We start from the raw sequence: 143264 nt of genomic DNA on the forward strand, positions 1-143264 counted from the left end.
AGGGACTGACCCCGTGAAGAGCGACATTGGCCTTGGCCACCAGCTCCAGTGATCAGACAGGCTGCTGCTGTCAGCAGAGACCTTAGAATGTCTCCTCATGAAGCCATAAGGCTGTGAGGTGCTGGTACTGGGCTGGTCTGCCCACTTTTGTCCCAGCCTGAGAAACAGGCTAGGACATCACTGCAGCCCAGCTCTAGGCTCTGAGGGGCAGTGGGAGCCACGGGGCCATGGAAACAACTTGCTCATGCTGTGCACAACAGTGGTTAATAAATATCTGCCAAGCAGAAATGATATTTGATGTCATTTGTCCCATTCCAGAAGTGTCTGCTTTATTTTATTTTAATTTTTAGGCTGGGGAGACAACATCATGGTTCTGCAAAAGACTTTCATGTCTAAGGCTCTGACGTCCCAAGTTCAATTCCTAGCACTACCATAGACCAGAGCTGAGCTTAATGGAAACAAACCCACTAAAAACCAAAAACCTCTTTGTGTCTGCAGAGGTGGTTTGATGGGGGAGCACAGGATTTGCACATATCATATGAGGTCCCAAGTTTGGCCTCCACTACCACATATGCCAGAGTGGCTTTCTGGTCTTTCTCTGCCACAAATGACTATAACTTAAAAGAACATTTATAAGTATAAAATACAAACAGAAATAAAGTTTAAAGAGACATGGTGGACGGGGAATAATGTCTGCAACATGTTTAATAGCAAAAAAAAAACAAACAAAAAACTTAGCCATAGTTTCAGTAACCTTTTCAAGTTGAACAAGTCTCATACGTCATAGTTAAAGACTGAAAAGACATTCCCCAAGAGTGGGAACTAGACAAGGATACCCTACTTCTACTAAACATTTTATACTATAAACCCAGGTTCCAGCCCACCTATATGTAGTCATTTACTTTAGGCTCCTAATTTAAACTGCCTTTACATAAAACTGAGTTTTATGCATGATGTCATAATCAAATCCACTGTTTAGCAGTTTTCTTTCTCAAGATACAATATTCAGGCACTGACTACTTCAGAAATAGTTTTTGAAAACTGTTCTCTACAGAAAAGAAGATAACATAGTAACATTCTTGTATACATGGCAAATGACCAGAATCCTGAGAGGAAAAATTCTACCATACAATTTTTTAGACAATATGTGTTATTCATTATAGATATAATGATTTGGGCTGTCACACAATAGTTCATCTGATGAACACAGTGTTCTGTGATTTTTTTTTTTTTTGTTCCCGCCAGGGTTATAACTGAGGCTTGGTATCTGCATGGTGAATCCACTGCTCCTAGTGGCCATTTTTCCTTCCTTTTTTCCTTCTTGATAAGAGAGAGAGAAATTGAAAGGGGCGGGTGGAGGTGGAGTGAGGGAAAGAGACATCTGCAAGCATGCTTTGTCATGTGTGAAACTTTATCTCTGCAAGTGGGGACCAGGGGCTTGAATTCAGGTCCTTGCTCTACTGGGGTTCCATCGTCCAGCCCCAAACACAGTGCCTTATTTATTCCCCTGCTGCTGGGCACTTCGGTGATTCCCAATTTTTCTTTTAGTGGTCCACAATGACCTATTTGCAATTTAAAAATCCCCAGAGCTCTGAAAACCCACCCTGTGTGTCTTTTTTCCTTTGTAAATCTGGGACAAACTTGGTGGCAAAGTTGACTAGACGGGCTGTATCTATTTATATTCTTTTAAATAGGCTATTAACAACCACTTGGGGTGAACTGCTATATATCCCAGTGCACTGAGTGTGATCACAGGATTCTGCCCCCAGGCTCCATCAAATGGAATGAAAGAGTCGAATTTCCTTTCTAGGGTTGGGCAGTGATGCATCATGTAGAGAGCACGTTGCCATTCTTAAGGGACTGGATTCAAGTCCCTGCTCTCCACATGTAGGAGAAGCTTTACTAGTAGTGAAGCAGTGCTGCTAGTCTCTCTCTCTCTCTCACTCTCAAAATTTTCTTTATATATATGTATTATTGGATAGAGAAAGAGAAATTGAGAGGGGGAAGAGGTAGAGAGGGAAAGAGACAGAGACCGCCTGCAGCCCTGCTTCACCACTTGTGAAGATGTCCCCTTGCAGGTGGGAACCAGGGGCTCTGCACACTGTAATGTGTGTGCTTAACCAGGTGCTCCACTGCCTAGCCCCACTTTCTCTCTATCACCAAAATCTCTTTAAATTTCTCTCTATTTCTAGGAAAAAAAGACCACCAGGAATGGTGGATTCATCCTACAGGTACTGCGCTTCAGCAATAACCTTGATGATAAAAGTAAATAAATAAAAATGTTCTTTCTAAAAATGCTCTTAACTGTGAAATGTATTTCATTTATGGGATTTCTTCTCTCTTTCTTTTATATGATAGGACAGAGAGAAATTTTAAGTGATGGGGGAAGTAGAGAGGGAGAAACACCTGCAGCACTTCTTCACCATTTGTGAAGCTTCTCCCTGCAGGTGGGGACCAAAAACTTGAACTCCAGTACTTGTGTATGGTAATGTGTGTGCTCAATAGTGAGTGTCACCACTCATTCCCCACCTCTAGAATTTCATGCAGGGAAATATGGATCTTAGTAAGGAATATGATTTCCACATTTTGTGTAGGAGAATTGCCTGGTGGTAGCATCACTTTCCTAGTGCAGAGAAATGTCTATCCAAAGGGGGAATGCTTTTTTTTTTTTTTGTCTCCAGGGTTATCACTGGGGCTTGATGCCTGCACCACGAATCCACTGTTCCTGGAGGCTATTTTTTTCCTTTTTTTGCCCTTGTTGTTTATCATTGTTGTTGCTATTATTGTTGTTGTTGTTGCCATCATTGTTGTTGGACAGGACAGAGAGAAATTGAGAGAGGAGGGGAAGACAGAGGGGGGAGAGACCTGCTTTACCACCTGTGAAGTGACCCCCCTGCAGGTGGGGAGCCGGGGGCTCAAACCCAGATTCTTTTTTTAAAATTTTATTTATTCCCTTTTGTTGCCCTTGTTTTATTGTTGTAGTTGTTGTTGGATAAAACCCAGATTCTTAATTCAGTCCTTGCACTTTGTGCCATGTGTGCTTAACCTGCTGGGCTACCTACCGCCTGCCCCTGGAAATGTTCTTTAAGTTGTATATGGAAGCAGAAAGGCATACAGAGAACAAAAGAATGAGAGAGCGAGAGAGTGAGAGTGAGAGAGAGAGTGCAAGAGAGTGAGAGAGAGTGAGAGCAAGAGTGAAAGACACCACAACACTGAAGACTTCTTCAGCTTTGGGGCCAAGCTTGAATCTGAGTGGAACACATGGCAAAGCAGTACACTATCCAAGTGAGCTCTTTTGCTGACACATTCCTCCCCCATCAGTAAATAAGTGTGCGTCTATCAGTTTTTAGGAAGACAGAATTACAGATGATTATCATTTTACAAAACACATTTTATTTTATTTTATTTGCCTCCAGGGTTATTGCTGGGGCTCGGTGCCTGCATCGCGAATCCATTGCTCCTGGAGGCCATTTTTTCCTTTTGTTGCCCTCGTTGTTGTGGTTATTATTATTGTTGTTATTGATATCATTATTGTTGGATAGGACAGAGAGAAATCAAGAGAGAAGAGGAAGACAGAGATGGAGAGAGAAAGATAGACACCTGTAGACCTGCTTCACCGCTCGTGAAGCCACCCCCCTGCAGGTGGGGAGCTGAGGGCTCAAACTGGCATCCTTGCGCCGGTCCTTGTGCTTCATGCCGCTTTGCGCCATGCGCGCTTAATCCATGGCGCTACCGCCCGACCGCTTCCAAACACATTTTAAAAGAAACGTTTTTTTAAAAAATATATTAATTTATTATTTACTCCCTTTCGTTGCCCTTGTTTTATTGTTGTAGTTATGATTGGTGTCGTTGTTGTTGGATAGGACAGAAATGGAGAGAGGAGGGGAAGATAGAGAGGGGGAGAGAAAGATAGACACCTGCAGACCTGCTTCACCACCTGTGAAGTGACTCCCCTACAGGCGGGGAACCCGGGCTCGAACCCGGATCCTTATGCTGATCCTTGCGCTTTGCGCCACGTGCGCTTAACCCACTGCACTACCACCCAACTCCCAAAAGAAACGTTTTAATTAAAGCAATTTAGATTTACTAAAAATTGCAATGCCAATCTCCAAATGTACCCTACCCAGTTTATGCTTTCTCTTCTCTCCTTTTCTTTTCGTCCTACTGCCACCAAAGTTATTTATTACTGGGGTTTGGTGCCGGCACAACGACTCAACCGTTCCTGGTGGCCATTTTTCCTTTTTCTTTTTATTAGATGGACACATCTGTGACATAGATGTGTATATGCTCTGCAGACACCTATTTACCACGCAGGTGTATTTCACAATGACAGGACAACCAACACTGGGCATTGAGCTTTTTCCATGAAACATGCGAGCATGTTTTTTTAAAACAGATATTAATAGTTTATTTTCTTTCATATATATATATAAATTTGTCAATGCACTCACTGCTCAGGTCTGGCTTACAGTGGTACTGAGGATTGAACCTAAGACTTTGGAGATTCAGGCATGATAGTCTACACAACTACTAAGCTCTCTTCTCGTCCTCCTCCCACCTTTTATTTACCAATGTCACCACTTGAACGTACCCTGTGACCACGGGCAGAGAGCCCTGGTTAAAAGCCCAGAGAGAAAACTACCCAGCGGGCTCCTACAGGTCTGCGACAGTACTGCTGGGGGTGGGTCACGTGACGTCACCGGCCTGCGTTATTCCTTCCGGCTCTAACTTGGCCCACTCCCTCCAGCCCAGGCTCACTGCCCCTGGGAGCCACTTTGGTGGCCTCGCTGGCTGTTGAGTGAATGATCTCGGGGAAACCCGGGAGCGAGGTGGGGATGCCCGGGAACAGACCGCCTCAGGCACCGCGAAGCGCGGAACGAAAGTCTCAGGGGGCGCGTCAGTCGGCCGAGCAGTTAGAACAGCGCGCCGGAAGTGTTCTTGGCCAGCTCCGCCCGCGGTAAGCGAGCTGCCCAGTGGCCAGCGACGCCATGGAGCCTGGAGCGGCTGAGCTCTACGACCAGGCCCTGCTGGGCATCCTGCAGCATGTGGGCAACGTCCAGGACTTCTTGCGCGTGCTCTTCGGCTTCCTCTACCGCAAGACCGACTTCTATCGCCTGCTGCGCCATCCGTCCGACCGTATGGGCTTCCCGCAGGGGGCCGCGCAGGCCCTAGTGCTGCAGGTGAGGCCGGGCGCTCTCTCCTCCCGGCCGCCCCGCCCGCCCGCTCCGGGGATCCCCCTCGGGCTCCGGTGTCGCCGGGAACCCGCCTCCCGCCGCGGGGCTGGCGGTCAAGTTGCTAGCGGGTGGCCCGGGATGGTGTCTGCTGCTTCTGTCCGGGGAGCGACAGCCGATCAGGCCCGGGGGCGGGGGGCGACATCCCGGGTCCCAGACATCGTCAGACATCAGAGGGCTCCACGGAGCGAGTTGAGATGGCTGTGTGTTGAAGGTGCCGGGAGCAGCCTCGGCGGGGGTGGGTGGTTACCTTGGAGTGTGACGAGTACTGTTGACCGAATGAGGACGGGACGTGCGGGACAATGGTCTCTCTTCTCGCAAAGGGTAAAAGGTAACAGAAAGCAATGGCTACCACGCAAATTCAAGTACGGGACAAAGACCATGGGAAGGAAAAGAATAGAGACAGTGGTGTTAAGAAATTAAGATACGTATTTACATTTACTTATTTATTTTCAAATTACCATGTTTACTTAAGACTATTTATTTATTAATGAGAAAGATAGGCGAGAGACAAAGAACCAGTCATCACTCTGGCACATGTGCTTCCAGGGATTGAACTCGGGACCTCATGCTTGAAAGTCCAATGTTTTACCCACTGAGCTACCGCCACCACTATTTATTTATTCTTATATTATTTATTTATTTTTGGATATAGAGAGAAATTGAGAGTAGAGAGGAAAAGAGACTGAGAGACACCAGCCCTGCTTCAACACTCAGGAAGCTTCTCCCTGCATGTGGAGACCAGGGGCTTGAATCTTGGTCCTTGCATACTGTAATGTGTGCGCTTAACCAGGCGCACCACTGCCTGCCCCCCTTATTTATTTATTTATTTTTAAAGCCAGAGTATCGCTCAATTCTGGCTTCCCACTGGTAGCGGGGATAGAAACTGGGACCTCTTGCATGTGAGTCCTGTGGTCTGCCGCTGTGGATCCGCCCCCCCCCACACACAGGTTTTGTAACCAAGGTAGAACTTTAATGGGATGGAAAGGACTTTCTTAGTCAAGCTTTGAGCCTGTTTGTTAGAATGTGAGAAGAGAGAGATGCTGCTGCTAGCACCCACAGTTCTTCCACTGCTTTCCAGCTGACAGAGTGCTTTCAGCTTTTGTGTGCTCAAGTCCAGCTGAAACCTGCAGGTTGGTTAGACAATGTATTTTGCAGTGTCTCTTTGCCTCCCCCTACCCCAGCCAACCTCTGGTCTTTTTGCTACTTGGATAGTTCTTTCTTTTTCAATGTGCCTTACCACTGGAATCAGACAATGTATAGTCTGTTGCTTTTTCAGATTCATTTCATTCACTCAGTAATGCACATTGATGTTTTCCCCATTTGTTTGCCTGACTCAACAGCTCATTTCTTTCTGGCACTGAATCATATACACCACTGTGTGACAAACCACGCTGGTGGCTCCCATGTTTTGGCAGCTCGGAATAAAGCTACTGTAAATATCGGTGCACAGGTTCTTTTGTGTGGACACAAGTTTTCAACTCCTTTGGGTAAATAGCAGGCGAGTGTGATTGCTGGAATGGATGTAAGAGTGTTCTCCCACCCACTTTCACGGGTGAGCCTCCAAGCCTTCCTGCTTTTGCAGGAGCTGTTCCTTTTTCCCCTTAATTGCCACCAGGGTTATTGTTCAGGCTTAGTGCTGACACTATGAATCCACTGCTCCTAGCGGCCATTCCCCCCCCCCCACTTTTTTTCTTCTCCTTTCTGTTATACTTGATAGGACAGAAATCGAGAGGGGAGGGGGAGATAGGGAATGAGGAAGAGAGATACCTGCAGGCCTGCTTCACTGCTTGTGAAGCACCCCCCTGCCTGTGGGGTGCAGGGGCTAAAACCCTGGTCCTTGTGCACAGTAATGTGGGATTAACACTCAGGCCCCTGCAGTAGCTATTTCTTGATGTTGTCACTCGGAGCTGTGCTGTTTCCTCCCATAGTTGGCTGTAGGTATGTATCTTTTACTTGGGGGCTCCTTCAGAGTCCCTTCCTCCTAAGAGACCTTTGAATTCCTTTCACCGGGATGCTCATCTGTTTCCCTGTGCTGACAGTGCTGCAGCTACAGCCGTAGATGTCCAGCCATGCCTTTCCTGTCAGTTGTCTCCTGGGGCCTATCCTGACTGCATGGAGCCGTGTGTGCTCGTGAGTGGGGCCTCTTTCTTGTGTACTTTTGGGTAGAGGACCCCAGCACTTTATGGGTCTGCTTGTGTTCCAGAAGAAACTAAGGGGTGATCCACACACCAAAATTTGAATTGCTAGAGGGTAGGAGTTGTTGTTTTGACATTTTGGTCCTTTGGAGGACCAGGCTTCCTGAAACCCACCTCCCCTCAGCCTGAACATTGGGGAAGACTGTGGCAGTCTTAAGCTTGTTTGTGTTACGTTGGTTGGACTTTTATTTTCATTTTTCTGCTGTCTCTCTCTTTTTAATATTGGAGAGAGAGTTAAAGCATCACTCTAGCCCATGCAATGACTGGGATTGAACTCAGGACTGAGCTCATGATTGAGTGTTCAACTCTTTACCCACTGGATTATCTCCGAGCCGTACTTTTTTTCTAATGTGATGCTGGGGAAATGAATACAGGACCTTACTTACATACAGTACCATTGCTGAGTCACTTCCCTGGCCCAATTAAAAAAAAAACTTTTTTGCTACTTCTTTGAGAGAAGGAGAAGAGATATAGACACAAAGAGAGGTGAGATACCACACCATCTCTCTACCATCCATGGAACTCTGGTACTGTCTGTAGTGCTCCCTTGTCTTGATGGGGCTTAAACTCTGGGCCCCGTGCTCAGCAAGGTATGTACTCTACTGGGCTAGCTATCTCCTGACTCTTCCTCTTTCTTCTTGAGTCTGAATTGGTACCTTTATAACTCTTAGTACCAGAGCAGAATTCTTTGTGTTGTGAATAAGACAGTGCAGTGACCAAAATGACAGGTGGCATTACTTAGTTCCACATCCTATAGGCTCTAGAGTTGGACTCAAGTATGTAAATATTGTGAGTTTTCAAACAAGGTTTCACTTGTACTGATTTTGGAATTCTCACTTAAAAAAATGTATAATATATATACACAGTAACAATAGGCAGAGAGAGTGAAAGTGACCACAGCACCAAAACTTCCTTCAGTATAGTGGGTTTTGGACTTGAACCTCAACTATGAACATGGCAAAGCAGTACCGAGGTGAATTACTTTGACCAATCTTTTAAAGGTTATTTTTATTTTATTTTATTTATTTATTTTTACCAGAGTACTGCTCAGCTCTGGCTTATGTTGGTTCAGAGGATTGAACTCAGGACTTTGGAGTTCTAGGCATGATAGTTTCTTTGCATAACCATTATGCAATCTCCCCCACCCTATCATATATATATATATATACTTTTTTTTTTTTTAGTAAAGTTGAATGCATTTCTCCTTTGCCAAAAGGAACAACAGTCTCCTTTGATACATTTCTTTCTTTTTTAAAAATATTTTTTTATTTATAAAATGGAAATATTGACAAGACCATAGGATAACAGGGGTACAATTCCACACAATTCCTACCACCAGAACTCCATATCCAATCCCCTCCCTTGATAGCTTCCCTATTCTTTTTTTAATATTTATTTATTTATTTCCTTTTGTTGCCCTTGTTGTTTTATTGTTGTAGTTATTATTGTTATTGATGTCATTGTTGGATAGGACAGAGAAATGGAGAGAGGAGGGGAAGACAGAGAGGGAGAGAAAGATAGACACCTGCAGACCTGCTTCACCGCCTGTGAAGCGACTCCCCTGCAGGTGGGGGAGCCAAGGGCTCGAACTGAACTGGGACCCTTATGAGGATCCTTGCGCCAAGTGCACTTAACCTGCTGCACTACTGCCGGACTCCTCAGCTTCCCTATTCTTTATCCCTCTGGGTGTATGGACCCAGGGACATTATGGGGTGCAGAAGATGGAAGGTCTGGCTTCGATAATTGCTTCTCTGCTGAACATGGGTATTGACAGGATGATCCATAACTCCCAGCCTGTCTTTCTCTTTCCCTAGTGGGGCAAGGCTCTGGACAGGCGGGGCTCCAGGACACATTGGTGGGGTCATCTGCCCAGGGAAGTCAGGTTGGCATCATGGTAGCATCTGGAACCTGGTGGCTGAAAAAGAGTTAAGATATAAGGCAGGACAAATTGTTGACTAATCATGAACCTAAAGATAAGAATATTGCAGATGAAGATTTGAGGCCTTTGTTTTGGAAAAAGTTAGTTTCTAAGGAATCACGGGACAGTGAACTTATTCCTGAATTGGTGTTTGATTTTTAGGTATTCAAAAGCTTTGACCACATGGCCCGTCAAGATGATGAAAAGAGGAGAAAGGAGCTAGAGGAGAAAATCAGGAGAAAGGAAGAAGAGGAGACAGCTACAGCAATGGCTGCTGTGGAGCGAGACCTGGTCCCAGTCCCGGTTCAGGAGGTCGAGATTGACTCCACCACAGACCCCGGTGGACCTCAGGAACCTCCTGGCCCAGCAGCTACCCGGTCCGAGGCAGCCCCCTGCTTGCGAGAGCCAGAGCCATCCGGAGCAGAGGCTGGTGTTACCAAAGTCCCAATTGAACCCTCAGCTCTTCCCAAGTAAGAATTTATACTTGGCAGCTTTCTTTTTTCTCTTGCTGACATCTGGTGGTTGGGTTCACCCATATGGGTTTCTCTTTTTGTAACACACACAGTCGTTTGGTTATGTTGCATGAGAGACTGGTTTACTGGTTTTCTTCTCTTTTCTCCCTTACAAGGTAAGGTGATAGGACCTGTGCATGATGGCAAATAGTACAGTTCACTAAGATCTAGAGCCAGAAGCAGAGTATCTGACTCACTGAGTTACACTTTTTCCCTATATTGTGTAGGGATTGTTTCGGAGTCTTTACTGGAGTGTTCCTTCTCTGCAGGAGCACTGCTAATTTGAGCTCCATGGCTCTCCACATCTAATCACATCTCTTAAGGCAGTCTGTTAGAAGGAAGGAACTGTTGGCCCAGGGATTCTAGAGCCTTTGACTTAATACTAAGTGCATTCTTTTGGGCAAGCAGTGTCACTTTTCTTTGTCTTTTTTTTTTTTTCCTGTTGCAAGATGGATATAATGAGAGCACCTTCATGTATTTGCAGTGGACATTGAAAGGTAGCCAGAGGTCATGAGGCTGATGAGTGGCAGGGATTGACTTGAGCTCACATTTCTCCTCAGTCTTTAGGAGTTAGCTGTCCTGGTACTGCAGGCTACTTCTCTGCACACATTTGCCTGAAAGAACTACTCCCTCAGTGTGTGTGTGAGCTGTGCTAGTGTCTGTAAGACAGCTGTAATGCATCTGGCCAGTTGTGTGTGTAGGAAAATCTGCTCCCTCTTGTTTGTTTCTCTACTTAGCTTGCTCTTTTTGTCCCCTTTCCCTGTCCCTCTCTTTCTGGGGAAATGTTTAAATGTTTCTGGTTAACGAAGTGAATTGAACAGCTTGGAGTGACGTAAAGTATGGGAAAATAGGTTTTGTGGTGCTAGGATGGGGTAAGACTTCGAAGACTTCGAAGTCTTCAGGATTATGTTGGATTGCTTAGTCAGAGAACGTTGGGTGCTTGGCCCCAGTCAGTAGAGATAGGGAGTGAGGTGTGAATGTGGCTCTCTGGTTGAGGAGGGATGAAATCTAGTTTGGTGTCCAGAAGTGGGAGCAGCCCAAGGTTGAGGGACCTAGTATTTCACTTTACCCTGGTATCTTTGAATTCAGAAATCTAAATTCTTCTAGTCTCTCTAAATTGTAGTGTGGGTTTGTTGCTGATGAATTCATACAGCTTTTGTTTATCTAAAAACATCTCTATTTAGTTCTCATTTCTAAAAATATTTTTGCTGTCTATAGAAATCCAAATTGACAATTTTTGTCTTCAACATTTTAAAGAATGTCAGTGCATTATCTTTTGGCTTACCTGTGTTTTAGGAAATATATATATATAATTTTTATGAGAGAAAGAGAATGAGAGTGGAACAGAGTATATGGTTGTGCTAGGGATTGAACCTGAGCTCTTATCTTCTCAGCTTTCACATAATTTTTTATGAGAAGTGGGTTAGTGAGCTTTGTTCTCCTATATGTGCTTATGTGATTTCTTTCCTACACGCCACTTTTTTTTTCTTTCTTTCTTTTTTTTTTTTTGTCTCCACGGTTATTGCTAGGTCTCGGTGCCTGCACTAGGAGTTCACTGCTCCTGGAGGCTATTTTTTCCTTTTGTTGCCCTTGCTGTTTGTCATTGTTGTTGTTATTGCTGTCATTGTTATTGGATAGGACAGAGAGAATTTGAGAGAGGATGGAAGACAGAGGGAGAGGGGAAGACAGAAGGGGAGAGTAAGACACCTGCAGACCTGCTCCACCGCTCATGAATCAACCCCCCCCCCCGCAGGTGGGGAGCTAGGGGTTTGAATGTGGATCCTTATGCATGTCCTTGTGCTTTGCACCGTGTGTGCTTCACCCAATGTGCTACCATCTGGCCCCCTACACTCTATTCTTTTAAGGTTATTTGTATCCTTTCTTCCTTCTTTCCTTCCTTCATTTCTTTCTCTTTTCTTTCTTTCTTTCTCTCTCTTTCTTTCTTTCTTTTTTACACTGCTCAGCTCTGACTTACGGTGGTGTAGGGACTGAACCTGTGATCTTAGAGCCTTAGGCTTGGGAGTCTTTTTGCATAACTATTATGCTATGTCTCCTGTTCCCTTTTTATTTTATTTATTTTATTATTTTTAAAAATTTCTTTATTGGGGAATTAATGTTTTATATTCGACAGTAAATACAATAGTTTGTACATGCATAACATTTCTCAGTTTTCCATATAACAATACAACCCCCACTAGGTCCTCTGTCATCCTTTTTGGACCTGTATTCTCCTTACCCACCCACCCCAGAGTCTTTTACTTTGGTGCAACATGCCAATTCCAGTTCAGGTTCTACTTGTGTTTTCTCTTCTGATCTTGTTTTTCAACTTCTGCCTGAGAGTAAGATCATTCCATATTCATCCTTCTGTTTCTGACGTATTTCACTTAACATGAATTTTTCAAGGTCCATCCAAGATCGGCTTCTGTTCCCATTTTATATGTTTGATTATTATTTGTTCTGGTTTTCTTTACATTTATGCTACTTGGGACTTTTTGACCTTCCTTTAGGCTATTTGTTGTTGTTATTATTATTATTGGGAAGACCTCCTTTAAGTCTTTTGTGTGTTTCATTTGGAATGCATTCTCTCTCACTAGCTTCATGTTTGATCTCCTTTTTTAATATTTATTTATTTTTATGGCATTGGGACTTCACAGATATGTAATTCTGTTGCTCCTGGACCAACTTTTCATTCTTTTTATTTCAGAGAGAGAGAGGAAGAGGGAGAGATACCATAGTACCCTTTCACCACCCATAGAGCTTATCCTGGTGCTGTGGTGCTCACATCTAGTGCTGGAGCTTGAACCTGAGGCCTTGTCCATGGTAAGAAGTGTGCTCTACTTGGTGAGCTGTCTCCTGGTCCCCGGTAGTTCTGATTTCTACTCTCATTGTTTTCCTTTATTGTTTTAGTATATTTGTGGTAGCTGTTTAAGGTCATCATCTGCTGGGACTGGGAGATGGCTCAGTGAGTAGCACACACACCTTACTATGAATATGGTACCACATAGGCAGACCATGGACAGCACCAGAGGGGTCTTACTGATGGGCAGAGTGGCACTTTGGTGTCTCTCATCTCTTCTCTAAGTCTATAGAATGATGAGACTGGGTTGTGGCACACTTGGTTGAGCACACACATTATAGTGTGCAGGGACCTGGGTTCAAGTCCTTGGTTCCCCACCTTCAGGGGGCAAGTGGTGAGGCAGTGCTGCATGTGTCTCTTTTTTTTCCCTCTCTATCATACCCCTTCCTTCTCAATTTCCCTGTTCTATCAAATATAAGAAAGATAAAGCATTAAAAATATTTTTTAAAAATTATAGAATAATTATAATTCTATAATAATTATAGAATAAACCAGGCGGTGGTGCACCTGGTTGAGTGTATGTTACAGTGTGCAAGGACCCAGGTTCTAGCCCCTGGTCCCCACCTGCTGGGGGAAAGCTTTGCAAATGATGAAGCAGGGCTGCAGGTGTCTCTCTGTCTCTCTCCCTCTCTATCACCCCTGTCTCAATTTCTGGCTGTCTCTATCCAATAAATAAATAAATAAAGATAATTTAGAAATATATTAAAAATTATAGAGTAAAACAATTGGGTGGGCCTAGGTGGTGGCGTACCTGGTTATGTACACACATTACAGTGTGTAAGGATCTGGGTTCAAGCCCCTGGCTCCCACCTGCAAGAGGAAAGCTTCATGAGTGGTGAAGTAGAGGTGCAGGTATCTCTGTCTATTTCCATCTTTATATTCCCCCATCCCTCTCAATTTCTCTTTGACCCTATCCAATAATAAATAAGTAATTAAAAAAAAGATTTAAAAAAAATTGGGCTGGGGAGACTTTTTGGTGATATCAATAAGCACATAAAAGGCCCTCAGCTTATTTCTTGGCGCCTGCATAAGAATTAAGTTTTCATCTGCTAATTCCATCTGAGTCTTCTCCCGATTTTGGGTCACATTTTTCTGCTTTACATGTCTGGTGACTTATATTGAATACTAGCTGTCACAAGTACTACACATTCAACATATCTCTTGACTGTTGCTTTCCTTTAAAGAGTGTTGATTTTTGTTCTTGCAGGCATTTAACCTATTTACATGCCACTCTGTTCCTTTAGAAGCTTGTCTTTAAGTTTTATTTGGTGTCTTTCCAGAGCCCCTATATCTAGATTAGTTCCACTTCTGGAGCTCTTTGTGAGCTCTAGAAATCGTCAGGTTAGTTACACAGGAGTCTCTGCTTCCCTCACGCAGTCATTACTGTGTGCTTATGTGTCGTATTCTGCCCCAAGCCCAAAGTGACCTTGTGCAGGTTTCCGAAACACTTTCTGCGCATTGCTCTCCTTTTTGGTAATCTTTCTGTAGGATAATTGATGTGAGAATGTGAACTGAATACTCAAAGGTATCCACTCTTTATTCCAACTTTATTTACATGGGCATCATTCTAGAGGAATATTACATTTTTGTTAGGGAGTGACTGCATACATTTATAAACTCTTTTAGAAGATGCTGGCTGGTATCAGGATGGGCAGCTCTGAGCATCAACCTGTTTGAGCTGTGTCCTAGTGATAGTCACAGGCTGCTCCGGGTGCTGCTGTGAGGTGCTTTGTAAATGGGATTGAAGTCCAGGTAGTTTAAAGTGTAGGAGATTATCCTAGGTAATCTGAGTGGAGCCGCTTTCCAAGCAGAGCTGAGACTTGTCTGAGGTAAAAGAAGCTGAATCCCTGGACAGCAGGTGTGCCATTTCCAGAGGGTTCCATAGAGCTGGTGGAGCCAGCGATGCCCCATCAGCTTGACCGCTGCTTGCTTAGTTTCTTTTGCTGATCACTTGCACAGATAATTCTCATAATAAGCTGGTAAGTGAGAAAAAAAAGGTTTTAAACTAATAGCAGGTTTGAAGAACATTTAAAATTACATGTGGAACAAACATCTAGGAGGATGATCGCAAGGTGATGGAATTGTGAGTGTTTTCAGTTTTCACCTTGGTACCTTACTTTGTTTCCAGACTTTTCCACAATAGGAGACATGTATGCTTTACTGATTTTTCAGTTGTTTCTAAACTGTTTAAAAGAGGGGACTTATTTTTGATTTCCGAGTGTAATAACCCTCACTTAAGATCATCAGTAGGCTCTTAGAAACAGACTGCAATTGTAGTGGAATTGCCTGTGGTGAAGCAGGCCCTGAATGTTTGGGTCTCCACTGCTGAGACTCTTTCAGTCTCACTAGTGGCTATTCATAGCTTAGAATAGCTGGCTTGTCATCACAGGCTTTTATTTTATTTTATTTTATTTTATTTTATTTTATTTTTTAGTAGACACGCCTTTTATTGATTTATTATTGATTATAGGCTTACAGTCCTATGGAACTCTAGGAGTAAAGCTTAACACACTCCCTGCCAAAGTTGTAGTGTCATTTCACAATCCAAAAAAGATTCACCCCCAACCTCCACCTCCTTTTATTTTTCTGGTCTTGAACCAATGTTTTATGTTCTGAGATAGAATTCTAGTCAGTTTTGCAAGTTCTGTCCCAGGAAATGTAGACTGAATATACTTGCATGGTTTGGGAAGCCTTAGACTGATGCGAGACCACCACTTCTGAAGACTAGAATGTTCTCAGCCTTTAGCTACTTAAAGGTTTTCCAGCAACAGAATAGAAAGTTGTAGTCCAAATCTCTGAAATGCCATGTTTGACAGATCTGAAAACAAACATTTGAAAACTATTCTTACCTCTGCTTTACCTTTTTTGTACCCCATTAAAAATGCTGCCTAGAGCCTGCTTCTAGTGTACTTGAGCTAGTAATGAGTGCTTAAAGGACTTTTGGGGGTAGTAGGTCACTTTTCGAAATGCCAGTAGTTATCACTAGCGCTGTGTAAGGAGAGAGGGGCACCAAACCAATAGTATCTTAGATTCTAGCCTCCAACCCTTCTATGCTTCTCCGCGGGCTCCATCTCTGGAATCTGGTCCAAGATGGGACTTGCAGTTGCATATATTGACAGGCAGGTGTCGCTGTAGAAAACACAGTGATGCTATTGCTGGGAGGGCCATGGAAAGCTCCAGAAGGCTGTGCTACGTCTCGCTTCTGTCATTTCAAATTACAAACAGAATTCTGTAGAAGAGAAAACTGTGACAGTGCTGAAAAGAAATTAATTGCCTGGATACAATGTGTCTGACCATGGTGCCGTCTTGTCCCTTGGATGGAGGACAGGATGCTCTAATGCTGTTGCTGTTGAAGGCCTGGACTGAGGTCCATCCAGGCTGTCCTCTGCTCTGCAGAGAGCACTGTCATGTGAGGAGAGGTGTCACTGAGTGGTTGTCACATTAGCTTGTCAGGTGGCCTGTCAGGGAAGCTGCTCAGTGCTCTGTTCTGTGGCCTTTGTGTGTTTGGCTCATAGAAGGATCTAGATGTGGCAGTCAGGCGGTAGCTCAGCAGGTTAAGCGCATGTGGCGTGAAGGGCAAGGACCGGCACAAGGATCCCGGTTCGAGCCCCTGGCTCCCCACCTGTAGAGGAGTTGCTTCACAGGCAATGAAGCAAGTCTGCAGGTATCTATCTTTCTCTCCCCACTCTGTCTTCCTCTCCTTTCTCCACTTCTCTCTGTCCTATCCAACAATGACATCAATAGCAATAACAATAATAACTACAACAATAAAACAACAAGGGCAACAAAAGGGAATAAACAAATATTAAAAAAAAAAAAGGAAAAAAAAAGGATCTAGATGCTTCTTGGGAATGAGTGGCATAGTTTGAAAGAAAAATTTCTAGTTTCCTAATAGTATCCTCTGCAGTTGCTTCTCCCTCCTGATTTGGCTACCCTGGGCATGGGCATCATTCATCCAGTGCCCAGCACTTCCACCCCTCTGCTATCCCCTAGCAGGTGATGTGCCTCTGCATGTGGCTGTATTTCATGCTGGGGCCTGAAAGTCCCAGCCTGTTTTGCTTCCTGACCCTGGAAGGTGAGCAGTACGTGTTCTACGATCAACCCTTAGTGACTCAAGGTTGGTTTGGCTGCCCTGATCATGGTGACAGTTGTGATGGTGCTCAGGTGGGTAGCCAGGCCTTGCCCTGAGCTGAGACAGCTCTTCCTGGGCCCACATACTGCCAGCAGGGGCGGGTGCCTGGGCCTGCCTGGTTCTGTCTCTAAACAGGTCCTTCCTTAGTTGGCCCAGGCTTTTTCAGGTACCTTTTGCAGGTGTCCCCTGAAGGCCATGGCCATAACCAGACTGTACTCACAAGTACTCACCTGTGGGCTCGGGGAGGAGTGGCCAAACCTAAGGCCCTACGTGTAGTAAGTGCTGTGTGAATTATTAATACTGCTTCTCTTGAAGAAAAAAGCCTTTGGTTTTTCATATAGTTAGGCTCAAGATAGATTATTTGGAATATAAAAAATAGCATATAAAAAGTATCTCCCCACCATTTTCTGTTGATTTTGGGAGATACTTTCTGCATTTTAATCCCTGCCTGTAAAGGTTTGTGGAGAAGAGTATACGTGCATGTGTGTTTTGACACATATACAGGTAGTCCTCACATAGTGACTGGGTTATGCTCCTCAAACCAGGTTGATAAACAAATCTGCCACTAAACTAAGTGCTGCCCCTTCCCAGTATTTCAGGCATGATGTCCTGACCTGGGAGTGGGTCTGTTAACCATCTTTAAGTAGTTTAATGCCACCTTTCCATCACTGACAATACTGTAATTGGATTTTAAGTGTTCATTTAGCCCTGTACCTCATACTGTTCTGTAATAAAGATAGAGGAAATAAATATACTATGAGATGCACAATAAATACAAACGTTAGACAAAAAACTACACCAACTAGCCGGTCAGGACTCTTTGTTTGTGACAGACCTCGAGGTCTCTCAGTGAGGACCAGCTGTGTGTGCTCACACATCACAGTGTTTATAAAATGGTACCACACTGCTCTCTTTTTCCTGATTATTGTATCCTAAGCATTAAAAAAAAAAAAAAAAGAAAAAAGTGATTAGAGAGAGCCAGAGCATCCTTCTGGCACACTAGGTGCTGGGATTGAACTCCAAACCTCATGTTCGCAGGTCAGGTCCTGTGCCACCTCCCGGCCCTTTATTTTCTGCTTCCCTTTTGCTGATCTTTTACTTCCTGCCCCCACTGTTTTTAATGCAGTGCTGGGGAGCAAACTCAGCGTGTGTGCGCGTGTGCTGGCTTGCCAAGCAGCTTCTATGACCCTGTTTCCCTTTCTTTCTCTCTCTCCCTCTTTCTTTCAAATATGAGAGAGGAGAGAAGAGAGAGGGAGGGAGGAAGGAGAGGCAGCACAGCACAGCTCTCCCACCCATGGAGCCCCTTCCCTGCTGTCCATGGTGTGTCTCTGGTCCTGGGGCTCAGACCTAGCACTATTGTGCCCAGTAGGACACATGCTCGACTGGGTTGGTTAGGTTCAGTGATCTCTTGGTTTCTTGTACATTTTCGTTTTTGAGTGCTGTATGTCTGAGGAAGTTTTTTTTTTTTTTCCTTGGATTAAGGGCATATGTTGTATTCATTGCCTTGGGAGAAAAGAGTGGGCAGAAAGCCAGGGTTCAGAGGTTGGTCCCTGCTTCCCTCTTAGGCCTGGGGGTTGTGGCAGGGCATGTGTGCTTTCAGTCTCTTCTGGAATGACAGCTACTATTACCCTTCCCAGTGAGTTATCCAGAGCCCCCTGCTCCTTTTCTAAGGAGCTGCTGGTGTGTCAAGAGGCCTGCAAAGGATCCGATTGAAGTCATATATCAGAGAAGCCTGATTTAGATTGTTCTTTAGAATTTCTTTTTCTTTTTCTCCCTGCATTGGAAACACTGTTTTTGTTTTCATTTTGCAGATCATTTATAGCTTATAGACCTCATCTTAAAGAGAGACTGGCATGCTTACCTTCCAGCAGCCATTTTTGTTGAATTTTGTTGGTTACTGGAGCTGTGTGAGAATAGTGGCTTGGCGTTCCAGCTTGTTGGAATGGGAGGGGGCCGGGAGCATGTGTGAGGGGGAGGAAGAGGCGGGTGAGAATCTCCTGCCGAGCTTCTCCCCCTGAAAATGTGTATTTCAAGATGTTGAGAACTGCTAATCTGCTGCTTTTTTAAAAGCCTTGCTTAAAATCATACAATTAGAAGGAAGGACCAGAATTATTGGAAATTGAAGCAGTCATCAATGGGCTCAGAGGGCTTGTGTGGTTATATTTACTTCCCTGCATTGAGGGAAAACGCAGCTATTATCAGAGCTCTATGATAGATCCCTTTTTAAAACATAAAAACAACCAGCTTCTGTTTGAATCTTTTCTCTGTGAAATTAAGGAAGTATACCTTTTTATACTAGCTTAGTTTTTTTCTTTTTTTTTCATTGAAGAATAATTTGCACACCTTGCAGAAAGGTATTAGGGAAATGTGAATGCAATTCCGAGTTGACTGAGACATAGTGAGCCTCCAGGTCCTCATTGCCAACCCAGCAGCTGCCTGGCACCTCCGCTCCTGTGCGGCTTTCAAACAGGTTCTGCCTCGTATCATTCCACCTGTTTGTATTCTCGGTGTTGAAGCTTCTAGTCTTTTCATAATGTCTTCTTTTGGGGCCCCCTGCATGTGCAGTGTCATTGTCCCTGGACCAGCATTTTCATTTGGTGAGTGAGTGAGAGTGTCATTGTCCCTGGACCAGCATTTTCATTTGGTGAGTGAGTGAGAGAGAGAGAGAGAGAGGGAGAGAGAGAGATAATAGCACTGGAACTTCCTCCCAGCGATGTGGCACTCCCTTGTGAGGCCAAGGCTTGAACCTGGGCTGGGTACACCCTTCTCAGCAAGCTTTCTTGTCAGACCACAGTCTGTAATGAGTACTGGTAAAGATTTGTTTAAGTGTAAAAGAAGACTCTAGCCACACAGAGTTGACCCTGTTTCTCTCTTCTGTTTTCTTAATTTGTTTAAAGAGAGTAAATTTAACTTGTATGTTTAGTGTCCCATCATCTGGATTTTGCTATAATGTGCTGTAGTAGATTGGCTCTTGGGTTTATGGTAAACATTTCTGCAAGGTGACTGTATAATGGAAGTGAATCCTTCCCCAAACCAAGCATTCATTGTTGGGTGTTTCATTTTTTTAATCTTCTTTTTTCCTTCCTTCCCCCCTCCCTCCCTCCTTCTCTCCCTCCTTCCTCCCTTCCTTCCTCTCTTTCTCTCTCCCCCCCTTTCTTTGGGCTTATTCATTTGTCTTATCAGTGAAACACCCACCCACCCGTATTACTTCTGTGCTACAGCGTGTACAGTACTTGAACTCAAGGCCTCATACATGTAATTCCTGTGCTGTACCTTTCGAACCTCCTCCCCATCCACATCATTAGTCTCCCTCTTTTAAATATATATATTTTAAATTTAAATTTATTTTTATTATTTACCCTTTTGTTGCCCTTGTTGTTTTATTGTTGTTGATGATGTCGTCGTTGTTGGATAGGGCAGAGAGAAATAGAGAGAGGAAGAGGGGAAGATAGAGAGAGGGGGAGAAAGAGAAACACCTGCAGACTTGCTTCACCGCTTGTGAAGCGACTCCCCTGCAGGTGGGGAGTCAGGGCTTGAAGATTGGTCCTTGCGCTTCGTGTGCCACGTGCACTTAACCTACTGCCAGACTGCCCAACCCCCTCTTTTAAATATTTTTATTTATTTAGAATAGAGAGAGAAATTGAGAGGGACGGGAGAGATAGACACTTGCAGTACTATTTCACTACTTGTGAAGTTTCCCACCCTTTTATGTTAAGAGGAAAGAAGGCCTTTTATTAAAAAATTATTTAGTGTCACTGAGGCTTTATGCATGCACAATTCGCTCTCGCCCCCTTTTAAAAAGATTCATTTAACATAAGAGGGGGAAAATTTTCACAAGCAGTGAAAAGAGAGGGAAAGAAAGAGAAGCAGAGCATCACTGGGGATTTGAACCATGACCCTTGAGCATGGTAATGCATGCGTTTAGCCAGGTGCACCACCGCCTGGCCCTCACATCATTGTCTTAAACTCTGCTCACCTGTGAGCCTTTCTTCTTGTGTCCTGGCACTGTGCTGTGTGCTGGGACAGGCTGGCAGGGCCTGAGTTTCTGTTGCCAGGTTCACTTGTATAGTTAGTTTGTTAATGTTGATACAAAGTTGTGAGGTAGGCTGGGACCCCCTTTCCCAGTGAAGGAACCACCCCTGACTGGTATTGGAGATGAGCTGAGGAGCCTGGTTTCCCTAAGGCTTGTTCCCACCCCCAGGGTGTCTCATGCTCCCGCCCCCTTTGGTTCTCCTTGCTATAACTTGGTCTTCATGCTCATTCCTGGGCCCCATCAGAGAGCTGGCTTAAAGGGCTCAGGTGCTATGCTCGTGTGTTTTTCGGAGGCTTCCAGCTGGCTGTGACTGTGGCCAAGATCTCTCTTGACCACTGCAGCACAGTCTTCTCCCCTGTGGAGGTGGCATTGTGATTCAGTGAGTCCCTGGGGGCGTGAGGAGCTTGTTTTCCCTCTGTGGTTATTACCGGTGATGTGGCAGTGAACGTGCTGTCCATGCTTCTTGGAACGTTTATGAGTGTCTGCTGGACGAGTTCCCGGAACAGAGATGACTGGTCGAAGGATCTGGCGTGTGTAATTTTCATGGTGAACTGGCCCCCAGGGATGATACAAGGGGTGTCACTGTCATTGGCTGAGGGCACTCGGCCACTGGGGTGTCAGTAGCTCCACACGCTGTTGGCTTCTGGGAACACTTGAGGGGGGATGCTGACAGGTCATCTCCCCTTGAAGGTTAATTCTTCCATGTGAAAATTCAGTTGAAAGTTCCATTGGGAATAATTGAATTTATGCGTTTCAAATGAATGAATTGACACCTTTGCACCCCCCCCCACCAGAACAGGGAATGTATTATTTATTCATATTTTGTGTGCTTTTCTGTAGGTTTGTAGGTTGTTTTTCTGTTACCATGTGCATCTTGGCATTTGTCCTCCATGCTTGATTGCTGGCCCCATGAAGCAGGCACGCTTCCTATTTTCCACCTGTGTCCCGGGACTGTGCCTGGGTGGCGCTGGCACTCAGTAACATAACCAGCTGCATGAGTGAGTGATTCAAGTTAAAAATCATGCTTACAGGATAGGATAAGGGAGACAGCATAATGGTTATGCAAACAGACTCTCAAGCCTGAGTCTCCCAGGTCCCAGGTTCAGTTCCCTGCACCAGCATAAGCAGTGCTCTGGGGAAACATAAAATAAACAGCAGCAACAAAATAGAAACAAATCATGCTCACAAATGATCACTCTTTGAATTTAACATTGTCTTGTAATAGTCACTCTTCTCACAAGTGTAGAAAGGTCTTTCCCTTTTGCATAGGATCTGCACTTCTGTCTTCTAGGCAACAGTCCAGCATTCTCCTAATGGATTGCAGGGATCACCAGGCTCCCCCCTTCAGTGTTCCCAGAGGTCGGGCATGCAGCTGGCCCGAAGCCCTGGGGCCCAGAACCTGGGTCTGTAAGGAGTCGTGGCCTGCATAGGCCTTGAGCTCTGTGATTCAAGGGAGCTGGGGTCTCTCCAAGTTTCCTATCTCTGCAATAAGCCGAGGCATGTACTGTTGAAGTGTGGAGGAGCCCACAGCATAGGACAGGGGTTGAGCTTTGAGCAGAGCCTGATTCCCTTTCCAGGATGCTTTGAGAATTCCTGGAAAAGGTCTCGACTTGGCTGTGATTCTGGTGCATCTGTCTTTTGGGATGTGCACTGGTGAATCAGATGTGGAAGCTTAGTTTCTTCTGAACATCTTAGAATCTGGCCTAGGGCTTCCATGCTGTGATGGGATGGAGCCTGTCCTGTACTAGCTGAGCAGGGACCAACACCCGTCCTTCCATAAACATGAGACAGCTTGTATCTAATGTTGAGAAATGTCTGTTTAATTTGTGATCTTTGGAAAAAAGACCTTCCATTAAAAATTTATTTACTGTCACTGAGGCCTTGTGCACAATTTCATTCTTGCACCCTTTAAAAAAATTTTTTATTTATAAAATGGAAACACCAACAAGACCATAGGATAAGAGGGGTACAATTCCCATCACCAGAACTCCGTATCCCATCCCCTCCCCTGATAGCTTTCCTATTCTTTAGCCCTCTGGGAGCATGGACCCAGGGTCATTATGGGGTGCAGAAGGTGGATGGTCCAGCTTCTGTAATTACTTCCCTGCTGAACATGGGCATTGGCAGGTCGATCCATACTCCCAGCCTGTCTCTCTCTTTCCCTACTAGGGCAGGGATCTGGGGAAGTGGGGCTTTAGGATACAATGATGGTGTCATCTGCCCAGGGAAGTCAGGTTGGTATCATGGTAGCATCTGGAACCTGGTGGCTGAAAAAAGAGTTAACATAAAGCCAAACAAATTGTTGACTAGTCATGGAACCTAAAGGCTGAAATATTGCAGATGAAGATCTGGAGTCTCTGTTTTGTAGATAGTTAGTAGTCTTATTTTAGTTATATTCCAGAGTGCCTGTGACTATACTAGGTTGGTGTTTTTTTCTTCCCTGAGCCTGACATCTGATATGCTGGTGGATCCAAGTTATTATCTGGGGAGATGATGTCATGGCTGGAAAAGGAACAGAAAGCTGGATCAGGGAAGAGAGTAGCTCCCAAATATGGGAAAGGTGTATAAATATTGTTGACTGTAGACCCCATCAATTTGATCTGGGGCCCATATTCAGCATAGGAGCGTATGTGACCTCTGCATCCCTATAGATCTGAGCTCACATTCTGTGGTCATGAGTAGGAACGTTCCAAGCTGCCCCAATTTCAGGACCCATCTTCCTCAGGTGGTAAGTAGAGTATGTTATCCAGCCTCCCTTCAGAGGATGGAACATTCCCTACCATTGTTGATCCACATTGACAGCAGGGTCCTATGGGGGGCCCACAAAGGGGTCTATTTTGTTGTTTCTGATGGAGAAGACCAGTGACAGTCTCACCCCCTTTTAAAAAAGATTGATTTAACATAAGAGAGAGGGAGAGAAAGAAAAGCAGAGTATCACTCAGGCACATGTGCTGCTGGGTGCTGGGGATCGAACATGAGACCTTCTGCTTTAAAGTCCAGTGCTCTAACCACCATGTCACCTGGACCACCTCAGTGAACATTTTTTACCCCTTTCACTTCAGATAGAGTCACAGAGATGCAGAGGGAGAGATGCCATAGCTCCAGAGCTATCCTGGTGTCCTGGCAGTCCTACATGTTGCCAGGATTTGAACCCTGTTTATCCACTTGGCAAGGTACACCCTGAGATGAGACTGCTCCCCCTCCCTTCCCCTCCTCTTCCCCTCCCCCTCCCCGTCCACTCCCCTCCCTGTCCACTCCCCTTCCCTCCCCCTCCCCTCCCCTCCCCTTCCCTCTCCTCTCCTCTCTTCTCCTTCTTCCTCTTCTCCTTTTCTTCTCTCTCTTTCTTTCTATACTTCAAATTTGTAAAAGCAAACCACATGGGGCAGGGTGGTGGCACACCTGGTGGAGCACATGTATTACAATGTGTAAGGAACCGGGCACAGGGCCCAGAACCACAGGGAGAGGGAATGAGGGAGGAAGGGAGGGAGAGAGAGAGAGAGGCAGAGAGAGACAGAGAGACAGAGGGAACAGAGAGAACAGATCTTTAAAATAAAAAAATTAACCCATAAGGGGCCAGGTGGTGGTGCACATAGTTGAGTGCACATGTTATAATGCACAAGGATCAGGATTCAAGCCCCTGGTCCCCACCTGCAGGGGGAAAGCTTTACGAATGGTGAAGCAAGGCTGCAGGTGTCTCTCTGCCTCTCTCCCTCTCTATCACCCACCTCCCTCTTGATTTCTGGATGTCTGTATCCAATAAATAAAGATAATAATAAATTTTAAAAAACTTAAAAAAAAAGCAAACCACTTTGCAAATCATGTGAAGAATTCTCGCATGTTCTCCCAGATTGCTCGCATGAAGCCCTCGTTCCAGTTTTACATATTGTCCCAGTAAACTCTTTTCTCCTGTTGCGGATGTGGCACCGTCATCACTGCATCGAGCATGTCGCAGGCTCTTCTATCTGGGACACTTCCTTGGTCTTTGTCCCTTACAACCTTGACACTTACAAAAAGTACTGCCTTTTCCTTTTCCTTCTTGGGAGGACATCCCTCCGTTGGTTTTGTCTGATGTTTCCTTGCGAGCAGCTGGGGGGAAGGGGAGCCGTAGCTTCTCTGCTGAGGAGGCACTGCTTTCTGTTTGTCGTTGGTAAGGTACCGTGTGGGGAGATGCTGTGAGGCCTGCTCATCTCTTGTTTTTCTAAATGTTGATTATTCTTGCTGGAAACAATGACTGCTGTGGTGGTTTTGGGTTTCCATTCCTTTTTTCTGCACTTATTTACTGGATTATGCCATAAGGGAGAGATTTCTTTTTAAAGAAAAAAAATATTTTTATTGTCTTAATTATTTTAAACATTTTTTATAATCATTATTTATTGGATAGATATAGCCAGAAATCAAGAGGGTAGGGGAGATAGAAAGAGAGACACCTGCAGCACTGCTTCGCCACTTGCAAAACTTTCCCCCGTAGGTGGTGATCAGGGCCTTGAATCCAAGTCCTTGAGCACTGTAACATGTGCTCAACCAAGTGCGCCACAACTCAGCCCCTATTTGCTATTTTTTATTTTTTACCAGGGCACTGCTCAGCTCTGATTTATGGTGGTGTGGGGGATTGAACCTGGGACTTTGAAGCCTCAGGCATGAGAGTATTTTTGCATAATTATTATGCTATCTACCACCCCCTGTGTTTTTATTTATTGGATAGAGACAGCTAGAAATCAAGAGGTAAGGGTGGCTTAGAGAGGAGGTAGAGAGAAACACTGCAGCCCTGCTTCTTCACTTGTGAAGCTTTCCCCCTGCACATGAGGACCGGGGACTTGAACCTGGGTCCTTGTACATTGTAATATATGCTCAACCAGGTGCACTATCACCAGGCTCCAGGAAGAGATTTCTTTCTTTCTCCTTCATTCACGTGACTAGGTATGTGTGGATGTGTTTGTATTTGCACCTATGCCAGTTCTGATTCTGTTCTTTTTTAAATTAATGTTTTATTTATAGAGGAGAGAAAGAAAATCAGAGCATAATTCTGGTACATGTGCTGCTGGGGATTGAACTTAGGTCCTCATGCTTATAAGTCCAATGCTTTACCCATTTCACCACCTCCTGGACCACCTGATTCTGTACTTATTTTATCTCAGGAGGATGTCTGCAAGGGAACTAGTCCTTTCTCAAGCTCCTAGCTCCTTCCCTGTGCCCCAAGCAGTAGTCTGCTCTCCACACAGCCTTGATTTCTGGCCTGAGGGGATGGCCTTAGGACCCAGGGTCTGGTATCTAAGCAGTGTGTGCTTGCAGGCTGTGGTGTGTCAGCTTCTAAGCATGCTTTATGCCCACTTTGTGGGTTAAAAATAAAAAATACACATATTATTTATTTATTTTTAATGACAAAGAGATATAGATAGATATACACAGAGTTACCAGAGTACTGTTTAACTCTGGCCTCTAGTGGTGCTGGGTGTTGAACTTGGAGCTTCAGGCATGAAAGTCTTTTGCAGAACCATTATGCTATCTTCCCAGCCTTGTGTGTTAAATAAAAAAATATATACTTCATTTATTTATTGGACAGAGAGAAATCAAGAGGGAAGGCAGGGGAGGGAGGGGGGAGGGGACTGATACTGAGACAGAGACATGTAGCACTGCTTCACTACTGTGAAGCTTTTCCCCTGCAGGTGAGGACCAGGGGCTTGAATCCTGATCCTTGTGCATTATAACATGTGCACTCAACTGTGTGCGCCACCACCTGGCCGCTTATGGGTTAATTTTTTTATTTTAAAGATCTGTTCTCTCTGTTCTCTCTGTCTCTCTGTCTCTCTCTGCCTCTCTCTCTCTCTCTCCCTCCCTTCCTCCCTCATTCCCTCTCCCTGTGGTTCTGGGCCCTGTGCATGGGAGTCTATACTTTACAGCTGAACCACCTCCCCAGCTGCTGTGGTTTGTTTCTCTACCTGCACACAGCCATCTCCTTGTCTTCCCCACTTCCAATTCCATCCTTTTTCCCTCTTAAATGTGTGCTGTGGGTGAAGAGCGTGAGGCTTGGAGTCAGATGTCTTGCACCTAGACCCCCGCCTGGCATGGCTGCTCTACGGATAAGGAAGATAAAGAGAATGCTCAGTGCAGGCTAAGTGCAGGCTTGCGCCTTGCATTCACCAGCCATGGTGGCTGGCCTTTGCCTGGAGCCAAAGGGGTTCTGAGTTCAAGCAGGTCTACTAGGACAGTGCTGCTGCCTCCCCATCCCCATCCCCATCCCCATCCCCATCCCCATCCCCATCCCCATCCCCATCCCCATCCCCATCCCCATCCCCATCCCCATCCCCATCCCCAATCCCTGACTTCCCCCCCCCCCCCCCCCCCCCCCGGGGCCGTGCAGCTCATGGCACTTGGGGAAAGGCAGCCACTCTCTGCAGGGGGATCTTTGTCCCCATGGTAAATGAGCAGCTCCAGTTCTGAGCAGGCCCCACAGCTGGTCTGTGGGTGGCATTACCGTGTTGTGGGGCTGCAAGGAACTTCTTCCTGTCTCCTGGCACCACCTTTCTGCCTTTATTGATAGTGGGTGCTGGCTCAGCAGGTACAGCATGGGTGGCAGCCTGGCCACTGTCCCTCAGCCCCAGTGGTGGCCCTCAGAATTCCCTCTAGAGCAGTGGGCACAGTCTTTCCAGGACCTGGGGAGGGGCAGGAAATGAGTGCCGACTCCCCCACGAGGCCTGGGAAGTCCATCTGCCCCCCTCTTCCCCCCATGTCTCCATGCGGGTGGGCAGACTCCCGGGAGCTTCTGTTCCGTTGCCACCAGAGTTGTGCAGAGAATAGGCAGGCGGTTTTCTGCCACTGGTAGGCACTCGAGCTCCCTGAGCTCCCTGGGCAGCCAGAGATGCCAGCACAGGTACCTGTGTGCTCGGGAACAGACTTCCAGAGCTTTTGGTTTCTTTCTCTCATTTTCCTGAGATCTTTATTGTCAGATATTCAGTGGTTGGGTTAGTGTCTCTAGATTTCCAAGACTACCCCTTATAAAATGTGAATATAGCATGCAGGAGGTGACACATTGAATACATGTGCCTCTTGAACTGTGTTTGCCATTAAGTTTTAGAAGTTCTATGATTTTCTCTTTGTCCTGGAAAATAACATTTTGTTTCCCTCAAACTTTAAACATTCATATTAAACTACTAGACTTTTAAAAATATTTGTTCATGTTTTTCATTTGAGGACACTTTATTGGGGGAGGGGATAGTAATTTCCAAGACAGTTGCTGTCACATGAGTACAGCTCCCCGTGAGGGTTGTCTGCACACTATTCTCAGTGACAGCTGATGCCACCTTCCACCACGTGCCCTGGGTGCCCAGTGCCCTCTCAGCCCCTGTCTTTCTTCCCCTTTAGAGTTGTTCTCTCAGGTACAATAGGCCACCCTGTATTTCCCCTTTTTTTCTTTCATTTAAAGAAAATTTTTTATTATCTTTATTTATTGGCTAGAGACAGCCAGAAATTGAGAGGAGGAGGGAGAGAGACAGAGAGAGACACCTGCAGACCTGCTTCACCACTTGCAAAGCTTTCCCCCTGCAGGTGGGGACCAGGGGCTCCAACACGGGTCCTTGTGCACTAGCATGTGTGCTCAACCAGGTGTGCCACCACCCGGCCCCGCCCTTTTTTATTTATTCCTCAGTTAATCTCTGCATTGAAAGGCATGCTGCTCACCCTGCTGCTTGTGGGCTGACTGATTCCAGGGCTGTTGTTAAATTTTTCGAAAGGCTCTTGCCAGGCGGGTCAAGCTTCACGGGCGGGTAACAGAGACGCCGAGACAACGGCTGGGCAGGGCAGCTGTAATTCTTTATTCACGAACAACGATTCATAAACTAAACCAAACTAATCACCAAACAGAACTCTGCTGTCTCTTTTCGGCGGCGCAACCACTCTTTCTTACTCTGGAACTCTGCAACTCTTCAACTGTCGAACTCTCTCTTACTCTGTCACTCTCAAACTCTGAAACTCTGGCGGGTTTCCTTCGGGGCAGGGCCAAGCAGGCGAAACTTAACTGGACTGATCTAATTCTCTTGGTGGGGGAGGGCTAGAACAAACCAATGTAAAGCATACGACAAGGGCCTTGGTGTCCACATGCCAGGCAGGATGGGCACCGCTCAGAGAGGAGGCAGTGATGACTGTCTTCCTGACTTGCTGGGTCCTGAATAAAAGTAGCAGAAATCTGTTGCTGCCTCAAAGCAAATAAACTCCAACCCCCCCCGCCCCCCCCCCCCCACACACACTAGAACCTCTCAGAGAAATGAAACCTCCCAGAGCTCAGAGCAGGAAGGAAGGTGATAAATCACCCATATGTGAGAGTCTACCAGTGTGGGGCAAGCCCCTCTGCCAGAAGATTGAAAGTGCCTTTTCAGACGAATGATACTGTTAGAAGAGCCCTGCTAAGGGTGAACCTGGGAACGGCTTCTGTGTTGGTTGTGGACTTTCTGGCACAGGACTGACGGGTAGGGTCTTGTGGTCTGCTAACACCGGGTCTGGGGAGTTTCTTCTCAAGTGCTACCACCCAGGGTGGAGTCCCTTCTGCCTTTGTCCCTGTGCTGAGCGCCCTCGCCTGTGCTTCTCCTGCCTGGACACACCGTCTCTTTCCTTGGAAAAATATATTTGTGGGGGCGGAGATAGATAGTGTTAATGGTTATGCAAACAGATTCTCATGCCTGAGACGACGTAGTCCCAGGTTCAGCCCCCCGTATTACCATAAGCCAGAGCTGAACAGTGCTGGTTAAAAATAATAATGATATTTTTTTGGGGTACCAGGTGGTAGCACAGAGGGTTGAGCACACATGGTGCAAAGCGCAAGGACCGGCTTAAGGATCCTGGTTCAAGCCCCTGGCTCCCCACCTGCAGGGGGGTCGTTTCACAGGTGGTGAAGCAGGTCTGCAGGTATCTGTCTTTCTCTTCCCGTCTCTGTCTTCCCCTCCTCTCTCAATTTCTCTCTGTCCTATCCAACAACAATGACAGCAATAACAACAACAGTGATAAACTACAAGGGCAACAAAAGGGAAAAAATAGCCTCTAGGAGCAGTGGGTTCGTAGTGCAGGTACCAAGCCCCAGTGATAACCCTGGAGGCAAAAATACTAATACTAATAATTTTTTTTAATGCAGCAAGCATCCGTTTCAAGTGCTATGGTTAGTAAGAAGGATTGTGGGGGTACTTGGATTGCGCTGTCCCCGCAGAGAGGTAGGCACTCCCCCACATTCAGGACAGGTTGTGCAGATCGAGGATGCTTGCTTGTGCCTCAATCCTCCTCCTTTTACCTTTTTTTAAAAAGTAGACTTTACACAGGAGAGCAGCCTCAGACTCACAGCAAGAACAAGTGCATCACTGAGCCCTATGCGCCTCCATGTCCCCCGCCCCCCACCTCTGCTCCAGGGTTGTGATGGGGTGACACCCTGGGGTGGGCCCTGTGCTGGCTGGCGGGCCTTACTTCTGTTCTACCAGTTTCGCTTCTCAGGGAATCACTGAATGGTGACCACGCAGGAGGCTAGGAGAGTCTTAAGTCCTAAACCTTTCTCCAAAAGTAACTTGTACTAATTGAGAAAACTAGAAAGCACAGGTTACAAACAGATGAGGGGAATTGAAAGTGTGCCCTGCTGATGTTAATGGGCAGCCATGTCCTGCTGTCCTCATGAGATGGCAGTGAGGGGTGGCTTTCCTGGCCACCCTGGTGCATCTCCAGTCTATCCCTCATGAGTTCTATCTGGCTGGTAGTAGGGCTGCCAGCTAGGGTGCACAGCTGTGGGCCACTGGGCCCAGAGGAGCTGGGCAGGTAGTTGGGCAGAAAGATTGTCCACTGAGTACTGCTGGGGGCTAAGCAATTGAGAAACCAAGGGATAGGATGCCCTTCTTCCAGAGGCTGCCAGTGTACAGAATAAGGCATGGGAGTATCCGGATAATGCTCTGGCCTTTCCATGACCACTCATGACTTCACTCATGACTCAGGTTCAAGTCTTTCTCCTATGGCATTGGAGGGAACTTTGGTGCTGTGGTGTTTTTCTCTTTAGACTCTTTCTATACATTCTAGAGTGGTGAAGCCCCAGCAGTGATCAAACAGAAAGGAGTGAGAACTGGCCTTGAGACTTGGGGTCTTCTGGTCAAGAAGCTCGTTCCTGGGACTGTTCTCTGAAACCTTGCAGGCCACTGCTCTGTACTGTGCTGCTTCCTTAGTGGGTCTTGAGCAGAGGAACTGAGGCCAAATTGGTGTCCTTCACACAGTGTCCCATGACTCCTTTTCCTTTCTACATGGTTTACTGACATATTGAAGGACTTTCCTGAGGGATCTTGAAAGACTATTAAAATGACCTCTTTTTTCATCTAAAAGATGTTTTTCTTTGAAAATTTTTTATTTATGTTTATATCCACAAGCCATAAAAGAGAAGGTCCCTTTTTTAACCCTAGATAAAAGCCAAGATCCTTTTGACCAACTCCACTTGGCAGTGAATCCTCAGAGGTAAGTTCTTTTTTGAGACAGAGAGGCAAAGGGGAAAGGAGAGACCCCACGAGCCTGGAGCTGCCCAGATGCTGCCATGGTGTTCAGCCCACCTGGGGAGCTCTCTCTTCTGACCTGAGGTTTGCTTTTTAATATTTTAGCAATTATAAAAAAGAAGAACAAATCACCACCAGGGCTTTTGCTGGAGCTTTGCACCTATGTGATTTCCCTCTCTCAGCAGCAGGTGTTCACACGCCACAGTGTCTAAAGATGTTGACAGCAGTGCTTCCCCCTCTGTAGAAGGCAGTAACTATATCTTTGGTGTAGGCTGGCACCCCTCTGGCCCCAGCCTCGCCTTTGAGGAGGCTGGCTCTTCTTAGGTGCTCCCTGTGCTCGGTCCCCGAAGCCTGGCTGTGAATGCTCTCTCTCCTCTCTCGGCGCTGCTCACTCTTCAGAGCCAGTCAGGCGTGTATGTGTGTGTGTTGGGGGTGGGTTTGTGGGGGTTGTGCTTTTTGCTGTCCTGCTAGCGTGGAGCCCCCACCTCCCTGACTCACCAGCTGTGCCCCCAGACTCAGCGCCTGTTCCCTTGGCTGCTCTCTGGGCTCAGTGCCACTGGGTTTGGATAAATGGGATCACTCCTATTGGGAAGGGGTTCAGAGCCAGTCTAGCCCTCTGTATTCACAAGGAGACCAGAGCTGAGACCCTCTGGTTTTGTGGTCTTTCAGCTCAGACCTGGGCCAGATGCAGCCTTCCTCCCCACCATTGTGCGTGTACTTCCTCTTTCTCTCTCCCCCCCTCCCTGGGAAAAGATGATGAAGATGATGTTTTTCCGAGGAGGATCATAAGAACCTACTCAACAGGATGGAGTTATTTGGATGGAAGGAGCACTGAGTCTGGATTTAGCAAAGGAGGAAGAAAAGGAGCTGTGACCAGAAAACCTGCCATTCCCCTAAACCTCTCACAGCCCTGCAGTCGGATGCAGCAGAAGCAGCAGCCAGCCCAGGGCCAGGTTGTCTCTCAGGCAAAGTATTTGTGATACAATCCAGGAGTCACATAGTACACTGCTCAGGATGGGCTGTAGAGATCTCTGCCCCAGCCTTGTGCCTCTCCTTTTCCCTTTAATTTATAAATAGGTCAAACAAACTCATACTCACCTGCTCTCTGTGTTACTGGATGCCATTGTACCAGCCCTCCAGGGCGCTAGAGGGGTGAGAGCAGTTTGTAACTTATGCAGCCACCACAGCAGCCAGACCACGCTGGTAGAGGACTCCCGCATCTCTGGGCCTTCCTCTCACTCAGTCCTCCCTCCCAGACGAGTTTTTGCGCCTCCACACTGCTTTCTCCCCATCTGGCTCCTCTACTGTGCCCATGAGCCCTGGCCCAACCCCATCAGCTGTCCTGGGCTCCTCCCCCATTCAAGAAGTACAGACTCAATCATGTACTTAAGTACAGCTTAGGCGTGAGGCTTGTGGCTTGCGGCTGATTGTTGAGAAACACTATTCTTTACCTCTCAAAACCTAGATTAGGGGCCAGAAAGTGTCCTGCCCACCTGTGCTGTTGGGTGGCAGTCCTGCCTGTTCCCAGGTTCTTGGAGGAGAGCTCCCTCAGACACAAGCCACTCACCTCCGCTATCTGCTTACTGCCCCCTTTCCAAAGCGAATGCTCCTGTGGGCACGGGTTGCCCTCCAAGGAAGCTGGTGTGTCTGCTGAGGGCATGTGGCTCCACCTACATGTTGTAGGTCTCTTGGCTCTGCCATCTTCACACATGCCCCTTGTCACCAGCTCAGCTGGGCTAGTCCTGGAGGCACCCTGCAGAATGTCATAATTTGAGCCTCAGCGGGGTTCCTGCATGCTTGTCAGTGGTCCCTGTCAGGGAGCTGCCTAGCTGTAAGTAGTGGCCTTGCACTGGAGCCCATTGCACTCCCGCTGCCTGATTGATGGTCGTGCAGCTGGTAGTTGAGGCTGGTGTCTCCCTTGAAGCTGTCTACATCTGGTCAGTGTGGCTTCCTGCTGACTCTTGCAAAACTGCCCAGGACTGGGCTTTGGTTGGTAGGAGGCCCTGGCTTAGCCAGGTTGACATAACCACACATACCTGCTAGTATAGTCTGATTTTATTATTATTATTGTTTTTTTAAACTCAACACTGTCATGCATCACCATCCAGAGCAGCACATCTCAAACAGAGAATGACAAGAAGTGCCTCAGGACCTCACTGCCACCTGTGCATTGGCTGCATTGGGTGTGTTGTTTAGATGAGACAGGGGCCAGGCGGGGGCATACCTGGTAGAGCACTCATGTTATCCTGTGTTCAGGTCTCTGTTCCCCACCTCTGGGGGGAAAAAGCTTTATGAGTACTGAGGCATTGCTGCAGGTGTCTCCCCTTCTCTCTGCCTCTTATTCTCTCTTCTATCATCTCTGCCTCTCACCCTCTATCAAAAAAGAAAGGTTAACAGAAACAGTGATGTGATGTGGGCACCAAGCCCTAGAGTGATAGCCCTGGCTATAGAAAGAGAAAGTCAGCCACCTTCCTGCTGCATTCTGGCCACCATGAGCACTTCTGTAATAGTGAGGCCATGAGAGTGGAGGCTAAGCTTAGCTTTTGACTTTTTTTTTTTTCTTCCCTCATTTGAGCTGACATTTTGTTTTTAAATTTCATGTTAAGTCTTGATAGTTTCATGCATTTAAGAGTGTACTGTACATCAGTCTTCTGAGAGTACTCTATATCTTTTGGTTGCTTTTCTGCTGCAATCTTTTTCCCCCCAAATAATTTTACGGGGGGGGGGTAGTGGTTTTTACAGTATAGTTCTTGACACATGGATACAATCTCTCATCTCCTGTGATAGGCATCTGCAGAACACTCACCCCCAACTTAGAACCTTTCCCACCATCCTGCACCAGAACCCCAGTGCCCTAACCACCCCCTTCCTTGCTCTGCTTTCCACAGTCCTTTGCTTTGGTGCAATAGTTTTTAGTCTCATATTGGTTTATATTTAGCTTTATAACATTTTATATTAGGGGGATTGGGCCTTCACTTGTAATATATTTTAAATATTTCTTCCCCGTCTTGTCTTTTGACTTTGTAGTTTTTCCCTCCAAGCATAAGAGTATTTTTTAACATGTAAGATCTCTTATATTATAAAATATATCATCATTCTTAGCTTCTGGATTTTGACTTTGAAAGAGTTCCCTCTGCTGACATAATAAAGATTTCCATATAGGACTTGTGTGTTTTCCCCAGTTCTGAGAACATGACTTGTGGTGTCAGTTTTTATATCATTGTCTGTGATCTATTTGCTTGTCCATATGTGTGAGGCATGGATCTCATGTTAACATTTCTGAAATGGCTATTTTGTTGTCCTAACAGCATATATTAAAAAGCACAGAGACTGTGGGTTTGTGACAAAGAGAGGACGGAGGCCACATAGACAGACCACCTGGAATGTATTCTCATTTGGATAAGTGATGCACCTCTCTCCACCAGGCTACATGGAAGCTTGCATGCTGGGCAGTGCACCTTTTCAATTTCTGCTTCAGCAGGAGACTGCTGGCAGTAGGGAGTCACACTCCCAATGAAGTTCTAAGCAGATTGTCAGGTGAGCCTGTGTTAGGGGTAAGGCAGGACCCTGGTGTGAGTGAGTCCCTGGACACAATGCTCAGATCTCATGTCTGATTCCTTTCCTAGATAAAGAGTGACACTTATGCCTGCAGGTCTCTGAGGTCTTTCAGCCGTTCATTTCCATAGAGCTGTGGAAATGGTATTTGCACAGACTGCTTGTCCCATCTTCCAGTTGCAGCCTCCTCAGGGCCACGTGTCCTCATGTTCTTGGAGCTTTGCCCATACCCTGTAGATGGCTATCCTCTTTGATAGAGGCTGTCAGGTGACTTTGGGGAGAGCTACATTGTTTGGCTGCCATGCCGTTTATTAAGATATGAAAACTCTTGAACTTCCTCTTGAACTTCCAAATGGATTCCCAGAGCCAGTTCCGATATGAGTGTATGAAGGAGACTTCACACAACAGCAGGCAATTCTTGATCGAACACCAGCAGCTTATCCCAGAAGTTGATGTAGTTCTGACACTGCCTGCTTAGAGAAAGCACCAGCCCCCCGGGGTAGCTGCTCAGTCTCCAGAGTAGCCTCTATCTCAGACATCTATCATGCTGCTCCAAGGCCCAGGGACAGGCTGTACAAATTGCAGGGCCCCCCAACCCTATCTCAGACTCCATCAATCTGCAAGGCTCACAAAACCTGTCTTCTTGCTAGGTCATCAATTATAAGAAATATGATTCAACAACTAAATAGATCATAGAGCGAGGCCCCACATGAAGGAGCTGTTCTGGGGAGTTTGCCACTGGACACAGTGATAACCTCAAGCTCCCCAACCCTTTCTTTTAATAATTCATTGTTTTGGGGACAGAAAGTTTCTGCTTTTAGTCACATGGTTTGCTCTCATGGCAGCCAGCTTCCATCCACTTCACTAACATGACAGATTCCACTCTTAGGGCTGGGGAGATAGCCTGTTTGAGCACAATCACTTTCATACCTGAGGCCCAAAGGTCACAGGTTCAACCCCTATAAGCAGTGCTTTGGTCTCTTATCCTATCTCTCTCAACATACAAATCTTATTTAAAAAGAAAAGAACACCCACCTTATCACTCTCTGTACTTGGGAATCCTAAGATTTTTGGAAACTGGACCAGGAAATGTAGATAAAGACTAAATATAAGAAATATATTTTGATCATATGAAAGCACATACACGTTTCTTATAAACCACAGTTATCACGACTACCTTCTCAACCCTTTGAGATTAGCATGCTCATACCATGAGGAATAATTTGTGACAGTGCCTTTTTCCTACCTTGAATTAAAAGAACCCCCTTCTTTATCTCTGTCTCCCCTTTCAATGTCCTCTCTGTTCTATCAAATAAAATAGAAGGAAGACAGAGAGAGAAGGAAAAAGAGAAAGAAAGAAAGGAAGAGAAAAAGGGGAAAATAGAAGGGAGAAGAGAAAGAAAGAAAGAGAGAAAGAAAGGAAGGAAGGAAGAGAAAAGGGGAAAATGGCAACTCTGGGAGCAGTGGATTTGGAATGCCAACACCAAGCCCCAGTGATAACCCTGGTGGCAATAAAAATGGCTCAAGGATATCAAGGGGGCATGCATTTCTCTCTTTTCCTCTCCCTATGTATCCCTGATGGTTTCTGTCTCAGAGTGGTAGCAGACCTCTGGATAATTTCCCGTGTGTTCTGTTTTCATAGCGAAAAAACCAAAAAACCACCTCAGGAGAACACAGTTGAGGGTGTGACATGAGCACTGCCTGCTCTGGGCTCTTAGGCTGCTTGCGTCTGTCATCACCTACTCATTGCAGGTGTTTATAGTTTCCTCTTGGACCAAGGTTTGGGCCAGCTGTACACTTTCCAGTGCTGGGCTCTGGGTTTCCCCTTCCTCAGTCTCATCCCTCTTGACCTTAGGCTGGTAAAGGTAAGATTTCCCCTTGTTACTTCATCTATGTGCTTCCACAACTCAGGCTGTGAGGTCTGAGACCTTGGGCAGGAGATAGAGTTGCTCAGTTACACAGGGGCGAGCTCTAGGCTATTAGGAGTGGCTCACTGGTGTCAGGGAAGATTACTCTTCACACAGGCTTGCTCTTTCACCCTCCTGTCCCCACATGTGCTGAGTCCTTCCTGTGATCTCCCACCCTGCTTTGAAAAGTTCATGGTGCAGGGATGTGGACAGACAACTGAAGCTTGCCCTGTTGAGTGCAGAGAGAAGAGGTTGGACTAGCCTGGAAATCTGAAATGCTTCCTGGAGAAGGTGTGCAGGGCTGGGAGCAAGGAAAGAGGGCAGGCAGAAGAGGCTGGAGATAGTGGTAGAGGGAGCTTAGGACCGTTCCTTGGTGGACTGGAGTCTTGAAGGGAAGGAGAGAGGGAATTGAGACAGGTTGGGCCTGACTTGCTCTTGAATCTGCTGTATAGGGCCATCTGGAATGGGTGGTAGTGGAATGAAATTATGGTGCAATTTAGATCACTTTAACAAAAAATGAGGGGCTATTACAACAGAGGAAAACTAAAATGCTCAACAAATCTTACTGCAAACTTTGTACTAAGTAGCCATGGATCGAGTATTGCAGTTACTTTACGTAGGTTGTTTTGTAGTGTTTGTTGGTCAATTCAGGGTAAAAAAGGAGTTTCCCTTTTTGAAAAAAAATTTTTTTATTAACTATTTATTTATTTATTTATTTATGTTTATTTCCTTTTTGTTACCCTTTTTAAAAAATTGTTGTTGTAGTTATTATTGTTGTTGATGTCGTCGTTGTTGGATAGGACAGAGAGAAATGGAGAGAGGAGGGGAAGACAGAGAGGGGGAGAGAAAGATAGACACCTGCAGACCTGCTTCACTGCCTGTGAAGCGACTCCCCTGCAGGTGGGGAGCCGGGGGCTCGAACCGGGATCCTCATGCCGGTCCTTGCGCTTTGAGCCACGTGCGCTTAATCCAGTGCGCTACCGCTCGACTCCCTTATTCATTTATTTTTACCACACACACCCCAAAACAGTGATCCACCATTTGTGTCTCTAGAGTTTGAACCCAGACAACACATGCACTGAATATGTTCTGCTCACTGAGCCACCTTCTAGGCTAAAGAGAAAGTGCGAATATTTTCCTGTGTATAGAAAGAACTTCAGCTTTTGGGTTCTCTCACCCCAAGTTAAGGCATCAGGTCCTTTTCACTTTTCATCCTTTGCCTCTTTTTCTTCAGCATAGCTGGTTCTTTAAGGTTCTTTGTGAAGAGGGTCCCTAGTGGTGATAAAAATATCTTTTTCCCAGTTGTAGCTTTTTTCTTGGCTACTCTAGGCGTGGCAGTAGCATTTTTTAATACTAGTGGTCTTTTAAAGAGGGCTCATGGCAGTTTCTGGAGTACTATTTGCAGGTAGCCTTTTGGTTACCGCCTGCTTCCTATGAATGGGATGGGATTGAGCTTGTTTATAATTAATGTCTATACCTCTGTTCTCCTGGGACTGGCCCACATTTTTCAGATAGTGAGTGAAAGGCAGACAGGGGGAGAGAGAAAGGAGAAACATTACAGTCTTTGTTCACTGTTTAAGAAGCTTCCCCTTTGTGTAGTGGCTTGGAACTTGAACCTAGGTCTTTACATACAGTAAAGTGTGTGCTTTATCAGAAAGTCATCTGCCAGGCCCCTCCCATTACAGTGTTATAGTTACAGTACTGGGATGGGAAGAAAGAAACAATAGACTGTAATCTAGGTAGAGGTCAGTCAAGATGTCACCCTGACATCCTCAGTAACTTTGCTGAGAGCAGTGCTGGTAGATGCCATGTTGGCATCCAGTCTCCATGGTAACAGAACTTGGGGGCAAATTCCTGGAGGAGAGCTCCACTCATCCCTAGCAAGTAGTTCAGTTGGCTGGGGACTGAGACACATTTATGAATGTTCACTCCTGACAGGCAAATAGACCCAGCCCACATCCGAGTGGTAGCAAATAAACCAGTTATTCCCTGTAGCCAGTAAGTACGCTTTGGGCCCCTTAATATATAGCAAACTAGCAAGGTGATCCCATTACCTGCCATACTCTTTTGCCAGCCCATTGCTTGCCAGAATGGTCCCTGCTAGTTCTAGAGTATGTCATTTAAAAAAAAATCTCCTTACATAACTGAATCTGTACCCATGGCTGCTTAGTAGCTGCTGGGCATTCAGAACCTTGAACCCTTGGCCACTGCCCAAGCCTGCTCAAGCATGAACCTCTGGCCCAGGCCTTCACAGAACACCACATATACTGAGAAGACAGTGGAAGGTGGGGAGATAACATAATAGTTGTACAAAAAGACTTTCATGCCTGGGGCTCCAAGGTTCCAGGTATCCTTAGAACCACTGTAAGCCAGAGTTGAATAGTGCGTGGTCAACAAACAAACACAGAGGAAATCACTGACGGGTCAAAGTTAAAATCCTGGGAAAACCCTAAAATACAGCCGAGCTCTATACATGTCCTAAAGAAGACTCCAAAGTGGTCATGTTGATGATGTTTACTGAAATGAAATCAATGAAAGAAAACTTCAGTCAAGTCAGAGAAAGTATGAGAAAAGTCCTGGTAAGTCATAGAACTAAGGAACACAGTAACTGGTTAAAATATAGTAGTTACAAAAGTTGCCATGAAGAATTATATGTTCTGTCCTGAATTCAGTTAGTATTCAGCTATTTACAGTCTGGAAAGTGGCACCATTGCCTGGAGGGTTGAACTTAAAAGCATGAGTTTCTGAGTTCAATCCCTGGCATCACATGTGACAGAATGGTGCATTGATTCCCCCCTCCCCCCATCACCACTCTTGTGTTAGTAAGAAGATAAATCCTTAAAAAAAACAACTATTGGGAGTCGGGCTGTAGCGCAGCGGGTTAAGCGCAGGTGGCGCAAAGCTCAAGGACCGGCATAAGGATCCCGGTTTGAACCCCGGCTCCCCACCTGCAGGGGAGTTGCTTCACAGGCGGTGAAGCAGGTCTGCAGGTGTCTTTCTCTCCCCCTCTCTGTCTTTCCCTCCTCTCTCCGTTTCTCTCTGTCCTATCCAACAACGACGACATCAACAACAACAATAACTACAACAATAAAACAATAAGGGCAACAAAAGGGAATAAATAAATAAAATAAAATATTTTTAAAAAAACCCAACTATTTATGATTTTAGGAATGTCACTCTCTCCCAGCTCTGAGTTACAGATAGAGACAATGAAGAAAGTGGTTAATTACAAAATAATAGCAGGTTTTAATTTTTTTTTAGAAAATAGGGAAACTTTTTCAAGTTTTATAACTATTGTATCTTGTTGGATTTCCTTCCAGTCACAGAACCACATTTGCTGTTTCTTTACTAGATTGTCTTAACACTGAAGAAAACTTGGAAACTGTAGAAAGTGATTTACAAATCTCTCTCTACCATCTATCAGTCATCTGTCAGTGTATCTGTGTGTCTGGCCTCTGGCCTCTGGCACTTCCTTATCAGTTTTGTAGCCAATGTCCATATGCCTTGTAATGTATCCTTGCATACCTTTCTACATGCTTGGACAACAGGTGGACAGTTTAAAAAGAAGTGATAGAATTCACATCTTATGATGCCTGTACCATAACACAGTACAACACAGTTCTGGAGCCTGGCAGTGACATACCAGTTTGAGCTCACAGGTACAGTGTACTACTTCACTGTATTTAAGAGATCAAGCAACCACTGCTATCTAGTCCCAAACATTTTCACCACCCAAAAGAACTTGGTGTCGGGGGTTGGGCAACAGCCCAGCGGGTTAAGCGCACATAGTGCTAAGAGCAAGGACCGATGTAAGGATTCTGGTTTGAGCCCCTGGCTCCCCACCTGCAGGAGGGTCACTTTACAAGTGGTGGAGCAGGTCTGCAGGTGTCTGTCTTTCTCTACCCCACTTCTCTTCCCCTCCTCTCTCCATTTCTCTTTGTCCTATCCAATAGCAATGACAGCAATAATAACAACAATGATAAACAAGGGCAATAAAAGGAGAAAAATAGCCTCCAGGAGCAGTGGATTCATAGTGTAGGCACCGAGCCCCAGCAATGAACCTGGAGCCAAAAAAAAAAAAGAACTTTGTCTCCATTAGCAGTTACTACTCATTTCCTCACAAACCTTCTGCCCCTGGCAACTATAAGCCTACTTGACTTGCTGTGTTTATTAGCCTTGCCAGTTCTGACATTTTAAATAAGTGGAATAATACCATATGTGGCCTTTTGTCTCTGGCTTCTTTAACTTTGCAAAATGCTCCCCCCCCACATTGTAGTATATATAAAATGCCCCCCCCCCCATGTTGTAGTAAATTTCATTTCATTTACTGGCTGAATAATACTTCATTGTATGAAGGGTCCAAATTGTGTTAGTGATGTCATCAGTTGATGAACTTTTGGTTGCTTATTATGAGTCCTTATTCTTTGTTTAAAGTTCATTGTTCTGTGAATGTTCACTTACACATTTCTATATGGACACATTTTCATTTCTCTCAGGCATGCACCTGAGTAACATTCCCAGGTCGCGTGGTAATTCTGCATTTTGCTTTTGAGAGTCCTCTCAATTCTGGCATATTGTGGTACTGGGGATTGAACCTAGGACCTCTGGGGCCTCAAGTGATCGTGGGAGCGTGGGAAGGAACACAGTATCTGGAAATGCACCAGTTGACTTTCCTCAGAGTTGCCCCAAGTAGCAGGGGTGGATGGTGTGAGTGCACGAAGGTCATTTATTGCAGAACTTCAGAGGGTTACAGTGAAGTGAGGTGGCATTCATGACTCAGAAGATGTGAACCATTTGTGTGAGTTCTTAAATTTTTTCTTAGTGTTTTTAATAATGGTTCACAATATTATAAGATTACAGGGTATAGTTCCACACCTCACCCTCTGTCAGAGTTCTGTGCCCCCACCCAATGGCAACCATCATAGTCTCACAGAATCTGAGAGATGCTTTGATTACTTTTTTCTTTGCAAACTTATGTGTTTCAATTCCCTGTATTCCACACAAGAGAGAGACTATCCAGTCGTTGTTGTTCACTTCCTCATTTATTTCATTAAGCGTCCTCACCTCTAGTTCTATCTTTTTTGTCCGGAAGGTGTGTGAGTTCTTCCTGTGCCCCAGGTGCTACATGAGTGGCTTGGGCCCCCTTCACTTGGCTGCCTCACTAGCCCCTGACTCCCAAGTGCTCACCAGGCTCCTTCAGCTTGCCTGCATGAGGCCATTTGTAGCAGACTAGTGATCTTAATATGTTTCTTACTCCAAGGCACACTGCTGGGCCTTGGAGAATGAGGTGCTGCCTGCCTGGCTGCAGCCACCCTGGTGCTCTGGGCTGCCATTCTCTTCTGTAGCCCTGCCCATCCTGCCAGGCCCACCCGGCTTCCCTCTCTCACTCTCCTAGGCTGCCTGGATACTGTTTGTTCTGGCACCATCACTACTGCCCTCTGTTAGCACCATGAGGACAGTTTATTCTTACCAGTGACACTTTCTTCTCTGAGCTGTTTTTCTCTTCACAGGCATTGTGTGTGTGGATGAGATCAGACCACATCCACGGTGAACACCTGCAGTTTCCCTGTGTCTTGGGTTGACTCTGCTGCCTGGGCTTGCTCTCACCTCCTAACCACCTTCCCTCCAACCAGACCCATTCCATTTTTTTAGGAGCAACCTTGAGTCATAACTGACACATGCTAAGTCACACCTATTTTTCAATACTTATTTATTTATTTTCCTTTCTTTTATTTGATAGGACAGAGAAATTTGAGAGTCGGGGAGGGATAGTGAGGGAGGGAGGGAGACAGACACACCTGCAGCACTGCTTCAATGCTTGTGAAGCTTACTCCCTGGCATGTGGGGACTGAGGGCTTGAACCTGTGCTTTTGTATATGGTTATATGTGTGCTCAATCAGATGTGCCACTGCCCAGCCATTTTTAAGGATACAATTTGATAAATTTTGTCCCATGCATCCTTGTGAGACTGTCACCAGCCAGGGGCGTAAAGCTTGCCCCTACAACTTCCCTCCTCCCTCCTCAGTAGCCACTGGACTTTCTTCCTTGCACTGGAGCAGTTTACATTTTCTAGATTTAAAGGGACCCGTACAGTTGATCGTTTTAACACGGTTTGCAGAAATCGTGGAGTAAAGAAAAGTTACTCTTGTAACCAATTTTATGCTCCGTGGCATCAAGTCTGATGTCATTTTTGTGCAGCCTTCAGCACTGTCCATCTCTCACCTCTTTTCATCTTCCCAAATTGTGTTCTGTTCACATTAAACACTGACGTCCCCTCCTCCTCTCCCAGTTCCTGGTACTCATCCTTTTTTTCTCCCCCCAGTAAGAGCAATGCCATTTTATTTATTTATTTTTTTGCCTCCAGTCACTGGGGCTCAGTGCTGGCACTAAAAATCCACTGCTCCTGGTGGAGCATTTTTTCTTTTTAATATTTATTTATTTATTATTTGATAGGACAGAGAGGAGAAGGGAGGTAAAGTGGAAGAGAGAGAGAGAGAGAGAGAGAGAGAGAGAGAGAGAGAGACCTGCAGCATTGCTTCACCACTCACAAAGCTTTCCCCTTGCCAGGTGGGGAGCAGGGGCTTGAACCCAGTTCCTGGAGCAACATCATTTTAATAAACAGAACCCACAACAATGACAGTTGTATTTGCATCTAGAGAAAACCAGGGTGTGTTTTTTGGGGGGTAAATTCAAACCAGGTTGGGGGGAGGACATTACATGAAAAGGGACCTGGAGAGTGTGGGGAAAGCACAGCAGATGCCCTGAGCTCTCCACTGCTTTCAAATCTGAGGGAGTCCTCGGGTGGGTGGAATCATACAGTATTTGCTTTTTGTAACAAGCTTATTTATCTTAGCAAAATGCCCTCAAGGCTTATCTGTGCTGTGCCTTGTGTTCGAATCCCCTTCCTTTGCATAGCTGATGGAGATCCCATAGTGTGGGCTAACCACATATCTTCATCCACAGCTTCTGGTGGTTCCCCCTCTTAACTGTTGTGAGTCAGGCTGAACAAGGGTGTGCAAATACCTCTTGCAAATACGCACTTTCGGGGGCCACTTGCTTTCTGCCATTTTGAGATTCAGCCATGCTGTGTGTATTAGCTCCTTCCTTCTTTTTTCTTCTTAGCGTTCATTTGTTCACCTTTTGGTGGGCATGTGGGTTGTTTCCTATTTTTTGGCTGTTCTGCATAAGGCTACTGTGGATGTCTGTGATTTGTACATAAGGCTTGGAGTGAACAGGCTGCTCTTTTAGGTCCCTTCTTTCCATATTTACTTATTACATTGGGGGGGGTTGGGGGGGGGCCCAAGAGGCAGAGAGCTTCACTCTGCTATTTTGGTGCTGGGGACCTCAGGGCCACTAAGTCTAAGACTCTAGTAGCTGAGTCGTCTATCCAGCAACCAGACTGACTTCTTGAGGGTAAGTGGGTTGTGGGGTGACTATGGCAGAAGGCGGGCACCAAGTTGTTTTCCACAGTACTGCACATTTTGCAGCCCCACTCACTTGTACAGGAGTTCCAGTTGCTTCTCATCCTAAGCAGCATTTGACATTTTAAGTCTTTAATTTTAGACGTTCTCATGGGTGCGTGGTGGTATTTCATTGTGAGTTAGTTTGAATTTTCCTAATAAAAAAGGATGGTTCAGTCCTTTTTGCCATTTTTGGTGAAATATCTGTTGAAATCTTTTGCCAGATTAAAAAAGTTTTTAAATTTTTATTAACTATATTTGAGAGTTCTGTATATACTCAATATATATTCACACTGTAAGTATAGTATCTATCAGGTGTACAGTTAGCAAATATTTTCTCCCAGTCTCTGGATTGTCTTTTTATTCTCTTAACTTTGTCTTGGGAGAATAAAAGTTCTTAATTTTGATGAAGTCTTATCTTTTTTCCCCTTTATGGGTCATATTTTTGGGATCATATTTAAGAAATCTCTGGCTCAGTGTGACATTTGACCCTATGCTTTCTTCCAGAAGCTCTGTGATTCTGGGTATGTGTCTAGGACATGGTCCAAGGCATGTCTTGAAGTTCATCTCTTTTTGCATACCTGCCCAATGTCTCCCGTTAAAAATATTCTTTTCTTTGCTGACTCTTTCCTCGTCCTTTGTCTTGTTTTGTACGTGCTTGTTCCCCCTCCCCTGTCCAGCCCTCTCTTGGCCCTGAGAGCACTTTTACTTGATTTTGCTCGTGTCTTCCTCTCTTCCCCTGCTCCTGCCTAGTTCTCGCCGTCTGCTTTCCGCAGCTTGCTTTCTGCCTTCTCAGCTATACTGAGGGAGGGTTGGTGGCTTCACAGCTTTGTCTACTCCAGCCAGATGCAGGCGCTGCCCTTTCTCCAGTGGGCTCCCACTTGGGCTAGTCTCCACACCCCTTCAATGAGGGCCACCTCGCGGCATGTCTGTAACCAGCTGTGTCTTTCCTTTTCTGCATCTGCTTCCCTGAGAGCACACCATTCCGTCCCTGACCCTGCTGCTCCCCGTGTCTGCTCTCATTTCCATTGTCCTTGTTCCTCTAGATCGATGAGTGACCACATCAGTTCTCTAACATACTTTTCTCTGAATTTCTCCATTCTCTCTGAGACCCAAGCTCAGAAGACCCCTTGCCTTTTCCTTATGTTGTGTGTCTTGCCCATCACAACTTCACTTAGATTTCCCTTGAGGGGCTGGAAGATAGCTTCCTGGCTAAAGCACATGTCTGACTAGGGGTGAGGTATTGCGTTTGATCCCAGGCACTGAGAGAATGCTGGAGGGTGGTGGTTCAGTGCTTTGGCATAGCCTTTTCTACCTTGCCTGCCTTAGACTTGGGGGGCTGTACAGGTTTATTGTGCCAGAGTGAGGCCCTGGATTCATTCCCTATCAGTGTGTTAAAAAAAAAAATTCCCTTGATACTCTGGATATAATGAGCCCATCGTGAGTTAGAAAGGCCTGCTAGTCCTGGCTTGTTCTTTCTGTATTGCTCTGGGCATGGGTAGGAGAGAGAGGGTGGTAGCAGACCTTTATCTGACTGTCCTTGAGCCAGTGAGCAGTGGGGCTGAGCTAACACAGAATGGGGGGCCAGGCTGCTCCCTTGGCCTCGGGAGATTTGCAGTGGAGCCACTTCTCACAGGGGCTGGAATCCAAAGGCTCATCTGCCGTAGGAATCAAGGAAGCTGAAGAGGTGCTTGGGAGGCCAGCATTCAGTAAGCTAAGTGTCAGAAGGCAGTGTGCGCTCGGTGGTGGCAGTACAGATTCTGTAGACTGGATAGTTACATGGTGTCTGAGGCCCCCTTGAGAGAGAGTTGGTACCGCCCACTCCTTCTCTGGAGATGGCAGCAGAGCTCCAGCAAGGCAGAGCCACCTGTCCTTGGGGGAGACAGTGGGAGCTGATGAAATGGCTTCCTGTGAGCTGAGCATGGCTTCTGTCCTGGTGACACTTCCTGGGCATCAGCAATGTTCAGTGTGCCACAAAGACAGTAATTAACTCCAGTTCCTGCTGGCGTGGCCTGGACCTGGGACAGGCAGAGTGCAGTGAAGGCATAGAGAGGCTCCCAGGGAGAAGCAGGCTGAATCCCACATGGGCAGAGCACAGGCCTGCCATGCACGCCTGCCCCGTAAACCAGAGTTGAGGCTGGCATTTACCCACTGCCACTCAGGACTGTGACCAGAAACCTCTGGTGCTGGGCCTGTGAAAGGGTTCTGACAGCCCTCTAGGGTTCGGCCTCACAGGTGAAGGCAGCAGAAGGTGCCTGGTACACTGGGGAGCTGGGGCCCCGCTTCCCTGGGGGCTGACCATCTCACAGAGATGTCCTGTTCCGGTGGCCACTATGTGAGGATGGCTGAGCCTGGAGTGGCAGCACGCCAGGCCTCCCTCCTGTGAGAAGAGCCCACAGAAGGCCTTGTTTTGGTGTTCGAGGCACTGAGAACAGGCCATCTGTCCTGTCCTTGGCTTGAGGACACAAGCGGCACTGCCTTTGGCAAGGCCTGGCTCCCAGGATTGTAGCACATCTACATGAAATTTCCTTTATTTATTTTAAAGATGTATTTATTAATTATATTTATTTATATTTATTTATTTGAGTTATCACTGGAGCTAGATTCCAGGACTATGAATCTATTGCTCCTGCTCCTGGAGGCCATGGTTTTCTTTTTTTCTTTTTATAGGGTAGGACAGAGAAATTGAGAGAGGAGGAGAAGATAGAGGGGGGAGAGATAGACACCTGCAGACCTGCTTCACTGCTTGTGAAGTGAATCAGGATCCTTGTGCGAGTCACTGCACTTCATACTATGTGTGTCTAACCCAGTGGTCTGCTGCCCAGCCCCTTTATTTATTTATTTATTTATTTATTTATTTATTTATTTATTTATTTATTTCTGCCTCCAGGGTTATCACTGCATCTCGGTGCAGGCACTATGAATCCATCACTTGTGGTGGCCATCCCCCTTTTTATAAGTCCATTTTTTAATTGGACAGGACACAGAGAAATTGAGAGAGGAGGGGAGACATAGGGAGAGAGAAAGAGAGACACCTGCACACCTTTTTCACTACTCATGAAGCTACTCCCTGCAGGTGGGGAGCAGGGGGCTTGAACTCCGAGTGCACCACTACCCACCTCCCTTCCTTATTTGCTTATGAGAGGTGGAGAAAGAGTGCCAATCAGAGCGTTGTCCTGGCACATGTGGTGCTGGGGGTCAAACTCAAGATCTCATGCCTGAGAATCCAGCCACCTATCCACTGTGCCACCTCCCAGGCTGCTGATTTTTATTCTCCTAAAAAATAGACTTTATTTATTTATTTGAGACAAATCAAGAAGAAAGGAGAAGATAGATGGAGAGACACCTGTAACACGGTTTCAATGCTTGCAAAGCTTTTCCCTGTAGATGGGGTTGTGTGTGAGGGGAAACAGAGGTTTGGACGTGGCTTCTTATGCTTTGTAACATGTGATCTCAACCAGGTATGATGCCACCCGACCCCTAATTTTTATTTGCTTAATGTGAGTGTCAGGGGTTTGAGCCCAGTGCCTCTCATCTGTACCCTACTCCTGGGACACTTCTCTGGCCCAGTTTTACTTACTTTTTATTTTATGTTTTATGAGGGAGCAAGAAAGATAGTGGGAGCGAAACCAAAGCATACCGTACCACGGAGTTGCACCTTGGCTGCTCTCAGGGGCTGCTGGGGGTCAGACTCAGGGCTCTGGCACAGGAGGTATGGACTATGCCTGCGGAAGTCCCTCCCTAGCCAGGAAAGCTTCCTTTTAGGGCAGGGACTAATTGACTTTTCTCCACTGCTGAATAAATGTACTGCTGCAGTTTGAACGCTGTCTGTTAGAGATGCCTTCCTGACATCTGTTTGTACGTGACTGTCCTCATAATAAGAAAGACCTTTACATAAGTGACTCCATAGAGTTCTCTAGTCTCCACTGCTGGAAACTGGGCTACATTCCCAAGGCTTTGTTTTTACTGATTCCTTGGTTCAATCAAGTAATTACATTTGATAGAGTATCTGGTTCTGCTGGTTTAAAGCATAATGGTACGGGTACTGCTAATTGATACATTAGTTCGAGATGCTTTTCTGAAGTCCTTTTTTAAGAGGTAATGAGAAGTCACTGCTGATACCACCTGGGGAACGAGGCAGAGACTTAACCGCATGCTGATCTGGGCTGCCCTGCTCTCAGCTCTCTGCCCCAAGTGGTGAGGCCCTGGTCAGCCAGTCTGGTGCAGCCCAGCCCAGGATGAGACTTGCCTAGTGAGCTGTCCAGCTGGGACCCTGGAATAGAGCTCCCTGGAGGGTCTAAGCCCATTTATATGCAGAAGGGGGCCTGCCAGGGAGGGTGAAATTGGCTAATGCAGAGACTTTATAAATAGTAGCAATGTTTCTCCAGCCTGTCTCCATTCTGTTCACAGCTAAAATTCCCTGGCAGCCTGTAACTAATGAGAGCGGAAAAGTACTATTTGCAGAGACTCACATCCAGTAGGCTTTTGTGCTCCCGTGGTATGTTGTTGCTTTGGCTGTTCTCTTGGGAGGCCATCTCTTTCACGTTGAGCTGTGGTCAGGCCACAGATGCAGCCACACTCTGCCCAGGCACCTGTGTGTGTGTGTATGTGGGGGGCTCGGCCAACAGGAGCATCTGACCACACACTTGGGCCATGTGGGCAAGCGGGTGGGTATGCAGATAGCGCCCAGAGATCACACCAAGGCCCTGAGCTCTCTGTCTGGACCGGTTCTGTGCCTTGTTACATGTTCAGAATGTCAACCTCTGCCAGCCCTGGTTCAGTGGAGACCTAGATGTGATGTCCCCGTATCCCTGGTGAGTTGGCACTTGTGACTCCAGAGCGCTGGGTGGTGTTGGCTGGCCTTTGACCTGGGATTTATCAGAGACAGTCCTTGCTTCAAGCAGATGAGTTACGTGAGCCCTGTGTTGGCTCTTCACTCTCCCACTAGGACTTCATTGCTTCTGGAAGCATCACTGAAGTTCAGAGCTGCCACTCGCATCCTGGGGGCATTGTGCTGTGCTTTGCCGTCCTGTTAATGTTGGGAGTGCCCCATCCACTGTGCACATGGCCACACACACCAGCCTTCAAGAACATGGCAGGCAGGGCAGGCAGGAGAGTCAGGGAAGAGAAACCTGCCTGCCTGCCCAAAAGTGTGGAGGTCAGTGGATGGGCACGGGCCAGGTGTTCAAGGCAAGGGGCTCCTCCCTTCTCATGCAAGTGAGACCTTTTCCTCTTAGGACACTTTTACTCTGGATAGAATTTAAGGGAATGTCTTCTTGAGTGGGGGAGATGCTGGTGTTAGAGCTCACTCGCAGGGAAGAAGGCGGTAGACAGCACCCCCAAGCTGCAGCAGGGACCTGCTCAATCAGCCATTCCTCCAGAGTCAAAAAAACAGGACTCCACTAGGGTCACATTTGCTTTCTGGGAGTGTTCTCATAAAACGGTGAGCATGGAAACAGAGTTGGGATATAGTGACTTCAGCTTTGTTGAGTGGATTTAGGGGAAATGGGTGGAGAAAAGGCTTCTGTAAGATGGACGTACAGTACCTCCCATGTCTGTTTCCTAAGCTCTATTTATGTTGTTTTCCAAAGCTTGTTCTTGCTGTGTGTAGGTGTGTTAAGTCACAGCTCATACGGGAAAACACATGGGTGTAGCCTTTGTGGCTGCTCAGGTGAGCTAGAGTAGTGAGCAGGGGGCCACATGCCTGCTGTGTGGTGGTTGGGCTGTCTGTGTCTGGGGACATGCTGGGGCAGGGGCTGGTAAAGTGAGGCTTCTACTTGCAGGTCTCTGGAGCCTCCAGTGTGCCCAGCAGCTAACTGGGCTCCTGTCTGCTCCTTGGGTGTTCTGCTGTCCCACTGTGCCTCCTGACGAGCGACCGAGTAATGCCATTTCCCATCGCAGCTTGCAGTGACCATCCATTGTCATTGATGTTCTGAACCCTGGCCTGAAGTCCTGACTGGTCTGGCCAGGCTCAGTGGCCTCTTTTCTGATAACAAAAGCGATAGTTTGTAGTATTGATGGTCTGGACAAGGGACAGCATCAGTGGCTCTGCAGGGGAGACAGATATGTCTCCTCTTCTCCTTCTAAGTTCTTTTGGCTTGTCTAGTAATTAAATAGGCACAAGACAGATTTTCAGGAGAAAATATCTTAACCCATATAGAAACCTCATAGATGCGGACCTCACAAAATGACCCAAACTCTCAATTTATAAACCTTTCAGATAAAGGGATTTGAGACAAACAGGCATGGCAAAGAGTCTTTAGGCTTGAGTAGTAATTAGCAAGGGGCTCAACAGACTTCACCCAGCTATCTCTCTCTGACTTCCTGAGCTCTGAAGGAAGGATGCCTTTCTTGCTCCTTCCCAGGAGGGGCCTTTCTCCTGGGAGACTCAGAGGGGAGGATCATACTGCCGTCCCTTCTCCACTGACTGTTTCTTAATGCAATTTTAATTTCAAATAATCGGTATGCCATCTTGGCATTTTCTGAGGGCCGTGTGCCCTGAGCCGCAACAAAGATGTTAACACAGAACCAGGCTCTGTTCCAAGCACTTTCTGTCTGTTGTTTTTTTCTTGCCCCTTCTGCGCTGCTGGGCCTTGGGCCTTGGGTGCTGTGCATTCACAGCTCACAGGAAAGGAGCTTGAGGGATGAGACAAAGGTCACTTGACAAGTGAGTGGTCAACACTGGGCTTGGGATTGTGCCCCCACAGGGACTGGCACCATCCTGCCCTGCCAGGTATCTCTCTGCAACTCCCTTCCCTGAATTCACCTCTCTGTGGCCTCTTGAAGCCGGTGCTGACCTGTGCTCAGCAGGGCCACTGGAGTCACACTTTTGGGGCACCTCTGGTGGGTGTCATGTGAGCCCCACTTGGGCAGGGCCTTGCCCATGGTCCCCCTTTTATGCTCTGATACCCAGAAAGAGCTCAAACAGAACTTTGGGGTGGAGTGGGAGCCCTCCTGTGCTGGCAGCCCAGGGCGCAGCTAGATGGGAAGGGTCCATCAGGTGTGTGCACACAGGAAAGACACATGGCCAGTTTGCTGGGACAGAGCAGCTTGGTGCTGTGAGCATGGAGGCAGGGCTTGTTTCAGTGCAGGTAATGGTGGCTTTCGTGATGGAAGTCCTCCCAGGAGCAGGTGCTCACAGGAAAACAACCCACATTCACATCTGAGTTGCTGTAGGTGTAATCCAGACCAGATGTCCTTGAGCTCTGTCACTGCCATGCTATGAGTAAGGTTAAAAAGCCAGCACAACGCTGCCCTCACACACTGCCTGTTGTGCTAACACACCTCGGTATTTGTGGCATGTCCTCTTGGCAGATTGCTAACATTTTCGCCCCCAAAACAGCAGGAGCAGTAAATAACAACCCTCTAGATAAAGTCACAGGGAAACAGTGCCAGAATTTGCTATCTCAAGAGCTGCGAACCGTGGTAGCCAGCAGGGAAGCACATGGGGGGAAGGTCCCCATAGTTCTCAGAACTGGTGGGAGTCGGGAAATGTGGGAACAAGGCAAAGGAAGGGGAATAAGATGGGAGAGTGTAATCTGGTGTGACTTTGATTATCCAGGACAGAAAGCCATTAACAGCTCACATGGGTGAGCTTACCGCTTGCGGGGCCCAACTGTCACCAACCATCATGCCTGTCCTACAGAGGACAGCAGGGCTTTGAAGAGACTGGGAAGGAGGTCTGCTCAGGCTAGCACAAGCAAACGCATGGCATTTTTAGTATTATGTTTGGTGATGTTTGTTATGACCAGAAGATGCTCTAAGGATTAGTTAGTAACCTGTGGCCCAAGTGGTTTTGTATGATATGAAGTTTTCCTGAAAGTCACCATTTCAGAAACTTCTAGACAGTGCTAAGTGAGGACTTGTGGATTTTTGCTTTCCCTCGGTCTCTCACTGCTTCCCACGCTTCGTGGGCCCTTTTTACAGCAGTTGCTACTGGGGTGCTCTAATGCTGCTGTCTCTTTCCCTCGCCTTCTCTGCTTGTGAGTTGGGCTTCTTCTCTGAGGAGAGCTGGTCTGCTGTTAATCATTCAGTCATTCATGTTTGTCTCAGTGTGGATTCATGGGTGTTGTTCTGTGTGTTGTAACCCAGTACGCTGTTGTTTTTCAGCTGCTCACATCCTTCTGACTGCCCATTGGCATCTTGTTCTGGTGGCTGTTCTTTTTGATATTTGAATCCCCTGGGTGTGTTCCCCCCAGCACTTCCTTATTATTATTATTATTGTTACTGTTATTATTGTACCACGGATGCTCCAGTCTCATCTAATATTTACTCTGTGAAAGCTCTAGCATCAGTCATTCTCCCAGGAGCACAGTTGCTTTATAAATGGACAGAAGCCAATGTGTGGTCCTGGGGAAGTGTCCTGCCCTGTGCGTCCCTGCCTCTGGGCTCCTTCAGGGGCAGAGCAAGGACCCAGGGGTGTGTGTACTGCCCAAGTGCCTGCAGTCCCTTCTGCTTTGGCCCTGTCTGGAGAGCTAGTCAGTGAGCATGGACAGGTGCTGGTGAGCTGCTTCTCAGCTGCCTCTGAGATTAGGGCCTGGTTGCTGTCACTTACTGTCCAGCTCACACAGCTTTTCACCAGGAGCACTCTGTTAAGTTGTATTCTAGAGGAGGGACTGCTAAGTTTGCCCCTTGCTTGCTATCCTATGATGACGGGCATGTTTCCCTCACTGTTTCCCTGTTACCCCACAAGGTTTCTACCTATTGAACACTTACTGGACACCAAGTTTTCTGCCATCATCACCACCCTCTCCCCTACCCTGTGACCCACTTCTTGACCCCATATCCCTTCCCACAGCCCTGTGACTCAGACGCTGTGGCCCTTGCCCAGACCTTGTGCCTCAACCTCGTGACCCTCTCCTGGCAGTGGTGCTCTCCTGGCCTCCTGGCTGAGGCTTGCACTCTTCTTAGCTGTGGCCTGACGCCACTGAGAGCAGCCACACTGACCAGTGCTGACCTTCAACTACAGCTAGTCAGGAAGATCTGCAGGGGAGCCCTCGAACACTGGCCCTGACCATCCTTTGCACGCATTGTCTCCGTCGCATGTCCCAGCAGAAGTAGCAGCATGCCTTAGACTTTCAAAAGGAAGTAGGCTACTTGACTGCTACAAGAAAAAATTGCTTCTGCCTAGCAACAGCCCACTGAGTAAAGCTTCCAGACACATCTAAGACTCTAAAATTGGCTCTATACAAAATTAGACCAAACAACTGAGAGGAAACAAAATGGTGGGAGAACTATAGTGGTGATCTAGGGGAGTGGGGATGGGGACACAGACCGTTGGTGTGGGAGTGGTGGAGGAAAGAAAGAAAGAAAAAGACTGGACTGTGAACCATTACTCAATAAAGCTCTAAAGAAAAAAAAAAGTGCTCTAGCAGCACCACTAGGGAAGACTTCATGGGGGGGGGGGGCGGCTAAGAAAGAAAGCCTTAACTTCCCTCCTCTCAGGTGCCACCTATTTTGTCTCTGGCATGTGGTTGCCACCTTAGTCCCAGCTTTCACCTCCTCACCATCTTCCTTCTTAGTGAGCTTTAATATATTGGTGGATACATATGACATTTTTGAGGGGCTAGGAGATAGCTCAGTGGGTAGTAGACAGACACCCCATACTATGTGGGTGAGTCCCTGAGGTGCTGTCCTAGACACTACTGGGAGCACCATGGCCAGCACCAAAGGGGGGGGGTGGGTGGGGAGGTGGTTACTAAGTGAATCAGGCTGCTTTGATATGTCAAATTACACAGAAAGTGTTGGCAGATAAGTGTTGTTAAACCCAGTTTATATTTATATGAATGTATATTACTAAAATAAGTGTTCTCAAAATGACATGAATCTAAAAATGTAATGTCTTGGTGTAAAGTTATTAGTCATCTTGTAATATAGTAACCACATTTCCTTGTCAATCATATTTAGTGAAACTCTAGTCAAATCTTTTTGCATATATAAAGATACACACATACACACACACACACACACACACACACACACACACACACACACACACACACCTGGGGCTCGGCTGACTCTTTCAGATAGGTAGAGAAAGAGAGAGAGAGAAAGGCGCAGCACCAAAACTTTCCTTCAGTGTGGTGGGGGCTGGGCTTGAGCCCGGGTCTTCTGCATGATAAGCAAATGCATTGTCCAAGTGAGCTATTTTGTTGACCTCTTCTAATCAAAACTTTAACCACAGACATTCAGAAAGTCTTTTAGTCATTTATAGAAGTTACTTTCATTCCACTCTGCCTTAAAAATGACTTCATCTTCCCCATAAACAACTTTGATCCATACTCCCAGCAGGGGAGAAGTGATAGGATGAAGGTAAGAGGACTCTGCACTCCAGCTCCATCAGCACCCAGAGAGAGAGAAGGAAAAGGAGAGGGACATATGGAGGTAGTTATGGTGTCATGAGTGGCTTAGAGGGAAAGAGAGGATGAATCAGGAAAAGAAAGGGCAACTACGTATAAATGTGGACAGATAGTTGTAGAGAAGATGGTTGGCCCATGTCTAAAACTTTAGAGAAACAGTGGTGGATTGCAGTGGGGAGAGTGAAGATTCAGAACTCTGGTGGGAATGGTGTGGATTCAAACCCTTGTCGACATCTAATTCTGTAATATAAAAAGAAAAAAGAAATAAATATATAAAAAAGTAAAAAAAAAAAAAAAAAAAAGGTAAAAGACTGGGGTGGGTGGGGGGGAGGGTTCAGGTCCTGAAACATGATGGCAGAGGACCCAGTGGGTGTTGTATTGTTATGTGGAAAACTGGGAAATGTTATACATGTTCAAACTATAGTATTTACTGTTGATTGTAAAACATTAATCCCCCAATAAAAAAAGAATCATTTAAAAAAATATAAATGATGACCGACAAGATAAAAAAAAAAAAGACTTCATCTTGAAAGAGATTCCTGGAAAAGATAGGTTCCTTTTAAGATTGAGATCATATAAAGTTGAACTAAATTTAAGGAGACACCCTTCCCCCCAGACTCTCTAAAAGTAATTTGTTGAAATACACCTTGGTAAAGTATTTTTTCCCTCTCTCTACCTGGTTCCAGTTCCTCCAGACTTGGAGACTGTTAATAAGTATAGTACTCTTGTTTTTAAGTTAGCATAGTTATTTGTTTAAGCATAGTAAGAAACTGCTCTTGTAACAGCATACAGTCAGAACCATTGGCTAGATCACGAGTCATGGCTCTTGTGTGTGGCTTGCTGGCTTCCAGCAATACAGTTTCAAAAAAGGAACCTTGTGGTCATTACCATTCTTATTGCATGTATGCAAATTGGTTTTTACTGTAATTATCTATGGTAAGAATTGGGGATAATTGTAAGGAGAGAAATTGCTTGCACCTTTGTAAATATTAAATCTAATCTTGGTAATTGTTTCTGAGGTTTGTTATATACTTGTAAATTAGGCTGAATACTGAGTTATTTCAGTTTCCTCAAATGTCTATTGTTCTGCAAGCTGACTTCCATTTCCCCTAATTCACAGTTCCACAACACTCAGTATAAATACAATAAGTAAATATAGCAAAAGGGAGAGCAGAATGGTGTTGAATGTGATTTTAAAGTAGGGAGTGGCTTTTGGATGTGATAGAAAACATTGCCATCCTTTTAAGAATTTGTGTATGTGTGTGACTCACACATTGCATACACTTCAATTTATTGACAAAGAAATTTCACCAAATTAAGTTTGGGGAGGGATGAGATATTTTTGCTCAAAACAATGTGCTTGGGCTCCATCAGTTTGTACCTTAAATTAGCTGCAGCGTGTGGGTGTGAGACATACCAGGTCATTTGTGGCTTGAATTATAGAGGCCAAATTGCTTCTATTACAAAGGGAGTTGGGTTTGTTGGATGTATTACCAGAAGTCTCAATCTGCCCAAGGCAGTAATGGCCTCTTAGTTTACCCTACAAGTAACTTCACCAGGATTCCAAACACTACTTGTCTAATTTGTTCTGCAGTGCCTGTTATAATGTTTGGGTACTAAATCCTCCTAATTTCTTCCTTTGCTCCCATCCCTGGGATAGGAAAATGAGATTTCAATGATCTGTGTTAGAGAAGATTATCATAATAAATACTGTGGTGCAGCTCATGAAAACAGACTTTTAGTTTGTTGAACTACTTATGTATTTAGGTAGACTTCCAGCATGTAGTAACATAGTCCTTTGTGTCTTGGTTGCATGATGCTGATGCCATTATACTGACGAATAGCAGCACCTGTGTCTATAGAGGTGCTGGCAGTGGGTTATAGGCCTGAACATCGTGCCCTTGGTGTATTCACTATTCTCCTCTCTCTCCAGAACAAAAGAGGGGCTTCTATAACCAACTTAAAATGACAACTTCCAGGAAGTGTAGGTGATTCTGGGTTTGCCTCTATAAAGAGAACCTTTGTTTTTGTATATTCAAGTACATACCAGTGTGGGGGGTGGGGTGCGTGATGAGGACACTCTTCTAACATTAGGAGAGCCAGGCAATTCGGTGTCTGTCCAAAACATTTCAGTGACAGTCCTTTGAGTCATGGACTAAAATAGTTCTGGACAATTGTAGAGCCCTTGATTACTTGTTGCTCAAGGAGGTGTCCACATATAGCAGACATCACCTGCTGAGCAGGGATAACTTCCTCTGGAGAAGCCAGGGAACAAGCAGATTACACCAGATGACCCTTTACCTTCTGCCAGGTTGGACAGTTCAGTTAATGCAGATTTTTTAACTTCTCTTCTGCCTGTTGTGAAGGGATCTGAACTCAGTGCCTGTGACCCTGCTGTGATGCCTCCTGTCACTTAAGGAGCTGGTCACTCACACACAGGGGAGTCACTGAGGCCGGGGTTGGCCCCTGTTCCAGTGGCAGGAAGCCAGTGAGAATGACTGCCCTCCTGGTGCAGAGCCCCTGCAGTGACACTTGGGCTCCAGGGTTGCTGAGAATGCTGCCTGAGGACATGCTTCCAGGAGACCTGGAGGCCAGGAGGCAGGGGTTGGGGGTCAGCCACCCTGGGGCCCCCAGCAGGCAGCGGGGCTTGTCACAGTGCTCATTCTGTACAGAGAAGAGAACCCTCCATGTTTCCTCCCAGCAGCTGCAAAGGGGCTGACAACTGCTACTTTCCAGGTGTGGTGTGTGGAGAGGAGAGGGAGAAAATTACTTTGTGGATTTGGACCTCCTGAACGTGGGATCTCAGCATTCCTGAGCCCACTTTTTCTCCCTTTTATTTCAACCATAAGGGGAGAGGGAGAAGACTGCTTGTGGCCCTCCCTGGGGGCCGTGGTGTGTCCATGGGGTGCAGGGTTGAGTGTGCGTGTTAGGACATGTGCCCTGCCAAGCAAGCTATTGCCCAGTTCAGAGAACTGATTATAGGGTGGGCGGGACACTACGTCAGTAGCAGAGCACAGGACTTGTATGCACAAGGTCCCAGATTTGATCTCTAGCACCTGGTATGCCAGAGCCGAGTGATGCACTGGTCTACCTCACCCTCATGCTCTCACAAGTGCTTAGACAATAAAATGTCTGAAAGAGAAGAGGGTGCAGGAAGGGGAAGCAGTGGCTGCCCTAAGCACCCCACACGCTTACAGCCACACAGCATGTTAACATACACACACATTCCCAGATGCTGTGTGGGCTGCTTCATCATGTGTGTAATGTGATGCACACATGGCCTTCTGACACACATATCACATGTTACAGCAGAGCACATGCATCACACCAGACCAGCACAGCCAGACCAGCACAGCTGGACTCTCCACCTGGGCCAGGCCACTGACCAGGCCTCACATCTAGGCTCCATTGGGGACAGAGCAGGTGTGCAGAGGGGGCGGTTCCTGCTTTAAACCCAACAGGCAAGCCTGGGGAAGTCAGTGGCGCCTTTTCTTGTGAGGATGGTGAGTCAGTCTCAGCCTTTCTCTCTCTCTCTCTCTCTCTCTCTCTCTCTCTTTCTCTCCATCCCTCCCTCTTGGGGCTGGGGAGGGAGGTGACAGCTGATCTACCCCACTCCTTGGACAGGCCCCTGTCTGTGGGCCTGTGGGCCTTGGAGACCCACATCTGTGCCAGCCAGATAGCTGTCAACTCAGGAACATGGCTGGCCTGACTGAGAGGACCCTGCCTTCTGCTACAGCTGGGTGGGGAGACTGTTGTGGGTGCTCCTGGCCTGTGGGCACGGAATACTGCCCTGCTTTCCCTCTATGCATTCAGACCTTGTCCCCAGGCTGAGCGCAGTAGGCGTGAGTACTGCAGTGAGGTCTGGCAGCTGATTCAATCCCCCCCCCCAAGCAGCTGGAGGGGCTGCAGAGGCTGGACGCTGCTGGGGAGGACAGGGAGGGCGTGGGAGGGGCTGCAGCACCTGCACATGACAGGAGGCTTATTTATACACAGTGCTGGCTAGAAATAATCAACTGTATTTAAAGAGAATGAGAAATCCAGAGTGTTTAAAAAAAAAAAAAAAACACCCAGCAGTGTGTTGGGCATGTCTCTTCTGGCTCCCTTAGGAGGAGGTTACCAGTCTGTGCAGGGTGAATGGGCTGCCCACCCAGCCAGGCCGAGAGTTCTGTGGGAGCACCCAGCTGCTCACCGTGCTCCGGGGTCGTGTGCACACAAAGCAGCAAGGGCTCAGCCACCTGTCATGGGGCCTGCCCCTCACCTTGAGGGGTCTCACCACCACCTCTGTCAAATGCCAGGGCTGAGTTATTCTTTGCATGTGGGCATTTTGTGTCTTCCTAACTAATTACCCTGTGGTTTAGCAGGCTCCACAGAGAGGGTTGTTTGTAGGGAGAAGCCCCCCTCAGCTCCTTGCCTGGGAGTCTGTGCTCCTCACAGGCACACGTTGGACCTCTGTGCAATGGGCACCAGCATGGAGGAGGGTTCAGACAGCTTGATATACCCCGCTCTCCATTCCTGTTGGGGGCCAGGATGGGAACATTCTGGCATGGTTACCTGTTAGCTGTACGAATAAGGTCACCAGGGAGACCCTCCTGTCTATGCTTCCTAGAGCAGCTTCTCTTGATGGTAAAGATTCAACAGCCGGGTGGTGGCACACCCCATAGAGTGTACATGTTACCATGTGCAAAGACCCAGGTTCAAGCCCCCAAATTCTTCCCTACAAGAGGGAGGCTTCACAGGGGGTGAAGCAGAGCTGCAGGTGTCTCTGTTCCTCTCTAGCTCTCCTCCTCTCAACTTCTCTCTGTCCTATAAAATATATATGATTCTGCACATGGTAGGAAAGCTGGGGGACAAAGAGGAAAGCCAGACAGCAGGTCATCTCTGCTGCCCGGAGCTGGCTGTGTTTGTGCTCCTCTTGGAGAGCTGCACGTGAAGCACACACGAGCGAGTTGTGTCTTGCATGGAAAGCGTTCCCACATTGCCTGGCAGCCACATTGCTCACTCCAAGTGAGTGACCACTCTGAATGGCTGTCACCCTGAATCTGCCTGGCATCTGGGGTGCTGACAGTCCTCTGTGTCACCCAACTTGTGGTTCACCCTGTCAGCCACATGGCCATTGTCCCTCTGCATGCCTCTGTGTCCACGTCTCCTGCAAAGACTGCCTTGTTGGTTCAGGACCCCTCCTAGTGGCCTTGCTCTAGATGGGTTCCTGCTGTGAAGACCCTGTCCCCAAGCCTGGCTCCCTCTGAGGGGTTGTGGGTAAGAGCTCAGACTAGGAACTGGGGGGACCCTGAACCCACCAGTCTCCAGCCCAGAGATGGGCCACTGTCATCCTGGTGATGCAAGGTGGGCCCAGCACCCCACAGAGTGCAGGCACTTCTCTCTCCTGAAAGTTACCCAGAACAAATGGCTTCTCACTCACCACCACTCCTGACCTACCCTGAGCAGATGCCTCTCTGTGTGGCGACAGTTCTGTGTCCCCACAAGTGGGGTCCTGCCCTTATCCTGGCATTCCCTGGGCTTCTTTTTTTTTTTTTAATTTATTTCTTTATTGGGGAATTAATGTTTTACATTCAACACAGTAAATACAATAGTTTGTACATGCATAGCATTCCCCAGATTCCCATTTAACAATACAACCCCCAGTATGTCATTCGTCATCTTTCATGGACCTGTATTCTCCCCACCCACCCCAGAGTCTTTTACTTTGGTGCAATACGCCGATTCCATTTCTGGTTCGACTTGTGTTTTCTTTTCTAATCTTGTTTTTCAACTTCGTCCCTGGGCTTCTTAAGGCCTGGGAAGCTGGAAAACTGCAGCTGCTGGGCAATGTTTGAGTTCATACGAGTTGCTGTGTGTGTGTGTGTGTGTGTGTGTGTGTGTGTGTGTGTGTGTGTGCGCACATGCACGCACCACATCAAGCCATACACTTGTGTGATTTCACCACTCGGTGAAAAGGCTGAATTTTTCACTCATGGAGACAGAGAATGAGAGGCCACATTACCAGAGCTTCCCCTGTTGTGGCTCTCCTGTGTGTTGCTGGGGCTTGAACCTGGGCCTCACACATGGCAAGGCAGGTGGCCTGCCTGGTCCAAGGCTTCTGTCTTTAATTTAGATTTTAAAATGTTATTCATTTATTTGTTAAGACAGGAGAAATTGAGAGGGGGAGAAGGAGAGACCTGCTTCATAGTTTGTGAAGCTTCCCCCCTGTAGGTGGGAAGCAGAGGCTTGAACCAGGGTCCTTATGCATGGTAATGTGTACTCTCAAACAGATGCACCACTGCCTGGCCCCCTAATTAGACTTATAACTCATAAATGGATTTCTGAGTCTGCACTTATATAATGTTTTCACAATTGTTAACACTGCTGAGGTCTAGGGCAAATATTTCATTGTATTTTATTTTTAGCATCATCATCTTGGCAAGGCCCTGGGGCATCTGTGCTGCGCTGGGCTTGTGATGCACTTCCAGTGGGCTTTGGCGGATGGGCTTTCTGGCTGCCTCGCTCCTGAGCTTGCTGCTCTCACTCACTGGTCTGTGGGGAAGGACAGTGCTGACCCGGGGCCTCGATCTACTGGCTAGGCGGAAGTGGGGGTGGCTGTGCTAGGGTCAGAGAAGAACATGTGTGGGTGAAGTGGGTTTGTTCTTTTTATTAAGGTAGGCCCTCCAAAGTAGTTTATGAGGAGCTCTGCACCCACATACCCCCTCTCCAAGATTTTAATTCAAGGCACTTTGGTCAGTTCATTGGCCTTGTCTCTAAACTTCAGGCAGCCAGGGATAGGGGTTGTCAGGCTGCAGGGCTCTGCACTGGGCTCTTCTGTGTGGCTCTCCTCTTTGTCCCTGTGATTTCCAGGGAGGCCTGGGGACTGGTTTCAGGAAGAAAATTGGGTGGACTCCTTTCTCTCGCCTACCCTCTCAATTCCTGTAGAAAGGGGAAAAAATGACTGCTGGGAGTGGTGGGTTTATAGTGCTGGTATCGAGCCCCAGTGATAACCCTGGTGTCAGGAAGGAAAAGGAAGGAAGAAAGAAGGAGAAAGAGAAAGAAAGAAAAAGGAAAGGAAACGAAATTGCCCAGAGAGGGGTGTCTGAGGTGCAGAAGGAGGCTTGGGTGGCACAAGCTCACAGCTGGAGGTCATTTGCCTGTCTATCCCCTGTGGCTCCTGCCCTGTGCTCGGGCCCCAGCTGTCATCTCACATCTTGTTCTTTCTCAGGAGACAGGAGCAGTTCCAGAGGAACCCTGACAGCTACAATGGTGCTGTGCGTGAGAACTACACCTGGTCGCAAGACTACACCGACCTGGAGATCAAGGTGCCCGTGCCCAAGCACGTGGTGAAGGGCAGGCAGGTAACCACTCTGTCTGGAGCCTCTCAGCATCTCGGCCAATGCCTGTGCCATACATGGCTTCTCCCCGGGGCCACACACACATAGACCTGCTCTGGATTCACACACACTCCCTAGCTTACCTCCATGTGCTACTAGCTAGCACTTGGTGTTGACTTTTAAATTAAAACCTTTGTGTCACTCATTGCATTTAGTTCCCATGGAAACACTGTATCATAGGCCAGGCACTCATTACCCACCTCACAGGTAGACAGAGTCACTCTTAAGAGGCAAAGCCAAGGACCCCAGTCTCTGTGGTGACAGAGGACTTTGGTTCTGCACTCTGTGCAGAGCCTTCACTTTATGGGCTCTGTGACATCTACAGCTTGACTTGACCGCTGAGATCTCCTTCGCCATGAGCCTGAGTGAGCAGAAATTTAACCTTTCAGTGGGAGAGAGATATTTGCTTGGGTGCCCTGTGAGAATGATATAATTGTAGATTGTTGAAAATATGCAGGCTTCTCTCTAGAGAAAAGAATCCCTCTCTTGTGCTGTGTGTAGTGGGATGGTCACACTATTGTAATTCTCAGTATAAAAAAATGATCTGCTACATGCCAAAAATTGTAGCTGTATTTCAGTATTCAGGAGAACCCTCTGAGGGAGTAGTTACTGCCTTTACTTTTTATAGATGGAAAATTGAGGCTCAGAGACGTTACCCAAGTTGACAAGGAAAATTCACCACTGACCTCCACCTGCTATGTGCAGGTCAGTGAGAGCTGTCTGTCTGTTTCTGGCTGAATGAATGAATGAAGCGACAGAGCTGTAGTTTGACTGGGGTGTGCTTACTTCTCAAACATATGTTGGGAGGCAGTGCAGCGGGGACTGTAGGCTTCTCCTGTCTGCAGCTCTGGGGTCAGTCCCTAGCAGCACACTGGAGCCTGTGGGCAGTAGAACTTTCTGTCTCTTCTTTTCATAAAAAAGAAACAAAATAACACCTCTGCATACCAGTGTTCATAGCAACAGTTTGTAAGAGCTCCAAATTTGGAAGCAACCCAAGATGCCCAATGGCAGTTGAATGGCTAAGAAAGTTGTGGTTTATACACAATGGCGTACTATGTAGTTGTGAGAAATGATGAGGCCATTGCTCTTGCTATATCCTTGTCAGAACACAAAGGCATCATGTTGAGTGAGACTAGCCAGATAAAGACCAGTGCTGAATGATCTCACTTAGAGATGTAGCTAAAAACAAAGAGCAGTCAGGGCAAACACAAGGTGAAACTTGGACTGGATATGGTCTAGGCACCAAAGCAAAGGACTCTTGGGAAGGAGGAAAAGCGACAGGATGAAGGATTATTGAGATCCAGTTAAAGACTATACTACCAAAAATTAATCTGCTATAATAAAATAAAAACAAAGAAATATGTACACGTATAGTATCCTGGGCGGTGGAGAGTGAATAAAGTGTTGGATGGTCAAAGAGAAAGGAAGGAAGGAAGGAAGGAAGGGTACATCCATTTCTCTCTGCATCATACTCCTCATTAAAACAATTTTATTTCATATGAGGTGGTGTTTCACAAGAGAGAAACCGGAATACCGCTCTAGTACATGGCAATACTGGGGACTGAACCAGGAGTGTATGGCTTGCAAATCCCTGCCAGCTGAGCAACTTCCCCGGCCACATATGCTTCTCATGTTATCAAGACCAGTTCTACTGGCTTCTTTGAAACACAGCATCCCCAGAAACAGGCAAATACAAGTTGAGTTGCTGGTGTCTCTCTAAGAAATAAACCTCTGTGCCATACAGAGTGGTGCTGGCCAGATCCCATCTCAGTGCTGCTCCCTCCCTCAGGCCTGGACATGTGGTCAGTGATGAGTCCCTGTTGATGAGTCCCTCCTCCCCCCCTCCTTCCAAGCACAGAGTTCTCCCTGGCTCCCCAGACTCTTAATTACAACAGACTGGCCCTGGGTTCCAGAGTCTGGGCAGGAGGGCACCATCTGAAGGGCCCTGCAATTTCCTGGGAGTATCAGATGAGTGAGGCCTACTGTGATGTAGCCCGTGAGCCCTCAAGGCTTCATGTGGAAGTGGCTCAGGGCTGTATGCTGCCCAGAGTCAACTTGAGCAGCACAGCCTGCTCTTTCCCACTCCCGAACATCTTGCCAAGACTGGGGGCTCCTGATATTGCCAGCTGTGCTATCCAGGCTGGGCCAGCCTACCGGGGGTTGTCCCCACAGAAGGCCACTGCAGAGGGCCATGTGCTCTGGCTTGGGCCACAGCCACTCAGACTGACCTTCCTAGGACGGTAGTCCAGCACCTTCAGGGGATACAGTGAGGCAGGGGCTGAAGTTTACTTCCATTTTTGGTCAGGTCACCATGTCTATAGGCAAATAAATCATGATGAACAATAGTGGTTCTGCTTGATTACTGCTTGACTAGAAAAGGTAGAACTGCTCTATTAGAAAAGGTAGAACTATTACTGCTTGATTAGAAAAGGTAGAACTTCCTTGTCTATCTCCTAATTTTTTGTGGACTTCTGGAATCTTCTCTAAAAGGACACATGTTAGGCCTAACTTCAAACTAGTTATCTCTTTCTCTCTCTCGGACTCAGGATACCCAGCTTCCCTCACAGCTCTCTTTGTATGTTGTGTAGCTATTAGAGCCTTCTTCCCATCAAAAACGCTATCTCCATTGTACTTGTTACTAAGGAGTTTTGTTGTGGTTCTGCTCAGATGGGAGCCATGTGCTGAGAGGCTCTTCCCCCCACATGCCCTCCACTCTCTCCTGGCACTGAGGGACAGGCCACCACACCTGGCCCAGGCCGTCATCTTTTAGGTGTGCCTGTGCCCCTCAAGCTGCTGTGTCTTCACCTTCACTAAAGGTGCCTGAGCTTTTGCTCAACCCAGGGTCACACATTCTCCTGCACCAGCCTGTGTGTGATGGTCCCCAGGACTCAGACTAAGCTGCTTTGGGGCTGGTGTCAAGGACCAGGCAGTGCAGGGCTTGGTGCCGTGGCTGAGGTCTGTCTGCTGATGGCCAGGGCAGGAAGGGGTTGGTGAGCTGTCTCCCTGAGTCGGTGGGCTTTGGAGCAGGGGAGCCTGAGCATCACACAGGCTTGAGGGAGGCTCAGCCCACAGAGGCCACTGAGGATCTTGTGTCAGTCTTTTGTGACACCCACCGACTCCATCCACATGGGGCTGGCTTCATCTCTCACACAGGTGAGTTTTTCTTTTTCCTCTTTCAATAATATTTTCCCCCACGCCATTCTGACTATACTGTAATGCTCATCAAAAGTTGTGGTCTTGGGTTCTTTGTGATCTCAGAGTTTTAGTTATGCCTCTCCCTTAAAACTTTGGGAAAAGTTTATTCTGGCTTTTGCTAGTCTAAGGATTTTTCCCCCCTCCCCAGAGTTGCCACTTTCTTTCTGGACCAGATTCTCCTCAGCTGCTCCCTGAGGTACCTGTCACAGCTGCCTGTCAGCAGTGTTTATTTTTGGTTTTTGTCTGTGGTACCTGTCGGATGTCATCCTGATGGCAGTCGTGATTGCAGCTGCTCTCAGCTGATGAGGTCACTGTGACTGTGGGTCTGAGGGCAGCTGTGCATACACGGCTGGAGGTGGATGTGAGAGGCCCCGAGTACTGCTAGGAGAGAGTCGTGGCCTCTCCCTTCTGCTTGCTGACCTGAGGACCTGAGGACCTGAGGACGCTGCTTTGTGCTCCAGTGCTCACTCTTCACATATGGCTTCTTTCTCTTACCAAGTCACTGGTGACTGAGAAGCTTCTCTGAATGGACTTGGGATCTTCACCTTAGTGCTGTGTGGCTAGCTCTTTCCTTCACCATGCTCTTAGCTTGATCTGCTGTGTTTAAGAGAAGGGGCAGGGGGCATCATGGCATAGAGGGGCCACTGCTGATGCCAGCAGGCTGGTCACAAACTTTGTGGTATTCACTGAGTCACCAGGTTCTAATGCTGGAAATTGGCTATCTAAACCATGCCCCACCAACAGTTGAGAACTCTCTCTGAGATGGAGAACTGAGACCCCGGGCTTCTGTTAAAAGGGGGTGGGATGGTATAGCCACCAGAATACCCACCCCTTCCTGCCTTGCTAATGTCCTGTTAATGTTGCAGGAGAAACCAGGCAAGAACAAGTGAGTGGTCTCCCTGACAGGTCTCCTTCCTCTCAGGGCGGCAGAGATCTTTGCTGATGGCAAGGATGGTGGCCACTCGCTTCCTTCACCCTGGGGACCTGTTGGAACAATACCCTGGCCCTGGCTGTGTCCCCTGCAGTGACATTTTCCCCTGAACTTGACACAGCTAGTGAAACGTGGTGCCACCTGCCCTGTAAGGTGTTCCCTCCCTAGAGCCAGAGTGGATAGACTATTATAGGAAACTTCTGGCACAGAAAAGGCTAATAGACTACGTTTATCTAGTTTATTTTTATATTTTTGAATGCACTGCACATTGAGCTTGTTCAGAAATGTAAAAATGTCCATACTCCCAGAGGGTTAAAGAATAGGAAAGCTATCGAGGGAGGGGATGGGATATGGAGTCCTGGTGGTGGGAATTGTGTGGAGTTGTACCCTTGTTATCCTATGGTTTTGTCAGTGTTCCCTTTTTATAAATAAATTTTAAAAAAAAGGTACAATGGAAAGTTTCTCCCCTGGCTGTATTGGCTCTCCACCCACCACACCCCCTTAACTAAGTCATCATGTCACTAGTTTCTGGGATATTTTGGTGAGATTCATTTGTAATTATAATCAAGTATGGACATACGTTAGCACAGCGCATGTACAGCATGTGAGACACCAGAGATCTCAGTGTTGACCTCCCCCGTGCCGCTCTTCTCTCTTCATTGCTGCCATGTCCCCAGTGCCTCTGGGCTTCTGTGGGACCTTGTAGACCCAGGATTTCCCTCCTTGGCTGCCACAACTCCAGGGTGCAGGTGCCCCAAGCCCATGACCCCAGGCCTCCTCTCTAGTGTCTGCCTTGTCTCCCTTCTGGCGCTAGGCTGGTTTTTGCCAAAAAGCAACAGATCCCCTTTAATACATTTATGTGTTCCTTGTAGATTAAATTTCATGAAGTGCAATTTTTAGGTTGACAGTTAACTTAATATCAGCATTTCCCCCCCTAATTTCTATAGGCATTGCTAAATTGTCCTCCATAGAACAATCGAATTGAAAAAACTGCCATTTTCCAGTTTCCATCAGTGATGTTCCAGGAACCCATAGTTTTCACAGATTTTCTGTTGAAACTTTGCTAGCAACTCTTGGGCTGTTTAAGTTGGGTATGTGAAGAGTAGTGCTGGGCACAGTATGAATTTGTATTTCCTTATGAGTAAGATTGAGCATCTTGTTACCTTTGCCCATTTGTTATTAGGTTGCATGTCTTTTTCACACTCATTTGTAGCTCTCTATATCTTAGATGAACTCCTAGTCTGTCTTTTGAGTAAGTTTATGGTGTTTTCCCCTTGCAGAACTTAATACTTTTCATAGTCAAATTAATAGGTCTTTTTGTGCGGCACCTAAAATTTGAATTAGGATTAGAAAAGGAGTAGGCTGCGTTTTGATAGGTCTTCTTTGAGGCTCAGAATCTGAACCTTCATTGCCTTGCAGTTTGATCTTCTTACCTGTTAGAGCACTTTCCCCCTAAATTCCGCTTAATGGTTCCAATTTAATTGTTATGGAAATGAAATGATTTGTCTCCTTCCTGGAAATTTTTTTCTGTGGCAACTTAGACCCCATCTCATTAATAACCATAAGTCTGTTACAGTATGAATTTTATCTCTTGCAACTGATCTTCCTCTTATATTTGGTTAAAGATTCTCCAATGTGCAGCTTAAAAAATACAGGTAGAACTTGAAATTTAATAGAATTAGATAAAACTGAAGCTAAAATGAACCACTATTGCTATTTAAAAAAATATTATAAGAAAACAGTCTAGATTTTATACTCTGTATTTATAAGGCATTCTTATGTAAGGGTGGTTTGGGTGTTGAGTGGTAATCCAGTTCCTATACTGAACTCAGCTGGAATCATGCTTAATAAATAAGGCCTGCTCTTTGGCTGTACTGCACAGAGCGTTTGTCTTTGTGTGTGCCTTGTTTCTTGTTCGGCAAGGGACACAGCTCTCCGCTTTGTTGGGACTTCTTCCTGGGCTCAGAAGGACCTTGCAGTAGGGTCTTTGTTAGCACCTTGGGGTGATGGTCTGTAGCCTGTGGCAGGGACCTCCCCCAAAGAGAGATCATTTCTGAGGTGGTCTCTGCTCCTTCAATGGGCCCATTTCCCTGGCTTTGGCTCTGCACCTCCCACCCCATGTATATACCCTCCTTCCATGTTTCTTCTTGAGTTTTATCATCTTTTACTGGAACTGGGCATTTTAAATAACCATATGGTAACTTTGGAAACCAGATTCTTTTCCCCATATTTTCCTGTTTCTGGTACTTGTTGTAGTTCTTACTTGTTTAGTGACTTTCCTGAATTGATTCTAGAAAGTCTGTTGTCTTTATTTGGGAATTACTACTAAAATCTCTTCTTGGTAAGCTTAGTGACCTGCTAATGATGGACCAGAGATCACCTTGAATGTTGGCAACAATGCATCATTTGCCTCTGCTGAAGTGCTCCACCTGCTCTATAGGACATGCCTGTAACACATGGCCTCACAGTTTAAAATTATGCTGTAGCTTGCAGTTCCTTCTTGTGGAGTGTCTTGGTCAGTGGTGAATGCTTAGGACCTCAGGCTTTTCTGGGCAGATGCACAGTCCTGCACATTGTCTACTGCTCCACCTTCTGGGCTGCTGGCATTTCTTTTTGCTGTTTGAGAGAAAGGGGGTGACACCACAGCACTGAGTTTACCCCACTGCTGTGTGCTCATCCTGTGGCCTCAAGTATGGCAAGGCGCTGCCCTCTCCGGTGAGCTGGCTTCTAGATTTCCAGGGATACTTCCAAATGTCTGAAGAAAATCCCTAGGGTTATTATATTCCTCACTTTTATTTTGCTTTGTTTCTTTTGTTTGCCTGAACCGTTACCTGTCACCTTAGTCAGCTGGGAATTGAAAACCCTGGCCTGTAGTTGTTTTCTGCAAACACTCCCTGGGGAAAGGACTTTTCCAAGTCCAGGTCAAAACAGTCTTACAGTTGGGGTCTTTCAGGGAAGCATCACACAGGTCAAATGAGAATTCTTAGAGAATGAAGCTTCGAAAGATCTCTAGCTCCTAAATTCTCTCCCTAACTGATGTCTTCCAGGATGCACAGGGAATGCGGGTATCAGGGGCTGCTGGCCAGGCAGAGAGGACCTCGAGCAGATTAAAATGTCACAGTGCTTGCTGTCATTGCTGAGGGGCATAAAATCTGCAGGGTTTCTGCAAACCCTTGATTGTTTTTTCCCCCTACGTTCAGAAAGAGTTGATATTGACAATATCTGCCCATATGTTAGGTGCTGCTTTGGGTTAAGAATGTCTTGCATAATATTCTGTTTTCCTGGAGTTTCTTGTGACCTTTTCATTTTGTCAAAAGTAGTATGAGACCTGAGAATTCTCCAGACTCTCAGTAACATGACAGTGTATACTTTCTAAAAATCATCATGTTCCTGAAGACTCGCTTTCTGAAGCCCTTTCACCTCTGGGCATGGTTTGGATGAATTATTTTCCAGTTCTGCTCTATGGCTTCCATATGAGACTAAATCAAATCCACATGGTTCTTTGGGTTAGATTCCCTCCAACTTTACTGGGAAGAATTGACCCATCCCACTGTATTCGTTTAGGCAGATTACACAGTGATTTATAATGCATATTTTGTGAAATGATGGCCACAGTAAACTTAGTTAGCATCTATCACCTTGTTATATAGTTTTAAAAACCCTTTTCCTCATGATGACTTTTCCAGCATACTCAGGGTGTGCTAAGTGCAGTGTCCATAACTGTAGGCACCATGCCATGCCTGGTAGTTCCAGGACTTAAGTTATCTTACAGCTGGAAGAAATCTGTACCATTCGACCTCCTTTACACAGAACCTTCTGGTGGTCAAGGTTTTGTCCTTATTGTGTAATGCAACTGCCTCAAGGAACTTGATCAAAATAGTATATGAGAAACACTTCATAAAATATAGTTATTTTGCCCTTATTTTAAATACTCAGTGTTGGGAGTCGGGCGGTAGCACAGCGGGTTAAGCGCAGGTGGCGCAAAGCACAAGGACCAGTGTAAGGATCCGGGTTCGAGCCCCCAGTTCCCCACCTGCAGGGGAGTCGCTTCACAAGCGGTGAAGCAGGTTTGCAGGTGTCTGTCTTTCTCTCCCCTTCTGTGTCTTCCCCTCCTCTCTCCACTTCTCTCTGTCCTATCCAACAACGACGACATCAACAACTACAACAATAAAGAAGGGTAACAAAAGGGAATAAATAAATAACTATTTAAAATAAATAAATAAATAAATACTCAGTGTTGTGGTTGAACAGCTGGCTCAGTAGGTGGTGTGCAAGGCCCCACATGCCTGGAGGGCCCCAGGCTTGACTGGGGTGTTGGGGGGAACCCCAGCACTCCACACCCCATCTGCCAGCATAGACTCTCTCTGTCAGTCATGGATTAATCTTTAAAACGGCGACTCGGTTATAAAAAGTTACACACTTTTTGTGAATCGGCTTTCATTCATCGTGCTCAGTCCTCTGGGGGGGGGGTCTTATTGATTAGAAGACATGTTTTTCTTTGGCTCTGTTTTGCTGCTGTCATAATTTCTGGGGTGTCTAGCTGATTGTCTGGATTAGTCTTTGTCACTGCATTGGCTTCTTTGCTTTATCTTCTTTATCTTTTCCTTATAATTAAAAAAAAAACTTTATTGGGGGATTAATGGTTTACAGTCAACAATAAAATACAATACTTTGTACATGCATAACATTTCCACATAACAATACAACCCCCACTAGGTCCTCCTTGGCCATCATGTTTCAGGACCTGAATACTCACCTCCCCACCCCCAGAATCTTACTTTGGTTCAGTGCACCAACTCTAGTCCAAGTTCTGTTGAGAGTTTTTCCTTCTGATCTTGTTTTGCCTGTCTATAAATGAGATTATCCCATATTCACCCTTTATTTCTGGCTTACCTCACTTAACATGGTATCTTCGAGCCCCACTTCCAGATCACCGGGAGTGTATATCTGCTCCTGAGTTGCCTGATCAGGTCTCTGCCCCAAAGTCTGCACAAGGTCTCTCCACTGCTGCTCCAGCCTCCAGGGATAGTAGTAATGGAGACTCACGGTTGCATTTGGTGAGCCTTAGGGGATCGTCTCCTCCCATCAACAGTTTATTTGTTAATAAAACTCAGACTGGAGGTGGTGCCTCAACTGACAAACTGTGGGACTGTTACCATTCACTCCAATGTAAGAACGGGCTTTCAGCCCCAGGAATCTCTCCTCTCTGTCCACAAGCCACGTGTGTTCGCAGTCACCCGTGACTTGGTGGGTTCCCAAAGTATTCCAAGTCTTCTCTTGTTGTGTTCTCATGTCCCTTTAGAAATTTTACTTTAGGAAGTCAGGTGGTAGCACAGCGGGTTAAGCGCATGTGGCACAAAGTGCAAGGACTGGCGTGAGGATCCCGGTTCGAGTCCCCGGCTCCCCACCTGCAGGGGAGGGGAGTCGCTTCACAGGCGGTGAAGCAGGTCTGGAGGTGTCTATCTTTCTCCCCCCCCCCATGTCCTCCTCATCTCTCTCAGTTTCTCTCTGTCCTATCCAACAACGATGACATCAGTAACAACAATAATAATAACTACAACAATAATAAAAACAAGGGCAACAAAAAGGAAATAAATAAATATTAAATAAAAAAAGAAATTTTATTTTAGCTACTGCGCTTTAGCTCTAATAGGTCTTACCTATTTTGTTTTCATATTTTCTGGTTTTATAGGCAGAGTATCTTCTCCCATATCTCTGAAGACAAACTGAGAATATTTTAGAGTATCCTTTTTCTTCTATATAATACTCTTTAATCTTTTTTTAAAAAACGCATTTTTCCCCCATGCTGCTGGTTGTCCTTATTAAGGTTGGGGTGAATCTTCTGTTAAGATTTCCTTTTTTAAACTAAAAAACATTTCCCCTGTTGTTTTGAGTGTGAAAGAATATTGGCGACCTTCTCCATTATGTGTCAGAGATCTGTGCCCAGCACGCTGAGAGCTGGGAGGAGACCGGACAGCCTGCTTACAGCGTGTAGGCTCGGTGCTCCTGCCGGCGCCAGACAGCGGCTTCCCTTCTGCTTTGATGGCCTTCGTGGCACAGGGATCCCAGGCACTGAATCTGAGCCATTCTAATTTCAATCAAAAGAGTTTTTATGGTCTAGAACACAAACGTTTACAAATTGAAGAGAAGTAGAACACAGAGTAAGCAGGTGTTCTGTTCCCTGTCCCCCAGTGAGCCTCCTAGACCTGAGTCCCTGCTGGCCGGGACGTACAGTGTGGAGGAATAGCCCCCAGTACAGTGACTTCTAGGACAGCACGTAGCCCAAGTGCCCAGAGGAAAGCCTATCAGCTGAGGTCTAGAGCTGGTGTCTCAGAGAGTGAAGGCAGGAACCCCCAAGCAGATGGGTTGCCCTGGCCCTCCTGGGTGCATCTGAGCCCTGGCCATGGGTACGATGTTGTGACTCCTGACCAGAAGCAGCTGGGGCAAGCACGGCAGCCGTGCGGTTGACATGAACAGCAGGACAGGAGCAAGAAGAGCAGACCCCACCACAGAGCTTGTCTGGCCTGCCCTTCACCGAGGAACTGTCTCCTCTACCTGGGCAGGAGACTTGGCTGCCCCGTCTGAAAGCCAGCATCCCCCTGTTCTGCACAGCACCCGTGTGTCACCATTTTCCATGTGGAAGCAGAGCTGCTTGCACCTTTACTGGGAGGGTGGTGGCACCCTACCACTGCTCATTCTCAGTCAAGAGTACCAGGGACCCCCGTGACAGCCTCAGTCTTGGTCCCTGTGGTGACTGGCTGGGCCCATTCGGAACCTCCCTTCTGCCGGTGTTGAGGACTCTGGCCACCACTTTCACAGCTTGACGTGACTCTTTGCTTTTCTCTCCCAGGTCTCTGTCACCCTCAGCAGCAGCTCCATCCGGGTGGCTGTTCTGGAGGAAAGTGGGGAGCATGTCCTCATGGAAGGGACACTCACCCACAAGATCAACACTGAGAGTTCTCTCTGGAGCCTGGAGCCCGGCAAGTGTGTTTTGGTAAGTGGGGGCTCCTTTGCCCGAGCCCCCCCAGTTGGCGTTCCAACCCACCGCAGTGCTCTTTCCTCCAGCCACGCCAGTGCTCTGTGCATGCTTGGGGGACGCCTCTGTGGGCTTGGCTGCTTGTCCCTGCTGCACCTACAGCACTGGCCTGGCTCATCCCAGGGGCAGATGCAGCCACAGGTCCTGGCAGGAGGGTCCATCCTGAGAATGTAGCTGTGCTTAAGCAGGGCATGTCCCAGGTCCCTTAGATCTGAGGCAAAACAAGTCACACATTAGAGGTAGTTTTTGTTTGTTTGTTTTTCCCCTTTCCCAGAGCACTCCGCAGCTCTGGTACAGGGAACTGAATCTGGGATCTCTCAGAGCCTCAGGCATGAGAGTCTGTTTGCATAACCATTCTGCTATCTCCCCTGCCCTGTGGCTCTTGGGGAGTTTTCCTGTCAGTGTAGCAGACAGAAAGCACCTTGGGGGGGGGGGGCAAGCGTACAGAACAGAAATGCTGCTGCTCATAGAGCTCAAATTTGGTGTTCTCCGCTTACTTACTGGGGCATATTTTAGGACCAAAGTTTGCCTGCTGCTGGTGTGCTTGGGATGAGATCACTGCTCTGTGACTGTGTAGTGTTGGCATGTGTGACCAGGGGCAGGTGCTGTCCCCCTGGAGCCTCTGGTGCTAAGAGTACTAATCCCTGGCACAGCCCCTGCTCTGGCCGCTGGCCGTTGATCCTGGTTTCAGCCTCTTGGGGCCTTCATCTTATCGTCAGCTGAAACGTACAGCCTTACCCATCTTTTTCCTGACTTGTCACCAAGTGCCAGGCCCTGGGTGCTAGGGAAACAAGTCATAGGTTGTCTCTCAACCACTGTTTGGGGCCAGTCTCCCTGCTAGCCCCCAGAACCTGAGAACAGGGCCTAACTGGGAAAAGAGGTCTTTGTAGATATGATTACATTAAGGTTTCTGAGACAAAGGGATTTCCCGTTGGGCCCCAGACCCAGTGACAGGTGTCCTTGTGGAGAAAAAGAGGGAGATTGGAGGTATAGGAAGAGCCACAGGCAGAATGGAGACTTGGGGACAAGGCCATCCTTAGAACCTCTGGAGGGAGCACCTTCATTTCCGGCCTCTGGGTGAGAACAGAGGTCTGTTGTGGTGCTTTGGAGAGGCTGCCCCAGGACCCGAGCACAGGAATCTGACGACTCTCCTGGCTATGTGGGACGGGAGGATGGGTCTGCTGACTCAGAAGTGACAGCCGAGCTTGTACCCTGGCCATAGGTCGGGCCCTCCACACCAGAAAAGCAGAGGAGAGGGCCACCTGCCAGCCTCCTGGCATCTGATCTCGGGCCCCTGCATAGCCGTGCACACAGGGCACCGGCTGCCAGCCCAGCCACTTCCCTCCTGCCTGAGACATGGCTCCACATCTGACACACCCGGGCGGGCTTTCAGAGCAGGCAGGGGCGGCAGCTAAAACCGTGTGACAATCTTGCCTCCCTCCCTCCCACACTGAGAATGTTAAACAAGGTTTTTGACTCGGGTGAGCTCCTGTCTTGGTTACTAAGATGTGAAGTCAGCCATGGCAACGGCACCAGTGTCTTCCCCATGTCTCCTTCCCACCCTGGCACCCCGCTGCTGGTTCACCATCCTTCTGGCAAGTGGCTGACCCTTAGCATGTGGACACTTGGCACTTCACATGGCCATCGCCTGTGTGAGACAAAGCTTTGCCCTCCTCTGTTGTCACAATTCACACACAAGTCATTTAAAGTCGGTGTGACAGCTGAGGAGTCGTTTGACCAGCATCACAGCTCACCCCAGTAGTGTGGTTTCTGAGCTGGTGGTTTTGTACAAGTGACATTTAGATCACTTCTTTAGGATATAGTTCCCACAAGTGGCGTTCCAGGCTGGCCATAGTCCAGACCATCTGCCGTGGGCTCCATGGTGCCGCCCATGTCCACCAGTCTGGGCTTGCTCACTGTACTTAGCCTTCACGGTTTCTCTGCTGCTATCAGCCTGTCCCCTGTCCCCTGTCCCCCGTCCCTTTTGGCTTTCTAGTGGGGACATGTGTGTGTTCTCACCAGGCAGCTCCCATCTCCTCCTGGCCCCTTGAGGTCATTAGGCATCTCTTACCAGCCTGCTTCCTCAATTCAATGGCAACTGCAGTTTAATTACAGCAGTGTTTTGGCAGGAGCTTTGCCCCTGGGAGCTAGTCCAGGGGATGAGATGTGAGCCCTTGGCCTTTGTACTGACACCCCAGGGGTGGCCAGAGGCCTTGCCTCATTCCTGTCTCTGGGTCCTGGCAGGGAGTAGAGTAGGCATCTGAGGCAGCAGACTCCACACTGAGCTAGAAGTCTCCCTGAGATCAGGCCTGGGCTCCGCAAACTCCATCTTCCTCAGGAAGAGAGCTGCTTTGTGGCCAGTCAGTGGGGGGTGTCTCTTCTTTCGGGGCTCCCCTGCTTTCAGAGGCAGAGTGGCCACCCACAGAACACTTTACTTTTCCAGCTGAAAAAAAATAGCTGACAATGCCCTAAACTAGGTGAGCATTTGGTGTTGCCCCCAGGAGTCCAGAGAGGTGTGTGGCCAGCCCACAGTCCACATCCTTCCCAGAGGGTCTTCCCTACACTCAGTCCTGCAGGCAGGCAGCTGTGAGGCACTGTGCCCTCCCCATCCTCCTGCTGTCCTCCTGGGCACAGTGGCTCCCTGAATAGAAACAGCACTCTGTGACTAAGGCAGCAAAGGCATGGAAATGTCGGTGAGTCACTGCCACAGATTGGGGGTGCTGAGGTAGGTTTATTCATGCAGAGTTCGAAGTTTGTGCGAGGACATTTCGGGGGGGAATATTGTTCAGCCAGCAGACAGGGACATCCTCTGAGAAACTGGTTCTAGGCCTGGGAACTGGCTGGAGAAAAGGAACTTAGAGCAGCTTGCTCTGTCAAGAATGAGGGGGGCCCAAGAATGCTGGGGTGTGCCACTAGGTCCTAAATCTGGGACACTCTGTACCCTAGCCTAATGGAGGATAGGAATGTCAAGGGTTTCCAGGAGTCTGAATAAGAGGGCCAGGTGGCTCTTCACAGAGGTATGTAGGCCCTCTCAGCTGGTGCGGCCTTGCCCTGTCATCAGAGGTGGGTCGATGTGCCCTCGTGGACAATGTGCTGTACCGAGCAGGAGTAGTACTCAGAGGTCTCCCGGCACCTCACAGATGCCCACAGCCTCTCAGCCTACATAGAAAAGTCACCTGGCATCTCAGACAGGCCTCCCAGCTCTGACTGCTTGTCCCCTGTGCTGCCTTGGGGACACCACACAGTGTCTCACTGGCATGCTCCCGCGGGTCTTGCCGGGAGAAATCACCAGACAAGCCCAAATAAGGGCACTCTTTGCAAACAAAAGACAAAGGCTGTGGAATGTTCCAGATGAAAGGGTGCAGGGTCACTCATAACTGAGGTCCTGGACTAGATCCCTTTTAGCTGAGCTCAACTTGTCACCCTTAGGAAAGAAAGATTCACGGGGTCTGTGGGTACAAAGGTCCAAGAGTGTTCATGGACCGTTGTGGGGTGACCATGCACCTATGTGGACCCCCTGAATGCTCTCTGTGCAAAAGATGCAGCCTGAGGCTGGACACAGGCAGAGTAGGAGCAGGACACCAGCCATAGATGAGGCCAGGAGTTGGTGTTATTTAGTGCTTGAATAGCTCTAGCTATTCAAGTGTGAGTGTGAATGCATTCCACAGTGTTTCCCAGAGAGATTGCAAGGTGTCTGACACTCTCAGTCGTTAAGGAGGTGCAGATTCAGCCTCAGGGCCCAACATGTTAGAACGGCTGCTGGAAAGAATTAGCAAGGCCAAGTGCAACCGGTCACGTGGAGCCCCTGGGTCTCTGACCTGTGCCAGGGTGGGGTGGGGGGCTGCTGAATGTTGAACTGGTTTGTGGAACCTTTTGGCAGCTGTGTGATCCCAGGAAGGCCAGCCAGACGGCAGTGTGAGCCGGGCGCTAGGGGCTGACGAGGGGGAGACAGAACTTTGAGGGAAGGGGGTAACTGGATTGTAGCAGTGGCTGCATGCTTGTAAAAGCTCCCGGATGTGTTCTCAAAGGGTATGTTTACTATATGCCAACTACGCCTCCACAGACCTGAGTTTTAAAAATGTTAAAAAACCAAACCCAAGTGTCAGTCCATCACCAGACTACTTCCTGAAAGATGCTCCTTTCAGACATGGGCTCTGGCGCTTCCTGTCTGTCACTTGGCCTGAAGGGAGGACAGTTAGCTCTCAGCAGCTGTGATTGCTGAGCCCCAAGCTGTGCACACAGGAGGGCACGCACCTCTCCACCCCCTTTCTGTGAGATGTTCAGGAGAGACAGACTGGGCGGGGGAGAGCAGGGCTTTGGGTGAAGTGGACTGTGACTGCCAAGGGGGCAGGAGTCTCCTGGGCTGAGGAGAATATTCTAGAACTAGATAGAGGGTGTAGGGGGGAGGAGAGGAAGTCAGGACATTGTGAGCACTAAATGCACTGATTTATTCACTTGAAAGTGGTTGATTTATGCTATGTGAATTTCATCTAAAAAAAGAAAAAGTATTTCAAAGTAGTGCGGGCTCATCTTGATGTCAGCTGGGAGTTTTGTGTGGTCTTCACCCTGTCAATGACCACTGTTGTAGTGAGCCTCTAATGAGCTCTGGGTAAGGCGCTTCTCAGCACTAACCATCAGGACACCTTGGCCTGATATGTAGAGTTCATTACATACTGCACATGTATGAGCGTTTGCAATCATGGCAGGGACCCTGCTCTTGGTGGATGGGGGTGGGGGGTCAGGGGTGGGAGAGGAGGGCTTCATGGGCTTGTTCTCTTTTGAGAATTTTATATTTATTTATTTATTTTTACCCAACAGTGTTCAGCTCTGGCTTGTGGTGGTACTGAGGACTGAACCTGGGATCTTTGGTGTCTCAGGCATGAGATTCTTTTTACAGAGCCATTAAGGTCTCTCCGCAGTCCTCTTTGCTGAATTAGAAACATGAGGGTTGGACATTTACAATTCAGGGAGGGAATACACTGCCCTAGATGACCAGTAATCTGCATCAGCTAGGGTGTGTGGAGCAGAGGAACCTGGAGGAGGCAGGGAGACGCCCACGGCCAGTGCTCGCTGCCTTGAGCAAGGCCTCCTCAGGCCGTGCTTGGAGAAAAACCCGACAGTCAGGGTCCATGCATCATTTCTCTGCCCAACCCACTGGGGCCTTCCCTGGGCACCAGAATTGGGTAATTCAGCTTTTTACTAGGGAGAAAAAAAGAATTTGCAGCCTCCACCAGGCAGCAGGCCCATGTGGACTTGCTGTGTGGACACGAGGGTCTGGGTAACCAGGACACTGGGCTTGTTGCTTTCAAAGAGAGCCATGTGGGGCCTGGCCACATGTCACGAAGACCTTTGGCAGAGCCCCTAGGAAGTGCTTGGGCTGCCGGGCTGGGCACTGGGTGATGGGCAAGGCACAGTGGCTTCTTGGTGGAGTGACAGTGGGTGTTCACTGGGCGTATTAGTGTCAGCAGCACCAGAGCTCAGGTGCCAAAACTCATTGGCTGTCTTCTGTCATTGTGAAGAGTTGAGGTGTTGTGTCCCATTAGCACCCAGCGCTTCTTCTTCTTCTAGCGTTTGCCCTAGCACCCAGCGCTGCAGCTCCGTGAAGACACAACTGCAGCACCAGCTGCAGGCTCAGGGTGCTGACTGGGGAGCCAAGGGCCTGATGTACTGCATGCATGGGGCGGGGGGTGGGGGGGCAGAAGCCATTCACCTGGTGGGAGGTTAGAGTGGAGAGCATGTGCAGAAGCAGCCAGTCACCCAACCATTTTATGGAGCTGCCGAAATGCTAGCTTCAGGCCACATTTGTGGTTCCCCAGGACCTGCCTCAGTGGTGCCCTCAGCACCCTGTGGGCTAGGCCCTACTCCCCGGGGCTTTGTGTGGCAACCTCCGCAGGCAGCACCACCCCACAGCTGCTGAGTTTGGCCAGGCTTCGAGTGGCCTGCGTGGATGGTCTGCATCTGGACCTGCGTGGCAGCCTCCACCTTGAGCTTTGTGTCCCCCACCCCCATCTCTGCCTGGGAGCACAGGGAAACTGGGCGGGAGTGCTTCCTCTTACCAGGCGGCGGGTCACACAAGGCTCTTGGAGAGCTGGGGACCCCTCTCAAAGCCCACCTGACCAGGACAGGGGTTAGGTGTTCAGGTGAGGACAGTTTCATCCTACCTGGCCCTTTGTTGTCCATCTCGGTGGCCTCCAGAATTGGGTGGGGGTGGGGGTAACTGCTGTGCTAGAAGCAGTGAAGCTCTTTGGGGGGGCCAGGGTGGGTTCAGGGCTGGGGTGCTCTGAGAGTGGACTGGGTGCTGGGGACCTAGCGGTGTGGGTGGTGCTGCAGAGGGCTTGGGGTTGGGGTCCCAGACGAGACCCACAGCCTCACCCACGTGCCAGGTCCCTGATGCCCAGCGCCACCAGGCTGACCCTGGCCACCCCATTCCAGGTGAGCCTGAACAAGGTGGGTGAGTACTGGTGGAGCGCCATCCTGGAGGGCGAGGAGCACATCGACATTGACAAGATCAACAAGGAGCGCTCCATGGCCACAGTGGACGAGGAGGAGCATGCTGTACTGGACCGGCTCACCTTCGACTACCACCAGAAGCTTCAGGGCAAGCCACAGAGCCATGAGCTGGTACGGCATCCCCTTGCCCGTGCATGAGCGGGGTGGGGGTGTGTGGGGGCTTGCTTCCTGGCTTGAGGTGGCTGCAGGAATCAGATCTGGGGGCAGCAGCCTGGGACTGGGCACTGGCTCTGCTCTGCACAGAGCCCATGTGCTGGCAGGGTCAGTAATGGTGGGAGCTTTCCTGACTGTCCCTTCAAACTATGATGGCAGCATCCGGCCTCCTGTAGGACCCTCAGCATAGGAGGGACCCTTGTGTTCCACCAGCCCGGCTGCAGATTGGACCACTGAGCTTGGGTGGGAAGAATTTGTATCCAAGTTACTTTGAAATGCCAGAAGCCTTGGAGGCTGTGCGGCCAGCGGCTACGTGGGGGCAGGAGGCAATGCAGAGCCTGCCCATGGGAGCCCATGTATACATCCTCTTGTCGTAATAATCCCAGGTTTGGCTATTTAGGGGGAAAAGGGTTGCTTTCCTCAGGTTATTTTTAATGCCTCTGTCCCAGATGAACAGCGCCAAGAGTTTGCATGGTGGTGTGATGGGAACAGCGAGTTCAAACCCTTCATTTAAGGGAGGGAGTGTCACCAGGCTCCTCGGCTGTTCCTCCCGTGTTAACCAGGCGACCACCACCACCACCACCACCACCACCACCACCACCACCACCACCACCACCACCACTACACACACACACCATGCAGATTCCACATTTGGGACAGCATGGGGGCTGATTTCTGGGAGTATTTGTTCCCTGGCTGCACACATACCTTGGACACACACGTCTCCTTGTCCCCATGAGAGGGCTCTGTGTCCCAGACGCAGAATGTGCACAGTCCTCCAGCTCCTTGGGACATAAATGGAACTGAGCTGGTGCCAGGTGTGCCTATCATCCCTCCCCAAGATACTGACCTCTGTCTGACTCCTCACCCACCTGGGCCACGGGCCTTGCCCAGCCTGCAAGGGCGTCTGATGGCCATGTGTGGAACATCCCCTGCTATTTGCTCTGAGCATGGCAGGCACAGCTCCCTCTGGGCCTGACCCACTGGACTCCATTGCCTGTGGCTACAGGATGGGAACCCGCCTGCACAACCCCCTCGAGGGCTCCCTCATGGGACATTTGGATCCCTGCCCTCACACCAGACTAACTGAGCAGGAAGGGGAGGGGAGCCTTGAAGAGGCTGCAGTAAGGGAAAGACTCAGGGATTGAGTAGGAAGGGCTCTGGGGAGACTGAGCCCATGCTGTTCCTAGAGCTGCCCCAAGGAGGCGGGAGTGAGCAGTGAGAGCTGGGCTGTGCTCACTCCCATGGGGCCCCCATCTGCCCTGCTCCCACCTGCCCCCTTGCTGGAAATAGAGCCTGGCTGCTGTCTTCCGGCCCTGGTGACTCTGCTGTAAGTCCATGGGCCCACAGGACCCTGGCAGGGGTGCCCTCCAGGCTGCTTGCCTCCCAGGCCTTTCACACGGGGTATCTGAGGAGTTGGGTGTGAGGGAACCGCCAGGAGCTGGGCAGTGGGGGTGCGGTTCACAGTGCTGAGGCCTCATGACCCAGCTGCCAGGCTCTGTGGCCCCCAGGGGGTGCTGGTAGAGGGGATTGGGTGAGGCCATGTTTTCTGGGGACCCAGGGCAGTAGTAGTTGGGGGGACAAGCCAAAATCAACCTGGCAGTTGGTGTTTTGAGTGTTAGACCCTTCGGGAGTCTGTGCCGGTGTCCAGCAGCTGGCACCAAGGAACAAGGGTGCTCAGAGCAGAGTGGGGGCAGGAGTTGTGTAGCAGCGGGGCACCGAGGGTGTCAGTGGGGGACTGCTGTCGTTCATCAGGCTGGATGCTAAGTTCAAGGAGTGGCAGCCTGGGCTAGCAGCTCCCCGTTCTCCAAGTGCGCTCTACTTTTTTTTTTGTTTTGTTTTGTTTCCTTGCTGAACCAAGGCCCCACATACCACAGTCTTACTGCTCCCAGGCCAACTTCCTCATCCAGAGAGGAGAGACCCCACATCACGGGAATGTCCCCCAGTGCCCTGCCAGCTCCCACATGGTGCCTGGCCTCAAACCTGGGTGCAGCAGGGCATGCACCCCACCTGGCTTAGGTATCTCTGCAGCTCCAAGTGCGCTTCCTTAGGGCACCCTGTCTGCTCCTGGTGAAGATGGGGAACTAGCCCCCCCCCAGTTGCCTCATGTCCCTGATGGGTTTCTGTAGCACACGTGGATCTAATGGCAGGAAAGGGGGCTGTCGGGAGGGAGAGTAAGGGGGGTTGTGTGACACAGGGTCCCCACCACTCACTCAGGAGGCAAGGCCTGTGGGGTGGGCTCCCTGGCGGCTGGTAAAGAAGGCCAGGTGAGCTGGGGCCTCCCTTCGAGTCACAGCCTAGGGGTACAGACCCAGTGCCCCCCAGCCTCCTCCCTCACTGTAACACAACAACACAGCCTCCACCTCTGTCATCCCCAGGCGAGTCTGGGCAGAGGTTCTAGTGAGAAGGGACTCAGCTGAGCCATGAAGGCGAGCAGCTATTGACCTGGGGCAGCCCATCAGGGAGCAGTCAGGATTGCGTGTGCCCCGGTCTCACCCCTGACACCTCCCACGTGGAGCAGAGCTGACCCTCCTTTCTCCTGTAGACAGAGGCACGGCCGGGCCAGCCAGCATGGCAGTGCTTCTGTGGCCACTCCGGGTCCCCCCAGGAAGCATCACGAGGCATGTTGGGGGACCTGCTGCCCAGCACGTGCTTAACCTCTCTGTCTGTTTTCTGTTTGTAGAAAGTCCATGAGATGCTGAAGAAGGGGTGGGATGCTGAAGGCTCTCCCTTCCGAGGCCAGCGATTCGACCCGTCCATGTTCAACATCTCCCCAGGGGCTGTGCAGTTTTAGTGACTGAAGGAAATGGGCGCCTCAGGGAGCTGGGGCTGAGCACCCCTGGCTCCCTGCCCGCCAGGGATCACTGTCCGCCCCCTGCTCCATACTTTCTGTTACGGGCAGTGCCGGGCCTCTGAGTCTTCAGACATGGCCAGTGGTCCCCAGAATGCTCCAGGAAAGGGGTGGGAGGGTCTGCTCGGTGACTCTGAGCTGGAGCACTGGAGAAAGTGGGGGTGTTGAGGCAGATAGCATCACTGGCCTACCAGCCCCTGCAGCCCTGTACTCCTGCTCTCTGCTCCACCCCTGCTTGCTTTTCTCGTGGTGCCAGGGTTTGTAGTGGGAGTGGGGAGCCCCCTTTGTCCACTTGTGTGCACGTGCAGTAGTGCTCCCGCGTGTAAATGTCTGTGCCCCCAGCCAGGGTCCTGCTTGCTATGTTTGGCGTCAGAGGAAGTTCTCACGGCGTCGGCATTGGTGCACTTGGCTTTCTACACTCGGGTCCCCACCCCTGCCTAGTCCAGCTCAGTGCCCCCCTGGGCCCTGTCCTTGTCAGGGAGCCAGCCACCCACCCCACTCAGTTGCCTGTGCTGACTGGGCATCCTTGGGAGCCCATACAGGGCGCCAGATATAAAGCTGGGTCTCACCAGGCTGAGCCGGAGGCAGGTGTCTGGGCACAGTCCTTCCAGGACATCTCAGACAGAAGCTGACTCCCCCTGGTGTTGTCAGGGGAGGCACAGATGCCACATTGTGGGGGCATGGAGCTCTGCAGTCTGGTCATGGCCCCCAGGAGCCTGCCCCCACTGAACGAATGCGGGTCTTCTGGCTTGCGCACGTGAGAGCCGCTCTGCTGTCCCTGTCTTACCGCGTTGTAGGGTCCTCAGCTGGGGGGCGGCCTCCTGGGCAGCTGTCTTCTGCCTGGTTTTACTGTCAGTGTTGTGTCTCTTCCTCTCCCACCGCTGTAGCCTTGGACTCGGGCTAGGCTGGGGGGCATTCGTGTCCTGTGCAGCTGACCATACCCCTCCCCCCCCCCCTGCTGCCCAGGAGTCGTGCCCTCTGCCTGTTTTACTCTCTCTAGACACAGAAGCAGCAGACTGGCCACTGAGCTCCATCAACTGAGGTCCGAGGAAAGCGGGGTTGCCCGCCTGTGAAGTCACCCCATCTCCGGTGTTGGTTGGCAATAAACTTTTATTTAAATGCTTGTGGGTCCATGTGTGGCATCTGTCGCCGAGAGCCCCATGTGGGCAGTGCCTGAGTTCTTGTGTAGAGTCCCCATCCGCAGGTGCAGCAGATAGCAGCCCTACAAGGGATCTTAATGAACCCATAGCTGATCCACCTGCCCACACACGCCAGCCCTCCCTGGCGTCCGGAGCTCTGATGAGGCTGTGCCTGCTCCCAACAGGGCTTGGAACCCAGGGTGAGCCCAGTTCTAGGGGCTCCAGCCAGAGAATGCTACAACACCCCACTTCCTGCCCCCCATAGCAGAGCAAGTGCCTGAAGCAGCCCCATTCACTCAGCCCCCCACACCAAATTGGGCAGGGCTTGGCAAGCGTTTCTTGAAAACATATCTTAAATGGGTGAAGACGGCTGACTGTAGCGTTGGGGCCAGAAGAAGCAGGGCAGGCAGCATCTTTCTCCAGCACCCCTGACACGGGGGAGTGAGAACAGGCAGGACACTTTGTGGCACTGAGTCCAGGAGGCAGCAGCCACTACCTGGAGACTGAACCACCTGGAGTGCAGCTTGGGGAACAGCCCCATACCCACCTCCAGCCTGGTGCCCTGCTACAGTGGGGATGGGACAGGACAGGCTTCCTGCGGAGAGTGGGTCATCAGCCTAGAGTTGGCAGCAGCTGGGGTAAGCAAGCACTCTCTCTCCCACTCAGAGGGCAGATGGAGTGGCCGTCAGCTTTATTCTTTATGATCCACAGTTGAATACACCAACCTGCCATCAGTGGGGAGGAAGGAGGTGCCAACACTGAGCCCTTTGGGGGGCAGTTGTCGCTAATACTCCCTGCCCTATGGCATCTAAGAGCTGGGGAGGGCAGGGTCCCAGTGAGGGCAGGAGGGTGGCTGGGTCTGGGCCCCCATTACCTGGGACTACCCCAGGAAGAAAACCCTAGGCATTGGGCCAGAGCTGATGGGATCTGGAGCACTTTTTGGTTCAGCCTTTCAAGGATGGGGAGAGCCCCTGGCCCCAGCAGGACTCCCTGTGCCTCTGCCATCACTAATGGCTTCTGGAGCCACTCCTAGAGTGGGTGGAGAGTGGCAGGAAAGGTCTCCCTAGCATCCCCTCACTGAAACCCAGGTGACTCAGATGTTCTTTGCAGAAGGATCCTAGAGGCTGTCAGCCATTTCCTGATGCATGTGGGCCAACCTGGAAGCCCCACCTCCCCCCCCCCCCAAGTCCTGGTGGCCCTGGGGCTCACTTTGTCCCCAGTATGAATGTCCCTGTTCCTGTGTCTTGGGAGCAAGAATTGCATTGACTTCAGGGCCCCCTGAAGATAGAGGGGCCCCTCTACCAACTCCTGTGGCTGGTGTTCTTGGAGCAGCACCCTGACATTGCTCCAGGTGTGACCTGCAGGGCAGACACTTGGGGGTGGGGACCATGATTCTCTGAGGAGCATAGGTGTGACGCCCCCACAAGGTGAGTCTCACCCACCCCAGCCTAAGGAATCCATGGGGCACCTGGGGCCTGATCCTAGTGTGCAGCCGGCAGTGGATTTGGAGGGCCCTGTGTTGGTGTATCAGCCGCTCCAGTGAGAGTCCTGCACTGCCCGGAAGGGGGTGGACGGTGGCTCACCTAGTAGAGCATGTGCCCTGCTGCACATGGCCCTGGATGTGAGCTCTGGCAGCACCTGAGTGCTGTCCTGCAAGGTTGGCCTGGCGAGGCAGCTCAGCGACATCCAGTGTACACTAGGCCCCAGGCTCTTCTCCAGATGCTACATTGACAGTGAGTGAAGAGGGTCCCGGAGGTAGCACACGGGCGCCAGGCAGGCACACCTGTCTCTCTGCACAGAAACCTGGGTTCAAGCATCTAGTCCCCACCTGTAGGGGAGAACATTGCTGCAGGTGTCTCTTTCCTGTCTTTCTTTTCTTCTTTCCCTGTTTCTGTCTCTATTTAAAAAAAAAAAAAGTGCCTAGCTATTAAGAATGAGAAATACATCTTTTTTTCTGTCTTTTTAAAATATTTTTATTACTGAATAAAGACAGAGAAATTGAGAGGTAGGAGATAGAGGGGGAAAGAGACAGAGACACCTGCAGCCCTGCTTCACTACTGGTAAAGTTTTCCCCCTGCAGGTGGGGACCAGGGGCTTATGCTTAACCAGGTGCGCCACCGCCTGTTCCCTATTAATTCATCATCTCTACTTCATTTTGGGTGGAGCATGAAGGAATCGTGTTAAGTGAGATCAGCCAGAAAGAGAAGAATGGATATATGGGATGATTTCACTCATAGAAGTTGAGAAATAAGAACAGTAGGGGAAACACAAAGTAGAACTTGGACTAGAGTTGTTGTATTGTGTTGAGGAATCATACAGACACAGTCTTTGCCCTCAGGTTTTGCCACTCCCTGCGATATCTTGCAGTGCCCATTTCAACCAATCCTGTCCCGACACGTCACTCCTGGTTGTTGCCTAATAAAGCCCTCCCACTTCCGCGCTCCCCCCCCCACCCCCCCCCCACCCCCACCCCCCGATGGTGAGGTAGCAGGGGCCATTTTTTCGGCTGACTCCACGTGGCCTGAGCCACCCTGTTTGATCTGTAATAAAGATTTGTGTACCCCATTTGCTCCGGATCTCCTCTCTTCTCCGTGGCGCAGCCCGACAGTATTGCACCAAAGCAAGGGGAGAGTGGGGCTTTCAGGTTCTGGTGCAGGATGGTGAAGAGGGGACCTAAGAGGGAGGTGAGAGTGTTTGGCAGACACCTATCATGATGAGATGAGAATGAGAATTTTTATCCATATCAAAAACTGTGCTTACTGTAAATTACTACACCCCCCACCTCCAAGAACAACAACAAAAATGAAGAAAAAGGAAAAGCCACTAGAACTGTGGAATCATGTAGGCACAGTCCCAGCGATAACCCTGTTGGCAAAAATGAATGAATGAGGGGGCCAGGCAGTAGTGCACTCCATTGAGCACACATTACCAGGTAGCTTGAGGACCCGGGTTCAAGCCCCCAGTCCCCACCTACAGGGGGGAAGCTTTGTGAGCAGTGAAGCAGGTCTGCAGGCGTCTCCCTCTACCTCCTTTTCCCCTCTTGATCTGTCTCTAGCAAATAAAATATTTTAAAAATCGATTTTTTTTTTTAGTGAATGAATGGGGCTGGGGAGACAGTATAATGCTTCTACTAAAGCCTTTCGTGCCCGAGGCTCTGAGGTCCCAGGTTCAGTCCCAAGCACCACCATAAGCCAGAGCTGAAAAGGGATTTGGTTTTTCTGTGTTTTTCTCTCCTCCATTTAAATAAAATATTTAAAAAATCAATGAATAAAACAAGTATTTGTGCTGACACTTACCTTGAGGAGCTGTGGAACTGTATCCCTGTGACAGTGATCCTATAAATCGACACCTTAGGGGTAAAGTGATTTTTTAAAATAGGCTGTAACCACAATAGGAGAGACAGAGACAGACATCTGTCCAAGAGTAGAGTGAGCTCAGCAGGGAGGTGGCTCTCAGACACTGCCCTCTGGAGGGTGGGACACAGCTGCTGAGACCCTCTGAGAGGGGGAGGTGGCAGGGTTCACATATCACCTCATAGGCCTGACCTCACTGCTGTGCCGTCTTCCTCACAGCAGGCACTGTGGCAGGATCCCAGGATAGCTGCAGAGCAGGGTGCACCCCTCCTAGTCACAGCACGGGGCATTGGCAGCTGGTCGAATTGGCATCTGTCTACACACACCCCCTGCCTAGGATAGTCAGGCAGGGCTTCTGGGGCTGTTCACTTGAGTCTTGGGCTGAGTGGAGTCAGGTTATGGAGGGCACCTGGTTACCCCTTTAGATTCAGTGTGGTTTCATGCCCACCATGGCCCAGATGTGGCAGAAAGGGCAGACAGGCCTGGGGATGGATTCCGGGGTCAGGGGACACAGGGCAGTAGGCTGTATTGTCAAGGTCAGTGGCAGGCTTTGGTGTGAGCCCCAAGTCTCCTGGGGTTCAGGAGAAGGTTGGACTGGGGGTGGGGGTGGCTTCTGGGGCTGTTGACTTGAGTCTTGGGCTGAGTGGGGTCAGAGGTTACATTGTGAAGACTAGGGATTAGGGGCTGGGGAGGGGGCTCAGCAGATAGAGTGGAAGCCTTCCATGCACAAGAACTTGAGCTTGATCCCCTGGGTGGGATTCCATGGGTGGTGGAGAAGTGCTGTTGTCTCTGTCTCTCTGATGGGTCAGGGAGATGGCTCAGTAACAGAGTGCATGTGTGAGGCCCCAAGTTTGAGCCCCAGTACCACATAAAAAAGACTGGGGCGTAGATAATGGTGTCCCCACAGAGCTCCTCTAATTAGAATTAGTCTCCTAATTCTGCCCAGCCCGGGTCCATGTCTGTTGCGCAGTTTTATCACATGCAGTCAAAACACACTCAGTCACCCCCAGGTGCTCTAGACCTCCCCGCACCCCTGGAAGTCACTCACCTGTTCTCCCTCCTTACCATCCAGGGATGTGACAGGTGACAATGGCAGTGTGTTGGTCTTACTCACCCACCTCCCTGAAGCCACATCACAGCTGCTGTGGGGCAGCCCCTCAGCTTCCTGACAGGTGGGCCACCATCTGTGCACATATTTCTCAGAGGACGTCCATGTAGTTCCCTCTATGATAAGAAAACTCCTGTGGGGTGTTGGGTGGTAGCGCAGCGGGTTAAGCGGACGTGGCGCAAAGCGCAAGGACCAGTGTAAGGATCCTGGTTCAAGCCCCCAGCTACCTACCTGCAGGGGAGTCGCTTCACAGGCGGTGAAGCAGGTCTGCAGGTGTCTATCTTTCCCCCTCTGTCTTCCCCTCTTCTCTCGATTTCTCTCTGTCCTATCCAACAATGAACAACATCAACAACAACAATAATAACCATAACAAGGCTACAACAACAAGGGCAACAAAAGGGGGGGAAATGGCCTCTTGGAGCAGTGGATTCATGATGCAGGCACTGAGCCCCAGCAATAACTGTGGAGGCAAAAAAAGAAAGAAAGAAAACTCCTGTGGACGTTCCAGTGCGTGCTCTCAGTGCCAACAGGATGGTTTGTTTCTTCAGTACTCGACAGCCGCAGAAGGCAGCCAAGCTCTTTCCCATAGGGCTGCCCTGCCCTGTATCCCCACTGGAGGCTCACCTGGTTCAGTGCTGTGGCCGCCCGAGTAACAGCCCCCGATGTCCACATCTTCATCCTCAGCACCTGTGGCAAGGAGGCTGAGTTGCTGGTGGGACTGGGGAGTTAGGAGGCAAGCCCATTGCACTCATAAGGTCCTGAAAATGGGGACAGAGGGAAGAGTTCAGGTCAGGCTCTTAGGACGCATGCCCCCCTATATTCATAGCTGCATTATTCACAATAGCCGAAGAGTGGGAACAGCCTAAATACCCATCACTAGATGATTGGCTGAAGAAGTTATGGGGTCTGATTGAGCACAACACATTACCATGAACAAGAACACAGGTTTAATCCCTGGCTCTCCACCCAGGGGGCAGGGGAGCAGTGCTTCACAGGTAGTGAGGCAGATCTGTAGGTGTCTCTCTCCCACTGTATCTTCCCCTCCCCTCTCAATTTCTCTTTGTGCTATCCAGTAAAAATGGGGGGGGGGGATTGGCTGGCAGAAGCTGTGGATTTGGATTTGGTCTGTGCACCGAGCCCCAGTGATAACCCTGGTGGCAATAAAAAAATTAAGTATTAGGGCTGGGCAGAGGCACTCCCAGTTAAGCACACATAGTATCAGGCTTAATAAAGACCCAAGCAAGGATCTGGATTTGAGTCCTCGTCCCCCATCTTCAGGGAGGATGCTTCACAAGTGGCAAAGCAGGTCTGCAGATGTCTCTCTGTCTCTCCCTCTCTATAGTCCCCTCCTCTCTCAATTTCTCTCTGTCCTATGCAATAAAATGGAGAAAACAGCCTCCAGGAGCAGTGGATTCATAATGCTGGCATTGAGCCCCAGCGATAACCCTGGAGGAAACAAAATAAAAAAAGAAGTAATGGGATATTATTCCACTGAATCCTCTGCAATTAAAAAAAAAAAAAGATGATATTGTGTCCTTTGGGACAAAATAGGCAGAACTGGAGGTAATTATGCTTAGTGAGGTAAGAGGTGAAAGAGAACTACTGAATGGTTTCACTCACACATGGGATGAACTTGCAAGAAGAAGCAAGCAAAAACTGCTTCTAAAACTGAGAGCTGAGGAGGTTATCTTTGGGAGGTGCAAGGGTTCAGACACAGAACTGTGGTGAGTGTGGCATGGAACTATATCCTGTAATCTTACTATCTTGTAAACTACTATTAATCACAAATAAGAAATGAGAAAGAAATGGGGTGGAGGGGCTGGGGTGGATGGTTGGGATGGGACACAGTCTTTTGGTGGTGGGAATGGTGTTTATGTACAAAGAGAAAAAAGAGAAATGAAAAAAGAGTTCATGTCAGGGTGATGCAACTTGAGAGACTTCTGCAGTTGGCTGGTTTTAAAGGTGGCCATTGGCTAAGAGTCCAGGAGTGTGGGTCCTTCTAGGAGCTGGGGTCGGCCAGGAGTGCTTGGAGTCCCATCATGCTGAGGCCAGTCTTGAGCTTCCAGTCTCCAGGACAGTGAGGTGTCCTGTTGGCAGTGTCCGGAGCTGCTGTGTGTGTTTGTGGGCATTGGGCACAGCAGTGATTGGAAAGAAATGCAGGCACTGCCAGGATCCTCATAGCCTGTATCATCACCCCTGTGACAGGTGCCCTGTGGCATCCCACCCTAGCACCATGTTTATCTCCCTGACTACTAATGGCAGCTGGCTGCCATCCATGGCTCTTCCCTTGGTGAAATTTCTGCTTTCATTGCATTGATTGTTTGGGTGGCAAGCTTACACTTCTTAAAAATAGGGACTGGGAGATAGCCTGCCTGGTGAGGCACACACCTAATCTTTCACAAGGACCATGTTCAAGCCCCAGCACCATATGGGAAGACCATGGACTGTAGCAGGAGAAACTCCACAGACAGATCGATGCTGTGGCCTCTCTCCTCTATTTTTCTCTCATTGTCTTATTTTTTTTCCATTCTAGATGCCTTTTACTAATTTTTTATTTCCTAAGTGCAGTGACTAGACCTGCTACTATTCTGTATGAGAGTAGACTGGACTCTTCCCCAAATCTGAGGAAAGACACCCTGCTTTTCACCGTTAAATGTGATGCTAGCTTTACATGTTTGGTACTGGCCTTTTTTGTGTTTGTGTTCTTTTTCAGACAGAAACAGAGAGGTAGAGAGAAAGTGAAAGAGCCCACAGCACCAAAACTTCCTTCAATGTGGTCTGGGTCAGGCTCTAGCTTGGGTCATGCATATGGCAAAGAAGTGTACTATCCCAGTGCGCTATTTCAATGACCCATGGTAGCCGCTGTCTGTGAGGTTGAGAAAAATTCATCTCCTTAGTGTGCTGAACGTTTTACCATGTGTGGGTACTGTACTTGGTCTAGTGTGTATCATCTATCTATGTATCTATCTTTTTCTTTTTTTTTTTCATACTCAGACTGATTTTATTTTTTTATTTATTTACTTTTATAATTTATTTATTTATTTAAAAAAGGAGACATTAACAAAATCATAGGATAGGAAGGGTACAACTCCACACAATTCCCACCACAAGATCTCTGTATCCCCTCCCCTCCCCTGACAGCTTTCCCTATTCTTTATCCTCCTGGGAGAATGGACCCAGGGTCATTGTGGGTTGCAGAAGGTGGAAGGTCTGGCTTCTGTGATTGCTTCCCTGCTGAACACGGGCGTTGACTGGTCGGTACATACTCCCAGTCTGCCTCTCTTTCCCTAGTAAGGACGGTCTCTGGGGAAGTGGAGCTCCAGGACACATTGGTGGGGTTGTCTGTCGGTGGGGTGGGGTCGGCATCATGCTGGCATACAAAGCCAAACAAATTGTTGAATAGTGCAGATGAAGTCTTGGGGGGGGGGGTACTCACTGCAAACTATTGTGTACTTTTGCTTTCAGGTATATATTTTGCCCTTGGATGGAGCTAGAAGGAATTATGTTAAGTGAGATAAGTCAGAAAGATAAAGATGAGTATGGGATGATCCCACTCATCAACAGAAGTTGAGAAAGAAGAACAGAAAGGGAAACTAAAAGCAGGATTTGACTGAATCTGGAGTAGGGCACCATCAGACCACCTTATCAGCTAGGGCCCTAGTTGGGGAGTCCTGAAACTCCCAAACAGACATGATGGGCCTAGACCTTGAATAAATTCCTCTCTCCATTGTCACTGGTCATCTCTATCAGGAACAACACAAAAGACCCCTTTGTGGCCCCCCCGTAGGACCTTGCCCTCAACATAGATCAAGAATGGTAGAGAATGTTCCATCCTCCGAAGGAAGGCTGGATAACATACTTTATCTACCACCTGAGGAAGATGGGTCTTGAAATTGGGGCAGCTTGGAATGTTCCTACTTGTGACCACAGAATGTGAGCTCAGATTTACAGGGATGCACAAGTCACATAGGCTCCTATGCTGAATATGGGCCCCAGATCAGATCAAATCGATGGGGTTTACAGTCAACAATATTTATACACCTTTCCCATATTTGGGAGCTACTCTCTTCCCTGATCCAGATTTCTGGTCCTTTTTCCAGCCATGACATCATCTCCCCAGATAAAACTTGGATCCATTAGCATACCAGATGTCAGGTTCAGGGGAAAAAAAATAACAACAACAACAACAACAACAAACTAGTATAGTCCTGGGCCCTTTGGAATATAACTAAAATAGGACTACTAACTACCTACAAAATGGAGACCCCCCCCCCAACTCTTCATCTGAACTGTTCCAGCCTTAATTATATTCATGATTAGTCAACAATTTGTTTGGCTCTATATGTTAACTCCTTTTTCAGCCACCAGGTTCCAGATGGTAACATGATGCCAACTGGACTTCCCTGGGCAGACGACCCCACCAATGTATCCTGGAGCCCTGCTGCCCCAGAGTCCCACCACAATAGGGAAAGAGAGAGACAGGCTGGGAGTATGGATTGACCTGTCAACACCCATGTTCAGCAGGGAAGCAATTACAGAAGCCAGACCTTCCACCATCTGCACCCCATAATGACCTTGGGTCCATGTTCCCAGAGGGATAAAGAATAGGAAAGCCATCAGGGGAGAGAGTGGGATATGGAGTTCTGGCGGTGGGAATTGTGTGGAGTTGTGTCCCTCTTACCCTATGGTTTTTGTCAGTGTTTCCTCCTTTTTATAAATAAAAATTTTAAAAATATATACATATGTATACATCTAAATAGAGTATATATAAATATGCCGAATAAAGCCTCTTCCTTAAACTGTTCTTGTCTCACTTTCCGTTGCCTGAACAGAATTGACCCATTTCTTCATTCCCTTTCACACTTTAAAGTTGTCCCATATTCCTATGACTTGTGTTTCTGGGTCTGTTTTACCGTGTACCCCCTTATTGAGAGTTAAATGTTTATTGTTTCTTTCTCTGTGGCACTCCTTTTTAAAATTTATTTATTTTTAAAATTTTTATTGGGGAATTAATGTTTTATATTCTATAGTAAATACAGTAGTTTGTACATGCATAACATTTCCCAGTTTTGGCACTCCTTTCAGTAACTCTTGAAAGGCAGGTCTGGTAATGCAAAGTCCATTCGTTTTTGTATGTCTGGTACTGTTTTTCTTGTTCCTTCATATTTGAATGATAGTTTTGCAGGGTGAACTACGTGTGGTTGTCAGTTGTTGTCATTTAAAACCTTGGCTATACCACTCCAGCCTCTCCTGACCTCCATGGTTCTGCAGAAAAGTCTGATGCAAGTCTGCTTACAGTGCCTTTATAAGTCACTTTCTTCTTTTCCCTGGCAGCTTGTAACTTTTTTCTTTTCCCTTGATTTTTGATAACTCCACAATGTTGTGTCTTAGGTTAGACCTGATTGACTGGGTTTAGGGACTTGGGAGTTCTCTCTGCTTCCTGAACACATACAGCCTTCAGTCTCTTAAAGAGCTGTCCTGTTCCCTAAACGTTTTCTTTCTTTTTCTACATTGGAGTCAGAGTGTGATCATTTTACCTTCTATTTCTTTTATTATTATTTTATTATTTTTATTACCTTTATTTATTTATTGGATAGAGACAGCCAGACATTGAGAGGGAAGGGGGTGATATAGAGGGAGAGAGATAAAGAAACACCTGTAGCCCTGCTTCACCACTCACAAAGCTTTCCCCCTGCAGGTGAAAATCGGGGGCTCGAACCCAGGCCCTTGCACACTGTAATGTGTGCACCCAGCCCCCTCTATTTCTGATGTCTCTCTTCTACTTGGGTAAGTCTACTTCCTTGACTTTGAGCCTGGAATGTCTTCAAAATGTCCTTCTCATCCTGTGGCTCTGTTTTCACGTTTTATATTTCCCTACCTAGTGAGTCTTTGAGGTCATGGATTCCTTTCTTAATCCATTTCTCCATATTTATTTATTTTTTTTTTGCTAACTCAAAAGAAAATTGTTTATGAATGCAGTTTCTTTTTTAATTTTTTGATTCTTATTATCTTTATTTATTTCTTGGGTAGAGATAGTCAGAAATTGAGGGGGTAGTTATAGAGGAAGAAAGACACCTGCAGTCCTGCTTCACCACTTGCAGGTGGAGACTGGGGGGCTTGAACCCAGGTCTTATGCATTATAATGTGTACACTAAACCAGGTGCACCACCACCAAGCCCCTCTCTTTTTTTTCTTTTTTTGGGGGAAGGGGTTAATGGTTTACAGTCAACAGCAAAATATAGTAGTTGGTACATGTGTAACATTTCTCAATTTTTTTTTTTTTTTTTTTTTTGCTTCCAGGGTTATCACTGGGGCTCTGTGCCAGCACTACAAATCCACTACCCCTGGCAGCCAATTTTTCCATTTTATTGGATAGGACAGAGAGAAATTGAGGGGCAAGGAGAGAGAAAGATAGACACCTGTAGACTTTCTTCACTGCTTGTGAAGCGTCACCCTGCAGTTGGGGAGCCACAAACTCGAACCTGGACCCTTACACAGGTCCTTGTTTTCAGTACTATGTGTGCTTAACCAGGTGTACCACGGCCCAGCCCCTCATTTCTCAGTTTTTCACATAACAACAATCTAACCCCCATCGTAGGTCCTCCTCTGCCATCATATTCCAGGACCTGAACACTTTTCCCAACACCAGAGACCTTTACGTTGGTACTATACACTAATCCAAAATAAATTTTGAACTTTGTATTTTTTTCAAATTTCCTGACAATGTAATTTCTTTCTTTTCTGGACCTGCATCATTAGGTGTTGGCCATCTTGACTTCCCAGTATGGGGATTTACTGGCTTTACCCATCTGTTTTGTTTTCTGTTGTTGGCGGTGTTGGGTTCTGCTTTGTGAGTTTCAGGTGGAGGAGAGGAGTTTTGAAGAAGTGATTTAGTGCTGTTGCACCTGATGTCGCTTAAACGGAGCCCTAGTTTGGGAAGGGATAGGGGAGGAGGATCCCAAACATTCTTCTTTTCTTTCCAGACTGTTTCCTGAAAGTGGGAACTTTGCTGTCAGGTCAAATTTCTTTCCCGACTGCAGGGCAGTCTGACCTTGATCACCAGGGTCTCCATGGCTGTAAGACACCTTAGACATTATTTCAGCCCCCTGCTGCTACAAGGGTATAACATTCAGTTTCCTGAATCTGCCAAATAGTTTCTCACCAGTGACCTGTGGCTTCTGTGGTTCTTCTTCTTCTTTTTTTTTTTTTAATATTTATTTATTCCCTTTTGTTGCCCTTGTTGTTTTATTGTTATAGTTATTATTGTTGTTATTGATGTCGTCGTTGTTGGATAGGACAGAAAGAATGGAGAAAAGAGGGGAGACAGAGGGGGGAGAGAAAGATAGACACCTGCAGACCTGCTTCACTGCCTGTGAAGTGACTCCCCTGCAGGTGGGGAGCCGGGGGCTCGAACCAGGATCCTTACGCTGATCCTTGGGCTTTGTGCCATGTGCACTTAACCCGCTGCCCTGCTGCCTGACTCCCAGCTTCTGTGGTTCTTAACAGAAACCTCAAACTCCTTTTTTTTTAATGCCTACATGGATTTGAAACAACTGCAAATATGGTGCCCACCAGCAATGCAGTGTTTCTGCTTGAGTCTTTCCCTCCCCTCCTGCTCTTGCTGTTCCTGAGCCATCACCAACCTTCAGATAGTGATGTTTCTTCCTTTACCAGAAATCCTAGCTGTTCTTTGATGAAATTCATTAAGTTATTTTGTTGTAATATTTGTTTTCTTGGAGAAAGCCAACTTCTTGAGACTAAGTCATCATGCGCCACCCGGAACTAGGTATGAGAAAATCAGAGTTTAATATCCAGATGTCAGAAGAACTCCTTCAACTCAGTAATATAAAGACAAGACAATCCTATTAAAACATGGACAAAAGACTTCCCTAGACCGTTCTTCAAAGTATAAATGACTGATAAGCTCATGAAAAGATCCTTAAATATCATTAGTCAATTTACTTATTTATTTATCGCCACTAGGGCTATCATGGGATCTCTGTGTCTGCATGATTCCAGTGCTCCTGTAGCCTCTTTTTTTGGATAGAGGGTGAGAGGCAGAGAGAAACAGAGAAGAAGAGATGCTTGCAATTCTGCCCTACCACTTAGGAAGCCTGCATGGTACATGCACAATACAGGTGAGCCATCTTTATAATGATAGTGATAATGACAATAGTAATAATGTGTGTGTGTGTATATGTGTGTGTGTGTGTGTGTGTGTGTGTTTTAAATAAGACCCACTGCTCAGGAACTGAACCTAGAATCTCAAAGCCTCAGACATTTAAGCCATTTCGTATAACCATTACACTATCTTGACTTCCATCAGTCAACAGTAAATGCGGAGGTATACTTGGCATACACTAGGATGGCTGTAATTTCTTTTTAAAGAAATAACAAGTGTTGGCAAGGATGTAGAGCAACTGGAATCCTTGTATGTTGCTGGGGGGGGGGGTGTAAAATGGTTCAGCTGCTGTGGAAAGTCAGCTTAGTGACTCCTCAACAAGTTAAATATAGAATGGTTGTATGACCCAGAAATTCCATTGCTAGCTCTGTAACCAAACTACTTAGAAGAGGTGTTCAGACATATCACAGCATTGTTCACAGTGGTAGTTTTCATATTAGTCAAAAGATAGAGTGACCAAATTACCCACAACTGATAGATAAACAAATGTTATATACACATAGTAGAATATATTCATTTATAAGATGGAATGGCTTTCTGAGACACACTGTCACACAGATGAGCTTTGAAAAACAGGCTGAGAGGACAGACAACATATGACTCCACTTAATGAAATATCTAACTAGATAAAAAGCAGGTGAAAGTATTGTCTGGGAAGATGGTGTCAGAGTTGGGAATTGGGCTCAGCAAAAATTAGTAAAGATCCTGGGTCCATGGTCCCAGAGGGATAAAGAATAGGGAAGATATGAAGGGAGGGGATTAGATAGGGAGCTCTGGGGGTGAGCATTGTATGGAAATGTACCCCTCTTATCCTGTAGTCTTGTCAATATTTCCATTTTATAAATAAAAAAGATTTTAAGAAATCTAAAATAAAAACCTTCAAAAGGCTGAAAAAAAATTAGTAAAGTCACAGGCCCCTTGGAATATACCTAAAATAGACTTCCTAGCTTCTTCCAACATGAAGACCCCAAATCTCATCTGCTCTATTCTTACCTTTAGGTTCCTGTTTATTAAACAATTTGTTCTGCTTTATATCTTAATGCTTTTTAGTCACCAAGTTGTAGATGCTACCATGATATCAACCTGACTTCTCTGGGCAGACGACCTCACCTTTCCAGAGCCCTACCCCACTACGTAGAAAGATAGAAACAGGCTGGGGGTACGGATCAACCAGTCAATGCCCATGTCTAGTGGAGAAGCAATTACAGAAGCCAGACCTCCAACGTTCTGCACCTCATAATGATCCTGTGTCTATACTCCCAGAGGGATAAAGAATAAGGGACTAGTGTATTGCACCAAAGTAAAAGACTCTGGGGTAGGTGGAGGGCAGGGGGAGAGTTCAAGTCCTGGAACAGGATGACAGGAGACCTAGTGAGGGTTTATTGTTGTGTGGAAAACTGAGAAATGTTATGCATGTACAAACTATTGTATTTATTGTCGACTATAAAACATTAATCCCCCAATAAAGAAATTTTAAAAAAAGAAAAAGAATAGGGGGCTTCTAATGTAAGGGATGGGATACGGAACTCTGGTGGTGGGGATTGTATGAATCGTACCCCTCTTATCCTACAATCTTGATCATTATTAAATCACTAATAAAGAAAAAAAGCCGGGAGTCGGACGGTAGTGCAGCAGGTTAGGCGCAGGTGGCACAAAGCACAAGGACTGGCATAAGGATCCCGGTTCAAGCCCCCGGCTCCCCACCTGCAGGGGTGTCGATTCACAGGCAGTGAAGCAGGTCTGCAAGTGTCTATCTATCTTTCTCTCCCCCTCTCTGTCTTCCCCTCCTCTCTCCATTTCTCTGTGTCCTACCCAACAATGATGACATCAATGACTATAACAATAAAACAACAAGGGCAACAAAAGGGAATAAATAAATAAATATTTTTTAAAAAAATCCAGTAGGCTAACTCCCCCATGCCATGCTGTTGGTCACCCCATAAAAATCTGAAAGCAACGAGTCTGCCTTCTGTAGTGTGGTCTTTGCCAATAAAGTGTTGGGGAAAAAAAGCCAAAAAAATAACATTCTTTTCTTAAAACTGTTTCAGTTTTTTGAATTTGTTGGGGTTTTTGCACATGGTCTTTACTACATTGATCTAAGTTCCATCTATCCTCATTTTGTTGAGAGTTTTTACTATAAATAGATATTAAATCTCCTCAGAGGCTAAGCATGTATTAATGATATCATACAACTTTTTCCTTTTGTTGATATGATGTATTACACTAGTCAGTGTGTGTATGTTGAGCCATCCTTGCATCCCTGGAATAAATCTCATTTGGTTGTGAAAGAAAAAAAGCTGATTAAAAAAAAACCATGCAATTAGCTCAGTGATAGAATGAAAGCTTTGTAGGCACTCATGCACCCCAGGGAGAGAAAAAGAAAAGACTTTGGGTGCTGGGCAGTGGCGCACCTGGTTGAGCGCACATAGAACGAAGTACAAGTACCTGTGCAAGGACATAGGTTTGGGTCCCTGCTCCCCACATGCAGGGGGGACCCTAACCCTAACCACGAGCAGTGAAGCAGGTCTGCAGGTGCTTATCTTTCTCTCTCCCTCTCTCCCTCCCATCCCCTCTCAATCTCTCTCTGTCCTATCCAACAAAAAAGAATGCAAAAAAAAAAAAGAAAAATGACTTTCAGGAGCAGTAGATTTGTAGTGCTGGCACTAAGCCCCAGCAATAACCCTGGAGGCAAAAGGGGGGGGCACTTGGAAGTTAACCAGTAGAGTGTACACCTTACCTTGTCTGAAGCCCTGGGTTCCATCCCAGGCTCCAAATGGAGGCACTAGGGACAGCACCCAGGGGACTCTGTGAATGGCAGGGTGGTGCTTTGTTGTCTCATCTCTCCCTGCCCTTCTTCTCTACCTTAAATATATAGAATAAAAATTGGTCCAGGGAGGTGACTCGCTATTACTCATTGTAAGTCCACTGTGTTCATCCTCTCATGCCGCATTAACAAATGTTGAAAGAAGAAAATGTGCTACATACGTTTTTTTCCTAGTCACTAAAAAAAAATTAATTTTATTTTCTTTGCATGTTGCCCTCAGGGGAAGGCAACTTGCCCAGAAAGGTTATTTTATCTCTCTTAGCTTCATTTCCACATCTGTAAAATGGGATCAGACAGAGGGACTTACGGAGGCAGGGCTACGGACCACCAGCAGCTGTGTTTCTCTCCTCTCCTCTCCCGGATCAACTAGGAATACCAAAGGAGAACACCTGGGACCGCAACAAGATGGGACTAGAACAACTTAAGGAACCCACCAAATCACTGGTGAGTGCAAATACGTGTTGCTCGTGGACAGAGAGGAGCCTAGGGAGAGATTAAGTGGCTGCTAATGTCCGGCAGTTTACAGTTGAGACACCACCACCAGTCTCTTTCACAAACAAAAAGACAGCTGAAGGGAGGAGGGGACTCCCCTAAGACTCACCAAATGCAACTGTGAGTCTCCATTGCTACTGCTCTTAGAAGTGGGAGCAGTGGAGGGGAGGCCCTGTGCTGACACCAAGGGACAGAGAACTAATGAGGAAACTCAGGAGAAGATCTCTACCTCGTTAGCCTAGCTGTGGGGCTGGGAGAGTCTCTTTGAATAACCACTGGACTATCTCTGCCCCACCCTACTTTATCTCTTGGTCAGAAGTCAGTGATTAAGCTAAGAAGCCTACTTATAGTTTAAAAGCCTTCGGGCTCCCATAGCCTACAGGGAAGGAAAAGAACAAAAGAGGCCTTTAAGGCATTGTGCTCCAACTCAGGGATTAAAATACTGTTGAAACAACTGTCAATCTCAAAAAGAGATTAAGAGATACTGAAAACAACAACAGAGACCTATGGGATGACTTCAAAAGAAATAATATATGCATTATTGGCTTACCAGAGGAAGAAAGAGAAGGAGAGGAAGAAAGCATTCTTCAGGCCATAATAGCTGAGAACTTCCCTTATCTAGACAACATAAAAGACATAAAGGTTAAAGAAACCTAGAGGGTCCCAAACAGAATAAACCCAGACATAAAGACACCAAGACACATCATATTTAGAATGGAAAGGAATAAGGATAAAGAAAGGATCCTGAAGGCTGCAAGAGAAAAACAAAGGGTCACCTACAGAGGAAAACCCATAAGATCAGCAGCAAACTTCTCCACACATACAGTACAGGCAAGAAGAGAATGGCAAGATATCTACTGAGTGCTCAATGAGAAAGGCTTTCAACCAAGAATACTATATCCTGCTAGACTGTCATTCAGACTAGATGGAGGCATCAAAACCTTCTCAGACAAGCAACAGTTGAAAGAATCAGCTATCACCAAGCCTGCCCTGAAAGAAGTTCTGAAAGGTCTCCTATAAACAGTCAGACCACCATAAATATGCCATATATCAGAACACTCTAAAAATCTACAAGAATGGCATTAAAATACCTTAAGTCCTTGATACAATAAATGTCAATGGTCTGAATTCACCTATTAAAAGGTAGAGTAGGAAGATGGCTCAGAAAACACAACCCAACAATATCCTGTCTACAGGAAACCCACCTAACTCAACAAGATAAACACAGACTCAAAGTGAAAGGATGGAAAACTATCATACAAGCCAATGGCCCACAAAAAAGGGGCAGGGACAGCTATTCTCATATTTGACATAATAGACTTTAAAAGAAATAAAATTTTAAAAGATAGGGATGGACACTACTTAATGCTCAGAGGATCAGTCAATCAAGAGGACTTAACAATTATTAACATCTATGCACCCAATGAGAAGCCATCTAAATACATCAGACATCTACTGAAAGAACTACAGCAATATATTAATAGTAACACAGTAATCGTAGGGGACTTCACACCCCACTCTCTCAACTTGACAGATCTTCCAGGCAGAAAATCAATAGAGACATGAGGGAGCTAAATGAGGAGATAGATAAAATAGAACTATTGGACATTTTCAGAGTCATTCATCCCCCAAAACTGGAATATACATTCTACTCAAGTCCACATGGGTCTTCTCAAGGATAGACCATATATTAGGCCACAAAGACAGCATCAGCAAATTCAAGAGAATTGAAATCATCCTAAGCATCTTCTCAGACCACAGTGGAATTAAACAAACACTTAACAATCAACAAAAGATTAGTAAGATTCCCAAAATGTGGAAGCTCAACAATACACTACTTACCAACTACTGGGTCAAAGAGGAAATAAAGGAAGAAATCAAAATGTTTCGAGACTTCAATGAAAATGAAAACACAAGCTATCAAAATATTTGGGACACAGCTAAAGCAGTACTGAGAGGGAAGTCCATAGCCATACAAGGACACATTAGGAAACAAGAAAAAGCACAAATAAACAGCCTGCTTGCACATTTTAAAGACCCGGAAGAAGAAGAAGAAAGGAACCCTAAAGCAACCAGAAGGACAGAAATCACTAAAGTTAGGGCATTGAAAATAAGAAAACCATACAAAAGATCACGGAAAGTAAATGTTGGTTCTTTGAAAGAGTGAACAAAATTGACAAACCATTAGCCAGACTCACAAAACAAAAAAGGGAGAAGACCCGAATAAATCGGATCATAAGTGAAAGAGGAGATACCACAACAGACACCACAGAAATTCAACATATCATGCGAGGCTTCTATGAACAACTATATGCCACCAAGCTAGAGAACCTGGAAGAATGGACGAGTTCCTAGATACCTACCAACTTCCAAAACTAAGTAAAGAGGAAGTGGATAACATGAACAGGCCCATCACAGCTAATGAAATTGAAACAGTTATCAAAATCCTCCCCCAAAATAAAAGTCCTGGACCAGATGGTTTTACAAATGAATTCTACAAAACCTTCAAAGAAGAACTAATACGTGTACTTTTAAAAGTCTTACAGAAAATTGAAGACACTGGAATACTCCCTTCCAACTTCTGTGAAGCCAAAATCACTTTGATACCAAAAGCAGACAGGGACACAACCAAAAATGAAAACTACTACAGACCAATATCTCTGATGAACATAGATGCGAAAATATTGAACGAAATGCTAGCCAACTGGATACAGCAGTATATTAAAAAGATTGTTCATTATGACCAAGTGGGGTTTATCCCAGGCATTCAAGGTTGATTTAATATACGTAAATCAATCAATGTGATCCACATCAATAAAAGCAAGACCAAAAACAACATGGTCTTGCAGAGAAAACCTTTGACAAAATACAACATCCCTTTATAATCAAGACACTACAAAAAATGGGAATAGATGGAAAATTCCTGAAAATAGTGGAGTCTATATATAGCAAACCTATCGCCAACATCATACTCAATGGTGAAAAACTGGAAGCATTTCCCCTCAGATCAGGTACTAGACAGGGCTGCCCACTATCACCATTACTATTCAACATAGTGTTGGAAGTTCTTGCCATAGCAATCAGGCAGGAGCAAGGAATTAAAGGGATACAGATTGGAAGAGAAGAGGTCAAACTCTCCTTATTTGCAGATGACATGATAGTATACATAGAAAAACCTAAGGAATCCAGCAAGAAGCTTTTGGAAATCATCAGGCAATACAGTAAGGTGTCAGGCTACAAAGTTAACATTCAAAAGTCAGTGGCATTCCTCTATGCAAACACTAAGTTAGAAGAAATTGAAATCCAGAAATCAATTCCTTTTACTATAGCAATAAAAACAATAAAATACCTAGGAGTAAACCTAACTAAAGAAGTGAAAGACTTGTATACTTATGAGTCACTACTCAAGGAAATTGAAAAAGACACAAAGAAGTGGAAAGATATTCCATGTTCATGGGTTGGAAGAATTAACATCATCAAAATGAGTATACTACCCAGAGCCATCTACAAATTGAATGTTATCCCCATCAAGATCCCAAGCACATTTTTTAGGAGAATAGAAAAAATGCTACAAATGTTTATCTGGAACCAGAAAAGACCTAGAATTGCCAAAACAATATTGAGAAGAAAGAACAAAACTGGAGGCATCAAACTCCCAGATCTCAAATTGTATATTATAGGGCCATTGTCATCGAAACTGCTTGGTACTGGAACATGAATAGACACACTGTCCAGTGGAATAGAATTGAGAACCCAGAAGTGAGCCCCCACACCTATGGACATCTAATCTTTGACAAAGGGGCTCAGACTATTAAATGGGGAAAGCAGAGTCTCTTCAACAAATGGTGTTGGAAACAGTGGGTTGCAACATGCAGAAGAATGAAACTGACCACTATATTTCACCAAATACAAAAGTAAATTCCAAGTGGATCAAGGACTTGGATGTTAGACCACAAACTATCAAATACTTAGAGGAAAATATTGGCAGAACTCTTTTCCGCATACATTTTAAAGACATCTTCAATGAAACGAATCCAATTACAAAGAAGACTAAGGCAAGCATAAACCTATGGGACTACATCAAATTAAAAAGCTTCTTCACAGCAAAAGAAACCACTACCCAAACCAAGAGACCCCTCACAGAATGGGAGAAGATCTTTACATGCCATACATCAGACAAAAGGCTAATAACCAAAATAAATAAAGAGCTTGCCAGACTCAACAACAAGACAACAAATAACCCCATCCAAAAATGGGGGGAGGACATGGACAGAATATTCACCACACAAGAGATCCAAAAGGCTGAGAAACACATGAAAAAATGCTCCAAGTCTCTGATTGTCAGAGAAATGCAAATCAAGACAACAATGAGATACCACTTAACTCCTATGAGAATGTCATACATCAGAAATGGTAACAGCAGCAAATGCTGGAGAGGGTGTGGGGTCAAAGGAGCCCTCCTGCACTGCTGGTGGGAATGTCAATTGGTCCAACCTCTGTGGAGAACAGTCTGGAGAACTCTCAGAAGGCTAGAAATGAACCTACCCTATGATCCTGCAGTTTCTCTCCTGGGGATATATCCTAAGGAACCCAACACATCCATCCAAAAAGATCTGTGTACAAATATGTTCTTGGCAGCACAATTTGTAATAGCCAAAACCTGGAAGCAACCCAGGTGTCCAACAACAGATGAGTGGCTGAGCAAGTTGTGGTCTATATACACAATGGAATACTACTCAGCTGTAAAAAATAAATGGTGACTTCACCGTTTTCAGCCGATCTTGGATGGACCTTGAAAAAATCATGTTGAGTGAAATAAGTCAGAAACAGAAGGATGAATATGGGATGATCTCACTCAGGCCGAAGTTGAAAAACAAGATTAGAAAAGAAAACACAAGTCGAACCTGAAATGGAATTGGTGTATCGCACCAAAGTAAAAGACTCTGGGGTGGGTGGGTGGGTTGGTAGAATACAGGTCCATGAAGGATGATAAAGGACCTAGTGGGGGCTTGTGTGGTTATATGGAAAACTGGCAAATGTTATGCATGTAGAAACTATTGTATTTACTCTCAAATGTAAAACATTAGTTCCCCAATAAAGAAATTAAAAATGGGATCAGACATAATATCTAGCTTATGGGTGGCTGTAAAAACAATCAAATGACATATGTATGTAGCCTCAACACAAAATCTGGCATGTACTAAGGGTTGCATAAGGAGAACCTGTCTTCATGCCACAGAATGGCTTTTTTCTTCAAGGTAGAGACAAGAGAGAGTGATGGACCACAGCAACAAAGCTTAGTCCCATGCACTGGGGGTCATGCACGTGGCAAGCAGAGCACTGTCCCAGTGAGCTGTTTCGCCAGCCCTACAATAGTATTTCTAAAACATCAAATACATAGTAATACATCTAACAAAAGGCATGATAAGCCTCTACACGGGGCATTCCGAGCTTTACTGAGATAAAGTCCCCTGGAATAACTGAAAGGACTCATACCAGGCTTGTGGACAGGAAGAGGCAATACTGAAGGAACATCAGTTGTTTTCCATCTGCACTGTTGGCTTCAGTGCATTTGATGCTCCCCCACCATATCAGCATATGTATGTGCGTGCAGGTGAGCGTGATATCCAGAGGGCCCAGGCACACTAACTCAAAGGGACACATGTATCTATGTTCACAGCTGCATTTTTCACAATAGCTAGAGTGGATGAAGCCTAGATGCCCATCAACAGATGACTGGTTAAAAAGTTATGGGGTGGGGGTCGGGCGGTGGCGCAGTGGGTTAAGCGCATGTGGCGCAAAGTGCAGGGACCGGCGTAAGGATCCCGGTTCGAGCCCCCGGCTCCCCACCTGCAGGGGAGTCGCTTCACAGGCGGTGAAGCAGGTCTGTAGGTGTCTATCTTTCTCTCCCCTTCTCTGTCTTCCCCTCCTCTCTCCATTTCTCTCTGTCCTATCCAACAACGAATTGCATCAACAAGGGCAATAATAATAGCCACAACGAAGCTACAACAAGGGCAACAAAAGGGGGAAAAAATGGCCTCCAGGAGCGGTGGATTCATTGTGCAGGCACCGAGCCCAGCAATAACCCTGGAGGAGGAAAAAAAAAAGTTATGGGGTATATCCTCCATGGAATATGACTCTGCAATCAAAAAAGATGATATTGTGCCCTTTGGAACAAAATGGATGGAACTGGAGGTGATTATGCTTAGCAAAATAAGTAAGAGATGAAAGAGAGTTACCAGATTGTTTCAGTCATATGTGGAATCTAGAGAACTGATACACATGAACTGGAAAAACAAAACAAAACAGAAGCAAAAAAACTGCTTTTAAGACTTGTGAGAACTCTGGTGGTTATCTTTGGGAGGTGGGAATATGAGGATACAGAACTTTGGTGGTGGGTGTGGTGTAGAAATATACCCTGTAATCTTACAATCTTGTAACACAATATTAATATTTAAAAAAAAAGTTATGGGATGACCTGACAAATAGCATAGTGACAAAACAAATGACTTTCATGGCTGAGGTTCTGAGCTCCCAGATTCAATCTCCAGCATCACCATACACCAGAGCTGAGTAGTGTTCTGGTAATAAATAAATTATTTTTAAACTAATTTTTTAAAACTTACAGGGTATACATATTCAGTAGAGTACTACTCTGCAATCAAAAAAAGATGAGATTGTGTCATTTGGGACAAAATGGCTGGAACTTTGGTATAGGGTGTGAAATCATACCCCCAGTGTCATCTTTCACAAAAGACTGCCTCATCATTAATAAAAAGGCAACACAGAGTGAATGTGAGACTGGCTTTGGAATCACACAGGAGCATGAACAGGTAAGATGAAGTGAGGGAGGAGGAGGTGGACACAAGAGTGGAGCTAAAGGGTCGTCCTGGCCGATGCTCATCGAGAGTGATGGTGGGGAGCCTTGTGCAGGCACTGCCAGAGCCCAGGGACCAGGCCCCACATGTGGGAAGGGACATCTGTAAAGTGGGGGAAGAAGCAGTTCTTCCCAAATGATTGTGGGGTGAGTTGAGAACATGCATAAGAAAAATGTTTCCTTTACACTAACAGAGGAACCCCATCCACACAGATTGCAGAACTGTGTGAGGGATAAATGCTGACACTGTGGGCATGATGGGGAGACCCAGAAGAATCTCTCTATGACCTTGGGAGTAGGTAGCGATTTCTTAGACTCCACAAAACACAATGCCATCGAGGAAGTAAGTCACTGACAAGTTTAATTATATTGAAATGGAGAAAAAATATATATACAAATAATTCCTAAGAAAGTGAGAAGGGGGTGGGGCATAGGCAGTGGCACAACTGTCTGAGTGCACACATTCCCATGCACAAAAACCCAGGTTCCAGCCCCAGCTCCTCACCTGCAGGGGGGAAGCTTCACAACTAGCGAAGCAGGTCTGCAAATGTCTACTTTTCTCTTTCCCTGTCTCCCCCTCTCCTCTCAATTTCTTTCTGTCCTATTAAAACAGAAATAGAAAAAAAAAAAAGAGAGAGAAAACAGCCACTAGGAGCAGTGGATTCATAGTGTTGGCGCTGAACTCCAGGGACAACCCTAGTGGCAATTTAAAAAAAAAGTGAGATCAGTCACAGGGTATAAGATAAACTATTTGCATTACATCTGAAAAAAGACTCTTACTCAGAACACGTGAGGAACTTACATGCATCAGTAAGAGATAGTCAGTTGAAAAACCAAAAAATGCATAGACTTGATGAGAAATGGTCCCAGAACACTTGGCAGCAGTTCCTCCTCACTGTCATGGGTGATCCTGGAGAATGGACACCCGGACCACCATGCAGTGCAGACTCACCAGAGTGGCCAAACAGTTGGCAGTAGCAGTTACCTTATTGAGTCCCCTCCCCTGGATTAGTGCATGTTTCTATGTATATGATACCTCAATAAAAATGATTATTCAATGTCTGCAAAATAGCTCACCAGGATAGTGCATTGCTTTGCCATGTTAGTGGCCCAGGGTTGATCTTGACCCCCAGCAAATTGAAGGATATCTCTCTCTCTCTCCCCCTCCCTCCCTCCCTCTCTCTCTCTCTCTCTCTCTTTCCCCCACCCTCACTGGAGTAGTGAAGCCATAGTGATAATAAAAAAATCACACTGTGTAGTGGGAAGTACCTGTAACCTTAATATTGTAGTATATTCTGTAATCTTAAATTATTGTAAACCACAATTTTTTTTGTAAACTACTACTAAATCATTAATAAAAATTAACAAACAGGGAGTCAGACTGTAGCGCAGCAGGTTAAGCGCAGGTGGCGGAAAGCACAAGGACCGGCGTGAGGATCCCAGGGGAGTCGCTTCACAAGTGGTGAAGCAGGTCTGCAGGTGTCTATCTTTCTCTCCCCTCTGTCTTCCCCCATCTCTCTCCGTTTCTCTCTGTCCTATCCAACAATGACTACAACACTAAAACAAGGGCAACAAAAGGGAATAAATAAATATTTAAAAAAAATTAAACAAAAAATCCTTCTTTGATTATTATTACTATATTTATTCATTAGATAGCAATAACCAGAAATTGATAGAGAAGGGGGTGATAGAGAGGGAGAGAGACAGACACCTGAAGACCTGTTTCATCACTCACAAAACTTTACCCCTGCAGGTGGGGATTGGGAGCTCGAACCTGGGTCCTCGTGCAGTGTAACGTGCACTAGCACCTGCCCACAATATCCTTCTTTGACGCATTGATCCATTCTGTTTCCCTCTTGCTCCTTCTTGATCCACTGAAGATGCTGCTTTTAAAAAGTGTATTATGATAGCTTTGGACATGGTGAAGTAGATAAAGCATTGGCCTCTCAAACATGAGATTCCACATTCAATCCCTAGCATTACATGTGCCAGAGTGATGCTCTGGTTCTCTCTTTCTCAGTCCCTTTGTCTTTCTATTTTTTAAAAGTTTTATTTATTTACTTATTCCCCTTTGTTGCCCTTATTGTTTTATTGTAGTTGTTACTGATGCCATCATTGTTGGATAGGACAGAGAGAAATGGAGAGAGATGGGGGAAGACAGAGAGGGGAGAGAAAGATAGACACCTGCAGACCTGCTTCACTGCCTGTGAAGCGATTCCCCTGCAGGTGGGTAGCTGGAGGCTCGAACAGGGATCCTTAAGCCGATCCTTGTGCTTTGCGCCACCTGCGCTTAAGCCGCTGCACTACCGCCCATCTCCCCCTTTGTCTTATTAGTAAATAAATCATTTTTTAAAGTTTATTTTGAAATCATCTAAATTTTACAGACAATGAACTAAATGGCACACATGCCTCACCCAAATTATCTCGTTAATTTTACCAGTTTATGCTTGTCTATTCACGTTCTTTGACTTCTTCAGTAAGTGCAGGCATGGCTGTGGCTCTCTATTATACTTCTGTGTCCTCAGGCAGAAGCACCCCCCTCCCACTCCCCACCCGCTATGTACACACAGCACAGGTGTGGCCATGAGGAAGCATCTTGCTCCAGAAACCACCACTGCCATGCAAAGCTTGTCTTCACAGCTCAGCCTCTAGTAGGGATTCACGTGGTCTTTAGCTGTCACTTCTGCTCAGTGCCTTTTCACCTAGAACAAACAGTCCCTCAATCTCTGCTGGTCTTTTTATTTAATTTGACTTTTTTTCTTTCAGTACATTGATGATATTATTTCATTGTCTTTTGATGAGAAATTGGTTATAATTCTCTCTCTCTCACTTTCAAAAACAGGGCTTTACACACACATGCTCTCAACACTGCTGGTCTGCCTTTTCATTCAGGTAAAGACAGATAGGAAGAGACACTCCCACCCAGAGCTTCCCCTCCTGTCACAGCAACTTCCATGTCTAGCTGGGGCTTGACACTGGGCAAGATAAATGCCCGTCGTAGTGAGCTCTCTGCAACCATGGTTACAGTTCTTATGTAAGCAATGAGTCTTTTAATTTTTATATATTTTTTCATTTTTTAAATTATCTTTATTTATTGGATAGAGACAGCCAGAAATCAAGAGGAAAGGGGGTAATAGAGACAGAGACAAACAAACCTGCAGCCCTGCTTCAACACTCTAAAAGCTTTCCCCCTGAAGGTGGGGACCAGGGGCTTGAACTGGGGTCCTTGTGCATTATACCATGTGTGCTCAACCAGGTGCGACACCACCCAGCCTGTCTTTTTTTTTTAACTCTGACTGCTTTTAGGATACTCTGATTTTCAGACCTTTGTATATCTGAGTTTGCACTTCTTTTTAATTTCAGATTGCTGGGGGTTTGTTGAAAATATTTGGATATATAAATTGATGTGTTTCATCAAATTTGAGAAATCTTTGACCATTATGTCCTCAAAGATTTATTGTGCCCCCATTTCACATGCTTTCTTTTGAGATAGCAATTACACATGTGCTTTATCATCTGATATTTTTCACAAGCCCCTGGAGCTCTGTGCTTTCTTCCAACCTTACTCTTTGATCTTCATATCCTATCATGGGTATTGGCCCATCTTCATACATGCATATTTACCTACGTAAAGATCCTTGGGACTGTGGTCTGGGAGGTGGCACAGTGAATAAAGTAGTGGACTCTCAAGCCTGAGGTTCTGAGTTCAATCCCCGGCAGTGCATGTACCAGAGTGGTGTCTGGTTCTTTCTCTCTCTCCTCCTATCTATCTCACTAATAAATAAATAAAATCTGTAAAAAGAAAAGATCCTTGGGACTGAGGCTTGTAACCCATTCACTGATTAAAATCATATCTTTTTAAAAACTCTTTGGATATATTTATAAAAGCTGCCTTCAAATCTGCCAAGTTTTTAACTCTGCTTTAAGATGTTCAAATCTGCTAATCTGGGAGATTTTGGGTTTAGTTTCGGTAGACTAGCATCTCATTTTCCTATTTCCTTGTATAAAGTTTTTTATTGTTTACTGTAATTACTGAATAGTGGACATAGTGGCTGGGAATCTCAAGATATTACCTGTCTCTGAAACTGCTGGCTTCTGTTCTGTAGGTGGCTCACCCTGACTGAAGACCTGGGCTGTGGACGTGAGCTGTGCCTTGCTGTTGTAGACCCTTTGGCATCACCCCCGTGCTGTGTGTGAACAGCCTCACTGTCAGCAGGGCTGGTTCCCACATGGAGTTCGGGGACCTTGCTGTTGTCTGCATCCTCACCCACACGTCTGGCTGCTCCCACTGCCCGATGTCTGCTGTTCACCGGGTTGGGTCCCTGTGGCCCTGGGCTTCAGCTGTGGGCCTGACCACGGCCCTGGCTAGAGTTGGGCAATGGATGCTCTCCTGGGCTCACCTGCTTTCACTGTCTGTTACCCACTGCCCACAGACAGTAGCTCATACATTCTATGGGTCTCCTCCTCCTCCTCTTCTTCTTCTTTTTTTTTTTTTTGCCTCCAGGGTTATCGCTGGGGCTCAGTGCCTCCACCTCAAATCCACTGCTCCTGGCAGCTGTTTTTTCCCCTTTTGTTGTCCTTGTTGTTTATCGTTGTTGTTATTATTGTTGTTATTGCTGTCATTGTTGTTGGATGAGACAGAGAGAAATGGAGAGAGGAGGGGAAGACAGAGGGGGAGAGAAAGACAGACACCTGCAGACCTGCTTCACCACTTGTGAAGCGACCACCCTGCACGTGGGGAGCCTGGGGGCTCAAACCCGGATCCTTGTTTAGGTCCTTGTGCTTTGCACCATGTGTGCTTAACCTGGTGCACCACCGCCCACCCTCCTGGACTTTTCTTTTTCTTGCCCCTCTACCCCCAACCAACAAACAGTGGCCATCATCATCATCATCATTAATTTTTTACTCTTGCCACCAGGGTTTGCTGGGAATTCACTGTTCCTGGTAGACTCCCCCCCACCCCAGCCCCCCAGATACACACATGGAGAATGACACACATGGAGAGACACTGAGTTCATGAAGTTTTACAAGGTGCTCTCTCCTGGAGCTGGGGTCTCGACCCTGAGTCTCCTTACATGGCAATGTGTGCACTCTACCAGATAAGCCACCTCCTGCCCCCCAGTCACTGTTACAAACACTAACATCAACACCATGGAGCAGTTGGAGGGGTCCTTTTCAGACTGCCCCCCCCCCCACGCTGCTCCTCTGGAAGGAAGAGGTGGGGAAATGAAGAGAGTGGGGTTTGGGAGACCCCAAGTTCAAAGGGGAGGGCCAGGAGTCCCACAGCAGTCAGCAGCACAGCAGCACCACAGCCAGCCCTGGGCACCTGCACCATGGTTGTGGTTGTACCTGGTGGCGGGAGAGAGGGAGAAAGAGAGAGAGAGAGAGACAGAGAGAGAGAGAGAGAGAGAGAGAGAGAGAGCGCAGCTGGAGAGAGCAACCCCTTGTCTCCAGGCCCAGTGGGTGTGGCTGCCAAGGTGTGGTGGGCTCCAGCAGGGTCAGAGGAGCACTGGAAAGGGAAGCAGCAGCCCTTCCTCTCGAGCTGCATTCCAGTCTTTCCCCCATGTCCCAGCTGTCTCTTCTGTGACTGCTGTTGGTCTGTGGGAGCAAGAACGGAGATGGGGGATACAGATGGGACAGGATCTCAGGAAAGGGGCTGGGAAGGTCCAGCACAGGTTGCAGTGAGATGGGATCAGTCTCTCCACTCACTGTCACCCAGGGGCTCTGGACTGGACAAGGCTGCATCTCTGAGAGAACTCCGAGGGATGACTTAGCACAGGAGCCTCCCAGGACACAGAGGGCCAGGCCAGCCTAGGTTCAAACCCCAGCACCACACAGGACAGGACAGGGCCCCAGGGAAAGCTGCAGTGTCTTGTCTCTCTGCCTGCCTCTCTCTTTGAATGATAAAGTATCCCAAGAGTGGTGAAGTTTTGCATATGTGAGGTCCCAGCTCTGCAAATAAATAAATAAATAAATAAATAATAAAAGTAGATAAATGGGGTCTGGGAGATAGCTTACCAAGTAGAGTGCACATTTTGCCAACATATGAGGACCTAGGTTCAAGCCCCCAGCCACTGTGTGTGTGTGTGTGTGTGTGTGTGTGTGTGTGTGCGCGCGAGCGTGCCATGCCAAGGCGCTGTGCTGTGCTGTTTTCTCTCTTCGTCTCTCCCTCTCTGTCTCTCAGCCTCTGTCTGGAAATAAGAAAGGAATAAAAGAGTCCACTGGGAGCAGGGCTATCATGCAGGCATGAATCCCCTGATAAGACCCAGTGGCAAGATAAAGAGTGCACACTTTATCATGCTTAAGGACCCAGGTTCAATCCCTGGTCCCCACCTGCAGGGGAGAAGCTTCATGAGTGGTGAAGCAGTGCTGCAGGTGCCTCTCTGTCTTTTTCCTCTCTATCTCCTCCTCACCTCTCAATTTCTTTCTGTCATATGAAGTAAAATATAAAGGGAAAAATGGCCTCCAGGAGTGGTGGATTCATTAAATAAATAAATGAGTGACAAACGTAATAATAGAAAACATTCTCTCTTTCTCTCTCTCTTTTAATTTTGCCACCAGATTAATCACTGAGGCTCAGTGCCTGCACAACTCTACCATGCCTGGTGGCTAATTTTTCTTTTAGTTAGAGAGTGAAAGGCAGAGAGGAGAGATATATAGAAAGATACATGCAGAGAAGGAGAGCCACCACGGCACCACTCCATCATCTCGAAGCTTCCCTCCTGCTTGAGCTTGGATCCATGCACGATGATGTGATGTGTGTGTTCTACCAGGCAAGCCACTTGCTAGCCTTTGGGGAAGCTTTTTTTTGGGAAAAGTCAAGTTAATAAACTCATTCTTAATAATCAAAACATATGACACAGGTCATTACATTTCTTTCTTTGGAGTCAATATGAATATGTATATATTATTTTCTCTTGCCACCAGGATTATCTCTGGAACTTGAACAAGTCCACCAAACTCCCATGGCTTATTATTATTATTTTCTTTATAGAGATGGGAGGTGAGTAAGAGAAGGAGAGAGAGAGAGAGAGAGAGAGAGAGAGAGAAGAGAGAAGAGACATCTGCAGTACTGCTCCACTACCTGTGAAGCTTTTCTCCTGCAGGTGGGACCGGAGTCTTGAACCTAAGCCCTTATATATGGTATTGTGGATACCACTGCCCAACCTCAATTATTATTTTCTTTTTCTTCCTTCCCTCTTTTTTCCATTCTTCTTCTACTTCTTCTCCTTCTCCTTCTCCTTTCTTCTTCTTTTTTTTTTTTTTTTTACCAGAGCACTGCTTAGTTCTGGCTTATGGTGGTGCAGGGGACTGAACCTGTGACTTTGGAGCCCCAGGCATGAGAGTTTCTTTGCATAATCATTGTGCTATCTATCCCTACACCCAATTATTATATTCTTAGAACTTTTTTTTTGTTTGTTTCAACCATCTTTCCATTTGCTGGTTAACTGCTGTGCATGACTCCTTCCCCCACCTTTCCTTTACCGGGCCTCAAGTGTGCTCAATTTTATTTCTAAGGGTCACTGATTCAGATAGGGAAAGAGACACGGAGAGAGGGAGGGTGAGACATCATAGTGTCAGAGCTTCCTCAGGTGCCATAGCATCTCCCACTTGGTACTGGGGTTTGAACCTGGGCTATGCACTTTGCAAGACATGCACCCTACCCAGTGAGCTAGCCCTGTGGCCCCATACATAGTGTTTCTTTATGATTCACCTCCTCCCTCCCTCTCGCTCTAGATTTGTCTCTTATATTCCCCCCCTAAACACACACACACACACACACACACACACACACAGATCCAGCTTTTGGCAACCCTGATTGTGCTGTTGGCTGATTTTTATTTTTTATTTTATTTTTTTGTCTCCAAGGTTATCACTGGGGCTTGGTGCCTGCATTATAAGTCCACTGCTCCTGTGGCCATTTTTTCGATTTTTTTTTTGGATAGGACAGAGAGAAATTGATAGGAGAGTGGGAGAGATGGAGCGGGAGAAAGACGGAGACACCTGGAAACCTGCTTCACTATCTGTGAAGTGACCCCCCTGCAGGGGGGAGGTAGTGGTTTGAACAGGAAACCTTGAGTGGGTCTTGTTCTTAATATTATGTGCACTTAACCCTGTGTGCCACTGCCTGGCCCTCCTGTTGGCTGCTTTTTATTTGCATTTCCTCCTGGCCTTATCTTGTTCAGCTGTCTACCTTGTTATTCTTTCCCTACTCCTGGACTTTCCAGGGCTGCCTGTTTCCCAGTAAGCTAAGTGCATCCTGCCCCAAACACACCTGACCATGCTGGTAGCTCGGGTTCGAGTGGCTTCCCTGGATGGACTGAGGGCCCATTTTTGTAGTTTCATTGTTTGCCATTTCACATTTCCTGTTGAGTGGCTTTGTATGCTTCCTTTTAATTATTTAATTTCTTCTCCTTTTTCTAAAAAAGCATTTGAGTGGTGCACCTGGGTAAGCACACATATTAGCATGCACAAGGACCCAGATTTCAGTGTCCACTACCCACCTACAGGGGAAAGAAACACTTCATGAGAGTGAGGCAGGTTTGCAGGCAGCTATCTATCACCCCTCTCCTCTCAAATTCTCTGTCATGTCAAATCAAAAGCAAACAAATAAACAAACAAACAAGCAAACAAAAAATAGCCACCCAGAGCAGTGGAATTGTAGTGCTGGCACTGAGCCCCAGCCGTAACCCTGGTGGCAATAAATAAATAAGAAGCAAGCATTTGGGGTCCAGAGATGGCTCACTCAGTAGAGTACACCTGGATTCAAACTTCTGCCCAGCCCTTGCCACCACATCATGCATGTGCTGTCTCTCCTCCTCCTCTCTCTCTCTCTCTCTCTCTCTCTCACTCTCTTCATCTCCCTCTTTCCACCTTAAATTGAAAAAAAAATCTGTTGGGAGTGGTGGAATCATGAAGCTCAGATATACCCCAAATAAAATAAAACAAAATAATCTATTTTATCTGAGCTCCAGTACAGGCAGGGAACTGAATCTGAGGCTCTGGTGTGCAAGTCCTTTGCTCTACTCATTGAACTAATCCCCAACCCACTTTTTTTTTTCTTCTTCTTCTTCTTAGATTTATTGCACTGTGTCACTGATTCTTGATTTAATAGAGTTTTTTTAAATTTATTTCTTTATTGGGGAATTAATGTTTTACATTCAACAGTAAATACAATAGTTTGTACATGCATAACATCCCCCAGTTTCCCATTTAACAATACAACCCCCACTCTGTCATCTATCATCCTTCATGGACCTGTATTCTCCCCACCCACCCACCCCAGAGTCTTTTACTTTGGTGCAATACGCCAATTCCATTTCAGGTTCTACTTGTGTTTTCTTTTCTGATCTTGTTTTTCAACTTCGGCCTGAGAGTGAGATCATCCCATATTCATCCTTCTGTTTCTGACTTATTTCACTCAACATGATTTTTTCAAGGTCCATCCAAGATCGGCTGAAAACGGTGAAGTCACCATTTTTTACAGCTGAGTAGTCTTCCATTGTGCATATAGACCACAACTTGCTCAGCCACTCATCTGTTGTTGGACACCTGGGTTGCTTCCAGGTTTTGGCTATTACAAATTGTGCTGCCCAGAATGTATGTATACACAGATCTTTTTGGATGGATGTGTTGGGTTCCTTAGGATATATCCCCAGGAGAGGAATTGCAGGATCATAGGGTAGGTCCATTTCTAGCTTTCTGAGAATTCTCCAGACTGTTCTCCACAGAGGTTGGACCAATTTGCATTCCCACCAGCAGGGCAGGAGGGTTCCTTGGACCCCACACCCTCTCCAGCATTTGCTGCTCTTACCTTTTCTGATGTATGACATTCTCACAGGAGTGAAGTGGTATCTCATTGTTGTCTTTATTTGCATTTCTCTGACAATCAGAGACTTGGAGCATTTTTTCATGTGTTTCTCAGCCTTTTGGATTTATTCTGTGGTGAATATTCTGTCCAAGTCCTCCCCCCATTTTTGGATGGGGTTATTTGTTGTCTTGTTGTTGAGTCTGGCAAGCTCTTTATATATGTTGGTTATTAAACTCTTATCTGATGTATGGCATGTAAAGATCTTCTCCCATTCTGTGAGGGGTCTCTTGGTTTGGGTAGTGGTTTCTTTTGCTGTGAAGAAGCTTTTTAATTTGATGTAGTCCCATAGGTTTATACTTGCCTTAGTCTTCTTTGTAATTGGATTCATTTCATTGAAAATGTCTTTAAAATTTATGTGGAAAAGAGTTCTGCCAATATTTTCCTCTAAGTATTTGATAGTTTGTGGTCTAACATCCAAGTCCTTGATCCACTTGGAGTATCATTCTTCTGCATGTTTCAACCCATTGTTTCCAACACCATTTGTTGAAGAGACTCTGCTTTCCCCATGTAATAGTCTGGGCACCTTTGTCAAAGATTAGATGTCCATTGGTGTGGGGGCTCACTTCTGGGCTCTCAATTCTGGTCAGTGTGTCTATTCATGTTCCAGTACCAAGCAGTTTTGATGACAGCGGCCCTATAATATAGTTTGAGATCTGGGAGTGTGATACCTCCGGTTCTGTTCTTTTTTCTCAAGATTGTTTTGGCAATTCTAGGTCTTTTCTAGTTCCAGATAAACATTTGTAGCATTTGTTCTATTCTCCTAAAAAATGTGCTTGGGATCTTGATGGGGATAGCATTAAATTTGTAGATGGCTCTGGGTAATATATTCATTTTGATGATGTTAATTCTTTCAACCCATGAACATGAAATATCTTTCCACTTCTTTGTGTCTTTTTCAATTTCTTTGAGTAGTGACTCATAATTTTCAGTATACAAGTCTTTCACTTTCTTGGTTAGATTTACTCCTAGATATTTTATTGTTTTTGTTGCTATAGTAAAAGGAATTGATTTCTGGATTTCAATTTCTTCTAACTTAGTGTTTGCATAGAGGAATGCCACTGACTTTTGAATGTTAATTTTGTAGCCTGACACCTTATTGTATTGCCTGATGATTTCCAAAAGCTTCTTGCTGGATTCTTTAGATTTTTCTATGTATACTATCATGTCATCTGCAAATAAGGAGAGTTTGACCTCTTCTCTTCCTATCTGTATCCCTTTAATTCCTTGCTCCTGCCTGATTGCTATGGCAAGAACTTCCAACACTATGTTGAATAGTAATAATGATAGTGGGCAGCGCTGTCTACTACCTGATCTGAGGGGAAATGCTTCCAGTTTTTCACCATTGAGTACGATGTTGGCTGTAGGTTTGCTATATATAGACTCCACTATTTTCAGGAATTTTCCATCTATTCCCATTTTTTGTAGTGTTTTGATCATAAAGGGATGTTGTATTTTGTCAAAGGCTTTCTCTGCATCTATTGATATGACCATGTGGTTTTTGGTCTTGCTTTTGTTGATGTGGTGGATCACATTGATTGATTTACGTATATTAAACCAACCTTGCATGCCTGGGATAAACCCCACTTGGTCATGATGAACAATCTTTTTGATATACTGCTGTATCCGGTTGGCTAGAATTTTGTTTAATATTTTCGCATCTATGTTCATCAGAGTTATTGGTCTGTAGTTTTCATTTTTGGTTGTATTCCTGTCTGCTTTTGGTATCAGGGTGATATTGGCTTCATAGAAGCTGGCAGGGAGTATTCCAGTGTCTTCAATCTTCTGGAAGATTTTTAAAACTAGAGGTATTAGTTCTTCTTTGAAGGTTTTGTAGAATTCATTTGTAAAACCATCTGGTCCAGGACTTTTATTTTTGGGGAGATTTTTGATAACTGTTTCAATTTCATTAGCTGTGATGGGCCTGTTCATGTTATCCACTTCCTCTTTACTTAGTTTTGGAAGTTGGTAGGTATCTAGGAAATCGTCCATTTCTTCCAGGTTCTCTAGCTTGGTGGCATATAGTTGTTCATAGAAGCCTCGCATGATATGTTGAATTTCTGCAGTGTCTGTTGTGATATCTCCTCTTTCATTTACTATCTGATTTATTTGGGTCTTCTCCCTTTTTTGTTTTGTGAGTCTGGCTAAAGGTTTGTCGATTTTGTTTACTCTTTCAAAGAACCAACATTTACTTTCGTTGATCTTTTGTATGGTTTTCCTATTCTCAATGTTATTTATTTCTGCCCTAACTTTAGTGATTTCTGTCCTTCTGGTTGCTTTAGGGTTCCTTTGTTGTTCTTCTTCTAGGTCTTTAAGATGTGAAATCAGGCTGTTTATTTGTGCTTTTTCTTGTTTCCTAATGTGTGCTTGTATAGCTATGAACTTCCCTCTTAGGACTGCTTTAGCTGTGTCCCAAATATTTTGATATCTTGTGTCTTCATCTTCATTGAACTCTCGAAACATTTTGATTTCTTCCTTGATTTCCTCTTTGACCCAGAAGTTGTTAAGAAGTGTACTGTTGAGCTTCCACATTTTGGGACTGTTACTAATCTTTTGTTGATTGTTAAGTGTGAGTTTAATTCCACTGTGGTCTGAGAAGATGCTTGGGATGATTTCAATGCTCTTGAATTGGCTGATGCTGTCTTTGTGGTCTAACATATGGTCTATCCTTGAGAATGACCCATGTGGATTTGAGTAAAATGTGTATTCCAGTTTCTTGGGATGAATGACTCTGAAAATGTCCACTATTTCTAGTTTATTCATCTCTTCATTTAGCTTCCTTATGTCTTTATTGATTTTCTGCCTGGATTATCTGTCAAGTTGAGAGAGTGGGGTGTTGAAGTCCCCTACTATGATTGTGTTACTGTTAATATATTGCTCTAGCTCTTTCAGTAGAAGTTTGATATATTTAGATGGCTTCTCATTGGGTGCATAGATGTTAATAATTGTTAAGTCCTCTTGATTGACTGATCCTCTGAGCATTAAGTAGTGTCCATTCCTATCTTTTTTAATAGGAATGATATAAGATATAAGAATATAAGAATATAAGATATAAGAATAGCTGTTCCTGCCCTTTTTTGTGGGCCATTGGCTTGTATGATAGTTTTCCATCCTTTCACTTTAAGTCTGTGTTTGTCTTGTTGAGTTAGGTGGGTTTCCTGTAGACAGCATATTGTTGGGTTGTGTTTTCTGATCCAACTTCTTACTCTGTGTCTTTTAATAGGTGAATTCAGGCCATTGACATTTATTGATATCAAAGATTGAAGATATTTTAATGCCATTCTTGTAGAGTTTTAGAGTGTTTTGATATATGTCCTATTTGTGGTGGTCTGATTGTTTATAGGAGACCTTTCAGAACTTCTTTCAGGGCAGGCTTGGTGATAGTTGATTCCTTCAACTGTTGCTTGTCTGAGAAGGTTTTGATGCCTCCATCTAGTCTGAATGACAGTCTAGCAGGATATAGTATTCTTGGCTGAAAGCCTTTCTCATTGAGCACTCGATACATATCTTGCCATTCTCTTCTGGCCTATAGTGTTTGTATGGAGAAGTCTGCTGCTAATCTTATGGGTTTTCCTTTGTAGGTGACCCTTTGTTTTTCTCTTGCAGCCTTCAGGATCCTTTCTTTATCCTTATTCCTTTCCATTCTAAGTATGATATGTCTTGGTGTCTTTAGGTCTGGGTTAATTCTGTTTGGGACCCTCTGGGCTTCTTGAATCTTTATGTCTTTGATGTTGTCTAGACTAGAGAAATTTTCAGCTATTATGGCCTGGAAAATGCTTTCTTCCTCTCCTTCTCTTTCTTCCTCTGGTATGCCAATAATGCGTATATTGTTTCTTTTGAAGTCTTCCCATAGGACTCTGTTGTTGTTTTCAGCATCTCTTAATCTCTTTTTGAGATCTCTTACTTCTTTTTTAGTTGTCTCTAATTCATCCTTAATCTTGCTAATTCTGTCTTCAGCCTCATAGATTCTATTCTCTCTGCCCTCTACTGTTTTCTGGAGTTCATCTATTTTGTTGCCTTGCTCTGATACTGTTTTAGCTTGTTCAGCTAGTTGCATTCTTAGCTCAGCGATTTCAGCTTTCAGCTCTCTAATAACCATGAGATAATTAGAATTTTCTTCCATATTCTCATTTGTTGTTCCTGTATTTCTGATTATAATTTTTTCAAATTCTTTACTCACTCCTGTTATTATTTCCTTAGCTAATGTTTGGATGTTGAACTCGTTATTTTGTGCTTCACCCTCTGGAGGACTTTTAGCTGGGCTCTTGTCCTGGTTCAATTCTCCAGTATTTCTTCTTGTTGTTTTAACCATTTTATATACTATGTTATGAGTTCCCTTTATCAGTACTTTTCAAATTATTGATCACTATTGCCTGGATTGACTTGTGTCTAAGTAAGTTAATTAAAGGGTTCACAGTGGTGGAAGTTAACAGTTGTTTCAATAGTATTTAAATCTCTGAGTTGGAGCTCAGTGGTTTAAAAGCCTCTTTCTTTTTTTCTTCCCTGTAGGCTATGGGAGCCTGAGGGCTTTTAAACTATCAATAGGCTTCAGCTTAATCACTGACTCCTGACCAAGAGATAAAGCAGGGTGTGGCAGAGATAATCCAGTGGTTATGCAAAGAGTCTTTCACAGCCTCTCAGCTATGCCACCAAGGTATAGGTCTTCTCCTGAGTTTCCTGGTTAGATCTCTGTCCCCTGGTGTCCCTCCCTGTTGCTGCTCCAGATTCTGAGGGTAGTAGCAATGGAGACTCAGAGTTGTACTTGGTGAGTCTCTGGGGAGTCCTCTCCTCCCTTCAGCTGTCCCCTTGTTGGTGGAGCAGACTGGAGGTGGTGTCTCCACTGATAAACTGTTGAACTGTTAGCAGTCACTTAATCTCTCCTTAGGCCCCTCTCTCCTCTCTGTCACCCGCCACACGTGTTTGTACTCACCGGTGATTTACTGGATTCCTGTGGTCATTCTAGTCCTGTCTTGTTTCGGTCCCCGATGGTCTTCTTTGGTATTCCTAGTTGATCTGGGAGAGGAGAGGAGAGGAGAAGAGAGGAGAGAAAGCGATCTGCTGCTCGTAGCTCCTCCTCCAGAAGTTGACTCCATCGATTTAATAGAGTTTTTAACTTAAAAATTTTGGATACTTTTGTTTCTCCTCACCACTTGACTAACTTCTGAGACTTTTCCTTGTGGCAGAGAAAGCCACGTGGCACCATATCATTGCCAGGTGCTTTTATTTAGTATTCTTTGCGATTTTTTTTTGCCTCCAGGGTTATTATTGGGGCTTGGTGCTGACACTACTGATCCACTGCTCCTGGTGGCCATTTTTTCTATTTTATTGGATAAGACATGGATAAATTGAGAGGGGAGGGGGAGATAGGGTGGGGAAAGATAGACACCTCCATACCTGCCTGTGGAGGAACACCCCTGCAGGTATGGAGCTGGGGCCTTGAATTGGGATCCTTGTGCTGGTTCTGGCACTTCATAGTATGTGCACTTAACCTGGTGTGCTACTGCCCAGATCTTATTCTTTACAATCTTAACTGGGCATTTCCCCCCAGTCTATCTAAGCTGATTTGATTCTTTTTGGAAATAGTGTGTGTGTGGAGGGGTATGGTCCTAGGATGGGGGTCTCTGTGCCTGGTGGGCTGGGCTCAAATACCTCCTTCCTTCCTTTGGGTTAGCAGTGTTGATTCTCAAGTTTGAATCCTGGGGATAATTTCTGTACAAGTTACTGTAATTGACATGCAATTGTACATATATGTAACAGACACGTAATTACATATACATGTAATAGACATGTAGTTGCACATATGATTATATAAATAACATTTATATCAAAATATAAATTGCATTTATAGGAAAATGCACTGATTTGGGGCTGGAAAAATAGCTCACTTGGACAGTGCACTGCTTTGCCGTGTGCATGACCCAGGTTTGAGCCCAGTCCCCACTGCACTGAAGGAAGCTTTGATACCATGGTCTCTTTCTTTCCGTCTCTGCTTTCTTTCTCTGTCAAAATATAAATACATTTAAAAATGCATTGATTTTAAAAGTGTAGCTTTTAAAGCTTTATATTTGGAGAAATATATATACTGTATAGCCACAAAATATAGTAAGAGAGAGAGAGAGAGAATGTTTTTTCATCTCAAAAAATCCCCTACCTTCTCAAACCTAGCATTGTTTGGATCCCTTCAGGGATAGACACTTCCCTGATTCCTATAACCAGGTATTGGTTCTAGAATTTTAAAAGCTTTCTTTTTAATTTTAGAGAGAGGTAGAAACGGGGGTGGGGGCAGACACCGAAGCACCACTCTCTTATCCACAGAGCTTCTCCAGTGCTCTCTCATTCCCAGATGATGTCAGGGCTCAAACCCAGGACCTCATGCACAGTGATGTGTGTGCTCAACCAGGCCAGGTTTGTCCTATGCTCTAGTTCTATAACATTCCATAGTGTGTGAAACTGTTAGCAGCAACCAACCCTGGGAGCTGTTAGGTGTTAGCTCTTGCCACAAAGCAGAGACTCTTCTTCAGGGCTGCTACCCGCACTTTTATGGATACAGCAGGGGTGAGGCAGCAGGGACAGCACCCAGGGACCAGGAGCCAGGGACCAGGGAAGTCTCCTCCACATGCTGTCAGGGGCAGCTCCCCACGTATCAGATGGCTAAGATTTTTCCCAGCATATCTTGTATCTGGGAAAAGGTGACTGTGGCCTGGATTCATTGGGGGACGAATAGTCAGGAGCTGTTGAGTGCCCGTATCCAGCTTATTTATTTATTTATTACTGCTGCCAGCATTATTGATGGGGCTCAGTGCCTTCACACTGAATCCATCACTCCTGGTGGCCATTTCCCTTATATTTGATTGCATAGAGACAGAGAGAAATTGAGAAGAGGAAGGGGAGATAGAGAGGGAGAGAGGAAGAGAAAAACTACAGACCTACTTCACTGCTTGTGAAGCTTTTCCCCTGCAGGTGGGGAGTACGGGCTCATCCCAGATGTTTGCACATGGTAACATGTGTGCTCAACCGAGTGCACCACTGTCTGGCCCCCTCCAGCTTCTTTTCTATAGTCTGGCCGCTACCAGCATGGATGCCATGGTTGACCCTCCATGTTGGGGGCTGAGGAGAGGGCCTGGCCCATGAGGGCTGCCTGGTGTTGAGTGACCATGGCCTTAGAGACCCCTGGGGGTGCCTGGAGGAAGGGGAGTCTGTTTTAAGGGAGTGCCTGGCCTGGCTGGTGAAGACTTGTCCTCTGTCCGCACTTGACACTGTGCTCTAGGTGTGCAGGTGGGCGCAGGAGAGGGGCTGCCTCACATCAGGATGTGGTGTCCTGAGGTTGAGGCCCTGTGCCCATGAAGGGGGGAATCGAGCTGGGAGATGGAGGTTTTTGACCTCTTCTGGCTGTCTGGTGGACTGGTGTAGTGTCCCCTGCTCTTTCTGGCCTGAGCAGCCCTCATGTGAGCCCAGTGAGGTTGGGACACTGCCTGGCCTTCTGGGAAGTCACACCAGGCAGAGAACAGATAGGGGATCACACAGGAAAGGGCCACTTGCCTGTTGGTTGGTGGGGGAGGCCTAGTCCATCAGAGGCCTAGTCCATCAGAGATAGGGTGGGAGCCGGCGAGGCCTAGATTTGGTCGAGGGTTCAGCAGGTGTCCTTGTGGGTCCCCAGGCACCCTCTGTCCAGGAGTGTGGCATCTTCCAGACAGTGGTGTCTACCTTGTTCTTGGAAGTCCAGGCAGCAAGAAGTCATGGAGGGTCTGTGCCCTCACACCCTAGGGGGAGGGGCTCTTTAGGCTTAAGCCCCAGCCTGCATCCTAGGACTGACTGTTGAACTTATGAGCTTTGCCTGCTAGTCGCAGAGGAGGTTCCCACCCTCTTGAAGACTTGGGTGCCAAAAACAAGATACAGATGAGCAAATGAGAGCATAGGGAGGCCCTGCCAGCGTTCTCTGCACACCCCCCATCCTTATGCACAGCAGCTGCCTTAATGAATTAATTTTGCAAAGCAGGACCCTTGGGTGTTCTGTCTTACTGTCTTGGACTGCCTTTTCACTGAGAGAGAGGGAGGGAGGGGAAAAAGGGAAGAGGAGAGAGAGAGAGAGAGAGAGAGAGAGAGAGAGAGACCATAACACCAGAGGAAGCTCCCATATAGTGCCAGGGCTTGACCTGGGCCTCACACAAGCAAGGCATGAATCCTGCTCTATGAACCATTATCCAGGCCCATGTCACTGTTTTCAGTCTTTGTAGATCACACTTCACTATTGGCTGCTTCTCTCTTGTGTCTCATTGGTCTTGGACATCAGCCCTGTGAGGGCAGCAACTGTGTTCAATGCCCTCCCTGTGTGAGCTGGCACCTGGGCACAGTGGGCAGAGAGGAGCCACTTGAACTAGATAGAAATGGGCCTGCAGGGAGTTGGGCGGTAGCACAGTGGGTTAAGCGCACGTGGCGCAAAGCGCAAGGACCAGAGTAAGGATCCCAGTTCGAGCCCCCAGCTCCCCACCTGCAGGGGAGTCACTTCACAAGCAGTAAAGCAGGTGTCTATCTTTCTCTCTTCCTCTCTGTCTTCCCCTCCTCTCTTCATTTCTTTCGGTCCTATCCAACAATGACAACAACAATAAAACAAGGGCAACAAAAGAAAATAAATAAATATTAAAAAAAAAAAGAAATGGACCTGCAATCCCTCTCCTGGGGATATATCCTAAGGAACCAAACACACCCATCCAAAAAGATCTGTGTATACCGATGTTCATAGCAGCATGATGTATAATAGCCAGAACCTCGAAGCAACCCAGGTGTCCAACAACAGATGAGTGGCTGGCAGACCCTATCTTATAAGGATGCTGGGAAGAGGTGATTAGCAGAACTTTTAAGAGTTTTCAGCATATCTCTAGTTGTGGCCTTCACCATCCCTACCACTTCTACCTCCACCATCCCTACCACACCAGCCCCCACAGCCTACCCCAGGCCTGCAGAAGCTGATGCATAAAGGGTCTTGTGATTGGAGACTGACAGCCAAGGGTCCTCCAGCTCTGATTTTTCCAAGCAGAGGTTAGGCTGAAAGAGGCAAGGATGGTGACACCCCTCCCAGGACAGCAGCCCCCAGCAGAAAGACAGTGGAGGCCACAGCTTCCCTGGGGAGAATGCACACCATGTGCAGCACTTTGGGCTCTGCAGATGTGATGCTTGTTGCCATGGTGACTGTCCTAACAATAACCTCCCAGAACCCATTTTCCCCACACCCGCCCCAGCTGCCACCTGGGAGGGAGAACCCTCCTTGCTGACGACAACCAGCTAAGGGGGGGGGTGGCAGAGGGCAGGGATGACTGGGCGCGGGGAGGGGGGGACAGGGGACCCACCCCCAAGGAAAGGTGGGAGGCAAAAGTCAGAGGAGTGCTTTCTGTGGTCTGGAGCCTTTCTCTCCCCGCTTCTCCACTGTTCTGGGTGGCTTGGGTCTGGGGGGTTGGGTAAGTTTGTTCCGTGAATGGAGGGAGGAATCATGCTGTATAGAAAGACAGCCTACAGCCCTGTGGCAGCTCAGTGTGTCTCACTGTGAGGCCCAGGCCATGTCCCCCTCCCTGCTTTCCTGGGGGGGGGAGCAGGGGGGCTGCTGAAGTCCTGTCTTTCATGCTTCAACCTCAAGGGGGAGCTTCCTGGAGCAGGGGTGGGGGACAGGAAGAGAGGGGCATCAAATAGCACTCAGTGAAGATTTGCTGGGCCTCCCCCCCCCCCCACAACCAGAGTGACCTCAAACCAGAGTGCTCAAACTTAAGAGTGCTACTGGCTGGGAGAATGTGTGTGTGTGTGTGTGTGTGTGTGTGTGTGTGGGTGCTGCAGGCAGCTGTGCATGTGTGTGACTGTGTGTCTGTGGCTTGTGAATGTGAATGTTATGAGTATCCATGGGTGGGTATGAAAATGAACAGCTAGAGGGCAGCAGGATTTGAGTCCAGGTCACTTTTTGGCCCTGTGACATTGCTGCCACATCTAGTAGAAAAGGGTGGTGATAATAGCATGTGCCTGGTGGGTTTGTTTGAAAGTTAAATTAGACAATATGCGTTGGAAATGCGTGCAATTAGGGGCCAGCATATGTTATAATGTGCAAGGACCTGGGTTTGAGCCCCCCAGCCCCCACTTGCTAGGAGAAAGCTTTGCAAGTGGTGAAGCAGTGCTGCAGTTGTCTCTCTTTCTCTACTTCTCTACCTCCCCTTTTCCTCTCAATTTCTGGCTGTTTCTATCCAATAACAAATAAATATAATTACAGTAGGAAAGAAGAAAGAAAATGCACGTAGTCAGGCTAGGGAGACAGTACTGGTTCTGCAAAAAGATGTTCATGCCTGAGGTTTCGATTTCTCAAGCACCACCATGAGCCAGAGCTGAACAGGGCTCTGGTGTCTCTCTCTTTCTGCCTCTCTCTGTATCTCTTACTTTCATTAAAATAAAATAAATCAAATATTTTTTGAAAATGCATGCAAACAAATCAGTGTTAGCATATCAGAACGTGTGTGTGTGTGTGTGTGTGTGTGTGTGTGTGTGTGTATAATATCATCATGGTGTTAGTGCCACTCTGTTCTCATATGGACTGTTCCAGGAGTAGTGTGGTCTGGCCTGCAGTGTTTGTGGTGGCTAGGATGGAGACTGCTGATTGTATTGTCTTGTGGGGTTGCCTCCTCTTCCTTCTGGATTTCAGAAAGGAGCCTGCAGATCCAGGAAGGGATAGGGAAGCTGGGCTCAACTCGAGGGTCTGGAGTCCTGCTGTATTGCCTCCAGAGGTGGCCACTTGCCTTTTCAGGAGAGTCCCAGCACCCTGTTGAAGAGGTGATCTCCCCCTCCTGCCAGCGACGGTCTCCACAGCGCCCCCTGCAGCGGAATTCTGCCATTACTAGTGTGTCCTTATTCAGAGATCCCTGGGTGCAAGGATGGCCTGAACATGGCCTGTCAGTGCCTGCCAGCCTGGTGTCCAAGCATCTCGCCTCGCCCCCCGCCCCTCCACACGGGCTTCACTGCGAAAACATGGCTTCTATGCCCTTCTCCTGGCAGGCCGAAGCGGGACGGAGGAGTGGCACAGGCCAGGGCGGAAGAGTGAGCGCACGCCAGGCCCAGCGCGACCCAGATTCCAGTCCCCTGGAGACGGCCTTCTGTGGGCTGCCCAGCGCGGACCCCAAACCTGGCCCTTCTGCAGGGGGCTGCAGGCACCTGTGTAGGAAACGGGGTCAGCTCGGCCACTGCGCTCCTCACCCAACCCCGGGGGCTCTCAGGCCACTTCTGCAGGCAGATCCGGGCAGGCAGGTGGGCTGGGAGAGAGACGGAGATAGGCCCTGCCTGCAGGAGGTGGGGGGGGGGGGGGTGAAGGGCTGTGAACGCTCAGCACCCCTGAACCACTGAGGGGAGCTCTTCCTCTTACTAACCCCCGCCCCAGCTGCAAAGGCAGCTCCTGGGCCCCTCTTTCCAGACCCCTGGGGCTCAGCGCTGTGAGGAGGGAGGGAGGGGCTAGGGCCATCTGGGACAGGAGATCCCTCCCTGTCGCCCCCAACCCAGGGGCCCCTGAGCATCTTGTAGGTGAGTGTGCACGCTGGAGTGGGGGTCAACGAAGGGAAGTCGGCACACAGTCCCCCCTCGCAGTCTGGGGTGAGGGGGGCTGGGGTCCCCGAGGTGTGGCTGGAGAGGCCGATGAGGCCAGGCGTGCGGGCCATAAGCATGTTCGGGCGCGGGCGGCGGCGCAATGCGCGGGAGCGGGCGCGTGTGCGGCCCGGGCGCGGGTGCGAGTGCAGGGCGCGTGCCGGCGGCGCTGGGCCGGCTGGGCCCGCGCCCGCTCCCGCGTAGGTGTGGGCGCGCTCCTGGCGGCCCGGAGGCGCAGATCTCGCGTGCGCTCGCCGCCCCGCGCAGCCCGGCCCCCGCCCGCCCGCCCGCCGCCCGCTGAGGTCCCCGCACCCGCACCCGCCCGCCGGAGCCGCCGCCGTGCCCGCTAGCGAGCGGAGCCCGAGCCGCCGCCGCCCGAGCGCAGCAGAGCGCACGCCGAGCTGCCGCCATGGCCACCACGGTCACCTGCACCCGCTTCACCGACGAGTACCAGCTCTACGAGGATATTGGCAAGTAAGAGCCGCCGCCCGCGCACTGCGTCCCCGCGCGTCCCCGCGCTGGTCCCCCGACCCTGGCCCTGAGTGGGGGGCCCTGGCCAGGCCGAGTGGCTCGGCGCGGCGGGGGCGGCAGCAGGTGTCCCCGGAGCGCCCAGCAGACGTGACGCATTTGGTGGCGGGAGGTCACCGACTAGGGGCGCGCGGGGGCGGCCGTGGGCCCGGGATGCGCGCGGGTGAGGGGGCGGCCCTTACCCGGGGTTCTCCCTGGCCGTGCGGTCCCCCTCTCTTTACCCCTCCCCCTCCCTGCGCCGGCGGGGGCCTGCGGGGCCGCATCCGCGGGGGTGTCCGCTGTGCCCCGGGCCGCATGGGGCGGCTTCTGCCCAGCGCCCTCAGGGAAGCTGGAAGCTGGAGCCCCCCCCCCCCCCCAAGATGCTTCTGGAAAGTCTGGAGTGCGGGGAGCTGAGGTCAGGGAGCTGGGGTCAGACCACCAGGGTGGACGTGAGGCACGAAGGGGTAGCCTGCGGGATCCTGCATTGGGGGCGCCGAGGGAGATGGGAGTGGGTTTTGGAGCTACTGGGCAGAGGTAATGGGGGGGGGGGGCTCGAAAGCTCGTGCCATGCGGGGCCTCGCCCAGGGAACAGGTGGCACCGGTGTTGAGTGGGCTCCGCGGGCTCCCCGGGGTGGGACACGGCCCAGGCCGCCGGGGGCCCCATCCCAACTGCAGAGCCCGCACCTAACCCCGCACTGCTGGACTCCGGAACCCCAACCCCTGAGCCGCCTCTTCGCCGCCCCCCTCCACCCTCAAACCCCAGCCGCAGCCTCCCCCCCAACCCCTTCCCACCACCAGGCGGGGGCGGCGTTCAGGTTTCCTCTTACACATCCACTGCAGAGCCGTTTATTTTTTTATATCCCTTTCTAAAAAAAAAAAAAAAGTCTGTGGTGATACCTTGTGTTGGCGAGTGATGCTGATCATTGATGATTGTGGGTGCCGGCTGGGAGGAATGTGGGGGTGTTCTGATTTCCCAGTTCGCTCAGCACAGTGCAGGAGGATTTAGGTCAGGCTTGGGGGTGGGGGGTGGGGGGTGTGGAGGAACTAGGTGCAGTGGGGGAAGTCCAAAGCTGCTATGTATGTGTGGGAGGGGGTTGTGGGGTGGGGGCGTAAGATTGTTCCAGGAGACCCAGAGATGCCCTTCCCTCTGGTGGGGGCTTGGCCCACGCTGGGTGCATCTGGGCACATAGGGTGGGGGAGAGGGTCTGAACTGCAGAGGCTGGCCAGGCCTGGGGGTGGGGATGGGGGGAGGTGGGGGAGCCAGGTGGCTCTCTGAGATAGGAGGTGCATGGGAAGAAGGTCAGCACTCTTTCCCAGAAGCTGCTTGTGTCCCAGTGCATACACAGGCCCTCGCCTCAGGCCCCTTCCCACATATTTCACTGTGCTGACACTTCACTCAGGCATGAGCACCCCTGGGTTCAGGAGATGGCTGGCCCTACCTCAGGCCTGGGGTTCCAGCAGCCACAGGTGTCCTGGCCACTGCCACCAGTCTGGAGGATGGGTCTGTTGGGCTTTGCTCTGGGAAGCTAAGGGAGCCAGGGGCACATCAGACACCTCACTCCTTTCCTGCCACCAGAAGCCCTAGCAGTTGCAGAGAGGAGTCACCCTCTGGCTCCCAGGCCATGGTGACAGTTGCCTCAGCTCCGCTGAGAGACTGGTGCTGCTTAGCCTTGTGCAGCGGCTGGGCTCAGGGGTGAGGGAGGCAGGGCAACTGGGACAGCCCACCAGAAAGGCCCTTAGACACCAGACCACCAGGGCCTTGTCACAGCTTTGCTGTAGTGTCCTGTCCACATAGGGGGCAGGCAGGCAGGTGCAGGGGGGCACAGGATCCTGCTCTAAGGCTGAGGCTGCCTGAGTCCAGGTCCGAGGTTGCTGCACTGCCAGGCTATTGACTGTGGCCTCCCAGGCACAGTCAGGGCTGCTGCCCTGGCCCTGGTTGGACAGGCCAAGTTTATTTAAAGCTGCAGCTCCTGGCACCAGGCAGGCTCCTTGCCCGGGGAAGGGCTGGGCCATGGGCCCACAGCTGTCCCAGTGACACTGCTGCTGGCCTGTCCCCTCCCAGCCTTGGGCCCTCCTCCACCTCCCCAGTTCTCTCTGAGTGTCCCTGGGCAGTGGGATCTGAGGACTGACAGGAGCTGTTTTCTGGGATTCTGGCCTCCCTCACATTGCTGGGTAGAACAGAGGGCCCAACACAGGGCACTGAAACAGGGAACCGAATCAGTGGCCCCTCCAGCCAGGGGTTCTGGGATGGACACAGCAGCACAGTGGCCTCCTTGCCCCGGCGCAGGTGATTGGCAATGCAATTGCTTTTTTTTTTTTTCATATTGGACAGTTTTTTTTTTAATTGGAGAAAAATTCCTAAAGTGGTAGAACCAACACTGCAAGGCCTTATTCTAGAAGTGAACTCAGTTAATTTGACTCTACAGGTTTTTGTGTTTGTTTCCAAACCACAAATCACAAGAAATAGACACACTAGAACAATATTCAGTTACCATGGTCCTCCAGCAGCTGGCCTACACCTGTTGGGGTTCTCCTGCTCATCTCCTCACCTGGGAGGGGGACCTCCACTAATGCAGGATGCTCCTAGGCACATTTTCACATCCTCTAAGAACCCTGGAGCTGGCGTGGAGGCTGCCTGCGGGACCTTCAGCAGTTGTCCCTGGTGTTCCTCCTCTCTGTGGAGATTTGACCTCCTCTGCCAGGGCTGTGAGGTCTCTCCAGGGCCCCGGTGACTAGCTCGTCTCCTCCTGCCATCTCTGGGCTTCAGGCACCTGGGTGCCTCACAGCTTGTGGGGTGGGAGGAGGGTTTGTACCTGTGCCACTCAGTGAGTTGGCTCTGTGGGTTGAGAGGATGTCCTTGCATGAAAACAACCCCATAGGTTGGGGTATCATTTCAGGTGTCCAGGGGATCCTCCTTTTGGGGACACATGGCACTGGGCCCAGGGCCTCCTGTCGAGACACCCTCTGAGGTGCACACTGGATTGCATCCAGTCCAGGTTGGCCAAGGTACCTGCATCCTGCTGCATGTGTGGACAGAGCCACAACTCCTGGAGGGCCACCCACTCACCCAGCCTGGGAGGCAGGGAGGTCCCTGATCTCCAGTATAGCCCCCCCAACCCTGGCGAGGCCCCAGGGTGACCTTGGTGTGTCCTTGATGCCATCCAGTGGACCCTGTCCACAGAGAGCAGACCCTACCAGGGACTGTGTTTTCTAGGCCTGCAATGTGGATGATGAAATGGTGATGAAATGGTGAATCCATCTCTGAACTTTCAGAGCTCTGCAAGCTGCCAGGGGCGCAAAGACTGGGGAGAGGGAAAGTAATCCTGTTGGCTTTCTCCTGTCCTCCAGCACACCAGCCACTTCTGCCTCAGTGCCTTTGCCAGAGCTGTCCCCACTTCCAGCCCTGTGCTCAGCCCTCCCTTGCCTTCCTGCCACCCTGTCCCCCACTCTTGGCTGCTCCCAGCAGCTGGTACCTCTCTGGCCACCTCACTCATTGCCTGTGTCCCACCCAGTGCCTGGCGGAGGTGAGCATGCACAGCAGGAAGGAGCAGGGGCCAGGCGGGGTTAGGGGTGGAGGTGGCTGCCTGTGGGCTGCCCCCCACCCTTCTGGGCCCTGTCTCCCCCATGGAGGGTATTAAGTGAGCTGACGCATGTGCCAAGGCTGCTGTAGGGCAGGCACGAAGGTGGCGCTGTGTTGGTTACTATCGAGAGGTATTTTTAAACCATAACCTACTTTACCGAGAGCTAAGAATACACCCTTTGCTCCTTCCTACCTGCTTGCTCTCCCCCAGCTCCACAGAGCCCTGGGCTGCTTCGCCTGTTCAGCCTGTGCCCGGCCCCAATTTCCCGAAGGGGAGCCTTAGTCTTGGGAATGCTGTGCCATCCCCAACACGACCACCAAGGCCACTTGGGGTCAGGACTTGAAGTCAGGTGCTTCAGGGTCTGTCCCCACCCCACCCCCCACACACACACCGTGTGCCCTCCCCTGACAAGAAAGGTGATTCATCCCAGCAGGTGTTGGAGGGGAGTGGGATGGGATGTTAATGCCCAGTGAGTGGCTCTCTAGGCACTGCCCCCCACAAGCCTTTTGTAAGCACAGCTTCCTCTCCTCCTCCTCTCCATGGCAACCAGCACCCTGCCCCCATGCGGGAACAGCCAGACTTGAGATCTTTATTTCATGAATTACACAGACGCCAAGAGCGACCTCGAGTTGTAGGGGAACATCAGTCACACGTGTGCAGGGGAGACACCCTCGCACTGGCCTCCAGTGTCAGGCCAATGGCAGGAGCTAAGGAGACAGACATGTATGCATGAGTGTGCGTGTGTGTGTGTGTGTGTGCATGTGTGTGCTTGGACATGCCACACACACGGGCGATAATGGCTGGAATCACCACGTATGGGCGTCTGGAATGTTTTTGCTCTTGACCCTCTGGTGCTTTTTCACTCTCACTCCTCCACACCAGCAGATTTTTTTTTTTTTCTTTAGCAAAGTATTTTCCAGCTATCTTGGAAGCAGAGAGATGTGCATCTGAGTAGCACCCATATGGTTTTCTTTTAGATTATTTATTTTTGCTGCCAGGGCTTCATGCCTGCACAGTTCCACCACTGCTAGTGGACTGTCCCACCCCCACCCTCCCCACTTAACCAATAAAAGACAGAGAGAGAGAGGGAGACATCATAGCACTACTCCACCACTCATGAAGCTTCCCACAGATATGGCACTCCATGTGGTGGCTGAGAGCTTGAACCTGGGTCCCTGAGCATGGTAAAGTGTGTGCTTTACTTAATGAGCTATTATTATTTTTTAAAGTATATTAGTACTCAACATATTTCTTTTAAAATCTTTTAACTTATTATTGGGTAGAGACAGAGAGAAATTGAGAGGGGAGGGAGAGATAGAGAGGGAGAGAGACAGAGAGACACCTGCTTCACCACTTGTGAAGCTTCCCCTCTACAGGTGGGGACCAGGGTCTTGAACCTAGCTCCTTGAGCACTGTAGTGTGTGCACTTAATCACCACCTGGCCCCTGAGTGAGCTAGCTTTAGACAATGGTTTTGGGGGGTGCCACGGATCAAACTCAGGGTCTCACACATGCGAGGCAGGTGCTGTATCACTGGGCTAGGTTTCCAGCTATGTGACTGTATTTTGAAAACCCCAAATGGGTTCTTTAGTGTTCTGACAAGCTTGTCAGGGGGATAAAAGGCTCAGTGCTTGAAATTTGGTCTCCTGGGGGCTGTGGAGGGCACAACTATTATGGGAGAATAGGCCTTTTATTCTTGCTGGGACTCTAGTGGTCAGGCGCAGGGATCTCACTAGGAAAGAACTGAGGAGTGTATTGCAATTCCCCTTTCTTTCTTTCCTTTCTTTCTTCTTTTCTTTCTTTCTTTCTTTCCTTTCTTTCTTATTTGGGGAAATAAATAATAAATGCATTTTTCCTCCTTTATTTTTCTTCTGGCTCCAGGGCCGTCAGTGAAAATATTTACTTATTTTAAACTATTTCTGCCACCAGCACTATTACTGGGACCGGGTGCCAGCACTATAAAGCCACCACTCCTAGTGGGTATTTTTTCCTTTTTTTTTTTTTTAATTGGATAGGACAGAGAGCAATTGAGAGGAGAGGGGGAGCTAGAGAGGGAGAGAGATAGAATGGCACCTGGAGACTTGCTTCACCATTTATGAAGCTTTCCCATTGCAGGTGGGGAATGGGCTCAGATCTGGGTCCTTGTGTATGGTAACATGTGCACTCAGCCAAATGTGCTACCACTCTCCCCCAAAGTTTTTTTTTTTTAATTTTATTTTGGGGGTTTTGACAGAGTTCAGAGCACCTTTACATCAGTGGTGGAACCCAGGGCCTCATGCATACAAGTCCTGCACTCTTACTGCTGATCCATTTTCCCAGCCACTGGAGTACCAAAAAAATATTTTAAAAAATTTCTTTATTGGGGAATTAATATTTTACATTCGACAGTAAATACAATAGTTTTTACATACATAACATTTCCCAGTTAAAAAATTTTAAGAATGATTTAAGATGATCTACCAGCTGTACTTTCCTCCTCACTGGGTGACTTAGAGATTTATTAATTCATTTATTTGTTTGCTTATCCCCAACATCAGTATCACTTTATTGAGGGGGTGCTGATCTACAGGATTGCTGTTGTCATGAGGACTCATTTCCGCATCTCCCCTACACAAGTGTCAGCATTCCTCTTCTTTAAAAAAATGGGGATTTGAGCCCCCAGTCCCCACCTGTAGGGGGAAAGCTTTGCAAGTGGTGAAGGAGTGCTGCAGGTGTCTCTCTGTTTCTCTTCCTCTCTAGCTCCCCCTTCCCTCTAGATTTCTGACTATCAGTAAAGATAATAAAGAAAATTTTAAAAAAACATAAAAAAATGGGAAATCTCCCAAGAGCGTAGGGGAAGGATTTTTTTTTTTTCCACAGAGCATTTGCTAGTGGAGATGGTTCCCTTATTTTGCTCCATTTAAGAGTCTGTCTTGAGCCTGTACAAGGACTGTAGCAGAGGCTGGGTGGTGGCATGCCCGGTTGTTTGCACCTGCTACAGTGCTCAAAGACTCTGGTTCAGACCCCCAGTTCTCATTTGCAGGGGAGAAGCTTCATGAGCAGTGAAACAGTGCTGAAGGTGTCTCCCTTTCTCTCTCCCTTTCTACCCCCCCCAGTTTCTGTCTCTATCCAAGAATAAAATATTAAAAAACAAACAAAAATTTTATAAGAATGAGCAGAGGTGACAGAGGTGGTAATGGAAGTCATCCGCTCCTTGGAAACATCTCCCCTCATCCCCATTTCGTAGTGCTACTTTCCTGGTCCTTTCTAGAGATTTTTAGATATGTTTTCAAAAATGCTAATCCCCCTTCACACACAGAATGGCAAGATCTGATATTTAAGGCATCTTTCACAGTTGCATGTCACTCGTTACTGTAGGAACATTAAAATGTATTATATTTCAAATCGGTTTTCTGAAGAATTATCATACTGGCATATTACGGAGAAACTTCTATTTTATTCTTACAAACAGCCAAATGTATTTAAAATGAAAATAAAAAACCAAACACTTCTGTTAGCAGTGGCATGTGACCGGCTGCTAAATGTAGGGGTGGCCTTCATCTCCTAAGTTTGGGGCCACCAACTTGCTGAGAGCTTCCTGGTCCTGGCGGACATGGCTCTCTCTGCATTGATGCAAAGGGCCTAAAATAATTGCCGTGAGGATTCTTCCTTTAAGCCAGAGATGGCTTTTGTTGAATCATGGAGCAGATTGGCAAGAGGCAGGCAAACACTTAGACAATGCTGTGGAAGAGACTGAAACCAGAGGGTTCGAGAGCCACAACTGTGGTCCCCTTCCCCCCCCCCCCCGCCCCCGTACTGAGCAGGCAGTATAGGCAGTATGGCCGGTGAGAGGAGGTCACTGACACCGTCGTAGGTGTTGGGTGTCTGGGGCTGGGTGACCTCAGGTCTGCCTGTATACGTCCACACGCATGTCTCTCTATCCATGGGTGTATCGCATCTATCTAACAGCATGCTCATTACATGTCCACACATACGGCTTTCAAGACACAGGTGAGAACTTAAACTGACATGAGGTCCATGCCCCTCTGTGGAGGTAGGACAGCTGAGTGGAGAAGGATCTTCAGACACCTGGTCTGAGTGGCTGTCCATTTTGTCACTGTTTGGGGACCACCTGACTGCTGCCACCATAGTTGATTTGGCTCAAGGTGTTAGGGACCCTGGGTGGAGGGAGGTGATTTAGCCAGGAGCTAGAAGAAGGCACAGAGGTGGCTAGGGTGGGTGATGGTGCCCGTCTCCAGTTTATAATGGAAAGCCCCCTCCCCCAGACCCACTGAGTCTGACACTGGGTGGGGGTGTTGGTATGCTTCTAGTTCTGCTTCTGGGATCCCTTCTGTTACATTGCTTGATGTTGTGGTCTGTTTACATGGTCATTCTGTTACATTGGTTTGGTCTCACTCCCCCTGCCTCTGGGAGATTTTGGTTTAGTCCTTGCCTTAGCACGCTTCTTCCTTCTCCCTGCCCCCTACCCTACATACTTCCTTGGTTCCTGACTCTTCCGCCGGAGGAGAGAGAGGCAAGACAGAATTGGGTTGTGATTAGATTAGATTAGTTTTTTGAACCATTTGCTCGTGAATAAAGAAATACTGCTTCTCCTCTCATCCATGTGTCCCTGGTCGTCTGTTTCCCGCCGCAAAGCTAGCCCGGCATACTGGTGCCCTGAACTCTGACTGACATATGGCGCCCAACGTGGGGCACGAACCCACGACCCTGAGATTAAGAGTCTCATGCTCTACCGACTGAGCTAGCGAAGCTAGCCCGGCGTACTGGTGCCCTGAACTCTGACTGACAGGGGGACCAGGGCTCCAGTGGTGCTTCTTGCAGGCAACTAGACAGAGCCACAGGTGTAGACAGAGCCCCTGTGGGGCCTGTGCCCAGTGCCAGGCCCAGGGCCCCAAAAACCTCCGTGTGCTTGGTTTGCTTGCATTCATTCACACATTCATTAATTAATTCATTTATTCATTTATCCCAGACCCCTGCTCAGCTCTGGCTGATGGTGGTGCTGAGGATTGAACCTGGGACCTCAGAGCTTCAGGCATGAGAATCAGTTTGCATAGTTAGTATGCTGTCTCTCCAGCTCCTGACTGTGTGCTTAGTGTTTGCTTTCCTGTTTCTTTGCACTCAGTGATGTCCCCCACCCCCTCTCCCCGCAAGTCTTAGAGGAGCAGTTCTGTCCCGAAGAAATGAAAACCAAACCACATCTAAAATTCAGAGTTTTTAGGACTTAAAGTAGAAAGAAACAGGTGAAAGGCACTTGAACCAAATATATGCTTAACCCAGTAAATCCAAACTATTATGTTAGCACTTAATTGTAAAGTTATTGTGAAGCTTTTCTTCTTACTTATTTTTCCTTTGTATTTATTTGTTAATGTTTTTAAAAATATATATTTAGGGGGCCTGATGATGGTAGTGCACCTGGGTGAGCACACATGTTACAGTGTGCAAGGACCTGGGTTTGAGCCCCCAGTCCCTACCTGCAGGGGGAAAGCCTCACAAGTGGTGAAGCAGGGCTGCTGTCTCTCTTATTCTCTGTCTCCCCCTTCCCTCTCAATTTCTGGCTGTCTCTATCCAACAAACAAAGATAATAAAAATATACAAAAGTATTTATTTAGGATAGAGCCAGAGAGAAATGGAGATAGAGAGGAGCGAAACAGAGAGACACCTGCAGCACTACTTCAGTGCTGATGAAATTTCCCCCTGCAGGTGGGGACCAGGGCCTTGAACCTGGGTCCTTGTGCACTGTAATGTGTGCACTCCACCAGCAGCACCAGCTCTACTCCCTTTCCTTTTTATATTTAAAAAACAGTTCTTTGACATCAGTCAGGGGTTTGGCACTTGTGGCACATCTCAGTTTGGACTGTCACATTGCGGGTTCTTAGGCCTAGATGTGGGAGCTGCTCATTGCACTGGACAGGCCAGTTCTAGTGCTTCAGGGCTATTCCTATTCATATATTAATTTACAATTTCCTTTCTGCTGACTTATTTTGCTTTTCTGAAGACTCAGTGAGCTGCTCAGAAAGTCTGCCTGCAGACATTTTCCTCAGTGTGGAGGATCATAATGAATGGAATCAAGGGCTTGATGCGAGTTTGTCCTCCAGAAGCTTATACTTGCTGGGGGGGCAGCTAACGAGCATGAGCACTGAGCAGGCTGTGCGAGAGGGTAGAGTGAATGTCTCTGTTCCGGGATGGCCAAGGGAACTTACAAGTGTCATTAGGAAGAGGCTGCAACTGTAGAAAGGTGATCAGCCCAAGAATGGTAAGAGAAATCTCCACTTGTTAAAATCAGGGGGCCAGAGACATATCACAGCTGACCCTACAGAGGCAGAAAGAGGGTGTGGGGGTTCTGTGAGCGTCTGTGCCAACCAGTCACATAACCTGGGTGATTCTGTGAGCGACTGTGCCAACCAGTCACATAACCTGGGTGAAATGGAAACAAGTTCTTAGAATGCACTGAAACTTGACTCGAGAAAATCTGAAGAAACTTATAAAAAAAGAGACATTAACAAATTAAAGAAGTTCCCATAAAGAAAGGCCCAGGTTCAGATAACTGTATGGGTACATTCTTCTTCTTCTTTAAATCTTTATTTACTTATTGGATAGAGACAGCCAGAAATCGAAAAGAAGGGGGAGATAGAAAGGGAGAGAGACAGACCCCTGTAGCACTGCTTCACCACTTGTAAAACTTTGTACCTGCAGCTGGGGACTAGGGGCTTGAACTTGGGTCCTTGTGCATTATAAATATGTGTACTCAACCAGGTGCATCACCACCCGGTCCCTAAAAGTCTTTATTTGAACTTTATTGTTATTTGATAAAACAGAAATAAATTTGAGAGTGGGGGAGGTAGAGAGAGAGAGGGAGAGACCAAGAGACACTGCTTCACCACTCATAAAACTCCCTTCCTGCTGCAGCTAGGGACTGGGGGGCTTAAACCCACGTCCTTGTGCGTGGTAATACATACACTTACTCAGGTGTGCCGCCACTCTATGGGGACATTCTCTTCAATATTAAATAAGAATTGCTACTCCTCCTTCTCAAACTCTTTGAAAACAAAACAGAAAAGGGGCTTCTTTCTGACTTACTGTATGAAGCCAGTAAATACCCTGACACCAGAGCCAAAGGAAGACCACCAGTTACTGTCCCAGACTGCAAGTCCTTATGGATATAGAGACAGCAGCCTTACCAAAACATTAGTGAAACGAATGCAGTAGCTTATGGAAGTGGTTCTACGTTATTAACAAGGAAAATTTATCTTGGAGCAGCCCAGGAGGTGGCACAGTGGCTAAGGTGCTGAACTCTTAGTTCAGTCTGTGGTTTCACATGCCAGAGGTATGTTCTGGTTCTCTCATCAATCAATTATCAATCAATCAATCAATGTATTAAAAAAAGATGTATCTTGCAATGAAGGTTGGAAGTAAAGGTTGGATCAGCAGGTAGAAGCCAGTGGGTGTACTACCTCATGTTAACTGAATAAACAAAGACATGATATCATCTCAGTAGATGTAGGAAAGATGAACTCTAGCACTCTCTCTTGATAAAGATACCCAGTAAGTTAGGACTAGAGAGGACTTGATCAGTTCAATAAAGCGCATCTATGAACAACCCCCAGCTGGCATATTTAATGGAGAAAGCCTGGGCACTTTGCCCTGAAGCTCAGGAACAGCACAAGAGCTGGGGGAGATAGAGAGAAAGAGAGACAGAGAGACAGACACCTGCAGTACCTGTTTCACTGTTCATGAAGCTTCCCTCCCTGCAGGTGTTGAGCAGGGGCTCAAAACCATGTCCTTGGTAGTTCACTTAAGCAAGTGCACTACCGCCCATCCCATCCCCACACATTTTTTTTTTTAATTTACTAAATCCAGTGTGTGTCATTTTCTTGTTTACACTTTAGTTGTCATACCTAAGAAATCACTGCCAGCTCAAAGTCACAAAGATTCATTGTCTTTCTCCTGAGTTGTGTGGTTTTAGCTCCCAGGTCTGTGATTCCTTTTTCAATAATTTTTGTATCTGGTCTTGGACAGGGTGTTAACTTCATTATTTTGCATGTGGAAACCCAATTGTCCATGGAAGTTCAGGCACTGTTATCTGGACAGCTTCCCTACTGAGCTATCTTGCCATCCTTGTCAGAAATCCACCCATCACAGATGTGTGGATTCACTATAGACACATCCTTAATCACCCCACCTGTCCCTCATACAAGCACCAACAATACTTGTCTTGACTCTGCTAGTTGTATAGTTAGTTTCAAAGCCAGAAGTAAGAGTTTTCTTTGTTATTTCCCTTTTTATTATATGTTTATTGTTAATTTGATAGGGGACAGAGAAATTAAGAAGGAAGCAACAGAAAGACAGAGAGACAGAGACACAACCCTGAAGCCTTGTTTCACTACTCATGAAGATTCCCCACTGCATGTGAGGACTGGAGGCTTGAGTTGGGTCCTTGCACATGGTAACGTGTGTGTGCTCAACTGGGTGCACCACCTGACCCCACTTTGTTATTTTTTATGATTGCTTTGGTTAATCTGGGAACCTCACAATTGCATATTAATTTTAGGATCAACTAGCCAATGGTTTGGGGTTTTGCTTGCTTGTTTGGACTGTCACTGGGTTCTGCGTCTGTACAACTCCACTGCTCCTGGTGGAGGGTGGGTGACATGGCACAGAGAGAGAGGGAGAAGGAGACACAACACAGCACTACTCAGCCACTTGTGAAGCTTCCCCAATACAAGTGCTCCCGTGCGGTGACCATGGAGCACGAACCAACGCCCTCAGGTGTGAGCACTACCAGGCAAGCCACCCCCAAGTCCTTTGCCAATAATTTTCTTAAAGATAGCTGAAATTTGAATAGGCATTACATCTAATCTGTAGGGCCATGTGAAGTGTATTGTCCTCTTAGCAATATTTTAAATCTTCCAATCCACGAACATCATTTTCATTTATTTATGTTTTCTTTCATTCCTTTCAGCAACAGTCTGAAGTTTTCAATGTACAGTTATTGCCCTATTGTTGTCAACCACCAAGAATTTTATATTTTTATTTTTTATGATTACTTTTTATTTGTGATTAATAATAAGTTACAAGATTGTAATATCACACCCACCACCAGAGTTTTGTATCCTCACCCTCCCACCTCCCAAAGATAGCCATCAGAGTTTCCACAAGACTTAGAAGCAATTTGCTTTCTTCTTTTTTGTTTGGATTTTTTTTGGCAAGTCCATATCAATCAGATCACTAAGTTCCACATAAGAGTGAAACCATCTGGTAGTTGTCTTTTATCTCTTTACTTATTTCACTAAGCATAAGCACCTCCAGTTCCATCATTTTGTCCCAAAGGACACAATACCATATTTTCTGATTGCAGAGTAGTATTCCATAGAATATATATCCCATAACTTCTTTTTTTTTTAATTTGTTTTTATTGGGGGGATTAATGTTTTACAGTTGATAGTAAATACAATAGTTTGTACATGCATAACATTTCTCAGTTTTCCATATAACAATACAACCCCCACTAGGTCCTCTGCCATCATGTTCTAGGACCTGAACCCTGTCCCCCACCAACCCCAGAGTCTTTTACTTTGGTGCAATACACCAACTCCATTCCAAGTTCTGCTTAGCCATAACTTCTTTAATTAGTCATTCGTTGATGGGTATCTAGGCTGCTTCTACTCCTTAGTTATTGTGAATAATGCAGCTGTTAACATACGGGTACATATGTCCCTTTGAATTAGTGTCTGTGTTCTTTGGATTCATGCCTAACAGTGGTATTGTTGGATCATAAGTAATTCCATTTTTATTTGTTTAATGACTCTCCATACTGTCTCTCAAAGGGGCTGCACCAGTTTGCATTCCCACCAGCAGTGGAGCAGAGTCCATTTTTCTCCACAGCCTCTCCAACACCTGTCATTTCCTGATTTGTTGATATAAGCCATTCTCTCAGATGTAAGCTGTATACTTTGGAAATGTCTTCCTAATTATTTGGGGGCTATGCACTACTGCCATGATAAAACACAATGGCTTTTGAAGTATAATGGTGAAATTCAGCAGAATTCAGTTCCTGATTTCTAAAAGGTTTTTCAATGAATTCCTGAAGATGTTCTACACACAAGACCAGGTCAGATGCAAAGAGGGACTAGTTTTGCCTTCTTACCACTTCCCAGTCTGGGTGCCTTTTAGTTCTTGTTCTTCAGTAAGTGCCTGGGACAGAGCCTCCTCCACGACGTTGGGTAGAAGCAGAGAGAAGGGCGCCCAGTGGTGGTACAGCTGGTTGAGCACACATAGCAGTATGCGCAAGGACCCGGGTTCAAGCCCCCACTCCCCACCTGCAGGAGCAATGCTTCACAAGCAGTGAAGCAGGTCTGTGGGTGTCTATCTTTCTCTCTCCCTATCTATCCCCCATTCCCCCTTTCAGTTTTTCTCTGTCCTATCAAATGGGGGGAGACACCAAGAGCAGTCAATGTGTAGTGTTGGCACTGAGCCCCAGCAATAACCCTGGAGGCAAAAAAAAAAGAGGAGGAGGAGGAAGAAGAGAAGAAGAGAGAACAAAGTAAAAGAGGAGAGGGGGAGAAATAAAAAGGCCTTCAGGAGCCATGGTTTTGTAGTGCAGGCAGTAACCCTGGTGGCAATTTTAAAAAAGTGTGTTTCCAAGGACACCATCAGGAACGTAAAAAGAGCACATAGAATGGGAAAAAATATTTGAAAATTATCATCTGACAAATAAACATGTATTTAGAATATTTTAATAACTTAATTTCCTACCAGTAATAAGATAAGAAATGCTACCATAATGCCAACCAGACTTCCCTGGGCAGACCCCACCAATGTGTCCTGGAGCCCTGCTTCCCCAGACCTCTGCCCCACTAAGGAAAGAGAGAGATAGGCTGGGAGTATGGATTGACCTGTCAACGCCCATGTTCAGTGGGGAAGCAATTACAGAAGCCAGACCTTCCACCTTCTGCACCTCATAATGACCCTGGGTCCATACTCCCAGAGGGATAGAGAATGGGAAAGCTGTCAAGGGAGGTGAT

The 143264-nt window shown here is 47.3% G+C and overlaps 2 protein-coding genes across 4 annotated transcripts in view; both read left to right on the forward strand.

The window, feature by feature from the left end:
• The first annotated feature begins 4752 nt into the window (after nucleotides 1–4752).
• On the forward strand, nucleotides 4753–83835 carry NUDCD3 (NudC domain containing 3). Of its 3 annotated transcripts, none has more exons than XM_060171605.1 (6): nucleotides 4753–5180; nucleotides 9510–9817; nucleotides 61868–62000; nucleotides 73013–73156; nucleotides 79631–79819; nucleotides 81723–82534. In XM_060171605.1, the coding sequence occupies exons 1-6, from the start codon at nucleotides 4989–4991 to the stop codon at nucleotides 81933–81935; spliced, it is 1179 nt and encodes a 392-aa protein (XP_060027588.1). In that variant the 5' UTR covers nucleotides 4753–4988; the 3' UTR covers nucleotides 81936–82534. The 3 variants fall into 3 exon arrangements, with proteins under 3 accessions (XP_060027588.1, XP_060027589.1, XP_007524466.1); XM_060171606.1 differs by lacking the exon at nucleotides 81723–82534 and adding an exon at nucleotides 83713–83835 and having other exon boundaries at nucleotides 4756–5180; XM_007524404.3 differs by lacking the exon at nucleotides 81723–82534 and adding an exon at nucleotides 82545–83835 and having other exon boundaries at nucleotides 4762–5180.
• A 44365-nt stretch (nucleotides 83836–128200) lies between these two features.
• CAMK2B (calcium/calmodulin dependent protein kinase II beta) overlaps nucleotides 128201–143264 on the forward strand; it is a 58200-nt gene continuing 43136 nt past the window's right edge. Inside the window, 1 exon segment of the mRNA XM_060171002.1 lies at nucleotides 128201–128630. Within this exon segment, the coding sequence (XP_060026985.1) occupies nucleotides 128566–128630 (65 nt within the window). The 5' untranslated portion in view covers nucleotides 128201–128565.

The sequence above is a fragment of the Erinaceus europaeus genome, chromosome 14, assembly GCF_950295315.1.
Source record: "Erinaceus europaeus chromosome 14, mEriEur2.1, whole genome shotgun sequence".
NCBI classification, from domain to species: domain Eukaryota; kingdom Metazoa; phylum Chordata; class Mammalia; order Eulipotyphla; family Erinaceidae; genus Erinaceus; species Erinaceus europaeus.

Excerpts from the sequence above, each read along its gene's own strand:
- NUDCD3 (XM_060171605.1), top strand. The coding sequence starts at position 4,989 with ATGGAGCCTGGAGCGGCTGAGCTCTACGACCAGGCCCTGCTGGGCATC. Across the intron at positions 73,157-79,630 it reads AGCCCGGCAAGTGTGTTTTG|GTGAGCCTGAACAAGGTGGG; the intron begins GTAAGTGGGGGC and ends ACCCCATTCCAG. Across the intron at positions 79,820-81,722 it reads AGCCACAGAGCCATGAGCTG|GCCCCACATACCACAGTCTT; the intron begins GTACGGCATCCC and ends TGCTGAACCAAG.